Source organism: Macrotis lagotis, chromosome 1 (assembly GCF_037893015.1).
Source record: "Macrotis lagotis isolate mMagLag1 chromosome 1, bilby.v1.9.chrom.fasta, whole genome shotgun sequence".
In the NCBI taxonomy this organism is placed as follows: domain Eukaryota; kingdom Metazoa; phylum Chordata; class Mammalia; order Peramelemorphia; family Peramelidae; genus Macrotis; species Macrotis lagotis.
In genome coordinates this window covers 811,348,009-811,469,904 of record NC_133658.1, presented here as the reverse complement: position 1 = coordinate 811,469,904, position 121,896 = coordinate 811,348,009, and the positions used below count along the sequence as shown (strand labels likewise).

Below are 121,896 nucleotides of genomic sequence, written 5' to 3'. Positions count from 1 at the left end.
CAATTTCATCTTTTACGATTTTCAGTAGCTCGCTGGCAGCCCCTCGCCTCCCCCAGCTTGGACTGTAAGGGGGGTGAAGGGTATTTTTTGGTGGGGAGAGTCGTTAAAGAATAGGGGCAAGTGGCCGGGGGCCGGGCCGGGGAGTCCGGGGAGCGGGCGGCCTTCTCCCCCAGGGGGGTTCGGTGGCAGGGCCCTGGGGGGGTCTGGTGGGGGTGCTCTCGGTGGGCGGTCCGAGGCGGGGCCTCTCCCGGCCGGGGGCTCGGATTGGCTCCCGGGCCGGGCCAGGGGCGGAGCGGCAGGAAGAGCCGGCAGGATCGCACTCTGGCTGCCCGCGAGCAGCCCGCAGCGCCGGAGCCATGGGCGGCCGGACCTCCTTCCCCGCCGCCGCCGCCGCCGCCCTCCTCCTGGGCCTGGGCCCTCTTCTGCGGGGCTCCGCGGCCCCTGCCCCGCACCTGCCTCGGGCCGCGCAGACCCTGCGCCTGGGCTCCCGCCGCCCCGCCCCGGCCTCCGGCCTCGGCTACGAGACCCATTACCTGGTCCAGCAGGTAAGTGCTGACCCCGAGGGCCGCCCCCCGGAGCCTCCTCCCGCGGCCGCCCCTCGGGACCCAGACCCCGGCTTGGAAGCTCGCCCCGAGGACGCCCCAGTCTGTTCCCAGTGCTTCAAGGAGGGGAGCTGCCACCCTGCTTCCCAAAGCCCAGTGCCCCAGCTCCAGGGCTTCGGAGCCTTTTCCTCCGGCCAGGCGACCCCTCTCCCCGCATCCTACCACATTCTCTCCTTTTGTTTTCCCGACCAACTTTTAACTCTTGGATCTTTGCCCCTAACAGCATTCTAGCTCATCTCCCACCCCTAATTCCACCGGTTTCTCCCTTTATCTCTCCCTTCCGTCCTAGAGAACACCATTAAATGCTACTCCTCACCATTTTCAGGCACATGTGAGATCTCTCCTCGCATAGTCTAGAAGTCTTCTAACTTCATTTTCTCTCCCCCCACCTCCCCCATAAAGGTTTTAGTAGTCCCAAAGAGATTTTTTCTCTAACTTTCTGAATTTCCTTTTTTAAAAATTGACTCAGAACACTTGAACCTCCCTCTTCTAGCTGAAGTTCATCTTCTTAGTGTACCTTAGTTGAATAGATACTTTTCTTCCATTACCTTCTCCTTCCTCAATTTCTTTCCTTGTACTTTCTTAAAATGACTGCAACCCTTCCCAGCCTACCAAGCCCTCAGTTTTTCCAGGCAGATCTAAGCCTGAACCTCCTTTCTTAATACAAGAAATACTTTTACCACCATTTTCCCCATTAAATTAGAGACCCCTTCCTTAGACCACGTGACCCCAGGGCCATCCTACCAGATTTCTTTCCTCCCAGTCAGCTTTTATAAAAGTGCTTTTCTCAGAATTTATCTCCCTAACTCTAGCACCAGGGGTTTGAAGACCTTACTTATCTTGTTTCTTGTTCAGTTGTTTCATGTTCTTCGTGAATTCAATTTACATTTTCTTGTCAAAGATATGGGGTGATTTGCTATTTCCTTCTTTATTTCATTTTACCAAGGCAAACAGTTAAATGACTTGCCCAAGATCATAAGTATCTGAGGCCAGATTTGGACTGACTTCAGGCTTGGCCCCTTATCCACTAAACCACCTAACTGTTCCCCTTTCTCCTTATACCCCCCTCTTCTCTTTCAGTCTTTTCCTTTTCACCAGCTAAAAATTCCCCAAACTCTCAGTTTCATTCTTCTCCTCACATCAGTATTTTCAGACAAATTTAAGTCAGAAACTCTTTCTTTAGTCTCTAACTCCATCTTTCCCCACCAAATTTGAAACCTTTTCTGTTAAAGAGATCCCTGTAACTTCTCTCATTTGTCTTTGCCCTGCCACCCCATTAAAATACTTATAACAGTGGGGCAGCTGGAGCACTGGCCCTGGAGTCAAGAGGATTTTAGTTCATATCCAACCTCAGACATTTAATTACCTAGCTGCTTGGCAAGTCACTTAATCCCATTTCCTTGGCCCCCCCCCCCCATAACACAATTATGGAAAAAAATACCTGTACCACTCTGTTATCAAACTCAAGAAGAAATGGAACCTTGAAAGTGATTTATTGAGTTAGAAAAATAAAAAATTAACACGTCAAATGCAAGACTGTATTTTAACTTATTTTTTTTTTAGGTTTTTGCAAGGCAAATGGGGTTAAGTGGCTTGCCCAAGGCCACACAGCTAGGTAATTATTAAGTGTCTGAGACCGGATTTGAACCCAGGTACTCCTGACTCCAAGGCCGGTGCTTTATCCACTATGCCACCTAGCCACCTCTTTAACTTATTTTTTAAAACATTTCCTAAAATCATTTTGATTTAGCTTTGATCTTGCCAGTTTTGTGGAAGGCTTGTGCCCTGGGGTTTTGAGTTTGACAAGTCTCTCTGTTCTAATCTAACTCATTTTTTCCTATTTGCAGTTCTAGGGGTTCACTACTCTTTCCTTAATCCAATAGCTCTCTCTTCCTTCATCTCCTATTTCCATTCAAATTTTATTTTAACCAAATAGATAAAGCAATCCAGTGTGCATTTTGTTAGGGTTGTTTGTGGGTGTATGGGACTTTGAATACAGCCTTCTATGAAACTTGAGATTTGAGTTTTTAGACTTAAATTTATTTTATGACAGGTTCTGATTTTAAAGGTTAATATGGTAAGGTTTCTCCTTTGGAATGATAGGGATAAAATAAAGGCAAAGAACTGTTGTTCAGTCATGTCTGACTTTTAGTGACCCCATTTGGGGTTTTCTTGGCTAAGTGGAGTGGTTTGACATTTCATTCTCCAGGAATATTTATTACTTACCTGAATTTGACCTGCTGTTTTACAGTTTACAGTTAAGGGGAGTGAATCTCTAGAATAAGAATAGGAGGTTTTCTTGAATCATTATGGTACATTGGAAAAGACCTTTAGATTGAGTTTTAAGTTCCAGCTTTATCACTAATTAACTATGTGACTTTGATTAAATTATTTCCATTCTTCTGACTTTCATATATCAATTGTTGGATTTGGGCTAGATAATTTTTGAAGTAGCACACAGTTCTAAAAATATGTGATTTCAGTTGGAGGCATGTTTTTGAGGAAATAAGAGAGAAAGTAGGGAAATTAGGGAAACTAGATTCTTCTATTAATTTACTCCATGACTTAGGCTAGTAACCTAACTTCTCTAGGTCTGAGCTTTTTCATCTTTAAAGTGAGCAGTAGCCTGGACAAGATAATGTCTAAAGTTCCTTCCGGGTCTATTGTTTAATGAGTTAATGTAATTTGAGTGTTCAGAAAAAGTTTATTTATGGAGAGAACTGTATCAAATGAGAACAGGACATTTTGAATTATGGTATAGAAAAGTACCCAAGAAAGGGGAAGTACAAAGAAAATGAAAAACTGTGAAGTTCTTCCTTTTTTTTTTGGATCGGGCTTGTGATTTTATAGATGTGGTTAATTAACTCTGTCCAAAAAAACTTCTTACAATGATCCAGAATAGTAACTACTGTAATTTAGGGTTGCCCAAAGCAACTGTTGATTAGCATTTTTATATTAGTTATAAATGGCCAATGAGTAAAATAGTTAAGACATATATAAGGTATATCCTTAGTTAATTTGTGTTTTGCTCAAGAGTTTATATTTGCAATATATCTATCAAATATTTTAGAATATAAAACAAGAACTAATTAAAATGATTGTAAACTGTTCTTCCTCACCTGCCAGACCACTTTGATATTTACAAATCATTGTTTTTTGGAAAGGTAATCTATACATTTGTTGCATTTGTTACAGTATTAGTAGTTGTTAATTTCTGAACTATAGATTTCCAATTTGTTGTTATTGTATGTAAGGAAATGTTATTTATAACATTTTTTCTTTAAATCATTATGCCTTTTAGAAAGAAGTATAAAGCAAAGTACATAATGATGGTATTACTATTGATGATTTTAAATTTTTATATAGATGATCTTTATGTATCATTTCAAAATGTTTGAGTTAATAGTTAAAGTGAATTGTCACATTTTTTAAAAACAAAGTTATTTACATGCCTTCATTACTTTAAATATGCAAGACTTTCAGTTTATAGAAGAAGAGAGAAAAGCTGTAAACGCAAACATTAATTCAAAAAAGATTTTTGGGGGTGTTTGTGGGGCAATGGGATTAAGTGACTTGCCCAAGGTCACTTAACTAGACACTTAGCAGGTGTCTGAGGTTGGATTTGAATTCAGGTCCAAGGCTGGTGCTCTATCCACTGAGCCACCTAGCTGCCCCTGTCTTTTTTTTTTCTCAAAATATGTTTTAAATACCAAATGATTAAAAACTCCATTGGGCTTGAGAATCATTAACTTGATCCGCTATTTACTCATGGTTTAGTGAGCATGACACTGTAGTCATGAGTTGTAGGTTTAATTGGAGGCTAATTAACAGTGTGACCCTGGATAAACCACAACTTTCCTGTGCCTTAGATTCTTTAAAGAATAGAGTGGAGTTGGTTTTTTTCCTGGATGACTTCTAACACTCCTCTACCTTAGTCTAAATCTACTTAATTGTACTGCTTGTCAGTGAGCAGGATTATTTCCCTTTTCTTTCCATTTTTTTCTTTGTCCATTTTGTACGAGTGTTTTTATCACTTTCTCGAAGTGTTGAGGTTGTGTTCATTGTTAGATATAACCTAAAACAAAACTGAATTTGAATATCAAATTCTTTCATTGTAGATAATATGTATTATAGGGATATTGAAATAAATATTTATGTACCATGAATCATAGAAATGAGTTGCCATGACTCTACCCATCACCTAGTGTAATTCTATCTTGTTTTATAGATTCATTTCAATAGATATTAATGCCTAAAATATGTAAAGCCTTGAGCTAGGTTGCTAGAGGTATAAACATAAAAAAGTCTGTTTTCAAGGGCCTTATGGTCTATTAGGTGGAGCATTGTATTAATTAAGTAAATGTATACAAAATATATACAGAGTAAATACAAAATATTAGAAGGAAGGAGGGAAATCAAAAGAAGGTCTTCTCTGGGAGGGGGTACTTGAGATGAGTTTTGAAGGAAGCTAAGGATTTTAAGAGGCAGAAAGAGAGAGAAAGAGCATTTTTGGTTTTGGGTCCAACCTGGGCAAAGGCACGGAACTGGAAATCGAATGTTATATATAGGAAACAAGTTGGTCAGTTTGACTGGAATGTAGAATATTCAAGGAGAAATAACCCGTGAGATCATAGTGAATTCAGTTTAGAAAGATAAGCTGAAGCAAGATTGTGAATGGTTTTAAATGCTAACAGCTGTGGTTTTGTATTTTATTTTCAGGGTTATAGGGAACTGATGCTTCTTGAGCACAGGAGAAAGATAATAATACCTGTGCTTTAATAATTTCAATTTGACAACTTCCTGAAGAATAAATTGGAATGGTGAGAAGTTGAAGCCAAGAAGACCCTTAGAAGTATTACAGTTTATTAAAAGTATAGATTTCATATACTTCCCAGTAAATGGAATTTCATACCATAGTTAGGATGTTAATTTGACTTTTTTGAGGTCAAGTTGGGTCTTTGGATCTGAATTGGTCTGTGTGATGAAGGACCAGTCCAGGTGACTGATGAGAGAAATGGTGTCTGAGCTCTCTGTGCCCATAGAATGATTGATTCACTCACCTTCCTTTTTAGCTTACGTTTGTATCCCTTTTACCAATGACAAGTATTTGCAAAGAGTATCAGAGGAAGGTAAAGGTGGGAAAGGGTGAGGAGGGAGAGAAATATATGGGAAAATATGGTTCAGGAAAAAAAAACTGAGAAAGGCCAAATGACTTGTAAGTTATATATGGACATAATCTTTTTTTTTTTTTTTTTTAGGTTTTTACAAAGCAAACAGGGTTAAGTGGCTTGCCCAAGGCCACACAGCTAGGTAATTAAATGTCTGAGACCAGATTTGAACCCAGGTACTCCTGACTCCAGGGCTGGTGCTTTATCCACTACGCCACCTAGCCGCCCTGGAATAATTTTAAAAGAAAAAAAAATTGGTAGGCTCACCACTGAATGACATCACAAAGACTGAAATGGACTACATTTTAGCAGACTGGAAAGCACATTATTATTGTTGTAGGATATACTTCTGATTTATCTTTCTGTGAACAGCCAGACCATTGATTTATTAGAATCAAGATCAGAATTTGTAATAAACAAGTAGATTGGAACATGATAAAGATTTAATTCAATTGTTGAAACAAGCAATTGAAAAACTATAGAAAACGGACAACAGAAGTGATTTCAGTGCTGATTATAATATTTTCATACAGAAATTAAATGAAATTTAATGCCTTCTCTACAATAAAGAGACCAAAGAGCCCAGAAAGTGCTTTGGTCAGTTAACATTTGATTTACTTACCAAATGAAAAGAGAGCTGCCAAGGCCATTCTGGATTGAGGAAATTGAAAGAATTAGGAGAGCAAGTAGCTAATTGTGGGAATCGAGTGAATCACACAGGCTCCATCTTGTGACTTAATTCTGGAACTAACTCAGTTCCCCTTCTGTTCAATTATGGGTCTAGTCCAAATTCTGTCTTGTGAGAAAACTTTGTTCAATTGTGAAAATTAGTAGAAAACTTTATTGCATTATTTGAACCTAGTCCTGCGTGGCTGGGAAACTGGACCACCTTTCTTTGCTGTTTAGAGACCCTTAACCTGGATTATGCTGACCAGAAACATACTCAGATCCAAAGATTGATGCAATTTGAAGGAATTAGGACAGTAAGTGGTTAATTGTGGGAACTGAGTGAACCATACTGACTTCATCTTGTGATTCAATTCTGTAGCTAAGCTCATTTTTTTTTCATTTCAATTATGAGTGTAGCCCAAATTCTGTTGTGAGAAAACTTTATTCATTTGTGGGAATTGGGGAAAAAATCTTTTTGCATTGCTTGAACCTAGCCCTGCATGGTTGGGAAACTGGACAACTTTTCCCCACTATTGAGAGACCCTTAACCAAGGACCTAGGTTACGTTAATCAAAAACTCAGATCCAAAGATTTCTCTTAGGAATTTTCTCACAATTGTAATCTCAAGCACCCATATGTTTTATCTGAAAACTGATCCATATAGATCAATCAGTTATTCTGTCCATGTTCTTTGATTGTTCACAGACACTTGGGGGAGTGGGATATCTTTTTTTTCTGATTTCAGGGAATTGTACCTATTTTCCTCTCTCTTCTCTCTAATCTTATCTTTCAATCAGAAACTAAATTACCTAATATTGTGTTGTTTTCTTTTAATTAATTGATCTCATTTATGAAATAAATTTTAATTCATGAAAGAGCCTGTTTCTGATTTGATGGGCAATTGGTATGCATTAAGTAAAGAATCAGTGTTTTTCCTCAGTTATTTCATCTTTCACCAGTTTCAGAATTAGAATATAAACTTGCTTATAAAGTCTTTCAAAGAAGATTAATGGATGTTTATGCAAAGAACTGTCTCATGAAGCAGAGAGAACCCTTGGAGAGTAAAAGTTATTTAAAGAAAGCTTGTCAAGATAATGATGATACATATTTGTACATAGTTCTATTTGTAGTGACCTTTCCATTTTAATTCTTTAAATGGGTGAGATTATCTGAAAAGAGTTCTGCAAAATGCATTTTAAGATGATCATACAAATACAAGACAATTTGCATAAGCTCTTCTTTATGATATTGGGAAAAATGGTGGAAGACTTTCAGAACCTTGCATGGATTCTTGTAGCAAATTTTGAGGATGATGTAAACAAGAGTTGCACAAGTTGGTCAGACAAGAATAAGTTGTGATCTACATTATTATAGGGAACTCTCAAATTGACATTATAGATCCATTTGAGTATTTAATATTTTGTTAAAAGTTTTTCTGTAGGGGCAGCTAGGTGTCGTTGGGGCAGCTAGGTGGCGTAGTGGATAAACCACCGGCCCTGGAGTCAAGAGTACCTGGGTTCAAATCCGGTCTCAGACACTTAATAATTACCTAGCTGTGTGGCCTTGGGCAAGCCACTTAACCCCATTTGCCTTGCAAAAACCTAAAAAAACAAAAAAAACAAATAAAAGTTTTTCTACATATTTATGTAATTATGATTTTTATTCATTTTATTTTAGGCTTTTGCAAGGCAAATAGGATTAAGTGGATTGCCCAAGGCCACACAGTTAGGTAATTATTATGTGTCTGAGGCCTGATTTGAACTCAGGTACTCCTGACTCCAGGGCCGGTGCTCTATCCACTGTGCTACCTAGCCACCCCATGATTTTTATACTTAAGATAGCCTATAAGGTTTATTACTTCATACTCTGTATCTCTGGTATAATGCAGTCATAGGGTATGACCTTTTTAATAAGTTTCTCTAGCCTCTTTTATTTATTCAGTATTTTTACATTGATATTCTTCAGAAGTATTAATCCATGGTTTTCTTCTCAGTTTTATCTCTCCTTAGTTCAAGTATTAAAAACATATTTGTATTATGAAAAGAATTTGGAAGGATTCCTTCTTTTCCTATTCTTGCAAAATTTTATATTATTTTTAGATATATTTTATAGACTTTATCTGTTTCTGTTTTCTTCCCCCCTTTGGAATTTCATTTTAGCCTTGTTCTATATATTTTTCTGAGATTGAACAATTAAAAATGTTTATTTCTTGCTTTATTGTACAGTGTATTTTATATTTTGTTCCAATTCTCATACACAGCTGAGCAAGTCACTAAATCTCTCAGTATGCAAGACAAATATTTAAAACTGTAAATTTCAGGGAAGGTGCTAACTTTCAGAGGTAGAGATTATTTCTCATTGGAAGCTCCCTATATGAAAGAAATCAGATCCCTTTAAATTTTTGTAAGCATTCATTCATCCATTCATTTAATTTATTTGTCTCACTGGTATATAATTAGGCAAAATAATTTCTTCTAATTTTTTAAATTCCATCTTTACAGGCTATGAATTCTCTCTTTTTTTTCATTTTTGATACTGGAAATTCTCACATAGTACATTGACTTCTGAGGGGAGGGGATCCAAATGTGGTAGTTCCAGAATCAGTGCTGATAGGAATGGGATAGAGTAGCAATATGGCAGATCTGTTCTATCTTTTAGGATAATCTGGTTTAACTGGGTATATTATTCTAAGCTCTCTTAAGATCTGTTTCCCCCTAAGCTACTTTTTATTTTTTTTGGAACATTGCTCCTTCTACTCCAAGCTCTGTTATTTTCTTTGGCTCCCAGTTCCTTCCATCTGGATCTTGAGAGAGTCATAGGGCAGATAAAATCCACGAGAGAGAATGCAAATATTTTGCCTCCCCATAGCATAGTTTAGGTTGAGAAATATTATTCTAGGGGATTTGTTGATTTTAACTGCTCTAGTGCAGATGTTTTCTTCTGTTTACCTTATTTTGTAGAGAACAAAGCGAAAACTATCATTGCCTTTTAATGATATCATAGGATTGGACTAGCAATAGGAACCAAATCTTTGATTTCATTGTTCTAGGGAACACTTGGATGATGAAATCTGCTACTTATGGGGAAAAAAATTGACTTATGCTCTATAAATTTGTGAAATGTCAATATTCACATTGAATGTGACCCCTTCTAAATGCAAGGCCAGCTCTCTTAACTACTACTGCACCATCCTCTCTCATATCACAGACTCTAAAATCTTGTGGTGGTATCATATTGGGTTTTAAATTCAGTAATTTCCCTCAAATTCATCTTATAAATTTTAGGTTAAGTAGAATTTCAGAAAAGGAACATTTTAGAGACATTATATACATATATTTATTATGTATGTGTATATATATGTGTGTGTGTGTGTGTGTGTGTGTGTGTGTGTGTATAGTACAATCAAGCTGAATTCTCCTGAATGCAATAAAGTGATCATATCTAATTTAGATTAATTTAAACATGGAAAAAATATTACTTTTTTTGCTTCATTGGGGTATAGGAATGACCCTGGACTCTTAAATGCTATGTCAATGGAAGGTTCTGGTAATTTGTACCAGGGTAGAAAGACTTGCAAAGTTGGTACAGTGACAGATTAAATCTTTATCTGAAGACCAGTCTAACTAAAGATGCAGAGGGTCCTTACAATTAGCTTAATATTTGATAGTTTGCTAGCTGAAAATCTCTACTAGTTAAACATAAGCATTTAAATCACATTAAAGTTCAAATTAAATTTTGTAAGAAAAACTGCATAATTGCAAAGGTAACTCAGAAAAGGTTATTTGATTGTACTAAAGTATATTAATTTTTAGTCTAAGAACTCTAATACTTTAGTGAATTTGTGATCTCATGAGTTTAGGCGTTTCTTCTTCTCATACAGATCACAACTTATCCAAACTCCAATCTTTCTGCTTTTACTTTAATTCTTAAATGGTTGCCTTTGGAACAATTCTCTGTCACCCCTCTTTTGATATATTATTGGACCTGTCTTAAATGTCCATGTTGGCATATCTTTTATTCTAGTTCTCATATAAAGACTATAGTCTTCTTCATTATTATCATGATCAGTTGCCTTTTTCTATGGAAATTGCCCTACTGACCCACTTTAAATAACACATTTTCTGTAAGCTGTCCTGTTCAACATTTGGGAGATGGCTGGTTCAGGTTAGGAATGCTTCTTGTGATCACTTACTCATCATATATTGGTTGAGTATGAACTATGTGCTAGGAGACACAAAGATGCACAAGATGGTATAAGTTTATCATATTAGATGAAAATAATATTTGTCCTTCATTTTCAAAGAAGACCACAGTATCAGGGAGGTGGTGATACCATGAAAAGCATGTGAATTGGATTTGAGTGAAGGCAGTACTGGGCTAAATCACCAGCCTCAATTTCTCTTCCAGCACCACTTGGGTCCAGTGGGCCAGATATGAATAAGGAAGAATGGAGATGATCCTGGATTTGAGGCAGGTAGAGTTAAGTGACTTGCCCAAGATCACACAGCTAGTAAGTGGCAAGTGTCTGAGGCTGGATTTGAACTCTTGTCCTCCTGAATCCAAGGCCAGTACTCTATCCACCATACCACCTAGTTGCCCAGTTTATTAGATGAAATAAGATACACATAACTATAATATAAAGCAAAATGCCCTAGCAAACTTATTTAAGTATTCAGACTTAAGTATAGTAATAATGGAGCATGGGTCATAATTATATTCCCACTTGAATTAATGAATGACCGAATGAGAATAGAGTGGTAAAGCTACACTTGAAATAATCCTAGCTTTAGTCATATCTCATAAACAAAATTTCCAAACCAGGCCTAGAATTAGGAAGATCTAATTTACTAGCTGTGTGATCCTATGTTAAGTTCTATTTGTTTCCTCATCTTTAAAATGGGGATGATAATAACCTCTTAGGTACTTAGGTATCAAATGAGATAATAAATATAAAGAGCTTCCCACAGTGTCTGGCACATAGTAGGCATTATATAAATGCTATCTATTATTATTGATCTGCATCAATATTATTTCAAATTGTTTTTTTTTGGGAATGAAGAAAAAGAAATTTCTGGTATAAACTCAGATTTTTATGGTTACAATTTTTTTTTTATCAGAGGTAGCCAATGTAGCTAAGTGAATCAGTAGATGGAAATTTTAGTTCATTTGCAATATAGCTAAGGAGTTAAATTTTAAGTATGGGGTGCTTTTGTTACTTCCCCTCTTCCAAAAAAAATTCAGGGAAGCTTCTGGTTGGGGGAAAGGCATGAAGTTTCTTTCCTTTTTTGAGCTTTTGCTTTGCAGAAAGAAAAGTAATATACTGAAGAGAGGGTAATTTAAAACATTTTGGTAACTTAATCTTCTGCAGACTAGAGGGAAAGTAGAGGAATAATTCTCTTAGCTAAAGTACTTTGTATATACTTTTGAGACCAGTGGTTCTAAAACTATGTTGTTGCTTATATGTTGTGCAATGGGAGTTTTGACTCTCAGTGGAAAGAAATAGAAACATTTTAACCAGTCTTTGAAGAATGTTAATGTTGCATTAACTTCAACAATTAAGGATTAGAATAGAGTTTAGTAATCCTTGGCACATGGACCTAATTGATGATGATGTTTGTCCTTCTCAAAGAAGACTATGACATCAGTGAGAGGGACTGTGCTAAATCACCAGCCTCACTTTCTCCTCCGGAGCCATCTGGGTCCTGTGATAAGATATGAATCATGATAGCTGGAGATGACCCTGGATGCTAGGCATTCAGGGTTAAGTGTCACACAGCTAGAAAATGTCTAAAGCTAGATTTGAACTTCTGACTTCAGGGTCGGTACTGTACCCAGACACATTCACTTTTGCTGAATGAATGTCCAATTATTTTCTATAATATTTAGACTCAGCTTTGCAGGCTAGGTTTTTAGGCTGCCAACTGATCTTTGCTTTTTAAAACTGTCCTTTAATTTTTTTTATTTTCTTTGCATTCACATATTAATCTTTGAATAATTTCCCTTGGAATATGGAAAAGATTTTTTTCTCCTCTTGATTCCTTTAAACTTTATTTAATATTGTGATTTTGAAATCTGACTACCATGTTTCTTGATGAACTAACAATGAAATTTCATTCTATTGGTCTTCAGTGGATTTGCTACTTTACTTTGCCATGTGTTTCTTATATTTCTGGAAAAATTTTTATATATAATTTCCAGAAGTTTAGCATTAGAGGCTTATGTACTTCTTAGTGCTTTTCCTTAACTGATCATTTTCATTTTTGTCTCTAAATATAGCTTGTTTGTACATGGTTGTTTTGTCTTTATTTGTGTCCTTAGTTTTCTCATTTGGAAAATAAAGTGGTTGGATTCAGTGACCTGTTTGGTTCCTTCTATATCAGGTGTGTCCAACCAAAGGCCCACAGAACTGCATGTGACCTTCAAAGTCCATTCATGTGGCCTTCAGCCCATATCTGGAACATGAAGGCCCCAGTGAGCACATGCATCAATATTGCAGCATCACAGACCAGTTTAACCCCTTACCTAACACAGCTCAACTTTTTCATATTACTAACATTGTATGGTCCCACAGACTGTTTGAGTTTTTTGTTTTTTGATTTTTGCAAAAGATAGGCATATGGGAATTAGGTATGGAAAAAGCAGGCTCAGTGTTCACATGAAAAATGGCATGTTTTTAATTTTTTGTTTAGAAAGTAAATGTTTGGGGGCCATCTAGGTGGTGCAGTGGATAGAGCACCAGCCCTGGAGTCAGGAGGACCTGAGTTCAAATGTGGCCTCAGACACTTGATAATTGCCTAGCTGTGTGACCTTGGGCAAGTCATTTAACCCCATTGCCTTGCCAAAAAAAGAAAAAATGAAAGTAAATGTTTGATTATTATATATATTATTATTATAATTTATTATTATGTTTTTGTACTTTATTATTATACTAATTGGTAATTTGGGTTATATTATAGTCATAAATAAATATAAATTAAATTTTATGTGTGACTTTTGACAAGTTTTTGTTAGGCAGTGTAGCCCAGAAGAGCTAAAAGGTTGTACACCTATGCTTCATATGAAGTTATAGAATGATATCACTGAAGAAATATAGGAAAAGAAGTTAAACCATCATGTAATATGAGCAAAGATAACAAATGGACAGCTGAAGGCCTTTAGTCTATGGGAATTACTTTTGATAGACTTTTGAATTAGATTACATAGTTCAGAAAGCATGGCTATGTTGCAATTTATACCAATGGAGGGAATATTCACCTTGATGAGATTATGAATCTATCAAAATATGGATGGGTTGTAATTAATTATATTTAGTTATACAATGGATGGTTTTCTTTTTTTATTGATATTTTATTTTTCCAATTATATATTTAAAATTTTTTTCAACATTCATCCACATGCATATGCATATTTTAAAGTTGCATAATTTCCTTACACCCTCCCTTCCCACCCCCACCACTCAGTGGCCAACAGTCAGGTGAATATTGTACATACAAAGTTATGTTTAACATGTTACAGATTAATCATTTTTGGTATGAGGAATTATGATTAAGGGAAAAGAGAAAAGAATGGTTTTCTTTTTTTAAAGCACAATTAAATGTAAAAATTATACTAATTTCTTTCAGTTAACCACTTACATGAGAAGTTTGACTCTTTGGATTTAAGGCTTAGTTCCCTAAGTAGTAGTAGTAGTAGTAGTAGTAGTAGTAGTAGTAGTAGTAGTAGTAATAATGAATAATAATACCAAGGTTCCTTTGACTTTTATTTATAAATAAAATGTTCAAGTAAATCTTAGTAAATTATAGGAATTTGAATTTTTACCTTTCACAAATTCTTAATTTGTGTTATCCTGCATATATTAGATGATATGCTGTCCTAAAGATTCCCCTGTGCATATCAATGTCAGATGTCAGAGGTGCTTTATATCTAGGATGAAAGGTAAAAAACAGGAGATTATATAATTAATAGGCAGAAGTGAATGCAATGCCTCCAAGAAGAAACACATTTTGAAGTATAGGGAGCCATTACTCCACTTAATGCTGTACTGCTCTTTCCGGTACTTAAAGTTATAGTAGCTTAGCAATAAACAGGACTGAAAGATTTAGTTAGAAGGTACTTTGAAATAATTTGTATTTGATTTTTAAATTAAAAAAATTGATAAGTATATATAACAAGTCCTTTCCATTAAAAAAAAGACAAAAAAAACTCTTGGAAGAAGTATAAATAATTAAGCAAAACAAATTATCGCATTAGTCATTTATTAACAATTGTATCGTTCTACATCTTGAGTCCATTACTTCTCAGTTAGGAGGAGTAGGTAGCATGCTTTTTGTTAGTCTTCTGGAAATATGGTGGGGCATTGCCTTCATCACATTTCTTTGAAACTGTCCCTTTCATCATTTCTTATGATGCAGTGATATTCCATTCATTTGTGTACCATCATTTGTTCAGTCACTTCCCAGTTGATGGGGAACTCTTTAGTTTCTAGTTTTTTGAATGCATGATGCATTTGTTAAGAACTTACTATATGCAAAGCAGCACTGTGCTAAGGATATAAATATAAATATAAAACATAAAAAATATAAGTATAAAAATAGCCCTTGCTTTCCAAGAATTTATATTCTAATGGGGGAGAGGGCAACAACATATTGAGGTTTAAGCTACAAGTCAATACAAAGTCCCATGGTCCTCAGGGAGCAGCAGCAAAGCAGATAGTAATGCTTCTCCTTTAATGACATTGTTTAAGGTCATTACTCCCAAGGCTCTTGGATTCATGTCTCCATCATGATTTGAAGGGAAATAGGGATCAAGGTAGTGGTGGTAGTGGTGGTGGTGGTTTGATTTGTCTGGTACATATTGCCTCCTGTCTTTTCCAGGGTGCCTTGTTCCTTCAGCTTCTTTGTCGCTACAAAAAGAGCTGGTATAGATATTTTTGCATATCTAGGTGTGTTTCCTCTTTCTTTAATCTCTCTGGATTATGGACCTATTAATGTTATTACTTTGATTCTACTAGTACTATGCACAGTTTTCATCTGACATTCTATAAACAAGCTGAGGTAGATTTGGAGAGTGTGATCTGTTGAAGTCACTTAGGTTATAACAGAGCCGTAATTTTTGGGTGGTAAAGAGGATAGAAATGGAGAGAGGGATACTAACAATGTGCAATTGTGTTTTCAATCTCCAAAAAATTAAGAAGGAAAAAACAAAGTACTTAAAAGCTTCCCTTGGTGCCAATTAAGTAACAGTTAAATCTCAATCTTAAGGTTTTTTTTTTTAATAGTGTTGGTGTTTGTCATAGAATTGGCTTACTTTGGATATATTTTCCTAATAGTATACAACTGGAGTATTTGGCAGAGATCACTATGATTTAATAACCTAATTTAAACAAGGAATGACAATCAAGACACAATGGTTCTTACTCAGCAGATGGGAAAGTGAGGAAGTACTTGTTTATTAGTGAATTTTTATTTTTATGCATTGTACACCATGGGTCACACTGCAGACATTCCCTTTTAAAACTCTCGGAAATGGTTACTTCCTTTACAATGAGGGGCTTCTTCCTTTCTTTGAGAAGCTACAGAAAGTAATGAAAATTATTCCTCTCCTTTTGGCAGTGAGTATTTCCTTTTTCACGTACAATTGACTTAAAATATTAATGACCCTTATAGGAATAGCTAAGGTTCATGGCAGATTTAAAATTTGTCTTTTGGTTTTATATCTTTTAAAAATAATTTGAACTTTTAAAAATGACTGACTTTTAAAAATATATTAAGTGTTCAGTAAAAAGCCATTAATTCATTCCTCCCTCCACCATTAAATTATTTTTTAAAAACCTACGCTTTGTTTTGCCTTATTTCAAATCCTGTTCTCTGTTTCAGGGATATTAAATGATCATGATAATATTTCTATTCTTTCACTTCTCTTTTGGTAGAGGTTTAAGAAATTATATCCATTCATGAATGTACTCACACTATTTTTGTCATGTGTTAAATAGGCTTTTCACATAGAGCTATTGCTCAACTATCAGAGGAGAAAATTTCTGTGTTCATTAACTTTGTTTTTTATATAACCTCTTTCTTTTTGTTTTCTTGGTCATCCACCTAACTCTTTAATTCAAATATACTTAGAAGATTCTTTGGGCTTTATTCACCAACTTAATTCTTTTTATTTAAGGCAATGTGGTTAAGTGACTTGCCCAAGGTCACACAGCTTGGCAATTATTAAGTGTCTGAGGTCGAGATTTGAATTCAGGTCCTCCTGACTCCAGGACTGGTGCTCTATCCATTGTGCCACCTAGCTGCCCCCAACTTAATTCTTTTATGTAATTCAAAAAGCCCTAAATCACTCCTCTAGGAATTCTTTTCTGATTAGCAGAAATTTTATGAATTTTGAACTTAACATATAAACAATACAGTAGGTTGTTGTTAACTACATAAGAATTACATGTGCCCCATTTAAAATTTTAAGTTTCTTTCAGCCTTTTAACCTGTTCTCGGGCCAGCATGCCTCTTGTCAGAGAGATCACTTAGAAACTTCAAAATAATTTTTAGTTAGCAGCCTGGTAAAAACATTATTAAAAAAGAAAAATTTCTATAGGGAGAGATTATATAAATTAATATATAAAACCACATATGATTTGGGGATTCTTCTAGTCTTCAGCTGGGATGATATACATTTTGGTTTTTGAATTTTTTAACTTAGTTTTATTTTTCTTTTTCAGTGAACAGAAGCTTATTTTCTATCCTTCCCATCTCCTTGCTTCCACCTTTCCAATTCAAAACCCTTTTAATCTATTGTTTTGATTCCTACTGCAGTGGCAAACCAGGAGGTTTTATATAGTAAGCATTTGAATTTTCCTTTTCTCAGGTTCACTGGCATTTTTTATCCCAGTGTTTTTGATCCACAGTCTTCAAAATTCTCCCTCACAGTTACCTTATAAACTTTCAGAAGAAATTCAGCTTCCAGCCACTTTTTACCTCTTCTTTTCTCTGCACTTAGAAGACATCAGAGGCTATCTATTTGAATCTTGCTTCCTTACTAGTAATATCACCATTTTTTTCTGTTCTATTTCTTTTCATTCCTACTGTACTAAGTTCAGACATAAACTTCAATATCACCTAACTATTCTAGTAGCTTTTCTTCATATGTATCCTTTATTATATTTCTCCTTGTCTGTAAAAATATTCTGTTAATTCCTTAAGTCCCACCCAATGTCTCTTCTTCTTAAGGTCTTCCCTGGACACATGGCACTAAATTTCTCCCACCTACATAGTTCTTAGGACACTGTTGATTCATTTGAGCTTTATTCTTGTTTGTGGTAGTCTGCTGGTTATATGTCAGCAAGGAACTGGAGCGTTTAGTGACTTTTTCTACTTAGAAATGGACAACTGAACTGCTAATTCCCTGAACTCAAGTCTCAAAGATGGTTTAATTTTTTTTTTTAGGTTTTTGCAAGGCAAATGGGGTTCAGTGGCTTGCCCAAGGCCACAAAGCTAGGTAATTATTAAGTGTCTGAGATGGGATTTGAACCCAGGTACTCCTGACTACAGGGCTGGTGCTTTATCCACTTCGCCACCTAGCCGCCCCTTCAGTATTTTTTTTTTTAAGGAAAAGAACTAGCCCAGCTTGTGTACAACAGGTTGCTGGTAGCTATTATTCTGACATTATCCCAATTCTTGGTGGCAAGGCTCTAAAACTCTTTCAGAGTATCTTTTGTCAGTTATAGTGTTTTAGGACTGTTATTGGACAATCCTGAGTTTGGGATGCTATTAGCCTGGCAGGCAGCACTGGAGAAGGAAGAAACTAAATCTCAAATAAAGAAAAAACAAAATAAAAGAAACAGACTACTCAATTAGCCCCTGAAAGAGTGACTAAATACAGGAAGACAAAGACCAAAACCCCCAGTCTTTACCTCTTTATGTTAAAGACTAAATCCCACATCAAAATGATTTTGTCCCTGTGGTTGATACCACATCTTTGCTGTTTATAGTGGGCCTCCTGTTGTGACCATGAAACAGCACTAGGAAAGTCATGAGACTTCCTGTACATTTACCAGTCCTCATCACAGGATAGTTTTCTGATGTTATATAACTGAAAGATCAAAATTCTGTTACATACAGCATGTTCCAGTGTCCAAAGTCAATGTTCAGAATTATGCTTTAACAGTTTTCTAATGGTTACCCCCTAGGTCTTGCTGGTTGCAATCTGAATGTGATTTACCAGTTCCAGATTACAGTATAAAAAGGGGAGGGACTGTCCTGGGTCTCTCTTTGCCACTGTTTATGCTAGTGCCCACTGTGTTGTCTGGGTAGACCATTTCCCCTACTTTCTATTGCCAGAAATCAAACTGTTTCCCAACAACACCTATATTCCTCTAATCCATAGGTATCAGCACTCAACCTGTTATCCATAGACCCACTGGATTAAAATGTAATTGGGAAATTGAGGGGCAGCTAGGTGACACAGTGGATAGAGCATCAACCCCAAGTTCAAATGTGGCCTCAAACACTTAATAATTGCCTAGCTGTGTGACCTTGGGCAAGTCACTCTTAACCCCATTGCCCTAAAATTAAAAAAAAAAGAAAATAATAGAACATAATGTTAATATGTGATTTTCTTTCTTTTTTGGGGGGGGGAGAATGGGGTTAAATGACTTACCCAAGATCACACAGCTAGTATCAAGTGCCTGAAAATGGATTTGAACTCAAGTGCTCCTGATTCCACTTTGCAATTGAGCTTCCCCCAATATATGTTTCTAAGTCAGTATATAGTGTCAAGTTGTGATACTTTCTGCCTTCTTCCCCCTGCCCCTATTGAAGTTTTGTATCACTGTTCTTAACCTTCCCTGGGAAGGAGCTGTCCAATGATCATCAGCAGCTGTGTTGGTAGCAATGTAAAAAGGCCAATTAGTTTTAGATTATTGTAAGGAAAAAGGCTACCATGGACGTTCCTTTACATTTGCCACTGTTCATGCTGGTGTCCACTTTCCCGTATCTGACCACTTTGCTGCCACTGGGGTCTGAACCAAAGACTGCTGCCAATGCACTGGAGTCTATTACCATGTGTCTTGGATCTGATAGAAAGACCTGTGAAACTTGATGACCAAGTCCACTTGTAGTGATTCTCTTGGGCATAGATAGTCTCCCCAGAAGGTACTAAGCAAACTTCTTAAGAGAGATGAAGTCAGGGCAGCTACATGGCACAGTGGATAGAGCACTGGCCTTGGAATCAGGAGGACCTTGAGTTTAAATCCAGCCTCAGATACTTAATAATTATATAACTATGTGACCTTGGGCAAATCACTTAATCCCACTGCTAAACAAAAGCAAAAAAAAAAACCAAACTAAAAAAAAAAGAGATGAAGTCCTGGACAGGAAATTGAACACCTAAGCTTATAGGCGATGGTTTTTTAATCATTGTTACTAAATGGAGATGATATGACATGAGAAGAGACGGAAATTATGTTTTTGAAGATGATATCAAAGAATATTATTTGAATATGTAGCCTAAAAGGAAGGATTGATGGAAGAAATTTAGTGAAGATCAAGAAGAATAAATTTGTCTAATCAAAAGAGCTTTAAATTGAAAAGAGGAGTAAATTGTCACAATAGATCTACTAGTTTCCATCCCACAAGCTCAACTTTGGGAAAGCTCATTTTGCTGCAGAGTTAATCTGCTTGGTACCCATGTCCCATCAGTATACTTTCCCCCCTTTGACTGAAGGGTAGAACCATGGGTTCTATTTAAAAAGGGGGCTCAGCATGCTTTTTTTTCTCTACATCTTCCATGACTGTACTGCTTTTGACTTCTTTGGAACTTTTCTTACATGCCATCACTCTGGGTATTTTCCCTTTTAGCTTTCTTGTGTGTATTGTCTTCCCTGTTAGAATTAAGCTCCTTGAAGACTGGAACTGTCTTTGTTTTTATTAGTGTATCACACTAGCTGCATAACCAATGTTTGTTGATTTGACCGTACTAAGCAATACAAAAAAATGATAGATATGATGTGGAAGATCCTTATCAAATCTCCTGATGTTTCCCATTACAATATATTGCTTCATTCTGTTTAAGAAATGGAAGTTAGTATCTATTTAAGATTATTTTAGATTCTCCTCAGCCCTTGGCTATGCTTTGTTTACACACTAATAATCTTCATATTAGATTGTGTATGGTTGTGATTTAAATAGTGGCAGCCAGGAATAGCACTTATAGCTTTCCTTTTTCCTTGCCTCCCCTGGGCTTTTTCCATTGTTTTCCAACTATGTTCATATGTTTACATTACGTTCAGGGTTCCTTGCTGAAGTTTCCCTTTTGGGTGGTTATTCTAATCAAGTGAGGGAAACTAGGATTTGGGGAAGGGAAGATTTGTCCTGTGTTCTTAAAAATTTTTATTTTTAAAAACAATTGAAAAAGAATATTCTAAAATACACCTTAGGGATTACAGGTTGTAGAAAATCAGCTCCAGCTGCCATCTGTCAGTCTATAAAATTGATAATTATAAAGGAGGGGAATATAATCATAGTAATTGGATAATTATGATAATTGAGGAATTTGCTTCAAAATATACTGATTTAAGTTGGTATTTTGAATAGTTAGTTACCTTTCATTTCTTTGTAATACACCCCCCCCCACCCCGGTAGTTTCAGATTAATTCCTGAGACCACAAAATATTGTCAGTTATCTCTCATGCCACAGCTCTTAATAGAGTATATCAACTATTGAAGCTAGGAACTTGATCTCTAAGGGTAGAAATAAGACAACTCTTACTGATAATGAGTAAAATTCTGGAACCTGACTGAATTGTATAAACTTCATGTGACAAGGGGTGGGGTGGGACTTGGTGTGGGTCACTCAGAATTACAAGGTTTTAGTTTGAGATGGAGAGTCAGTATACTAAATAATTCACAGTGAGCTAAGATTTTTAACTAACTGATGGCTGGAAAACACCAGCTGATTCTTAACTTGTTTCTAGGTGAATGGAAAGTGTGGGGGGTGTTGTTTGTGGGTCACATGGACCACTCTCCTGCCTGTTTGCCTCTGCAGCCCTCAGCAAAAATAGCTTCTGTTTTGTGGGTGGTGTCCCAGAAGCCTTATTGATAGCAGTTACCTGCTGATGTGTATGAAAGAATGCTGTGTGGCAACTTTGCTCTATTCAAGAGTCTAACCTTAAGAGATTTTGACAGATATTTTAAAAGAAATGACTCTTTGGATTGAAACTTGTCTTGGTTATTTTTGAGTGTTTTTTTTCTTTTTTATTTGAAAATGAGCTTTATTGAAAAAGTACCTTAAAGAATATTTATATTGTTTTTTAGATAATTTTATCTAATTATCTGCCATTATCAATAGAATATTAGAATTTTTAATAGAATGCAGAACTTTAGTACTATATAGTTCAGTATAAGAAAGTGCCATGAAGATGACATAGTTTTTCTTTTTTTAAATTTTTTTATTTATTTAAGGAAATGGGGTTAAGAGTGACTTGCCCAAGGTCACACAGCTAGGCAATTATTAAGTGTCTGAGGCTGGATTTGAACTCAGGTCCTTCTGACTCCAGGGCAATATGACATAGTTTTTCATAGTTGTGTGTGTGTATGTGTGTGTGTGTGTGTGTGTGTGTGTGTGTATGATGAAAAATGAAGTATTGTGGCAATAAGTCTATGGTGAGATCTCTAAGGAAAATCATACTTTGAATTAATTTTTGCTCCCATCTATCAGTTTCTGAACATAATTTGAATTATGCCATGATGCTTTCTGGATTGGTTTGTACTTTTCAATGATAATTTTCTAATATAAAGATAAGATAATAAAACCAAAAAATGTGATTTTTAAGGCAGAATTGAGTTACCTGATATAGTACAAGTTATAGGTCCTTAATGCTGTCTTTGTTGAATTGGATTTTAGCCCATTCAGGTCATGTTGGCCTGTCAGGGTTACACATGGGGAGTCACCTGTTACTCCCTGTGGCCTTAAGTGACTCCCTTTCCACATAAGACATATTGAATATGCTGGCTGGTGGGAATTAAAGAGCAATCTATAAACATTAAAAGAAATTCTCCATTTATCTTCAGGAACAACCAGGAACTTTATGAACAGTTGTTCATAAAGATAGTAATCCTGTAGCAAAGGAACCAGAATCTAATCACAGGAAGTTGCTCTCTAATTCTTTACCTTGTAGTTATTGTGTAGAATTTTTTAGTTTCATGTGAGGATATCCTCCTCCCTTCCTGTATCTTTTCAAAATGACCTTTAAAACAATAAGGTTGATGTTTTTCTGGTGTAGAGTATAGTTTTTAACATTGGAAGTAAGCCTCCTGAGACAGTTTGACAATAGATTGTACATTTTATTGTGGAATTCCCCATAGACATTTGTTTTCTTATTTACTGTATCAGAATTCTGTAAAGGCTTTATTTTTCAGAGTATACTAAAAGCCTTTAAGATGGCATGTATATATCTTATTTGATCAAATATTTTTTAAAAAACAGTCAGAAGTAGTCATGTTATCTCTCAAAGTGATAACAGAGTAATGCAGACCTTAGTTTTATTTTTTAGACTCATCATTTATTCATTCAAGTGTTTGTAATAATCCATCAACAAATGTTAATGTATAGTGTATCTCAGCAGCTAGGGATACAAAGAAAAAACGAAATTGCCCTATAAGGTGAAACAATGCAAGTAAATTCAAACCATATACAATATAAGGTCATTAGAGGAGAGGCACTAATGGCTGGAGGGTAGGGATGGTCCAAGGACAGATGTGTAGGAGATGACCCTTAGAAGTTTTGCAGGAAGCTAGAGTCTAATATAAATGAGGAGGGATTACATTGTAGGAATTGAAGACAATCTATACAAGGCATGGAGATGGGAGATGGAATGTTGTCTGGGAAGGACAGCAAGCTGGCTGTTAAAGTACATGAGGGAGTTGTAGCCAAACTGTGAAGTACCTTAAAAGTCAAAAAGAGTATCATATGCTAAAGTAGAGCTTCTTAACTGAAGACCTGGGAGCTTGTTTTTGAAAAAAAATATTTGATAACTATATTTCAATATAACTGGTTTCCTTTTAAATCCTATGTATTTTATTTTATTATTTGGAGAAGAGGTCCCTAGGCTTCCAAAGAGGGGACAAAGTCAGGAATGAGGAAGCCTTTGGAGTTTCAAATTATCACAGATTCTCAAAGTTGGAAGCAACTTCAGAAGTCATTTAATCCAACCCGAATATGAAAATATTTCCTTGGTAGAATATATCTCATAAGTCTTTGCTAGAAGACCTTCAGAGAGGGGGAAGCTCCTGAGATAGCTCATTCTACTTTTTAAAAGCTCTGTTATCTATTGATTTGATTTAGATGAGCATATAAAAGTCTTTATAGAATTTATTTACTTTTTCATCCTTTGTAGCATGTTTCCACTTAAAATGTAGCTGTCTTTGTTGATGGTGTTTTTCCTTTGCCCTTCATGTCTACTGTGACAAAAGTATCTCTAAAATGATTTCTGGTTGAGTTTCTACTCATTCTTTAACGCAATTCAAATTCTATTTCCTCTAGGGAATTTTCACTGATTCATTCATTAAGTTGATCAAGAATTTTTTCCCCCTCCTTTGTACTTTATATAATATGGTATTTGCACCTCTCTTGGCTACTTAAATTGTGCATTATTTTGATTTTCAAAATTATTAAATGTAATGGGTATCTTATTGACTTCTGGAATCACACTACTATTTGGTTTTAAATTAGGAAACCTATATTTAACTGTAGCCCTCATTTAGTACATTTGTTGCTAGCATTCCCAGGCAGAAACTATAAATCAAATATCAAAATATTATAACCAGATAGCAAAACAAATTAGAGAAAATCAAGTAATGTGACAATCCCCAGATTCCCCATACAGGAAAGGGTAAAATCTTCTACAGTCTCACTTACATGGGAAAGAAGGGGAAAACTCACTGCTTCTAAGGGAGAAAGGCTTGTCTGACAGTCAGTCTCTCTTTCCTGTTGGTATTCCTTCAGTCTCAAGTGCAGCACATACATTGTTTGTTTCAACTCATTTTTAGTCTTGTCCAACCCCATTTGGCATTTTCTTGACTAAGAACTAGAGTGGTTTACTATTTTCTTCTACAGCTCATTTTATAGAGGTAAACAGGGTGAAGTGACTTGTCCAGGTTACCCAGCTAGTAATTGTCTGAAGCCAGATTTGAACTTAAGGAGATGAGTTTCTTAACTTAAGGGCCAGCACTCTAACCATTGGGTAATCTAATTGCTCCAAGGCTAGCACAAGAGCTTTGCTATACTTGCATCTTTTCAGTTCCATCCTTTGGAGATCTTTTTCCTGAACCTTGAGTCCCCTTGATTTTGTGGCATCTGTCACTGCTGTTTTCTGCTTCTGTCCTGAGTTGCTAGGACCGTTGACTGAAAATCTTATTTCCTGTGGTGGCTCTGCACAGTGTTGGGGCTGGGTAGGAAAAAATGTTAATTCTCTTGGGTGAGAACATATGGGTCAACATGGTTCAGGGGTTAATGGCACATTTCAAGTTCTTTTTGTTGAGATGGGTGTATACTATTTCTGTCTTTTACTTAGACTAGCAAGGCCTTTTAAATTATCAATTTCACGAATCCTTCAGTGGCTCCTTTCAGAATCTTCCATTTTGAGGAGGTCCCCCAGGCCATCCATCTTTTCATTTTTCTATCAGACAGTGTTCCTCTGGACTTCATCATGCCCTTCATCCCACCTTCCCACCCTTCTCCTTTTTTCCCTTCTCCTCTCCCTCCCCACCTTCAGCTTTTTTTATATGTTGTCTTCCACCATTAGGATATAGGCTTCTTGAGGTCATAGACTGTCTTTTTGCTTGTATTTGTATTTCTAGTACTTGGTAATGTGCCTGCCACATAATAAATACTTAATAAATTCTTGTTGACTGATCTCTATAGGTCAGTATCTACTTAAAACCATATTGTGTGCAGGTATATTTATTTGAGGTCAAAGATTTTATTACTGGCTATTTTTCCTTGTGATAAAATCACAAGATTCTTTTTCTCTTTAGAACTTCTAGGTGTTATTTTTTGTACATGATGTTGGCAATCTATGGTGGCATCTAGATTGGTGGATATGCATAGGGGCCTTTGGAGCCTATGGAGAAGGATAAGCTTCTCCAGAACTGAGGTTGAGGAGTAGAGAAGATGACTGTAGAGAGAGGTGGAGTAAAAGATATATTTTCATATTACTTTTTTATAATAGCACCTTTTTAATACCAGAAAATTCTTATTTCTTGGCATATAGCTATAAAGTGAAGCTTCAAAGTTCCTGGAGATGGCAATATATGGTAGGGATTTAGGAAGGAATAATGTTTAAACTTGCCTAGAGAAAACTAATGCCATCTCTCAATTCAATTAAATCCTCATAAGGGAACTTCAGAGGCCTAATTACACACTACTCATTCCACTCTGTATAGTATTCTTTTCTACCTTGTTCATGCCTAATAAATCTTCATACTCTCATTACATACCTAAATGTTTCTAGTGACAGGGAAAGCCTTACTTCAGGAGGCAATCCATTGTATTATTGGACAGTTCCCATTGATATATGTATATAGTTCTTCCTCGTATTGAGCTGAATTTTCTTCTCTGTAACTCTTTATTAGTCTTACCTTACTCTGCTATACTCCTAAGAGAGGCCTTTTCCAGACATTCTCTATCCCCTTTGTATCTCCAGTGTAATTACTCTGAATTGAATAAACATGTTCCCATACTGTTTTAGGGGTATACACATCATACTAACGCATAAATGGGTAGACTCTAGGCTTTACTGATTTGCTTCTTTCTTCATTATTTCTAGTAAATTTTCTCCTGACACTTTGCTGTCTATTTCTTTGAATCCTGTAGTTTCCTAGGAGCCTTGTCGAAGATGTTATGGCAATGACACTTCTCAATTCTTCATCCTACTGCTTATTAGTCTTTCCTTTATGCCTATGATTTAATGGACAAAAAAATTTCTTCTTTCCTTCCCTCAGCCTCATTAGATCTGTGATAACTTCACAAACACTATTTAAACATAGACACAGATACCTCAACAAAGCCTACCTACCAATCTACCTCACCACCAACTCAGAATTACATCGTAAGTATTAATTTGTAAAAGTGATTTTTCTAGGAACTTTTTCTATCTATTGTTGCTCTTGTAGGTATTTTAGTACCATCTTAATATTGTGCTAAAGAAGACTATAAAAATTGTGAACCTGATTTATTCATAATGAGTTTGGTTTTGAGAATTTTACTAGGTTTCTATTCAGACATAGGTGGTATAAACATCCATTCATCCATCCATACACACACACACACACACACACACACACACACACACACACACACACAATCAATTCAATGATGAAATTAAATAGTTCCAGACCTGGAGGAGCTTGCCATTGAGTGAGGGGAGATAACATGAACTATTGAGGGAGAGGCACTAGGAACTGGAAATATCAGTAAAGGCTTCATGTAGGAGGTGACATTTAAATTGCTAAGGAAGCTTCATGTTAGAAGAGGTTGAGCTGAGAAGGGAATGTATTCTAGGCCTAGTGGATGAGCAGGGCAAAGGCAGAGATGGGAGATGGAAGGTCATGTATATGAAGTAGTAAAAAGTTGTTTGGTTGAACTCTAGTATATGCAAATACTTAATTTGTTATTCTAAAACCCTTCATGAAAGTCCTTCTGTAGAAGTAGTTTATGGTACAGTGGACAGAGCATTGGCCTTTGAGTCAATAGAACCTGAGTTAAAATCTAGACTTTAGACACTTACTAGGTGTATAATCCCGGGGAAGTTGCTGAGAAAGTCACTTAACCCTGATTGCCTCAAAAAAAGTTCTCCTGTTGTAACTTACCTCATGGTAGAAATGAACCTGAAATCTTTTTTTTTTTTTTGCAAGGCAATGGGGGTTAAGTGACTTCCCCAAAGTCAAACAGCTAAGTAAACATTAGTGTCTGAGGCTGAATTTGAACTCAAGTCCTCCTGACTCCAGGGATTCTGTTGTAACCACTGCACTACTTGGATGCCCCAGAACCTGAATTCTTAAACACTGTGTAACAGAATGCAGATTTTGGTAGGTTCTACTAAATGGGCAAGGCATTGACTAGTTATGATTTAATGTATATTTGTTGCCAATAGATCAGCTTAAAGGGTTGACTGTGGGGTAAAGAATTCCCACAAAGGTACTCTTGCAGACTAAATCTAGAAGGGCTATGATCTATTCTGGTGGAGGAAGTATCCATTTGAACAGGCTCAATATGTAGTATTATTTTAAATGAAATATATTGAAATATAAATAATACCTAAACACTTTATATCTAAATATATTTGTTTGCAAAATTGTATCATAGTATACAAATATTGTGTAATCCAACTTCCTAAATATACTAAAGTACTTCAAGGATATTATGAAACATATTATAGAATATACCACGACCCTTCTGTAACTAAGAAAATGGTTTTTCAGGCGTTACCATGCCTGAAAATTTAAACATTTTACAACTAAGCTGATGAAAACTGTTCTTTGAACAACAGGCATATAAATGACCACACTGAAATCCCTTCCAGTTTAGTATGCAATTATATCTAGATATGAATCTATTCAACTACTTTAGTCAGGTTGATTGAGCTATATTTGAATTACTTAACTATATTTATCTGAAAAATATTTTAAATTAAAATAATAAAAACATAGTATTTTCTAAAGCTCCCTTATCAAGTCCCCAACACTCATCAACCCCTTACAAAAAAAAACCACTCCCCAAACCTCAAATTGTTTTAACATTTTTTCTTCACTAGTTATCTCAAGAATTGGATTGTATAACAGCACCCTCTTGTGGGCATTTTAAACCTTTTTTTTTTTGCTTTTAATTTTATCACAGGTGTATGTGTTAGGTCCATAGTTATTAACTTGAGGGCTTAAGAATCATGAAATTTTCTGGCTCACACTTCTTGAGGTCACTGGAAATTGTTATTTGTGTATTATTACTACATAGAAAGACTTAGGATTATTACAAATTTAAACTTTTCTTACTTTGACTGCTGATACAAATGAAATTTTCAAAAGATTTTTTTTTGAGGGGAGAAAGGGATTAATTCATATTTTACTGATGTGGGGTATATTTCTGGTGAGGAAACAACTTCTACCATTGCAGATTGGCACTTTATATGCAGTTTATGGTCTTAGAAAACTATCTGGAGAACTGAGAGGTTAATTGACTTTTCAGCATCACACACACAGTATATATTAGAAGCAAGACTTGAATCCTCTCTGAGATCCATGCTCCCCCATTACATTCATTACCACTTGCCTTCAAAGTATTTATCATGACATTATTTGGTAATAGCCTTTGGGAGGGGCCATTGATCTTAGGTTTAATCTTAGTATAGGTAAGATTATTTTTCTAATATAATTTTAAAGCTTCAGCTTTAAAATTAAAATATTCATGTAGGAGGTGACATTTAAGTTGCTAAGGAAGTTTCATGTAGGAGGAGATTGAACCAGAAGGGAATGTATTCTAGGCATGGTGGATGATCAGGGCAAAGGCAGAGAGATGGCAGATGGAAGGTCCATATATTTCCTTCTAGTAGTCAGGATCCCTATTGAAAAACATTTTTTCCCCTCCTTAGAAAGAACTGTATAGTTAGCCTGTGATGGCTATCTTCATCTGTTGAAATACTTAAGTGCTGACTCCACTTGCTAATTCCTGGTTTCAGGACTTGGCCACTTTGTGACACAATTAACAATATCACATTTGTATTACAATTAAAATAATATTTATTGAACACCCATTTACACCAATTGTGTTATGTTTACTTTAAGGAAAAAATGTCTGTATTGTAGGATGATATAAGGCCTCTTGTGTCCTGAAATTTCCACTATCTTCCATGCCATTACTTTTCTTTCCTTGAAACTCCAACTCTTCTACTTTTCATACTTTTAAAAAATTAGTCTATTTGTTTATTTGTAGTTTATTCTTTCTTGCAGAAGGGAGATGTTCCTAGTTTTAGGAGTAGGTAAGAAAACAAGAGTAGAAGATAAAAGCATAAAATTCCATCTTCAAATTTATTTGGATAATAAGAAATCTCCAGAGAATTTTAAGAGGAAGGGATCTCAGAGGTCATTTAGTAAGATCCCCATCAGAAATTTGATTACCTCAATAATATTTAATAAGTCATGCATTGCATTTAATAAGAAGTTTTTACTCATATTGGACACTGAGGTCTGTCTCTAATTCTGTAACTTCTAAGTCATAGGAATTAGAGTTCTGAGGGACCCTTTATCCTTTTTCTGCCCTCTGGGTCCTTTCAGAACAAATTTGATTTTTTCTTTCACATGATAGTTAATCACTTTATAAGCCAAATTCTGTTTGGCAAGAAAGGTCATCAAAAACTGATTGGCATGGGGTGGCTAAGAGCCACAGTGGATAGAGTACCTGCCCTGGAGGTAGGAGGTCCTGAGTTCAAATGTGACCTCAGACACTTACTAATTACCTAGCTGTGTGACCTTGGACAAGTCATTTAACCCCATTGCTTTGCAAAAATCGAAACCAAAAAAAATAAAACCAACTGATTGGCACTTAAAGAACTGTATCTGTTGAGCTCTTCCTATCAGCTGGAAGATTATTGAATTTAGTTTTCATCAAACTTCTTTATGTAATTTTTGTTGTCATTTATATGATTATATACTATGTAACCATGGGATTATAGATCTAGTGTTGGAAGGAACCTGGCAGGCCATCTCATCCAACAGCCTCATTTTATAGATGAAGAAATGGAAGCACAGATAGTTCCAAGTGGGAACAAAAGAGAGATACTTCATCAGATATAGCCAGTAAAAGCAGGCCCCATTTCCTCATTTGTAAAATGATGAGGTTGAACTGGATGATATCTCAGGTCCTTTCCAACTCTATATCTAGCATCCAATGTCCACTGACTTAATCAAATTAATAACAATCACAAATAACACCAAGAAGTTGGGTATGTTGCCTTAAGTTAGTACAAATTCCACTTTGAAGAAGTTCAAAGCTGGGAGGGACCTAAGGAGCCATCTAATACAATACAAACCAGCTACTTTATCTAGATTTGTTTGAAGGACTTTGATGAGGGAAAACTCACTATTTTTCTGGGTGAATCTCCTTTATCTTTGGATAGGTCTAATTATTAGGAAGTTTTTCCTATGTCAAGTGAAGCCTAAATTTGCTTCTTCCCAATTTCCATCCATTGTTTCTAGCTCTTCCCTCTGGGACCAGAGTAAGTCTAATCTTTTTTCTGCATGATAGCACTTCATATACTTGAAGAAAGCTCTCATGCCATCCCTGAATCTTCTCTTAGAGAGGCTATCCATTCCATTTCCAGTTTCTTCAGTCAGTCCCCATATTGGACTGTTTGATGCTGAGAACTGTCATCATTTTTGGTTGCCATTCTTCTGGACAGGCTCTAGCTTATCATGTCCTTGCTAAAATGTAGTTTTTACAAGTGAACACAGTGTCCCAGATATGGTCTGATTATGGCAGAGTAGAGCCTATACTATTACTTGTATATTTCAGATTACTCTCTGATTTTCAACACAACTCCAGATCTCACTAGCTTCTTTGGTTGTCTTGTCCCGCTGTTGACTTCTTGTCCCACTGTTAACTTCTTGTCCTTTGTTATCAAATAAGACATCACTACATGAGATACAAATTACAGTGTGTCTGTTTGTGGTTGATCACACAGATACAAGCTTGGAATGTTCTTCCACAGGTCAGGCAAAAATAGTCCATGTGAACACCCAGGGTAGGTACTTTAAACTTACTGATCTCATGATTTCTTTTTACTCATTCAGTTAAGTAACACTCTTATTGATGAGGGCATGCCATGCTGTGCTAGTGTCTTCCATGCTGCATGATAATTCCAAAGTTATTAAGAGAGACCTTCAGGGTATCCTTGTCTTGTCCCCCCCCACCCCCGTGAGCACTAGCCCTGTGTGAGTTCTCCATAAAATGATTTTTTGGCAAGTGTATATTTGACATTCCAATAATGTGCTCAACCCATCACAGTTGCACTCTCTGTAGTAATGTTTGAATGATTGGTGGTTTAGCTTGAGAAAGGACCTCAGTGTCTGGTATCTTCTCCTGCCAGGTGATCTTCATAATCTTCCTAAGACAATTTAAGTGAAAGAAATTCAGTTTCCTGGCATGACACTGGTAGATTGTCCAGTTTTCACAGGACAATGAGATCAGCACAACAGCTCTGCAGACTTTCATTTTGGTAGTCAGTTTAATACTTCTTCTCTCCCATGCTTTCTTTTGGAGCCTCTCAAATACTGAGCTAGCTTTGGCAATGCATGTGTCAACCTCATCGTCAATATGGACCTTCCTGGAAAGGACACTACCAAGGAAAGTGAACTTGTCCACAGTATTCAGAACTTTTCCATTTGCTGTAACCAATGATTCCACATATAGATGGTGTGGTACTGGCTGAGGAGCACCTGTGTTTTCTTGATGTTACTCCTTAGGCCAAAGCCAAAATTAGCACAAGCAACAGAGAATCAGTTCTTACTTTGTTGCTTCTCAGCTTCAGAGCTGCATTGAGTGCAGTCATCTGAAAACAGAAGATCTTGCATCAACACTCCCTGTACTTTGGTCTTGACCTGTAGCCTTTTCAAATTGAAGAATTATTTATCGTCAGAGTGATAGCTGACCTTGAAGTCATGCTTATCCTCATTGAAGGCATTTGATAACATGACTGAAAAACATCATGCTAAAAAGCATGGGAGCAAGGACTCAGCCTTATTTCACTTCATTGGTGACTGGGAAATCTTGAGATCATCATTCACTATCCAGAACCCAGGCATGTGTGCTTTCATGAGATTGTTGTCTGGTATGATTTTCCATAAGCCCTCATGACAGTGGTGTCAAAGGCCTTGGTCAGATCTACAAATGTATACAGACCTCTTTTTGGTTCTTGGTGTTTTTTCCTGGAGTTGTTGGGCATCCAACACCATATCAACTGTTCCTCTACCCTTTCTGAAGCCACACTAGCTCTCAGGAAGGTGACTATTTTCCAGGTGAAGGATCATCCTATTGAGAAGGATTTGGCTAGAATCCTATCTGAAGTAACTAGAAGAGAAACACCCCTGTGATTTTCATAGGACAATCTATTCCCTTTATCTTTATAGAGATGGACGATGGAGACATCCTTGAATTTCTGAGGGAATTCATGTCATATAATATGGAAAATTTCAGTCAGCTTTTGTATGAGCATTGGATCCCCTATTTTGTAAATCTCAGTTGAAATCCTTAAAAGGCTGCTCAAACACTCAGGGGCTGCCAAATCCCAATGCTGCTTGCAATAAAGATATGACCCTATGGCCTGGGTCACCTGTGTGTAGGGTTATGACTACAACTCCCAGTGTTTCTGTACCTGCTGCTTCATTACTTGTCTGTCACCATAGAACTTTGAGATAGGAATGATAAAATGATGTGGGTGACGTCTTTTTGATGCAGGCATAGATTGGATTTAAGTGATGCAGAGTTGCACAAAGTCATTGATCTCATTCTGTCTTCCAAAGTCATCACAGTACAGTGGCAAGATATAGTCAAGACAGCTGGTGATGGGTATAGGTACAATGGATGATTTGGTGTCTTCCATGTCTAACCAAGCTCTCAGCACTCCACAGTACCTACTTCAGCTGCCTTTGTGGCCATTGGAATGAATTGTTCTCATCTACCCATTCCATTAGTGGAAATTTTCACTTGCTTGGGATAGACATTGCCTAGGTACTAGTCTTCCTTTTTTGACTCTTACTGAATTTTCAGTTCATCAAAACCTGATCTTCTTCTTGTAAACTACTTCTCTACCCATCTTATACTTGTGAATGCAGTTGTTTTGGATTCAAGGGTAAGATCTTATTTTATATAAAATTTCATATTATTCAATATGACCCAGTTTTATAGCATATTAATATCTTTTTCAATTCTGCTTTTGTCATCATGCGTGTTATTCATCCCTCCCAGTTTATATCATGTGCAAATTTATTAAGAATGTCATCTATGACTTTATCTGAGACATTGAGAAAATGTTAAATAGCATCGGACTTCCCAGGGCACCCAACTGCAAACCTCTTCCATGTTGTCATTGAGCCATTAATTACTAGACTTTGGTTCTGGCCATCGAACCAGATCTGAATCTATTTAATTAAATTGTTATCTACTCCACATCACTGCATCTGTTCCATTTATTTTGTATTATTTGGTAAATTATGCATGTGCATATATATATAATATATGTATATGTATGTAAAATGAACCAATGGATTGATTTATTATCTCATTAATTTGGCATTGCTGACTAGCCCTATATTGTTGTCTTTTCAGACAAATGTTTCTTCTGATTAAACATTCCAGTTAAGGCTAGGGATATATGTCCTTCTCAGGGTCTAGCACAAAACTATATAGTTGTAAATATCCAGAGATTTCTTTCTTAGAAGTAAGAATTATTTGAGAATTATATGAGTGATGCAGTATGGATTGAAAGATGAGCTGAAGATCTAGAAAAGCCTGGGTCCTGCCTCTGCTGTGTAATCCTGGACAAGCCACTTAACTTCAGAGTGCCCCATACAACTTTTAAAACTGTGGGCTTTGGAGATAGTACACTCACAGAGGAGTTTCTCATTAAGAGATGAATTACAGATCCAGGTTAAAATAATGATGTGATCCTACAACTAAGTGAGGTATTTAAAATTTCATTTTTGATTTATAAAAGTTGTGGAATAATTTTTAAGACTTGTTGAAGGAAAGGAATAAAGAAATGGAAAATGGACTTAACTAATTTATTAGATCTTTACATAGTTTATTAGAAATCTTCAGATCACGTATAGGTATGTTTATTTACACAAGTTAGTGATGTACCCTCAGTACTATGATAGTTTTCATCACTACCTTGTCAAAGTCTACAGGAATAGTGACAGTTCTCCAAAGTATAGACAACACTATGAATATACTATGAAATTTATTTTCTAGTAATTTTATAGTTAAAATTGTTATTTTGACTTTAGTACTTAGGGGATCTGTGGTTTGTTTGGAGTAGATAAAACTTCCTTTATACCACATTGTAGATTGCAAGTCTTTTATGTTGTAGTGCTCTGGTGAGTTTCTTTGTGGGAAATAGTAATTATCAAGATGTAACCATCTTGGTGATGAACTAACTTAGTTGGACTGGACTTCAGAAGATCATCAGACCCAAATTCCAAGGTATTTCACCATGGAAGAAAATGACATAGCTTAGGTAGGTTGACATTCATTCATGAACTGAGGTTTAATTTATATGTCCTGATGAGACATCATTGAGTAGTATTTTGATACTTCAAGTTTATTAAATTTTATTTTTAATTTATTTTCATCAAACAATTAGTTTTTGTAGCAATAAGATTAACATTTGAAAATTTTCAGTGTCATTATTTGGAAAAATTGTTGTAACTGAACTTTTATTTTGATACATCTTTTCCATCAGACAGGTTTCAATTTTGAATCACCAAATGATTTTTCAAAATCAAGATAAGTTTGAATAAATGTTTATTATAGCTATCTTTGAAGAAATAAAGATATGGGCTTGAGTCAATCTGCCAGTAGAGGGCAGCATCTTCCCACCCAGTGCTGCCCCCCCCCCCCCCCCCTTTTTAATCCTTTGAAAAATGGAAATAGTCCGTTAGCTAAGTTGGTCTCAGTAATTTTCCAGGTACATATCTTTGGCAATGAGAAATTCAAGCAAATTTGATGTTTGGTATGGACAAGAGGTTGATGTTTAATATTCTGGTAAAGCTACTTAGAAAATAGAATCTTCTTAAGTCTTTTAAATTCAACTTTAAATTTTCAGTTAATGCCCTGTAATATGTTTTTGTATAGTTATAGGTGAGAAGTGAGTTTCCTATGGGTGTGCCTGTGTTTGTGTGTCTGTGTATGGAGAGAGAGAGAGAGAGAGTGTTTTGCTATAGAAATGGCCATTATTGGGTGTGCAAAGTATAATTTAAAATACTGAAATACTGTTGATCTCAATGAAATAGGGATGTGGAGGAAAGATAGTGTAGAATAGAAAATGGTGAGTTCAATTTTGAATGTGTTGAATTGGTTATCTGATGGAATAACTACAATTGAAAGAATATCTGAATCTAATTTTGGAAAATTAAGGGAAAAATGGACTTCTCACTGTTGTATGTAAATGTCTTTTTCTATAGGTCATAATTTTATGAAATGTGCCATTCAACTACTTTAACTACATTTGACTTGAATTTACTTTTTAAAAAAATCTTATTTATTTTGGTTACAGGTTGATCATTTTGGATTTGATATTAATCTAACATTTAAACAACGGTACTTAATAGCAAATCAATACTGGAAGAAAGATAATGGGGCAATACTGTTCTACACTGGAAATGAAGGGGACATTACCTGGTTTTGCAAAAACACGGTATGTATAAACTTATGAAGTTTATCATGTTTATAAAATTTGTCTTTCCAATAGGACTGGGCAAAGGCAGGAATGTGCAGATTTCATTTTATTTTGAGATGTTCTATTTTATAATTTTCTTTATGTGCTTTAGTGGTAAGTTCATAACAAGAAGCTAATAGCTTACTTTTTTGTAATATTAAATTTTAGAACTAGAAGGGTACTTAGCTCAAATTTCTCACTTTACATGGATTGGGCTCCAGGGAGCATGTGTGGGGAGGGGCTTATAGGGACCCACAAAACATGGTCCAGAGTTCCCATTGCAATTTCTATGATAGGTATAAGACAATGCTAAACTAGTTTGGTGATTTCAAATGGCCCCTTTAATGGCCATTGCTGACTTAGTGATCCTTGAAAAGGAATGACTCTAACCTCCACCTTTACCACTAACTCCCTTTTCCCCCCACCATATTCCCCCCCCACCCCCAGCAAATCAGTTCCCTTTCAATCTTTTCCCTGAGCAAATAGGAGTTAATGTGTATTTCTTTTGGTAAGCCAAGACAGTTCTTGGAGCTCCTCCTGTCTGCAATCCTTTCCAAGACAGAAATAATTATAGAAGTTGAAAAAATTCTGCAATTATTAAATGACATTTATTAGTGCATAGAATTTCAAGTTAAAAGGGATTGACTAGTTACTTCATCTGAGGGACTTGAGACTTCTAGATCACTCACAAAGATGCCTGTAAGGCTAGAAATGTCACCTCAAGTCACTAATCAGTCATCCACATTCAGGAAAAAAAGCAAAGTAGAAGAGGCAGCTACAAACCCAGGCCTAGGCTGGCTTGGGCAGGATGGAACTTTAGATGCTTGGCTTGGGGAAGGGTCCTGATTTTTGTTCTCCCATAGTAGGATTTAGAAAAACTAAAACTTTAATTTTTCTATAGCAAGACTTTTGAATCTAATTATGTTGTAATCATCTTGAAGTCAGAAATTTGATTTTTGCTTCTTGTTTTTATTATAATTATAGTAATATAAGGAATCATACTAAAATTAATCAAATTTCAAAAAACCCATATTTGATGTGTTTTCCATTTACTTGTCACCTTGGGGCTTGGATAAATCACCTAGTCATTTTGAACCTAAGGTTATTCATCTTTGGGCATAATTCCTTTCTCCTTACCTCATAGAATAATCATGCAATTCACATGATAAGCCATGGAACTTTTATAAGTAACGATATTCTGTTCAAATGTGAGAGGTTATGCTTGTTGAAAAGCTATTTAATTCTATTAGATCACTTGATAAAGAAATTAAATTTTTCTTTCCTCTTCTAAAATTTTCTTTAGTTGCTTTATATTCCTTCTCAGACCTGATTGAAGTTCTCTAGGAATCCACTTATATAATTTTCTGCTTCCATGAAGCATTTTGACCTAGTGACAGGAGCACTGGACTTAGAGTCAGAGGGTCTGGGCTTAAAACTCACCTCTACAACTTCCTATCTGTGTACTCTTGGATAAGTCATTTGTTTTCTATGGGCCGCAGTTTCCTTATCCAGTTGGATTAGATGAAGATTAAGGTCCCTCTGGCACTAAATCCTGTGATCCTTTATGTAATTTAATATTTGAAGAATTACTAAAATGTTAAGTATACATGTGTGTGTGTATATATATATATATATATCTATATATATATATCTCTATATATATCTATATCTTTGTGAGTATTCATACATACTTACATAGACACACATATCCAACTGTCTCATTTGTTGTTCAATTGTGTCTGACTCTCCATGACTCCACTTATGGTTTTCTTGGCAAAGACATTGAAATGATTTGCCATTTCCTTCTTCAGTTCATTTTACAGGTAAGGAAACTGAGGTAAATGGGGTACATAGGGTCACACAGCCTGTAAGTGTCTGAGGCTGGATTTGAACTGAGGGAGATGAGTCTTCCTTGACCCCAGGCTTGGCAGTTCTTCCACTGCACTACCTAGCTGCCTCAAATATGTATGTATGCATGCATGCATGTATATATGTATACACATTCATGCATGTATGCACCAATATATACACATCTAGATTAAAATTTTAGCATTGAGAACAGATCATAATATTTTAGTTTATGGCTAATCTTGTTTTCAGGGTTACTGAATGTATTTTACAGTGCAGTCAGTTCTGGGTTTAAAGCCTCCATCTGTACATTGTATGGGGGGTGCTCTGCCTTGGACCACTCCATTCAAACAGAACTGAAACCCTCTGCCACTGCCAGGGGAGCATTTGTGAATTGTGACACTACCTTCCATTTGTGAAGTGCTTTAAAGTTTTCCAAGTACATCCACAAGTGTTTGTTCTTTATTAAGTAAGAAGGGCACACATTATTTCTGTGTTTAAAAAATCCAAACAAACTTTAATCTCTTAAAGAATTTTGTTGGTTAGAGAATAGTGAAAGGTAGAACTAGAAAGCAGGGACTGATTTGTTTACTTTGTGGTGTCCTGTCCCCAAATCTCTTACAACATAATGCTAACATCCCCTCCTTCTCCATCATATGACTCTTGAAATTTTTACCTTTTAGTGATTCTCTTAGGTTAACAACTAACATTTAAAAAGAAATACTACTTGAGGCTTATGGCACTAATGTGAATCATTTCCAATTTTGAAACTTTTAGTGTCTCAGTTAACTCTTCTTTGAATATAAAGTTATTTTATTTCCCAAACCTATATGCCTGTTATATTCCCAGAAAGTTGTCATATTAGACAAATACATAGTTTAAGGATGTGTGATTTATTAAAGGGATAGGCATTCCTTTTACTAATATAGATTGTAGTTCTTCTCTATTTTAGAAGGTGGTTCTTATGAGGTAATATGATTCTTGCCCCCAAATAAAATTGTCATCCAATGGCTAAACTTCTGATGATGATCTTCGTGGAATTTTAGCCAGTCTGGTCCTCTACTTCAAAAGATAACAGCCTTTATGCCTTTCTCCCTTGGTAGAAACTGCCAGAGTTTGCACTCTGTTATAATTACATTCTAGAACCCAGGGTCATCTCTCTGCCATGATGAGGCAATGGAGGAGGCAGTAATGAAAGGGAATACAATTTATTTATTTATTCTATGCCTGGGGCCTGGATGGGGAAATTGGATGCTTTCCCAGCTCCACAGTCAAATTTTCTCAGTCTAAGGCATCATGATTGTTTTAGACCAAAATCCCAGAATGCTGTACACACATAGTCAAATGGTTAGCACAAAAACATATTATAAAAGCTAATTACATTGTTTTTTGAACTTTATAAGCCTTACAATTAGTATGAATAATTGGGAATTGGCTGTATATTTAATTCCTTCAGGGGCATATTGAAGTGCTGGTATTCCTGGGTAGTACCAACTGTTTTTATATGGTCAATCATTCCTAAACTTCTGGACTCTGTTTCTGTATTTATAATGAAGGAAACATTGGTCTCTGATTTTGTCATGTATGGTGAACTATAAATGATTTAACGTATTGTTTATAAGATTTCCTTTCAAGAAGGAATGGGAAAAGCAGGAAATAAATGAGTACACCTTAAAAACAATGTCTTGTTCTATAGTTTTTACTAATTTATTTAGAAAAAAAATGGACTTGCCTTGATCCTGAGCTATTGATATAGATTTATCTTTACTTTTGTTCTAGTTAAAGACAAACATTAGTATATGAGAATATTATATACCCTTAAGCACAAAAATGCATATATATGCTTATATGCACCCTTGTACACTTGTGTATATATATATATATATATATAATATATATATTTATAACTATATGTGCATATCCTATTTATTCTGTTTGTGACATTAGGCAAGTCATTTTGCCTCTCACTTTCTTCCCCAAAATATTGAGCTAGATGAGTTCCTGTCCACTTCTTAATTCCTATATATACATATACTTCCAAGCATACACACACACACACACACACACACACACACACACACACACACAGGTATTTATACTGACTGCACGCATAGACATATAATAAGGTAAATGAATAATAGGGTAATAATGTGGCTCATTGGGTTGGGGAGAAAGTGTGTGTAATGAATTTAGCTAAGAAAGAACAGTTTAATAGGTGAATGCTTACAATTAGGCAGATGGCAAAGAGGGTAAGGGATCATTGGAGTAATGGTAATAGAATATATTTGGAGATATTGGGTTAAACTCACCCAGATGGATTGAATTACTCTAATAGTTATTTCAATAAAAAAGGGGGGATCTTAAGCTTCATTAAGGCACATAAACATATTAAAGCATAAATTAAATTTGCCTTTTCTCTTTTAGTTTGAAGTACCCATAGTGGATGTTTTAAAATTTTCCAATTAATTAGGTCCACATTCCTAACTGAGGACTTTATGCTCATTTTTTAAGATTTCTATAACACTTCAAATATAGCTTAATATCTATACTCCCTTTCCTTTTGGTTTATAAAGATCTATGAAAGTGGGAAATATCCTCAGCATTCTCAATGATTCCTTGAAGCATCTAGTAATATTCATACCTGTATCTTTTAGTTATACTGATCATTTTGTTGTGGCTCAAAAGCATAAGCTGAGATAATTGGCAGATTGTTGTAATTTTAAATTCTCACATGATGAAATTAGTGATCAAAAGTGAGGCACAGGTTTTATTTATCTGTAGAACAGACATAAACCAAGAACTTCTCAGAGTGCTTAAAGAATTACATTTTCAAAATTGCTGTTTTTAGGTATGTTTTACATGTCTTTAGCTTTTTTTCTTAGAACTAACTGTTATCTTGTGCATTTATAAACTATTTCTAGGGTTTCATGTGGGATGTGGCTGAGGAGCTGAAAGCCATGTTGGTGTTTGCTGAACATCGCTACTATGGAGAGTCCTTACCTTTTGGTAACTTGTCATTCAGTGTAAGTGTATGTTTGTTTATTATTTTTTATTAAACAGGGGAAACTGTTTAACACAGCTCAGGAGACCCAGTTTCTTGTCCCAGTTTTGACATTAATAGTGTTTTGGGGTGGGGTGGGATGGGAACTTTCCCTACTGTTTATATTACATAACATTTCCATCCTGTCTGCCTTCCAGAAGAGGTAGATTAGTTCCTCATCAATCCAGTGGCTTCATTTGGCTGTAATTCAAATATTACATTCCTGACCCTCAGCAACGGGGCTATTCTGTGTTCAGATCTGCTCATTCTGGTCCAGGCTAGCTTCATTCAGTTTGCAAAAAGATTAGATAATTGAAGCATCTTTGTATTACAATACACATAAAAATCATTATTTACTGATTTGAAATAACATCGTCGCTATTATTTGTTGACTTACAAAACCATTTGATTGATAGAAAGCTGATGGACCTTAAAAACAATTTAGGAAACCATGTGGTCATTTTGGATTAAAAAAAGCTCTATGTATCATATACTTAGAGAAGATGCTCTATTACCAAAATTACATGATTTTATAAAAAAAAAAACCTGTGTATGTTTTCATTAGAGGTGATCCTCCTTTGTCATTCATATAACCATCAAATTTGTGATATTAGCAAAATGAGGGAAGTTGTATAATATCTTATTAGAATTAGGAAATGGATTTTAATCAGCTGTAAGTTTCCATTAAGCCAGAACAGTAGTATTTGGAGGTCCAGAAATCAGGCCACAATGAGGATTTAAGAAGAGTAAGTAGAAGGGAACTAAGTAAATAAATAGGTAATATAAAAGGGATAGGAAACAATGAAGTACAGGAATATACCTACTGATTTGGGAAAGTGGCACAAAGGACAGATATCCTGGAAAAATGATAACAGCAAAAGAATGAAGAAAAGTAGAAGGAAAATAACCCCAAAACTTGTGAAGAAACTCCATATAGTAGAAGTCAAACAAGAAGGTTGGAATGAAATTATCACCTATATTGCTAAATATATGATCATGAAATTGTAAAGTAGGGGTTCTTAACTTGAAGTCTATGAACTTACTTAATAATTTTATAGTTATTTCAACTTCACTGTTTTCCTTTATTATCCTATATGTTTTATTTTGTGCATTTAAAAACATGATTCTGAGAAAGGGTCAATTGACTTCACCAAACTGACAAAGGGATTCATGACACAAAAAAGGTTAAGAAGCTCTATTTTGCTTGCCCTCCCTATCTCTCTGGTTACCCAAGTTGTGCAGCAGGTAATTTACATGTATCTGACCCAGATGTTTTCTTGACCTCGACCTCTTTTTTGGAATTATCCTCTCCTTTTGGTAGTTACTAAGGACATTTAGCAACCCTTAGAAATTGATCAAGATCCCAAGCTTGTTCCATGAGGATATGCTTGATTCTATGAAAATGAAAGATTCTCTCTCATGTTTTTTTTTAAATTTTCTTTAATTTATTTACACATTACTAAAATATTCTTGTTTAAAAGTAAACATAATACCCCCTCCCCCCCCCAAAATATAAAACCTCTGAGAAATAAAGTGAAAGAAAGAGAAAAAAATGTTTTTCAGTCTGTGTTCTAATTCCATCATCTCTGTCATGGGTGGATTACATTCTTTATCATAAATCCATCATAAATTTTATCATACTTCATAAATCCATATTTTTCCACAGTTGCTGTTGCTGATTGTGATTTCCTCCATCCATTCTTCCCCACTACCATCTATTATATTTTCTCTCTCCATTCACTCTGTCCCTCTTCTAAAATGTGCTGTGGGGCAACTGAGTGATGTAGCGGTCTCTGTCTCGTGTTGATCAATCCAGTAAGGGTTTAATAATTGATTTGGTCTTATTAAAATTATTATGCACAGTCATTTTAAAAGATAGATGGTGTTTGATATACCTTTAGGAATGTAAAAAAATTATTGAGACATTTATTGAGACATTTATTCAATTATTTTGTTCAATGTTCTCTTGAAGAAAGTATGAAATATGAATATGAAAACATGCCAATAGTTAATGAATTGATGTGAGTATTCTTTTACAGTGGTATAGATTGCAAACTGATCAAATCTTTTTGTCCTCTTTACATTTTTTACTTTCTTCTAAGAGATCCATAGTGGATCTATCTAGTCTGTTAGAAACTTTCTTAAGGTATTTTTAATGTGAAAAGATGAACTATTTTGCAGATGTAGTAATTAGATAGCTATAGTAATCTCTCAGTCATAATGGACTTTGTAGCTCCTGGGGTTCTAGCACATAGCCTTTGGTGAGACAGTAAGTATTTCAGTCCTTGGCATTGTGCTAAGTACACATAAAAGCAGGAAAAAAAGAGACCCCCTCTTTTATACCTTCAAGGAGCTTTCATTCTAATGGGGCTGAAAAGGATAAGTGGAAAGAACTGAAAGTATTCAGTTAGGGCCTTGTAAAGAAAGCCCAGTGGAGAATCAATATAGCTTTCTGGCGAACAATAAAGACTTAGTGGGATGGTTGATGTATCCTAACTAAAATAGCTTTTCTAGGAAGAACCAGCTCATCAAAGGGAGAGGCATCTCTTCAATAGATATTTGATGCTCGATTGCTTATTTGTACTAACATGGTAGTTTGGGAAAATTTTCTAGTATTATATGACAAGTTTATTTTTATCTAATATTCTAGAATATTTCTTTGGAATTTAATTTATCTATAACTATATGAAGCTTTCTTTCTCTTTATGAAAAATCTTGGATATTTAGTCCTCGTGCAGTTTTAAACTTGATTTTTGATATGATGAATGTGATTTGTAATCTTTTTAGTAATAGTAAAATTTATTTTCCTAGCTTAAATCAGTTTCAATCCTCAGTAAATAATATTGGTTAAACACCTGCTGTGGATCAGACATTGTGCTAAATAAGCAGTAGCGATACAAAGACAGATCCCTGCCCTCAAGGAATTCTCAGTTTAATGGGGGGAAGATAACAGGCCATCAATTGATGTTCTATGTTTCTGATAAATTGGAGCTAATCCATGGGGGAAGTGCCAGAATTTGGGTGTGGGCCGGTTGGGAAAAGCCTTTTGACTTTATCATTTGAATATCCATTTTTTTCCCATTTCTCAGAATCTGTTAAGAATATGTTTTGAGGGCGCAGTGGATAGAGCATCCGCCCTGGAGTCAGGAGCACCTGAGTTAAAATTCGGCCTCAGACACTTAATAATTACCTAGCTGTGTAGCCTTGGGAAAGCCACTTAACCCCATTGCCTTGGAAAAAGCCTAAACAACAAACAAACAAACAAAAAAGACTTAGTAACACTAAAGTGTAGCTGAAGCTTAATGTTAGCAAACATGTTATGTCTAAGTATCACCTATATTGTGCCATTTTATTATTCTAAAGTACTTTAGCAATAATAATTGTTTAATTAAGGATACTAATTGTATTGATCAGATACATTGAATTGTTTGCGCAAAGTTCTAAGTGTAATATTTAACTAATTCTATGTTTCTTATTTAGATTTAAATTGTACTTTATTTGCTCTTACCAATGCCATTCATAGCCCTATTTGTAATTTGTTTTTTAGGATTCCAAGCACTTGAATTATTTGACATCAGAGCAGGCTCTGGCTGACTTTGCAGTTTTAATTAAATACTTGAAAAAAACAATCCCAGGTGCTAAAGATAGTCCTGTTATTGCTATAGGAGGCTCATATGGAGGGATGCTTGCTGCCTGGTTCAGAATGAAATATCCTCATATAGTGATTGGGTGAGTGCAAACAGTTGAATAGTGGTACATCTTAAAGATTTTAAATTCAAATCTACAGATATATTTTACATTAAAAATTGTTCATTCTAAAAGATTGTAAGGTTTAGGTTCCTCTAATGAATATTTTTTCCTTATTTAATCATTTGTCCTACCTTGTCTGACAATTTAAAATTAGAATTCAATGAATTAATCTTTTTTCTGTTTTTTCTCCTCTTCTCCCTATCCCCCTTCCCTCTTTTTCCTTAAAATTTTTCAGCGCTCTTGCAGCCTCTGCTCCCATCTGGCAATTTATGGATTTGGTCCCTTGTGGAAAATTTTTTGAAATTGTTACCAATGATTTCAAAAAAAGTGGTTCTAAGTGTTCAGAAACTGTCCAGGGTTCCTGGAAAGCAATTGATAGACTGTCATCCACAGGTAAGAAGGTAAAATTGATTTTCCAAGTCAAATAGAAGATTTTTTTTAAGTGGTCCAAATCATTTTTCACTGATTTTTATTCAGAACCAGATGTTTAATCTGAAAAAAGGTTTTGAATTATAGAGTGATGTTTCATGTGTTTGTTTTTTTCCAGGATCATTAATGGATACTTTTCTAGTTCTGAAATTCCCTGCTAACATTAAGCATGACTGTCTGATTGACAGAGATGGCAAAGAGCCCCATATGAAACAGGTTTAGTTTCAATTCAACAGATCTTATTAATATCTTTCTATGTTCAAGATACTATGATTAACAATGAATAAGAATTCAGTTCTTATTGTCAAGGACACAATTTAGTAGGGAAGTTGTCATATTTTTCCCCCCAAAACTTCAAACATGTAATTTCAACAATTTTGGATAGTCTTATTACCAATGGAGATTAAAATCTGCTTTCCTCCTCTATCTTCTCTCCCTTTCCCAAACTCTCATTTCTGTACTCACCTTACTAGATAGTCTAAATAAGTTGCCATGATCTCTCCAAAATTCATCTAATGGCTTACTTTCTGATGATGACATTTTAAAAGTGGAACTAAGCTGGACCTTTTACTGCATTTGTGTTTGAAACCTTTCTAGACTGTCTTATTGAGGATATGCTCTGTGGGGCATAGTCTTCAAGAACCAGGATCACCTCTATTCCACCATGAAGCATTGGAGTAAGATATACAAAAAAAATACACAAAGGAAGAAAATTATGGACAGTGGGGGGGGGGAGGAAGAGTAGGAATCAGAGAAAACTCTAAGGAACAAGTGATATTTGAATTGGGTCATAAATGATAGGTAGGATTTTAAAAATTAAGGATGGGATAAGACATTCTAGATAGAGTAGATTGTGAGCTCCTTCTGGATAGGGACTATCTTTTACCTGATTTTGCATCTTCAGTGCCTAACACAATTGACATTAGACATTAAGCAAACAGGATATGCTTATGGTTTATTGAATCATTGACTGATTGAAAATATCAGTAAGAAGGGGTTTTTCATGGTACAATATCATTAGGGTATTCAATAGAGAATGAATCATGAAACTGAGATGTTAATAGCTTTTCCTTAAATTACTCTGGCAGCAGTGCAAGAATAGATTGGAATAAGGACTAACTTGGTCAAGAATATTGATTAGAAGGCTAATGCATTAGTCTAGGTGAGAGCTAATGAAGACCTGAATTAAGAGTGTAGCAGTGGGAATAAAAGGAAAAGATGAATGTGAGAAAGATTTGGAAATTAGTCAATTAATGACTAATTGAATATGTTGTAGGGTCAAGGGAGAGGCAAGAGAAGAAGATAACTGATATTTTTAGTTGACTAGGAGAATGATGCTGCCAATAGGAAAGATAATAACAATAACAATGATAGGGGAAGTGAAGATCTTTATATAGCCAAAAGATAAAGTCAGTAGAGAGGAATTATTGTAATAGCCTAGAGGTGGGTCTGCCTGCCTCAAGTCTATCTTTACTCCAGTCTATCCTCTATTCAACCACTAGAGTGATTTTCCTAAATTGCAAGTCAGATCTTGTTACTCCAATGAACTCCAGAGGCTTCCTGTTACTTCCAGGAGCAAATGTAAAATGCTGTTTAGCATTCAGAGGCTTCATAACTCAGCTTACTCCCTGACTCATACCCTTCAATCCAGTGACACAGGTTTTCTGGCTGTTCCATGAATAAGACACTCCATTTCTTGGTCCTGGATGTTCTCTGTGGCAGACCCTCATGCCTGGAATCCTCTCCCTCCTTTGCTATGTATGACTCAATGACCTCCCTGGCTTCTTAAAGTCCCAAGTAAAATCACACAGTGCCTTTAAAAATCTTTTTTCCTGTTTATCTTATATTTATAGTTTGCTTTGCATGTTTTTTATTTGCAAGTTATTTCCCTCATTAGATTGTGAGTTCTTGAGGGCAGGAACTATCTTTTACCCCTTTTTGTGTTTTCAGTGATAAACACAGTGACACTGAACATTAAACAAACAGGAGATGCTTATTGTTTATTGACTCATTGACTAATTGAAAAGGTCAGAAAGAAGGGGTTTTTCATACTGCAATGTCATTGGTGTATATGAGATCAAATATGAGGTCATTGAAGGACATGAGAGCAAGGAAATGGCAGAAGTATTACTACTCCTTCCTCTGTGATAGTAGGGAGACGGGGAAGAGAATGAATGGAGATATGTAGAAAATTTCTGTGGGAATGAGGACTGCATGGTGATGGGTTGAAAGAAAGGAAGGCAAAGGAACTTGTATTGGGTAGCCTTATCTGAAGTTGCTAGGCAGTATAGTAGACAGAAAGCTAAGCCTGGAGTCAGAAAGACCTGAGTACAGATCTAGCCTAAGTGACCCTGGGCAAGTCCTTTAGCTTCTGTCTACATCAGTTTCTTCAATTGTAAAAAGCTGTGAGGATCAAATGAGCTACCATTTATGAAATGTTTAACATAATCTCTGGCTCATTAGCAGGTACTAGCTGTTAATAGTAAATCTTTGTTCTCCTCTCCTCTAAAGTAGAAAGAAGTGATAGGGGAAGGGATGATATTGGTGCTTTGAGAATTGTAGAAAATGTTTGAACAGTCACTCATCAGTTAGTAAAGTTAGCTCCTTAGAGCTCAGGGTAGGTATATTATGTCTTGTATCATAAATGAATACACCAGTGCATTGAAAACAGTTGGTTAGGTAGCAGGAATGTGTAATTGGGGCTAATCAGAAGTGTTTTATAACTTCTCCCCCAAAACCCCCTTGTACCTGAGCATTATTGGGGAGAGAACTGGTGGAGTGTACCTAGGGTCAGGATTTGGCAAGGATGGGTGCTATGGTAAAAGGGATGAAAGATTTTAGGATATTGATAAAATAATAGTTGAATTGGCTATGAATTTAAGATGAGTTGGGAAATAGCAAGCTGGTGGGATCAAGAGAATGAAAGTTATGATGAAGCTAAATAGCTGGTTCAATAGGAGTAGGAATTTCAAATTTCATATTTGTGGAAGTGAGAAGTTTTGAGTAATGATAAATGTCCAAGGTGTGGAGTTAAGAAGGTAGAGAAACCATAAGCACAAAATGTTGGAAGTCATCAAGGATGATGGTAGGTAGGAGTTAATATAGAAAAAGAGAAATGCTGAAGTTATTGAGGAAGATAGAGAATGTACTTGGCATCAATAGATGCATAGATAAAACATAGAGTAAGGACTTATCTGGGTACCAAACACTATGCAAAGTGCTGGTGATAAAAATACAACAAGCAGGACAGTCCCTGCCTTCAATATCCTTATATTCTTTAACAAGGAGAAGGCAACACAGACAAGGGATCTGGAAATTTGAGGAGTGAAGATACAAGTGTGGCATGGTTTGGAAAAGGGACCATCAGGTAGTGCGGTGGCAAAACTGGGCAAAAACTCACCTTTTGTACTCCAGGGAGGCTCTTGGAGCACCACCACTCTGGTGGTGGTGGTGGTGGTGGGGAAAGGGGCGGAGAGCTGGAGGTGATGGCTAGAGTGCAGAGGATATAATTTGGAAAGGGTAGCTGGGAATAATGATGATGATGATGATGATGATAACAAAATACTAACAAAGATGAGGAAAAGGTGATTTATAGGATTTTAAAAAATTATAAAAGCACATATCCTCATTTCCTAAACCTATTTAATCTTAAAAAGGAGCATAATTTAGCTTATTTATATGCTTTGATAATAATATTCATAAACACTTAAACCTCTGAATTAATTTCCTGTTAGGCAGGAAGACAAGCTTAAGTTTTATACATACACATACATTAATGTTAACAGATATAAATGTATATAAAATTAAATACAGTGTGGTTTGGGAGGGAGAGCTCTAGTGGTAAAAGGGATAAGAAAAAAGATGTTTCCAGAAGAGGATGTTGACTGAGCTGCATCTTAAAGAGAGACACTCTATGTGAGGTAAGAAGTAAGGGACTGGGAAAGTGTTCCAGAGGCATGTCAGAAAGCCAGTGAAAAGACGTAGAGAAGAGATGGAAGATTTGTGCAAGGAACAGAGAGAACACCAATTTGGTGAGGCTGGAAAGATAGGTTGGAGCCAAATTGTGTAGGCTTAAAATGTCAAATGGAAGTGTTTACATTTTGTCCTAGAGGCAATGGGAAGCCACGAGATTTAGTCAAGTAGGGGACTTACGTGATTACTTTGGTGACAGAACTGTGCTTACTTTGGTGACAGAGTGTAGGATGGACTGGGGGCTGCTGAGAGGGAAGAAACTTGATATTGGGATCAATGAAGGAAGCTGATGCAATAAGTGATAAGTGATGAGACCTTGAACTAATGCTTTGTGAGTAGACATAAGGGGAAAGATGTGAGAGGTAGAGGAGATAGAAAAAATATCAAGTTGGGTGAGGAATAGTGAAGATCTCAGGATAATGACAAGTTTATGAATCTCAAATATACAAAGTAGAGAAAGAGGAGAGACTAGTATTAACTATTATAACTTAAGCTATTATAACTTCAAGCTAAAGTTAGACTTTCAGGCACACTCTATAACTTCAGTCCTTTGTAGCTTTGAGATTGTAATTCTTTATATTATCTGAGGTAGCATTTATCATGAAGTATTGTGAAATGAATTGCCATTTTTTCAGATATTTCTGATGACTAGTATATACCAAATGAAATTTCAAATTATCCTGTTCTTTTCCATAGGTGAAGGTTTAAAGTGGATTTCTGAAGCATTTCATCTGTGCAATCCATTAAGAAGCCAAACAGATGTAATCATATTGAAATCATGGCTAGCTGAAACATGGGTGAATCTGGCAATGGTGGATTACCCATATAGTTCAGACTTTTTAATGCCTTTGCCTGCTTGGCCTATTAAGGTAACATAAATTTGTTCTTGAATCATTCTTTTTTTCTCACTAAATTTTAGTCATAACTAAAATAACCTTTTAAAATTATATATATATATACATATATATGTATAAATTGGCATAGTTTGCACAACAGAATTGATCTTGAGATGGGTGGATTCAAATAACTGTGCAGACTACAATCTAATGGTGGTTACTGATGGTCAGATTAATCAACAAAGAGATCTTGTAAATATGATTTAGTCTCCTCTACCTCTCACATGAAACTATGTCTTGCATACAGCTGGAAGCAGTGGTGGCACATGTTCAGAGGGTACTTGGGGATCAGGCCATGCCAGTTTGAACAGACATAGCACTGACTGACACCACTGGCAGAATTTGTGAGGGAGGCCCCAGTAAAGCTGTTGGTAACCCATAGCACTATTAGCAAAGACCCTAGACAAAAAGCTCTTAAATCATTCTTAAGAATACTTTTGTGTTTAATTTACATCTCTCTGTCATATTAGCTTAGAAAACATTTTATTGAAGAAGAACCTTTAAGTTGATGTTTTTACTCTATAAAATTTATTGCTTTTATAAAGTCAACAAATAAGAAACAGTGAGATCTTGTATTTTCTGCATCCTTTGAATTAATTGTGCGCTGGTAAATATGTACTGTATTGTGGTAATATCATTTGAAAAAAAATCTTCTTGTTTTCTTTTTAATGTCCTCATTAAGGATTCCCTTTATGGGAGAGTATGATTTGTTCTAAGCAAAACTTTGTAGATGAATTAGTTATTGATGTTCTCTCAATTGCCTTTATTTTTTTGATAGAGATATTTTTTCATGACTTTGTCATATTACCCTTTATTTTTCATATACTTTGTAAATCAATCTATGAATACCCTCAGGATTGTGTAACCTGCAACCCAGATCTCTTCTGTATGTACATTATCTATTCCTAATGGTTTCTTTTTCTTTTTTCCCCCAACTTTGTTTTCTTTATTATTACTTATACCTCCTGTATTGTGTCCAGGGCAAAGGAAATGGTAATCATGCTGCATTCTATCCAGGTTTAATTACATTACATTAATTACTGTTCAGTTCTTTCAGTCCATTTTAGAAAGAATATAGGCATTTTTTTGAGCATCCTTACCAGGATGAGGGGAGAAGGGGCCTTGGCATGTAAGGATTGATTGGTGGAACTTGGAGTGTGTAATGGGGAGAAGAGAAGACTTTTGGATACAGTTGAGGGTTTAGAAGGTGGGATGGAAAGTATGATAGTAATCTTCAAAAAATCTTGAAGGGTTATCATTCCTGGAAGAGGGATTAAACATTTCTTTTTTTGTAAGGCAGTGGGGTTAAGTGGCTTGCCCAAGGCCACACAGCTAGGTAATTATTATGTGTCTGAGGTCATATTTGAACTCAGGTCCTCCTGACTCCAGGGCTGGTGCTCTATTCACTGTGCCACCTAGCTACCCTGATTAAACTTTTTATGCTTGTTCACTGAGGGCAAAAATAGGAGGGATAGGTGCAAATAGTAGAGAAGCAGATTAAAGCTTAAAGTAAAGCAAACTTTCCCCACAAAATGGAACTGTTCCACATTGTAATGGATTGCATCAAGGGTAAATGGATTTTCCTTCTAGCAAGAGGATTCCTGCTTTCTGTTTTAGACTTCATGGCCTTTGAAGTTGATCGCTTCTACCTCTAAGAGGTTGATTTGTGAAAGGAACAACTATTCAACTTGTTTTAGAATCAATGTTTCTTAAATCTGAAAAACAGAATTACCAGTGAGTTTTGGGTGTAAAAGAAGTTTTTTCCTTGAGGGAGATCTGAGATCAAAATAACAAAGGGAAAATATCCAACCTAGCTAGTTTTTTTTTTCCCCATAGTAAAATATTTCTCTGTACAAAACAGTTAAGTGGATAGATCATTGGAATTGAGAGGTAGACCAGTTTTTAGTACCCATTCATTATAACACACTATAATGGGTGGGTCATTTTAAATTCTCTCCCTTAGTTTTCCCGTCTATAAAACCAAGAGTATTACTTGGACTTCTCTGTCCTAATGGGAATTATATAATGTGTGTTCAATACTTAGGAACTGTTATAATGCATACCCAAGATACTGTTATTTTTTTTAAACTAAAACTTAGCAGACTCTTATTTTAGTAGTTCAGTTTCATGATGTGCTATGTAAGAGACTGTAGTCTACTGACTTTATTTTCCCCAGATTTTGTAATCTGTGTAATTAAGTATTAATTTTTTTAAAAATTAGAAATTTAAAAAATATTTATTATAAATAAAAGGATAATCTGTTGCTCTCAGAAGCCTCTTATCACTGCCAATCTAGTATATTCTAAACATTTTACTTTTTTCCCCTCAGCTAATAGTACTCTTGCTGATGTTAAATTTTTTCAAGGTCATAAAATTTTATTTCCTGCTTTTCTATATATGTTTCTGCTTTTTTCCCCTTTTGATCAGATCCAGCTTTCATTATTTTCATTTTGGTTCATTTTCACTAGCTTTATCCTAACCTTTCAAAGTTGAAGAAATTCATGAGGGATTGAACAAAAATACATGATATACTTCATTCTTGTATTCATGTATGGAAATATTTCTTACTTCTATATATTTTCAATTTTATTTCAGCATTGTTGTCCTGATTTTCAAAAAAATTCAAATACCTGCTCCCCCCACCCCAACTTTCTAGTTTTGGACCGCTTTCTCTCAACTCTTCATTCCATTTCTCCATTCCTGACCTTCTTTCTGTTGTTCTCCTATTCCGCTAAGCCCTGGAACACTAGCCAGTTGGTAACTGTTTTTTTTCACTTGGATAGTTCCATTTATTTAGAACTCCTCCTCCCTCTGATCCACTTCCTCCTTTTTAAGGGGTTGACAAACAGCTATCTTTTTTGATTTGTCACTTGAACCAAGAATTTCAAAGTGGCATAATTACAGATGACATATTTAAATATCTATGAAGTACAGGGGAATTCATATTCTAGATATCATGTTCTTGGAATCTTCATTGGTTAGTATTCAAATTTAATTTTCCATTTCAAGTAACATTCTTTTGTTTATTTTGTACATTTTTGTATGTATAGATGGGTTCAATTTCCTTTTCTTTATTGTTAAGAAAAGTTGTAGCATTCATGAAAAAATAATCATGGATTGGGATGATGGATTAAAAATAAAATGAGAGGAGAGAATAGGAACACCCCTGTCATTTGATTGTTCTATCAACATAAACACTTTCAATACTGAACCTCTTGTCAGGCTAAATAGCAGCTTAAGGGACACTGTACAGATTTTATTCCCTCTGTATTTTTTCTTAGGGAATTGCTCATGAAACCTTTTAGCTTAGTGTTCTGAGCATACAGAGAGATAAAGTGGAATAATAAGACACAAAATGGAAAATCTCTTCCGCTTGTCCTGGTGTTTTATAACATATGCGACCTCTCTGGGTGGTTTAAGCAGTTTAGGTGCATTCTATGAAAAGGGAGCTTTTAATGACAAAACTAATGTGATTATCTGAGTGAGAGTGAAGGGTATTGAGGACTAAGGGAAAGAAAATCTGTTACAATGACTGAATGTATCTACTTAATCTTTTCTGTAATGTGGATGGACCATACTCTCTGAGAAGAAATTAGCCTTTTATTTTTTTTAGTTATCTTCTTTCCTTCTCTTATTTCTAAATCTCTCTTTCCTTGCCCCTTTATCTTATTCAAATACTCATTCTCAGATGTAAGACCCCTGGAAGTTTTAAGAAGAATTATTATTCTTGCTTTCTATGGTGTGTATGGGAATTAGGATAGAAGCCTATATATTTGTGGGCAAGGGAATATGTATTTATTAAATACCTAATACACGTAAGGCAGCATTGTATAAAGCACTGTACAAATATCATCTCTTTTGATATTTAGATGTAAAGTTGACTAGGTTGCATCCCAAGTTTAGAATTTTCCTTTAATCTTTTAGTTTCTCATATGATCAGGAGGTTAATAAAATACTCTTTTGAACACTCTTTTTTTTAAAGTGGCAGCAAAATTTATTTTGATTCTTTTTTTCTTTTTTCTTTTTTCTTTAATATTTATTCTCATTTTGTACAAATAATTCTTTTAACATTAATAAAATATTCTTAAGAGTAAATGAAATACCCCCTCCTCCCATAAATATAGACTTCCTTGAGTGATAAAGTAAAAGGGAGAGAAAAAAATTAAAATTGAAAAAAATAATAGTAATAATTGTAGGTATGGCCAGGTGGTTCAATGGATGGAGCACCAGCCCTGGAGCCGTGAGCACCTGAGCCCACATCTGTCCCTGTACACCCAACAATCACCCAGCCATGTAACATGCAAACCACTCGAACCCCACTGCCCTGCAAAAACCAAAAAAAAAAAAAAAAAAAGAAAAAAGGAAACAAAAGACCCAAAATAAAATAAAATAGTAAAAATAGTAGGGGTGGCTGGGTGGTGGGCAGAGCATTGGCCCTTGAGCCAGGAGCACCCGGGTCCAAATCTGGCCTCAGACACCCAGCGATCACCCTGCTATGCGGCCCCAGGCAGGCCCCCCAGCCCCATTTGCCCTGCACCCCCCAAAAATAATAATAATAATAATAAAAAATGTGCTTGAGTCTTTGTTCCAATACCAACAACTCTGTTGTGGGTGGATCACATTCTTTATGATAAGTCCATTGTAAAAGTTACTTCCATATTTTTCCACTGTTGCCATTGCTGATCTCAACTCCCTCTTTTTGTAATTTCTCCACTACCATGTACTATATTTTCTCTCTCCTTTCACTCTGACTCTGCTGTAGGGTTGCTGAGTGGCACAGCAGACAGATCCCTGGTCCTGGGGCCAAGAAACCCTGAGCCCCCATACCACCCCTTAGGCCCAGCATCCACCTGGCCCTATGGTCCTGGACAGGCCATCCAATCCCAGCCCCTTGCAAGAAGTTAAAAAGAAAATGTGTTATATCTGACCACTCTCCCCCCATGGTCCCTCCTCTCCTCCATCACTCACATCCCCCCCTTCCCTCTGTCCCCCCTCTCTCCTTCTTACTCCAGATGCCCATTGAGTATATATATGCTATTTCCTCTCCTAACCACCTCTGATGAGAGTGAAGATTCCCTCATTGCCCCTTGCCTTCCTCCCTTCCATATCATTTCAGTAGCTCATTGTAATAAAGAAAAATCTTATTATATGAAATATCTTGGCCTATTCCCCCTCTCCTTTTTCTTTCTCCCATTACATTTCCCTTTTTTCTATTGACTCCATTTTTACACCATATTTTATCTTCAAATTCAGCTTTCTCTTGTGCTTCAACTATAAAAGCTCCTTCTACCTGCTCTATTAACTGAGAAGGTTCATATGAGCATTATCAGTGTCGTTTTTCTATGCAGGAATACATGCAGTTCATCCTCATTAAGTCCCTCATATTTTCTCTTCTCCTCCATTCTCCATGCTTCACCCGAGTCCTGTATCTTAAGATCAAACCTTCTGTTCAGCTCTGGCCATTCCAAAAGGAACATTTGAAATTCCCCTGGTTCATTGAAAGTCCATCTTTTTCCCTGGAAGAGGACAACATTCAGCCTTGCTGGATAGTTGATTCTTGGCTGCATTCTAAGCTCTCTTGCCTTCCGGTATATTATATTCCAAGCCCTACAAGCTTCCAATGTAGTTGCTGCTAAGTCCTGTGTGATCCTGACTGCAGCTCCACGATATTTGAACCGTGTCCTTCTGGCTGCTTGTAATATTTTCTCTTTGACTTGGGAGTTCTGGAACTTGGCTATAATATTCCTAGGGGTTGGTTTTTTGGGATCTCTTTCTCAGAGAGATTGGTAGGTTCTCTCCATTTCTATTTTGCCTTCTGCTTCTAGGATATCAGGGCAATTTTCCTGTAGTAATTCTTTGAAAATGATGTCAAGGTTCTTTTCCTGATCATGACTTTCAGGTATTCCAATAATTTTAAATTATCTTTCCTAAGTCTGTTTTCCATATCAGTTGTTTTTTCAATGAGATATTTCACATTTTCTTCTAATTTTTCATTTTTTTGGTTTTGAAGTATTGATTCCTGATTTCTGGTAAATTCATCAATCTCCCTGAATTCTATTCTTTGTCTGAAGGATTTGTTCTCCTCAGAGAGTTTTCTTATCTCTTTTTCCATCTGGCCAATTTTGCTTTTTAAAGTATTCTCCTCCATAACTTTTTGAACTGTTTTTATCCATTTGACCTAAGCTGGTTTTTAGCATGCTATTTTCTTCATCATTTTTTTGGATTTCCTTGACTAGGCTGCTGACTTCATTTTCTTTGTTTTCCTGCATCTCTCTCCTTTCTTTTTCCAGTTTTTCTTCCAACTCCCTCATTTGATTTTCAAAGTCTTTTTTGAGCTCTGTCATAGCCTGAGCCCAAATTTCTGTTTTTCTTGGAGTCTTTAGATGCAGGAACTTGTGCTTCCTCATCTTCAGACTGAGTATTTTGATCCTTCTTGGGCTCATGCGCAAAATATTTCTCAATGGTCTTCCTCTTATTTCTCTGCTTTCTCATTTTCCCAGCCTGAGCCTGGTTTTGGGGTGCTTCCTGAGCTTTTGGGACACTTCCACAAGGGTCTCAGTGTGGGAGGCTCTCTCCTCTCTCCTGGTCTGTGAATGACCATATGCACCCCCCTCTGCCATGGGGCTGAGGTGGGGGGGGCCCTGCTGTTCTATGGGGAGGGGCCTAGACTGCGATCAGGATCTGAATGTGGTCAGAGCCCCAGAATCCTGTTCCAGGGGCAGAGCTTGGCAGTCTCTCTTCACTCCCCTCCCTAGGTTCAATGGGCTCATGTCCTGGGGGCTCCTGCTTACCGGCTCTGCCTGCTTCTGTTCCTGGATCTGGGCTGCGGAAAGACCAGGCTGCTGGCTGTGTGCCCTGAAGGCTGAGTTTCACATGCTCTCTCTGGCAGAGGTCCCCCGCCGTTCCCCCAATTTGTGCTCGGTGCTCCCTGGGGTGTAGCTCAGGAGACTCCCCTGCTGCTGTGAGCCCCGGCTCCCAGCGCCCTGGGGCTGCCTCCGGGAGGCTGAAGTTCTCCCTGGCAGGCCGCCCCTCTGGCTGGCCTTCCCTCTGACCTGGGGAGCAGAGCCTTTCTGCTCTTTTCTAGGTTGGTTACCTTGAGTAGGAGAAGTGCCTCACTGGGTCCCTCTGTGGGTTCTGTCTCTCGAAAGTTTAGTTAGAGTCCTTAGCTTATGAGTTTTATGAGAGAGCGCCTAAGACAAGATCGTTCTTGTCACCATCTTGACTCCACCCCCCCATTTTGATCTTGAACATTCTTCTTAGTTCTGTCTTCTTAACTGTGGAAACAAGGAGCACTCATGTAAAGTATTTGGAAAACCTTAAACAGCTATAGAATGCTAAATGGTGGTAAAGTTATTTGTAAAAGGAAGGTAAAAAATCAATTGAAGTCCAGCCATTTCAGATGTTGATAACTGAAGCTTTTAGTATACCCTTCTCTACCTTGCAGTGACCCATTATGGTCTAAGACATAGTCTCCCCTATTTAAATGTTTGCCCAGTGATGATATTCTGATACTTGGAATCTTTCCTTATTGGATGTGGGTATTCCCTCTACCAGTACAAATTGTGGCTAGATGGCGCAGTGGATAGAGCACTGGCCTTGGAATCAGGAGGATGGGAATTCAAATCCAGTCCCTGACACTTACTAGCTGACCTTGGACAAGTTACTTATCCCTGATTGCCTCACATCCAGGGCCATCTCCAGTTGCCCTGAATCATATCTGGCCACTGGACCCAGATGGCTCTGGAGGAGAAGTGAGACAGGTGACTGAACACTACATTGCCTTACTCATATCCAGTTCATGTGCTTGTCATGGCAACACCTCCCTGATTCCGTGGTCTTCTTTGAAAATTCTGAAGGACAAACATTATTATTATTACAGATTGCTATAGTTTTGTCATACTGTTTGGTTCTTGCCCCCAACTTTCTATACATTATCCATGAAGTATCTAAGTAACACATTTTGGAGACCTTAGCTCAGCTTCTTTTATATTTTTTATGTTTGAAGTTAAATTATCAGTTTTATTTTATAACCCATTGAAGCATATTAGCATGAAGGTATCTTGTATTATTCTCAATATTCTTTTCAATTATTCTTTTAAAAAATTGATGCTTTAAAAAAGTATACTTTCTAGCAAGCTTAGAACTCAAAGTAAAATACTTGCCTTAAAAATGATGCAATAAGCAGTAGGTTTTACTTTCTACATTTCATTTCTGTTGGTTAATGGAAAAGAAGGATGTGATCTTTAATTTGAATTATTTGATATCCATATGATCCATTAAGTTTGTTCTGATTATTGTCACTATTTAGTGTAGTTTTCATTTATATTATTGTGGTTATGTTGTATATTCTCTTAGTCTTGCTTTCTCTACACAGCATCACTTCATGTAATTCTTCCCAAGATTCTTTGCTTTCTTCATATTTATTATTTCTTACATCATGATATATCACATTTTGATCAAATAGCTATTCTTCAATCATTGGACACATAATGAAATTTTTTTAAACAAACGTTGTTTTATTTATTGCGCCTGGATCTGTCTTACGTTGTTACTTTCATTAACTAACTTGTGGCATAAATCCACTAGTGGGATTTCTGGGTCAATGATCTTGACAATTTTTTCATTTTTTTTCATAATTTCAAATTGTCTTCCAAAATGATTTGGGCAAATCCATAACCCTCCATTCTCAGCACTCATCTTCCACAACTTCTCCAATATTGATCTTTTTTTTCTTATTCTTTTACCATCTCTGCCAATTTGAATCTAAAAATTATACTTCTGGCTTATTTTAATTTCTATTTCTCAGATTATTAGTGATTTTGAACCATTTCAGGTGTTTATTAGTATGTTTTCCTTCTTTTGATAACTGTTCATATTTGCTAACCACTTACTATCTATTTGGTAGCATAGATTTGTATTATTTCTCTATAGATCTTAGAAATTAAACTTTTATCATAGATACTTAATTTTTCCATAATTTTTCTCTTTCTTCATCCATAGGTTTGTTTGGACAAAAGCTTTTATATTTTATGTAAATCATGTAAAATCATCTCTTATTTTCTCCATCCTGCAGGTTGAATATGAATTTTTTCCTATTCAGAGTTGTGAATGATATAATTTTCCATTTTTCTTTATTTTTTGTTGGTTTTTATTAAATTAAATTTTATTTAAACTTAACTAAATTTAAAAATAATTTAAATTATTTTTTAAATTATATGTTCCCAAATCAGACTTGCCCTTGCAAAACAGTTGAAAGTGGATTTCTCTTTTCCCTTCTTCTTTAGACAAAATTTTTTTTTTTTGGTAATTTAGAGTATCATTACAATTTCCTTTTTTTTAAAATTTAAGACACTGGGGTTAAGTGACTTGCTCAAGGTCACACATTATTAAGTGTCTGAGTCTGGATTTGAACTCAGGTACTCCTTATTCCAGGACTGGTGCTCTATTCACTGTGCAACCTAACTGTCCCTCCCTTCTTCTTTACCATGCTTTGCTATCACTTATTTCACTTTACAAAAAAGTTATTCCCAATCAGCTGACATATTGAGAAAGAGTTGAGAAACAAATTCATGTTGAGATCGTTAAAGCTTATTGCTTAATGTATTATCCTTTCCATTAATATCTTAATAGCTGTAATATTTGCTCTATGACCTTTATATCTTTTGTTTTTGCCTCACACTGATTTTCAAATATATTGGAGTCAATTTCTAGTTATAACCTTCTTCTCCCTTCCTTTCCTGGAGAGTTCTCTCTCATAACTGGGAATTAAAAAAAAGGAGAGAAAACTACAGTGTAGGAAAACTAATCAATGTTCAATTAAATCTGACAGAATAGTTAGTATTTCACACTCATTTTCCTCCACCAAAAAAAGAGAGAGATGTAATTTCTCTTTTTTATGGGCCAAACATGATTATTTAAATCATGCAGCATTTCATTGCATTATTCAGTTTCATTGTATCTTTTATACTGTCATAGTAATTTTGTATATTATTTTCCTACTTCTGTTTACTTCATTTTTCATTGGCTCATATAAATTTATCTCTGCTTCTGTGCATTCTTCAGATTTTTTTCTTACCTTTAATGAAAGAATTTCAGGCATTCAGGTAGGGGAAGTAGTTGTGGGGAAATGGCCATTTTATTGTTTCTTAAGTCATAGCTAGTAGACTCCTCCTTATATGTAAAGTTAATTTTAGGGCTACTTACCAGTGAAAATGGAAGTTGAACTTCATTTATTTAAGTAGTCTTAGCATTGTAGAGTAATAATATTTTCTCGTCAACAAAAAATACTATGGAATTAATGACAGGTTTTCCATATAGTTCAACACAATTCAATTTTTTATTCATATTCTTTCTGTTTGTTGATATTCTCCTTTTTATCTCTTAAAAACAATAGGAGGTATGCAAATATTTGACAGATCCCAGTGCATCAGATAAAGTAATGGTACAGAATATTTTCCAAGCAGTGAGTGTCTATTACAATTATTCTGGACAAGCAAACTGCCTGAATACCTCACAAACAGCAACAAGCAATCTTGGGATCCAGGGTTGGAGCTATCAGGTAAAGACGTGGAATTCTCTAATAAAAAGGCATTCTTTAAATAATAGCTGCTATTAATTGTCAAATAAAGGAATTATAAGCTATGTTAATAACTTCATTTCATGGCTTCTGACTTTTACTTGATAGATGTTTGCAAGCAAAACCAAAGATAGTGATTTGGATATAGGAGATGTAATTTCTTTTGTCTTTGCTTTTCAGGCTTGTACAGAAATGGTAATGCCCATTTGTACCACTGGTATCAATGATATGTTTGAGCCTCAGGCTTGGGACTTTGCTGCATATTCTGACCAGTGTTTCCAAGAATGGGGTATAAGACCTAGACCTTCATGGATTCCAACTGTGTTTGGTGGTAAAAACATCAGTTCGCATAGTAACATTATCTTCAGGTCAGTATCTTTATGAACTGCAAAAACATGTTGGTATACTGATGATGATGATGTTGATCCATCATTCTTAGTTTGGTTTTTTTCCCTCCTCCAGATCCATCTGAGTGTAGGGGCCAGATATGAGTCAGGACAACTAGAGATGACCCCGGATATGAGGCAGTCAGGGTTAAGTGACTTACTCAAGGTCACACAGCTAGTAAGTGTTAAATATCTGTGAGGCTGGATTTGAGCTCAGGTTCTCCTGATTCCACGACTCTATCCACTGAACCACCTAGCTGCCCCTATTGGTGTTAATAAAGACATTAGTAAAACAACCAAGAAAATATGACTTGCAAAATGCTATTGAGCTGTGTAGTTTAGATTAGAAATCTTAGTCATCTTTTCCTTGAGAGATAGAAGTGGAGAATAAATATTTTTTTTACTTATTTGCAAAGACAGTTTTATAAGTCAAACAGCATGTCACATCAAATTGAATCATCACAGTTTTTTTTTAGTTTTTGTAAGGCAGTGGGATTAAGTGACTTGCCCAAGGACACAGCTAGGTAATTATTAAGTGTCTGAGGTCAGATCTGAACTCAGTCCTCCTGACTTCAGGCTGGTGTTCCATCCACTGTACCACCTAGCTACCTCCACCACCCCCAGTTTGTCTTAAGAAGCTAAGTATTTGGGATGTGTTTGTCAAAGTTAATCAAGTGAAATGTATATGTGAGTACAATATGTTGTGAATTTGGAATTTCTAAATGTTGCCTGGAACACTAGGTTTTCCATTATAAAGAAATAGTTAATAGAAATATTTTTCCCCACACACTTAGAGCCTGTGGCCTCCGGTGAACTTCCTTGTCTTTGTAAAGGATACACTAAGAAGGACACACACAGACCCTCCAATTCAGGGCATTTGTTCAAATTGCAAATCATTTCTTTTAGAAACTTTTTTAAACAAAAGTCAAAATTAGCTGTTGGATCGTAGCAAATCGCCAAGTCTTTTAAAAGTGAGAAGTACTGGCTTGAATTGGAGGATTACTCTGGGGCTTTCGGACTGAGGCATTGGCTAGCTTTGCTAAAGAGCTACTGTCTTCTTTTGCTCTAGTTGTTACTAGCTCAGCAGGATATCAGCCCTAAACTAAAAATTGCGTCACATTGATGGAAAACTAACAACTCCATCTTGTTGAATTTCTTTAAATTGAGTTACTTGTCTTCATTTTAATTCTGCAAAACTGTACTGTACAACCCAGCTTTATAAAGTGACGGTTGAGCAAATAAACATGTTTTAGAGTATTTAAGAGGTCTATGTCAGATTAGGGTGTTTGTAAGTAGAAAAGCCTGAAAGCAATCAAATGAATAGAAAAAAGAAATAAGTGCTTAACACAAGACTGAGACTCAAAGCTCATCTTTGTCCTTTGAGAGGCTGACACTTAATTACCATCTTGTACTTTAGGAACCTACTTCACCATGGTATCTGTCTGGTGGTTGTTTTTTCCCATTAACTAGTCTTAAAGTGATTGTGTAGCATTTTAATTACAGTTGAATGTCACACATATTTAACCAAAGTTCTTTTAAGGGGAGATGCAAAGATGTAAAATACTTGGTTCTTGTCTTCAAGAAATTGACAGTCAATCAGGTTAACACTTCCAATTCCTTCTCAAGGATCTTTGTGGTGAATTTGAGTTTTATATTTGATTTGTTCCTATTAAAAGGGAATCATAGTTGGATTGAAGTTGAATCCTAGGTCTGTGTTTGATAGTTTCATGTAGGAAGAGCTATAGATCATCTCATTCCTTTTTAGTGTAAATACTAATGGTGATGGTTGGTTGGTTCTTGTCATTCATTATTGAAGAAAATCAAAATAACATCACTATGTTTGAAACAAATTACAGTGTGTTTCACTGTGGCTGATCAGACCAGTATGAGCTCAGAATGCCCTACCACAGACTGGGCACAAATGGCCCATGCACTTGGGGTGGGTACTCTAAACTTACAGATGTCATGTTTCCTTTGAGCTGCTTCAATTCTGCCTTCCTCATAGAGCGCAGCATCCTCATTGATGCTAGGAAGTCCTGTGCCAGTGTCTCCCAAGCTGTGCAATCAATTCTAACATTCTTCAATGAGACCTTCAGGATGTCTCAGTATCACTTCTTCTGACCCCCTTGTAAGCATTTACCCTGTGTGATTTCCCTATAAAATGTTTTGTTTTTTTTTTTTTGGCAAGCAAAGGTCTTTCATAACAATGTGTACAGTCCATCATGGGTTGCACTCTCTGTTGCAATGTTGGAATGCTAGGCAGTTTAGTTTGAGAAAGGACCTACCTCAGTGTCTGGTAATTTCTTTTGTTAGGTGATCTTCAGAATCTTCCTAAGACAATTTAAATAGAAACAATTCATTTTCCTGACATGGAGCTGGTAGACTGTCTGGGTTTCCCAGGCATAGAGCAATGAGATCAGCACATCATCTCTGTAGATCTTCAATTTGGTGTCAGTCTAATACCTCTTCTCTCCCACACTTTCTTTTGGAGCCTCCCAAATACTGAGCTAACTCTGGCAAGGAATGTGTCAATCTCACTGTCAATGTGTACTTCCTTGAAAGAACACCGCCGAGGTAAGTGAACTTGTCCAAAAGTACTCACAACTTCTCCATTTGCTATAATCAATGGTTCCGATATAGATGATGTAGTATTGGTTGATGGAGCACCTGGGTTTTCTTGGCGTTAATTATTGGACCAAAATGAACACATGCAGCAGAGAATCGATCCATACTTTGTTGCATCCCAGCTTCAGAAGCTGCATAGAGGGCACAATCATCTCCAAACCGAAGATCATGCACCAACACTTCCTCCACCTTGGTCTTGGCTTGTAACCTTTTTAAGTTGAAGAATTTGCCATCAGTGTGGTAGTTGACCTTGAGGTCATGTTCATCCTCAGTGAAGGTGTTTGTTTGATAACATGATTGAAAACATCATGCTAAACATCATGCTAAAAAAGTATGGGAGCAAAGACATATCCTTGTTTCACTCCATTAGTGACTGGGAAATCTTAAGAGTATTGTCTGTTATCCAGAACCTTGGCATGCATGCTGTCATGAGATTGATGTACAATACTGATGAACTTCTCTAGGCAATCAAATTTTGACATAATTTTCCATAAGCCATCGTGATGACAGTAACAGAGGCCTTGGTCAGATCTACAAATGTTGTATACAGACCTCTGTTCTGTTCCTGGTGTTTTTCCTGGAGTTGTTGGGCAGCAAATAACATATGGATTGTTCTTCTACCCTTTTCTGAAGCCATATTGGCTCTCAGGGAGGTGACCATCTTCCAGGTGAAGGATCAGCCTATTGAGAAAGACTCTGGCAAGAATCTTACCAACAATGACTAAAAGAGAAATACTCCTGTGATTGTCAGAGGGCAACTGATTCCCTTTTCCTTTATAGAGATGGGCAGTGGAGGTATTTTTGAATTCTTGGAGAATTACCTCTTCATGCCATATAACCTGAAAAATTTCAGTCAGCTTTTGGATGAGCAATGGACCTTGTAGATCTCAAGTGGAATTGAATCAGCACCAGGTGCTTTGCCCCTTGAAAGGAGCCTAATGGTATTCAAAACCTCTTCTTTTAGTTGAAACTTCAGCTAGGGACTGATTGACTGCAACTTGAGGTAAATGGTCAATGGCTTCTGCATTGATTGATAATGGTATATTAAGATACTTGGGGGGGGGCAAAGCCAAGATGGCAACAAGAGAGGATCCCCTCTTAGGCGCTCTATCAGAAAACTTATAAACTAAGGACTCTAACTAAATTTTCAAGAGACAGAACCCACAGAGAGACCCAGTGAGGCAGTTCTGCTACTCAAGGTAACCTAAAAAAGAGCAGAAAGGCTCTGCTCCCCTGGGTTGGAGGGGCAGCCGCCAGAGGGGTGGCCCACCAGAGTGCAAGAACTTCAGCCTCCTGGAGGCAGCCCCAGGGCACTGGGAGCTGCGGCTCACAGCAGCAGGGGGAGTTTCCTGACCTATGCCCCAGGGTGCACCGGGCAAAATTTGGGGGAACAGCAGGGGACCTCTGTCAGAGTGAGCATGTGAAGCCCAGCCCTCAGGGCACACAACAAGCAGTGGCTGGGGCAGCCCAGATCCAGAATAGAAAGCAGAAGCCGGTAAGCACGAGTCCCCAGGGCATTACCACACTGAGCCAAGGGAGGGAGCAGAGAGAGACTGCCCAGCTCTATCCTGTGTCCCTGGAACAGGACGCTGGGGTTCTGACCACATTCAGATACTGATCACAGTCTAGGCCCCCCCCCCCCAATAGAACAGCAGGGCTACCCCCCTACTGCAGCCCTGTGGCAGAGGGGGGCGCTTATGGTCATTCACAGACCAGGAGGGAGAACAGAACCTCACACACTGAGATCCTTGTAGGGGGTGTCCCAAAAGCTCAGGAAGCACCCCGAAATTAGGCTCAGGCTGGGAAAATGAGTAAGCAGAGAAAAAAGAGGAACACTATTGACAAATACTTTGCCTGTGAGCCCAAAAAGGATCAAAACACTCAGTCTAAAGATAAAGAGGCACAAGCTCCTGCATCTAAAGACTCCAAGAAAAAACAGAAATTGGGCTCAGGCTATGACAGAGCTCAAAAAAAGGCTTTGAAAATCAAATGAGGGAGTTAGAAGAAAAACTGGGAAAAGAAATGAGAGAGATGCAGGAAAAACATGAAAATGAAGTCAGCAGCCTAGTCAAGGAAATCCAAAAAAATGCTGAAGAAAATAGCATGCTAAAAACCAGCTTAGGTCAAATGGGTAAAACAGTTCAAAAGTTAATGAGGAGAAGAATGCTTTAAAAAGCAGAACTGGCCAGATGGAAAAGGAGATAAGAAAGCTCTCTGAGGAAAACAAATCCTTCAGACAAAGAATAAAACTCAGGGAGATTGCTGAATTTATGAGAAATCAGGACTCAATACCTCAAAACCAAAAGAATGAAAAATTAGAAGAAAAGTGAAATATCTCATTGAAAAAACAACTGATATGGAAAACAGACTTAGGAAAGATAATTTAAAAATTATTGGAATACCTGAAAGCCATGATCAGGAAAAGAGCCTTGACATCATTTTCAAAGAATTACTACAAGAAAATTGCCCTGATATCCTAGAAGCAGAGGGCAAAATAGAAATGGAGAGAATCCACTGATCTCTCTGAGAAAGAGATCCAAAAGAAACAACCCCCAGGAATATTATAGCCAAGTTCCAGAACTCCCAAGTCAAAGAGAAAATATTACAAGCAGCCAGAAGAACACAATTCACATACCATGGAGCTGCAATCAGGATCTCACAGGGCTTAGCAGCAACTACATTAAAAGCTCATAAAGCTTGGAATATAATATACTGGAAGGCAAAAGAGCTTAGAATGCAACTGAGAATCAACTACCCAGCAAAACTGAATGTCCTCTTTCAGGGAAAAAGATGGACTTTCAGTGAGCCAGGGGAATTTCAAATGTTGCTGTTGGAATGGCCAGAGCTGAACAGAAGGTTTGATTTTCAAATACAGGACTCAGGTGAAGCACAGAGATTGGAGGAGAAGGGGAAAATATGAGGGACTTAATGATGATGAGCTTCATGTATTCCTGTATAGAAAAATGACACTGATAATACTCATATGAACCTTCTCAATTAACAGAGCAGGTAGAAGGAGCTTTTATAGATGAAGCACAGGAGAAAAGCTGAATTTGAAGATAAAATATGGTGTAAAAATGGAGTCAATAGAAAAAAGAAAGGTAATGGGAGAAAGAAAAAGGAGAGGGGGAATAGGTCAAGATATTTCATGTAATAAGCTTTTTCTTTATTACAATGAGCTATTGCAATGATATGGAAGGGGGGAAGGCAAGGGGGAATGAGGGAATCTTCGCTCTCATCAGAGGTGGCTAGGAGAGGAAACAGCATATATACTCAATGTGGTATAGACATCTGGAGTAAGAAAGGGGGGACAGGGGGAAGGGGTCAGGATGTGAATGATGGAGGAGAGGATGGACCATGGGGGGAGAGTGTTCAGATATAACACATTTTCTTTTTTACTTCTTGCAAGGGGCTGGGATTGGATGACCTGTCCAGGATCTTAGGGCTAGGTAGATGCTGGGCCTAAGGGATTGGGGGCTTGGGGCCTCTTAGCCCCAGGGCCAGGTATGCCATTCAGCCACCCTACAGCAGAGTCAGAGTGAAAGGAGAGAGAAAATATAGTACATGGTAGTGGAGAAATACGAAAGGAGGGAGTTGCAATCAGCAATGGCAATGGTGGAAAAATATGGAAGTAATTTTTGTGATGGACTTATCATAAAGAATGTGATCCACCTGTGACAGAGTTGGTGGTGTTGGAACACAGACTGAAGCACATTTTTTATTATTATTGTTTTGGGGCTGGGGTGCAGGGCAAATGGGGCTGGGTGGCCTGCATAGAAGGGTGATCGTTGGGTGTCTGAGGCCGGATTTGGACCTGGGTGCTTCTGGCTCAAGGGCCAGTGCTCTGTCTGTCTGTCACCTGGCCACCCCATTATTATTATTACTATTTTATTTTATTTTGGGTCTCTTTTTTCTTTTTTTTCTTTTTGGTTTTTGCAGGGCAGTGGGGTTGGGGTGGCTTGCATGTCACACAGCTGGGTGATTGTTGGGTGTACGGGGCTGGATTTGAGCTCGGGTGCTCCTGGCTCCAGCACTGGTTCTCCATCCACTGCACCACCTGGACATACCTACAGTTATTACTATTATTTTTTTAAATTTTAACTTTAATTTTTTTCTCTCCCCTTTACTTTATCACTCAAGTGAGTCTATATATTTTTGGGGGAGGGGGTATTTTGTTTACTCTTAAACAAGAATATTTCATTAATGTATAAAAACATTATTTGTACAAAATGAGAATAAATAAATATTAAATATAGATAAGGAAAAAATAAATAACGTAGATATACATGTTCCACTCCTTCAAAAAAAAAAGAACACTTTGGAAGTGTGAACTTCCCAGGATCCTGTCTATATTGTTAATCAATGTGACTCCATCAGCACTGAGTAGTTGAGTTAAATTTGGGAACTACAGAGACAAAAATGAAACAAATCCTGCCTTTAAGGAGCTTGTAGTCTATTGAAAGAAATGACATTTACACAGAGGAAAATATGAAATATATTCAGAATAAATAAGTGGATTAGGGAGAGGTCAGAAGGGGAATCAGGGAAGGGCAGCGTTTTAGTAGGTTTTGAAGGAATTTAGAGATTGGAATTAAAGCAGAACTTTCCTATTATACCTCTTGTTAACGACATAGAACCAGGAGATGGAATATTATGTGTTAGGAATTGCAAGGGGTCATTTTGAATACCATAGAGTGCTGCATATAGGGGAGTAATATCTAACAAGCCTGGAAAGGTAAATTGAATACAGATTTTTAAGAATTTACATTCCAAACAGAGGAGATTTTATTTAATCTGAGAGACCATAGAGAGCCACTGGAACTCTTTGAGCATCATAGTGATGTGGTCAAATATGTTAAGAATATAATTTTGGGGATGGCTAGGTGGTGCTGTGGATAGAGCATTGGCCCTGGAGTCAGGAGTACCTGAGTTCAAATCCGGCCTCAGACATTTAATAATTACCTGTGTGGCCTTGGGCAAGTGACTTAACCCCATTTGCCTTGCAAAGACCTAAAAAAAATATACTTTTGGCAACTTTGTGTCGAATGGAGAGACTTGAGACAGGAAAACCAATTAGGAGTCCAAGAGAGAGGTGATGAGAAATTGAACTAGAATGTTGACTGTGTTACTGCAAACAAGAAGGATGGATATGAAAGATGTCATGGAAGTAGTGTTGACAAGATTTGGTAAATGACTGGACATATGGAGTGAGGAAGGGTAAGATAACAGTTATGTTTCAAGTCCGTTTGATAAAAAAGATAACAGGTTTGTCCTTTTTGAAGGTTTCTGAAGAAGATCATGACATCAGGCAGATGTTGATATGCATGTGAATTGCATTTGAGTGAGGGGTGCTGTGCTAAATCTCTATCCTCATTTTCTCCTCTGAAGCCCTCTGAGCCCAGTGGCCAGACATGAATCAGTACACTGGAGATGGCCCTGGGTGTGAGGCAATCAGAGTTAAGTGACTTGCCAAGGGTCACAAAGTTAATGTGTCAAATGTTGAATTTGAACCTCAGGTCCTCCTGACTCCAGTGCTCTATCCACTGTCCTGCCTAGCAGCCCTGAAAGAGTAGCACTACCTTCAACAGAAAAAGGAAAGTTTGGAAGAACAGTAGGATTTGGCAAGCAAGGAAAGATAATGAGTTCTATTTGTATCTGTTGAGTTTGAGTTATTTTGGGCACATCTGATATGAAATATTGAGTTGGAAGTTGGTATTGAAAATCTGGAACTCAGAAGGATTGCATATAAGGATCTGGTTAATTTGCATAGAGATGATTACAGCCCATGGGAGCTCATGAGATCACCAAGAAAGAAGATGTCAGAGAGAACTTTGTGGCATAACTACATTTAAGGAACCAGACACAGATGATGCTTTAACAAAGGAGCCGAAAAGCCAAGGGGAGAACCAAGAGTGTTGTTTGGAAAACTAAGAAAAGAGAATATCCAGGACTTGAAAGTGATCAATAGCCTCAGTCTTTGAGGAGAGAGCAATAATGATGAGAACTGAGGGAAAAAAACCTATTAGATCATTGGTAACTTGAAGTACTTTCTTTAATTTTCTTGGAAATGTTTCCCAGTACTTCTTAATTTTAGTGCTTTCCTTTTTTAAACATTGGTTCTTATTTATCCTCTATGCATCTAGTTTGTACATGTTTCTTTGCTTCTTGTTTCCCCTATTAGAATGTGAGTTCCTCAGGGACAGGGACTTTCTTTAGCCTCTTTTTGCATTCCCAGCATTTAACACAATATCATGTACATTAATAAATGCTTTAATTAATAAACACTTAATAAATACTTATTGACTGACTGGAGAGAGCAATTTCAGCAATCACTCAGATTAAAAGTGAGTGAGAAAGTGGATACAATGAATGTAGATAGCTTTTTCTAGAAGTTTCTGTAAAAAGGAAGGTGAGATAAAGGATATAGCATGAGGAAATGGTTAGGGCGAGTATTTAAAGATGGGGGGATGTTAAGCTTATTTGTAAAAAGAAACTGGGACAAAATGATGATCAGAGGGTTATAGGGACAATTTGCTGGGGAAAAGATAAAAAAATACAAGTTAGAGAAGTTGATCTTGGCAAGGAGAAAGGTCACCTAATCATCATCGAATGGAGTAGAGAAAGAAATATAGAGTATAACATCATGTAGAATAGAGAGAGAAAATGTTAATATTGAAAATGTGAAGCTTCTCCATTGACAGGATAGAGAAAAGAGAATGTTTGGAATGGTCTCTGTGTATAATGTAATAGAGGATCAATTAAAGAGGGGTCAAAGGATTACTTTATTTCAGTGAAGGCCTAGTTGAGATTAAACAGCATGGATTTGTAATGGACTCAGTCACAAGAATTTTGTCTTCTCCAGAACCATTCAGCAATATGTGAGGAGGATCAGAAAAAGTGGATGGTGGGAAATAGAATAAAATATATGACGAAATAAAATTTAAACTATTTGAAGATTAGCTACTAGGTACACACAGAATGGTTCTACAAAGACCTATAAGAATATTTTGTGATAAAGTGACTGCCTAAGTAGTATGACAGGATGTAATCTAACTTCAACCTTTTAAAATTCTGTCCACAGTGATACTAAGAGTATGTCTATAGAAAACAACACTGATATATAAATGCATAATTGACAAGATTGACACATCTGTCAAAGTTTCATAGTACAGGGTATTGGTTGGAGAGGAGAGAGACTAAATTCTTAGGGAAAGAAGAAAGAAAGATCTAGAGATAATAGATAACTTTCACAAGATCTAGATGGGGTATTCTAGCTAGAAAGAATTTCATTATAAGCCCCAAATTTCCTGTGTTTTCCATAGATTTGGATAATTTTAGTGTCCAGGTTAAAAAAAACCACATAGAAAGTATGTATATTTTTCATAATGTAATGCCTTATTTGTAATTTTGAAATCATAATGCAAAACCAGAACATAAATTTTGAACTCCAAAGCTTCAGTTCACTGAAAATTAAAAAAAAAAAACAAACTTTAAAAAATGGAGGGAATAAAGATCAGACAATTTCATTAGAGAAATAGATTGATGAATTGAGGTTTTCCTTTTCAGTAGTAGCTCTTTTAAAGTATCAATGCCAGATCAGAACTGCAAATGAGAATCAGATTGCTGCACTGAAACTCATTATATGTCATAAGGCAGTGTGAAAGTATGTATTTTTTTAATTTAAATTTTATTTTTTTTACACAAGCTATATGCAAAAGCAAGTTTCAACATTTGCTTCAAAAATCTTGAGTTTCAAATTCTCTCCCTTCCTCCCACTCCACTCCCCTGAGTGAGAAAGCAAGTTACTTGTAGGTTAAAAATGTGTAACCATGAAACACATTACTACAACAGTTATGTTATAAAAGTAAACATAATCCTCCCCCCCACTAAGAAAGAGAAATCTCAAGAAAAATAAAGTGAGAGAAAAAGGTGTGTTTTAGTCTGTATTCAGACACCAACAGCTCTTTTTTTGGGATGGATATCATTCTTTAACACAAGTTCATCAAAGAAATTGCTTCAATATTTTTTCCAAGTTGCTATTGTAGTTATATTTTCCTCCATCCTATTCCCTACCACCCCCATTTAATCTATTCTCTCTCATAGAAAGTGCATTTTATGAAAACTTGCAGTATCTAAGCCTGTTGTAATATTCTTAGTGTGGCTATGTCCCTGGGATCTTGAAAGATGCTTTTATACTTTTAAAGCTCAAGTTTTGTTTGGCTCTACTAAGCTAGAAAGACTTTAAACATGGGAGTGGCTAGGTGGCTCAGTGGATAGAGCACCAGTCCTGGAGTCAGGAGGACCTGAGTTCAAATCTGGCCTCAGACACTTGATAATTGTTTAGCTGTGTGGCCTTGGGCAAGCCACTTGACCCCATTGCCTTGCAAAAAAAAACTTATTAAAAAACACTTTAAACATGAATTTTGTGATTAAGTTTGTGTGTGTGTGTATATAATACATACATATCTAAATAGAAATCATTTATAGATAGATATTTATATATGTAGAGATTTTTTTAAAAGAAATCTATTTATAGATCTATATTCATTCATACTCATACTCCATCAGTCTCAGTCTCATTCTCAGTCTTTGTCTCAGTCTCTCTTAATCTCCTTAATCTTATTATTTCTTATCTATCATTAGTTGTTGCCCTTCATTCTCAAAGGAGACTGAAATTATATCACTATGATAGACTGTGCAATAAGTGTTCAATTGTGCCTGATCAATATGACCTTGGAATGCTCTACCACAAGTTGGACACAAATAGTCCATGTGAACATTTGAGGTAGATTTTCTAAATCTGTATAGCTAGCAAATTTCTTTTGAGGTACTTTAATTCTACTTTGCTCCTAGACCACAGCACCTTCTTTGATACAAGTATACCATGCTGGGTGATCCTTTGCCAGTGTCTCCCATGTCACACAGTCAATTTCTAAAGTCCTTAATAGGAAAAACAAAACTGTTGACCTTAAAAAATTTATCATTCAGGGGATCCCAAATATATATATATATATATATATATATATATATATATATATATATATATATATATATGTATATATATATTATAACTTTAGGATCATAGAATTAAGAGGTAAAAATGAATTTGGATTTGGATTAGATAATCTTTCCCATTTTACAGATAATGAAACTGAGGTTCTCAAAGAGTTGAAATGACTTGCTAAAGTTCACATAGGTGAGGAATTTGAACCACAATCCTCAGACTCTATGTTCAGTGATCTCTCTATTAGAGTGTTCATTTGATATTATAATATTTATTATAGAATGGAAATTTGTAGGGGCGGCTAGGTGGCACAGTGGATAAAGCGCCAGTCTTGGAGTCAGGAGTACCTTCAAATCCAATCTCAGACACTTAATAATTACCTAGCTGTGTGGCTTTGGGCAAGCCTTGCAAAAACCTAAAACAAAACAAAACAAAAAAAAAAGAATGTTAATTTGTTATGGAGCAGGTCCATCTTAGACAGCATCCAGAGTATCTCCTTATTACAGGGTTCCCTAGCTGCTTGAAACACTAACAGCATTCCATACTCTCTTTGGGTAATCAAAGGGGGGGCAGTTTCCACTTTGTTTTACTCTCTTTTGTACAAATGACCACACAGAGATTCACAAATTTCATAAGATTTTTTCATGTTAACAATGCTGTTTCTGTTACTGTTAGTATTTCAAATCAAATGATCCCAGAAAAACAGCTAAGGCTTTTTATTGTTTAATATAAAGGTAGGATGGAAAGAACACAGATTTACCTCATGGTAGTAGAAAATCAGTACCTACTTTCAACTGGATGTCAAGAATTGAAAATCCAATGTAAACAGTTTAGTAGACCAATTAAAAACTAGCATTTACAATCATAGTAAGTGGTTTTTAATCAACTCAAATGCCCTTCTCTTTGTGTGAAGGAATACACATTCCCCAAAGGCAGAAGGGAAACAATCTTGGGTATGCTTTTTTTGGAGTTCACAATTTTCTGTTTTTCTTTGTGTGGGGGCTATCAGCTATAGAATTTTTTAAAAAAGTCATATATAAGAAAGGAGTGTGAAAAGATTCATTAGGATCATTATCATTTTGCCTCTGTATTTGGGGAGCCAGGTGGTTGTCTCCCAGAGGATCAGAGCCCCAAAATGACATGTAAAGAATCAATCTTTGGATTCACTATAACTCAATTCCTGTGTTTATTACCACCCATTAGATTCACAGCCTATTCTCTGACTTGGTGTTGAGAATAGTAGAGTATTTTTGTTTGTTTGTTTATTTATTTATCTTTCCCATTGGATAACTTAATAGGATGCCAAACATTTTTTTCACACAACTTAGAAGGAATACTTCACTCATGTCTGTGTAGTCTCTAAATGTAAATGAGAGAGGGGTTCCCTTTCTGAGCTGCCTCATTTACCATCATTTCTCAGACCCAGTAACTGCTGCCAGTGATTCCATTTGGCCTGTTGATAGGAATCTTTACACAGAGCAGCCAGATTCCCCCATTAAAGCAAAAGCACTTGTATATTTCTTAGTGATTGGCTTAGTTTTCAAATGACTAGGACCGAGAAATCAAGTCCATGAACATCTTAGGTCTCTCAGCAACTCAAAACAGTGTTGCTAAGCCACTAGGTTGGTTCAGATGACCTTTTAAATCAAATGCAGTTTGCTTATTATGTTGCTTTTGGGATGGCCTTTTTGTTTTGCAAATAACATAGTGTTTCCTATCTATGGTAGGTCTGTGAAATTAGAATAATGATAAAAGGTTACTTATCAATTAAAAGAATCTCATCCTGTGGATATGTAATTTACTTTTCCATTAAAAAAATAATTGAAAACCAGTGCCTCTTTATTTTAGAACTCTCTTTGGGTAATTGAAGGAGGGCAGTTTGCTCTTTGTTTTACTCTGTTTTGTGTGTGACAAAAGCAGAATAGTGCTCTTTTTGGAATGAGGCTTTCAAATATACTATTGAGTTACTAGTGAAAATTCCTTAAATTTAATAGGGAGTTTGAAAATAGCACTTTGAACACTCATTGTTTGTAAGGTCTACTTAAATTTGTAAAAGGAAAGCAAAATAATTCCACAAATAAGTTCACTACTTATATTTTTAATGTCAAACAATTTAGTGTTTATCTAAAATCATTTTCAGAAAGTGTGGGAGTATGGCTCAAAGAACATCATTTGCCTTGATTTTTTTTAACCTCTGAGTAATGTTAGTTTTGTCATTCATACATCGTTAAGTGAATTGTTTGATACTACAATGAGTCAATGACTAAACTGTGAATAAAACTCAGATATCTAGTCTCTAAAAAGAATGTAGATCTATATTCTATAGGGATAAGCAGTATGACTTAAAACAATTATATTTTGCATTATGGTTATGCATATAAACCTAGATACTTAACACATGATTTCATCATGAAATATACATATGTAAACATATACACATATAGAAATTACTTATTTGATCATTTGGCTTTGAAAATTTCATTTAAGGTTTATATCACTGTCCATAAAAAGGGCATAATATTTTTAAAATAGAATTTTATTTTTTCCTATTGTGTAAAGATAATTTTCAACATTCATATTTTTATAAGATTTTGAGTTCCAAATTTTTCTCCTCTCTCTCTGCCCCCTCCCCCCCCCAAGAAGGCAAGCAATCAGATATGTTGTACATATGCAATCATGTTAAAAATATTTCTACATTATTCATGTTGTAAAAGAAGAAACAGAACAAAAGGAAAAAACCCATGAAGAAAAAGAAAATCCAAAAAAGTGAAAATAGTATGCTTCAGTCTGCATTTAGACTCTATAGTTTTTTTTATCTTGATGTGGATGACATTTTCTATCATAAATATTTTGGAATTGTCATGGATCGTTGTAGTACTGAGAATCCATCATAATTGATTATCACACAAGGTTGTACAATGTGTACAATGTTCTCTTGGTTCTGCTTACTTCACTCAGTATCAGTTCATGTGAGTCTTTCCAGGTTTTTCTGAAAACCACCAACTCATTATTTCTTATAGCATAATAGTATTACATTATATTCATATACCATATGAACATATATGAAAATACACTTGTTCAGCCATTCCCAAGTTGTTAGGCATTCCCCCAATTACCATTTTTTTTTTTTGCCACCACACTCAAGAACCATAAAAATTTTTAGGTCCTTTTCAAAGGGGCATAATCTTAAATTAGAGAACACAAAAGCAAAGGTTTCATTCTCCCTGCAATGATTCCATCATTCAACTAGAATTTATTAAATACCTTTGTGTAGAGGCATGTGCTAGGTGTAATTTAGGAGGATGGGTACTGTTTAGTTCAGTAGTGATTTTTGGTTGTGTGACGGTTAACTATGTTGTGCTATGTTAACTGTCTAATGTTGATGCTAATATAATTACCTTGGCCTCATTTGCACCATACTTTAACCATTGTATAACCAACACAGAGTAATAAATTTAGTTATATTTTATATATGTTTTTAAGATTATGTTTTCCCATAGAAGTTTAGATATAACTCAGTTGCTTTAATGAAGAGATTAAAAAGTCTAGAAATTTTCTCAGTAATCAAATAAAATACTTGATTTTCTTGCCCCATGGAAAGAGATGGCAGCTAAGAGTAGCACTGGTTTATGATATAAACTTTTTTGTACAATCTTATGGTTAAGGATGGTTAAAAATGGGCCTCAGTTTCCTCATATGTAAACATATGATATTGTACTAGTTTACTTCTAAGGTTATTTCTACTTCTATGATTCCATGATTATGTACATTCTCACAGAATTAAATTTTGAGAAGCAGTAGAAAAAAAAAAGCAGGTTTAAAGTTGAAAGACCAATGAAAAGAAGCCTTAGGAAAATGACTACATTAAAGGGATAGAATAAGAAAGAGGAACAAGTGATGAGTTAGAAAAATTTGAATAAATGGATATGAATGTAAAAACATTTATGAAGTCTCTTTACCTTTGTTTTTGGGATATAAGAGAAGACAATGCCTGCCTTCAAGAAGCTTAAATTTTTAATGGGGTCTACCACATTTACAGGACATTCTATGAGTCTTAGTACAGTTTTAACCTATTAAAATAAACCATCAGGATTCCTTTAAGCTATTAAAGCTGAAAACACGGGACATCTTGTATATGGGAAGGGTATGGGGATAGTGAGAGGAGTCCTAGGGGAACTGATTGATATTCTCTTTCTAGTAAATGGCACTATTGATTTAATAGTTGTTTAAAGTGGGGTGGGAGGAGAAATGTTAAATTAATGATGGCAGGAATAGAGTAGATACTAGGAAGATAGCTTTGGTGAAATGTGAAGCCTGGCTGAGGTTGGTCAGATATGACACTCTGAATTTGCACTCATTAATTCACCATTCTGAATGTCTCTGTCTTCTGGGTAGGAGATAAAAAGCTGAGGAGATTCATTTGTCAAAGATATGGTCTCTGGAGATGCTAGTGTGTTCCTTTAGCCAAGGAAGGAGAAAATCCTAAGGAGAAAGGGACTGGTCAAAAGAAAGATTATGGGAGAATAAAGCCTGAGGAAAAAACACAGAATTTGGTAATTAATGGTCTTTAGTGATTTTTAGATTTTAAATAGTCAGGAGCAGATGTAAAAAGAGTACAAACGATTGAGGGTTGAGCAGGTATTGATGAAATGTAGGTGATGTATAGAAACTTTAAGAGGTTTAACAGTTAATAGGAAAAAGAGCTGGGTTGGAATGATTATCTGAGAGGTTAGTGGTGTCAAGAGATTTTTTTAAAAATTATACTATTTTTCAGGTGTAAAAGAAGTAATTTATGAATCAGAGATTGAATTTTTTTTAGTTTTTTTTTTTTTTTTTGCAAGGCAATGGGGTTAAGTGGCTTGCCCAAGGCCACACAGCTAGTGTCTGAGTTCGGATTTGAACTCAGGTACTCTTGACTCCAGGGCCAGTGCTTTATCCAGTGCGCCACCTAGCTGCCCCGAGATTGAACACTCTACAATTGAAATTAAAAATATTCATTCTTTTATTTGGCTTTTAAGAAACCTTCACAACCTGATCCCAATCTAATTTTTGTCATCTTATACACTACTCCCCTTCAAACCTACTGTAATTCAGTCAAACTGGCCTCTTGCTTCCTTCATATATGGCACTCCATTTCCCACCTCCATGCTTTTGCCCTGAATTAATCGCCACTTGTCTCCTATGCACTTTCTCTTCTTTGCTTCTTAGAGTCCCTTGTTTCCTTGAAGATTCAACTGAAAGGCTGCCTTCTCAATGAAGTCTTTTCTAATCTCCCCTCTTCAGCAGCATCTAAATTCTCCCCCTCCATTTTGTCTATACTTTTATAAACAATGGAATGTAAGCTTCTTGAGGACAGGGGCTATTTCACTTTTGTCTCTCCAGTGCTTATGGCAGAGCTTGGTAACATGATAGATGCTTAATAAATTCTTGTTAACTTACTGAAAAAGGGAGGAGATGGTATCTATTGATAAGTGGAGGAATAACCTTGACTAGACTTCTAATTAGTTCTTCCTCAGAAATAGGGGTAAGTAAATAGAAGATGGATGAAAGCAACAATTCTCTTGAGGTAAGAGCAGTATGTAAATTTCTGAGCAACAAGGAAGACCCAGAGGAAGTTGTGATTATAATGTAGTTGTTTTTTTTTAACTTAAATACAAATTTCATAATAGGTTCTTAGTGCCACTTGTTGGGATGTTAAACCAATAGCCTTTCCCTGCTTCTTCTTGCAGCAATGGTGCACTGGATCCTTGGTATGCCGGTGGAGTGAATGAGAACATCACAGATACTCTCGTCTCAATAGTCATCCCAGATGGAGCTCATCATTTAGATCTACGGGCCAAGAATGCTGATGACCCTGAGGCTGTGCTGTTAGCTCGAACCATGGAAGTCGACTACATGAAGAAATGGATCATACAGTTTCAGGGTCATCGCTGAAAAGTGACATGGATACAACATAATAATATCATGATTCCCCCCCCCCCCAACATCACCCCCTGTACTTTTTCTATATATTCTTTTTCCATTACTAGATTGAGGCCAAGAGGAGAAGTACCTATAATAAAGTTCCCTCAGTAGAATTTTTATTTTGCAGGTTCTGGACTTCCATATTCCATGTTCATAAAGAGACCCTTTTCAGTTTTTACCAATTGCCAAAAACCTGACTTGATATGTCCTTTCTGAATATCAGGGTTCTTGATTATCTTAGGAAAAAAAAGAACTATCCTCCTGAAGGATAACTTCTTGGGCTTTTGGTCTGGTTTGGTCGTTTGTTTGTTTTTTTAGGTCTTTGCAAGGCAAATGGGGTTAAGTGGCTTGCCCAAGGTCACACAGGTAATTAGTAAGTGTCTGAGACTGGATTTGAACCCAGGTACTCCTGACTCCAGGGCTGGTGCTTTATCCACTGCGCCACCTAGCTGCCCCCTGGTTTGGTTTTTCAAATCATTTTAAGGTTATTTGTCAGTTCTCACCAGAAAATTTTGCAAAAAACCAAGCAAACAACAAACCAGAAATGTTATTAAGGGCAGAGGGGTGATGAAAAATGATACCTGCTGTTGTGAAAAACTTTATCAGGCCTTCATCAGGTCAGGTCTAGAATACAGAAAACATTTCTCTTATTCTCAAGTTGTTAACCAAGGATGTAAGTTGGGTTGTGCTATTGTAAATAAGGGATAGGGCTGGACCTTATACCATTTTTGTTTATATTAAAGGACATGCCAGCTGTCTTTTAATGCAATATATATTTAGTTTGCTTGGTTGTGTGATTTTTTTTTCTTTTTTGTGTTTCTTTCTTCTTGGCATCTAATTCTGGGATATTTGTCACAGTGGTTCTACCAGAGAGAGATTTGACCGTTTTCTGCTCCATTTCTTTGTTTTTTAGCTCAGTTTTGGGACTCTTCTGATGGATTCTGCTGATTTAAAAAAAAAAGATTCAGCTTTACCCATTATGTTTTTTGAGAGTCTTGCTTATAAATAATTTGACACCTGTAGAAGTTTCAATATATTCCTTAACATTAACTATTCAAAATTAGTTACATTTACCTTTCCTTTCTTGTTGTTAGTTGCATTGATATCATGAAAACCTGGGGTGTTGCAGCACCAAAAGGCAGGTGCAGAACAAATTTCCTGTTTGGTATTTAAAAAGGCCAACTGACCAATTCAGGGAAATAGCATTTTTGACATTAATAAATGGCTGAGCTGTTCCTGTTTTCAAGCTTTTGGCTTCATTCATGCAGCACTTACACTGAAACCTTTCTTTCCAAGAGCTTTTTTAGGATAACAAATAGGACTGGATTAAAACCTTTCAGGGGCAGAGAGGAACTCTCTTAACAGCTTCTACTTTGTTGAAAGCCTTTTTCTCTTATTTCTTCTGTTCTCTTTCTTCAGGATTCTTCCCATTGCCCTACCTTAGAACAATGTCTGTTCTTTCAAAAATGATCACTTTAAAAAACGTCATTTCATGGTTCTATGTCAGATACAAGGACAATGTGTGTAGTAATATCTAGGAAATGTTGGAAGATAATTGTCCTTTTTTAGAAGCATTCAATCCCCCTGTTGTATTGAATCATTTGTTCATTGTTTTCATTTTAAATTCAACACAATTCCTTTACATGGGGATCTGATGACCAAAATGTAATGTGTTGTTTTTTGTCACACCTAAGTAGTTATTTCACTTGGAGTTTATAGATTAATGTTTTCCTATTTTGTGTTATGAGTGAATGGCCCAAGAGAATTTCATTAAAATGCCTATTTGGCACTATATATTATGCCTATATAATATATATGGACATACATATACTCACATATAAATGGTTTTTTAATGAAAAATTTCACCTATTAACTCTGAGAAATTGGGTCTAAGAAAGTTTTCATTAATAATTTCTCTTTCCCCTACATGCATAGCCACAATACAATTTTTTAAAGTTTTAAAAAATTTATTTATCAAAGCATTTTTTATTTAACACATCCATAATTTTCAATGAAAATTATAAGGTTTTCAATAAAAATGCGATACATACATTCACATAATGTGTGTGTGTGTGTGTGTGTGTGTGAGTGTGAACATACACACATACATACCTATGCATGTATCAAGGACAGTTTAAAATCATCCTTAGAATATTGTTATTTCATCTCTTTTTGAATGTAGTGGACTTTGATGGGATAGAAATGGGGGGAACCTTTACATAATATTTCCCACAACTTGGTACTTTTGAGAGATTTCTGGGCATAATATAGATTGGGTTTAGAGAGATGAAGAACCAGAGTGTGAATCCTTAATGAGATGATATTTAATCTATGTCACCCTGGGCAAATCTCTCAGCTTCACCTTTAAAATGGGGCTATTAATATCTGTAGCATTTATTAAGATCTATAGCACAACAACAGGATTGTTGTGAAAAACATATAAAATATTTATATAAAGAACTCTGAAGATCTTAAAATACTCTAATACCCAGGAAATATTATTTAATTCCCAATAATTTCATAGATTGCTAGAGCAGGAAGGGATCTCACATTACAGAATATAGAACATTAGAGCAATCTTAATTCCATAAATAAGCAGAATATTAGAACATAGACACGAGTCTATAATAGTGGAATGGAAATTTAGTGATCATTTCATTGGACCACTGTACTATATGGGAAAACAGTCAAAAGAAATAAAGAAGAACTTGCCTATTGTCAGTATTTTCCTGTATATTTTGTAGCAGAAGAAAATTTTGATTGAAATTTGCTTTAAATATATTTAATGTTATTTTTATACTTTACACTAGCTAAGATTTTCACAATTATTTTGTTTTGCTGACTTTAAAAAGATACTGATTTAATGTAGGAACTACTTCCAGTTGAGATGTGCAATGCTAGGACTTTCAATGAGGAGAAGTCTTTGGAAAAATAACTATATACTCTACATAAGAAAGGGAAAAATAGACTTTAAATTAGGTTTGATTTATCCATTATCTTTTTTTTTGCAAGGCAATGGGGTTAAGTGGCTTGCCCAAGGCCACATGGCTAGGTAATTATTAAGTGTCTGAGACCAGATTTGAACCCAGGTACTCCTGACTCCAGGGCCAGTGCTCTATCCACTGTGCCACCTAGCAACCCTTATCCATTATTTTTTTTTAGGTTTTTGCAAAGCAAATGGGGTTAAGTGGCTTGCCCAAGGCCACATGGCTAGGTAATTATTAAGTGTCTGAGACCAGATTTGAACCCAGGTACTCCTGACTCCAGGGCCAGTGCTTTATCCACTGTGCCACCTAGCCGCCCCCTATCCATTATTTTTTAAAGATTAAGAATATTTGGCATTTTTTTTTGCTTGGAAATAAAATTCAATGAGAATTCTGCATATAGTACTTTAATAATTCAATGGATCTGTGATATTAACTGAAATGAGTATTTTCTTGAGCAGTATAGATTATTTCCCCGTGCATGATTTTCCATCCCATCAGTGTTTCTACAATTCTTGCATACAGAAGGTACTTAACATTTGTTGAACTAATGAATGCTCATCACTTGCTTTAAATTAGATGCTATTTTATATAAAGTGATAGTTGATTAGATTTTAAGTTTAAAGTTTTGTTCAATTATACTGTTCCATCTGACAACTATTTAACATGTGATTCCTATGTCAGTATTTCCAGTGGATCAAAAGTAAATGGTACAGTATGGCCTTTGCTATAATGAGGCCTATGTTCTTTTGGATAAATGACAGAATAAAAAAAAGATCAGAAAACTATATGATTATAAATTATTAATCAAAAGGCAACTGTTTTCTTACAACAACAACAAATTAATTTAAGCCAAGGTCAATTTCCTGATTGTTTGCATTCCAAATAGAAGCAGAAATTTTACTTTCCAGAAAACTTTAATGGAGGGACATTCTGCTAACAGGCCAAATTTTTAGCAAAGGTAAATAATAAATAAATATCTGAAATAAAATAATAAAATATTTAAAATACATAAATTATTAACATTTAAAATTAAAAATATGAATATGAATTAAAATATAATTTAGATTCTAAATTATTATAAATATACCTTCACCAAACTTTTATTAAGGATCTTGTGTGCTGGGTTAGTTGTTAGAGGAGATATAAAAAACAAAGGATGACAATCTATTTCTATAGTTATCACTGGAAGGGACCTTTCAGTCAAAAGTTGGGTCTTTACCTGAATGAGCCCTTGGTAGAGTAGAGAGAACAGCATAATTCAACCTCTTTTTCATTTTTCCCATTTTCCATTATCATCTGGCAAAAGGAAGACTCCATACTGTAATAACTCTTATTTTTGACATCTGTTATTGAGTCATACTTCTGTCTTCTCTATCCTAGGCCAAAAAAAAAATCCCAGTTTCTAATTGTATAGATATAAAAGTGTTCCTTAGTGTGATTCTTTCTACACGTTCCTTCCCTGCTGTTTTCCACTTTTGTGTGTTCTATCCAGTCCATTCTGGACAAGAGTTCTCAGTCCATTGCTGTTCAGCCTTGGAGTAGGGATAGTTGGGGGAAGGAACAAGAGAGAATTGCTTTCCCTTTACTGGTAATTTGCAAAATCTTTTAACTTGGTTTCCTGAATTTAGCAAGTTGGAATAGGGAAAACTAAAATGAGGAACAGAAAATCCCTTCCGTTTGTCTTGGTGTTTGATAATATATGCAACCTCTCTGGGTGGTTTAAGCGGTTTAGGTACTTTCTATAAAAGGGATCTTTTAATGACAAAACTAATGTGATTATCCGAATGACTGTGAGAGGGGTATTGAAGGCTTAAAGAAAATCTGTTAGAATAGCTGAATGTATCTGCTTAATCCTTTCTCTAATGTGGGTGAACAATGCTCTGGGAAGCTATTGGTCTTTCTTTCTTGCAGTAAATACTTGGTCTCTAGAGGTAGGGACTGTTTGCAGCACTTTTTACTCTTAGTTTCACCTTCTAAAGAGCACAAAAGCACAGGGAAACCCATGGGGACCCAAGAGCTTACAGAAAGCCAGCTTCTCTTGTGATAGCCAAAGGCAAAACTTACTCAGTAGGAAATGTTTTCTCTGCCTCATCCTTACCTACTAAGAGATGAACCATCTCAGAAGCCATTGCCACAGATGTGGCAAGACTGTTATCTAAAAAAAAAAATACTAAACCCAGCTGCCATTCAAACATTAGCTGGATGGACCCAGAATTCTCTGAAATTCAAAGGTTTAAATGATAAGGAATGGTCATCTTTTCATCTTTAGTGAAGAAATTTTTTTGTTCATCCCATGCTTCTACCATGGCCTTCCATATTTCTCTTTTTCCAAAAGTGAATAAATCTAAATTCTCAATCTCACCAACTACTTAAATGTTTGTTAAAATTTTAAGATGTTAACTAATTTCCTTAACCATACATTTTAAAGATACTTCTTGAATTCTTTGTGGGTTATTACTGAGAATGTAAATTTTTATCATAATTATAGAATATAGGTTTGGAAGGAACTACAAAGGGCATTAATTAGTGCTAATTCAAATTGAGAATTTCTTCTGATCTCTAGCCTCTCTCACAAATGGTCATCTGGCTTCTCTTGGAGCACCTCCAGGGATGGGAATGCACTGCCTCCTGAAGCAGCCTATTTGATAGCTTATTGTTTCTTATTAATTTTGAGAAGAAAGGTGCTTTTGGTGTTCCCACTAGAGTCACGCAGAATAATAAGATTATTCCTTCTTCCAAATGACAGCCCTTCAAATATAACTGAGGATAAAATTCATTCTCCACCCCCCCCCCCCCCAGTCTTCTCTATATATCTGTTAGAGCCTTGGATTGCCTTGTCCAAGTTTGTAGTCTGTAGGGTTTCACTCCTTCACTTTTCAATAATATTAACAATGATAGTTGGTTTATATAATATCTATGGTTTACAAAATTCTTTTCCCACAGTAGCTCCAGGAACTCCATAGAACATGTTTTTTGTTCAGCATGCCATCCTTGTTCTCTAATTTCTTAAATTACCTCTTAAAAATCTAAAATTTGGAACTGACTCAGAGTTTTGGATTGGGTCTGACCAGAGAAGAATACAGTAGAGGTAGCTCCTTTCTTTCCTGTATGCTGCATTCCTGGAAGGTAAACTGAAGTTGGCTTAGCTTTTTTGATTTTATTTATTTTGAGTTTTACAATTTTCCCCCTAATCTTACTCCCTCTCCCCACCCCCACAGAAGGCAATCTACCAGTCTTTGCATTGTTTCCATGGTATACATTGATACAGATTGAATGTGATGAGAGAGAAATCATATCCTTAAGGAAGAAACATAAAGTATCAGAGATAGCAAGATCTGAAAAATAAGATACCAGTGTTTTTCCTAAATTAAAGTGAATAGTCCTTGGTCTTTGTTCAATCTCCATAGTTCTTTCTCTGGATACAAATGGTATTCTCCATTGCAGACAACCCCAAATTGTCCCTCGTTGTTGCACTGATGGAATGAGCAAGTCCATCAAGGCTGATCATCACCCCCAGGTTGCTGTTAGGGTATATAGTGTTTTTCTGGTTCTGCTCATCTCACTCAGCATCAGTTCATGCAAATCCCTCCAGGCTTCCCTGGATTCCTGTCCTTCCTGGTTTCTAATAGAACAATAGTGTTCCATGACATACATATAGCACAGTTTGCTAAGTCATTCCCCAATTGAAGGACATTCAATTAAGTGATTTCCAATTCTTTGCCACCACAAACAGGGCTGCTATGAATATTTTTGTACAAGTGATGGTTTTACTCTTTTTCATTATCTCTTCAGGGTATAGACCTAATAGTAGTATTGCTGGATCAAAGGGTTTGCATATTTTTGTTGCCCTTTGGGCGTGTTCCAAATTTCTCTCCAGAAAGGTTGGATGAGTTCACAGCCCCACCAATAATGTAATGATGTCCCAGATTTCCCACAACCCTTCCAACAGTGATTATTATCCTTCCTGGTCATATTGGCCAGTCTGAGAGGTGTGAGGTGGTACCTCATATAGAAGCTTTAATTTGCATTTCTCTAATAAATAATTATTTAGAGCAATTTTTCATATGACTAGTCATCAAATCTTAATTTCCTGCTATCTAACCTGAATGCATCTTCTTCTTGTACTTGTTCTATTGACTTATTTCACTGAAAGCAGGTTTAGCTTTTATACTCATTACTTTTCGGTTGTAGAGGAGATAGCTTCAGATACAAAGATAGAACTGCTTCTGTTTATTTACTTTTTTGCCAGATTAATTTCCATTAGGCTAATATGTTCGGTAATTTAAATGGGAATGACTACCACCTTAGATATGTTAAATGTGATAAAATATATTTAAGATTTGAGGTTTGTTTCATAATACTAATGAATTTAGTGTAGGTAATATGACTATTAACCCAAACTTTCGATTTTATGACTGTCAGGAATGATGTGCAAATTCCATTCTTCTGTGAAGAGCAATTTGTCTGTAATTTACAGTCTTGGAGAGTTGTGGGGGGGGCACTGAGAGGTTAAGTGATTTGCCCATAGTCATATAGCCATTATGTACTAGATGTAGTCTTTTATCCATATGACTCCATTTGTCCCTTGATAAGATATGAACTAAATAGGGAATTACTCTCCTGATTGTAATCTCTTTGAGGGTAGGGATAGTTTTATCTTCTCTAACCATACTATTATATTCTATATATGGTAGATAGCTAATAATTTCTTGGGGGCTGCTAGGTAGAAAGGTAATTAGTGAAATACAGTGCCAGACTGGAGTCATGAAGACTCATTTTCATGAATTTAAATCTGGTCTCAGACACTTAATATCTGTGTGACCCTGGGCAAGCCACTTAACCCTGTTTGCCTCAGTTTCCTCATTTGTAAATGAGTTAAAGGAAAAAGGGCAAATTGCTTCAGTATCTTTGCCAAGAAAACCCCAAATGGGATCATGAAGAGTCAAACATGATTGAAAATGACTCAACAATAACAAATAATCGCTTAGTGAATGGTTTAATAATATTAATGCATTTTATATGTGTGTATATGTACATACAAGTACATGAATACATATATGTATAGATACACATGATATGTATATATGAAAACAATATAAATGTATTATATATATGTGAGTATCTACATGTATAAATGTATGTATACCATATTTAGTTATACATTTAGATGTGTGTATATCATATATACTTATACATGTGTGTATATAAAGTATGTGTGCATATATATATGTTTATATATATGTAGTTCTTTGTTGAATGTCCCATAATGAGAAGTTATGAAGAGACTGGTAGAGAAAATATATCCATATTGATGAAATTATGAGTTTATCTAAATATTATAACTGATTATTATTATGCAAAAAAACATATAGCTACATAAAAAAATCTCATGCCCAGTGTCTCCCTACCTGATAACTTTTGCAAAGTTATCAAAAAACATTGCCCTGTGTACCAACCAAACCCAAAGAAGGGCTCATGGCTCACAGAGGAAAAATGAAGTCAGCACTCTATGTAAAATAGACTAATAAATGTTGGTACAGCAGGAGGTGGGAGCAATAAAGTAAGCGGCCTGAGTTATCGTGGTAACCTGCTGAATTCCTAGGTCACAAAAGTAATTTACAGACTGGTCCTAATGCCATTCAGTAATTATTCAGACAGCCCCGACTCCGGGATACAGAATGTCCTGCTGATTATGTTATTAATACCATCAACAAACAGCAGGATGTTGGTGTGAAGCAAAGAAATAGAAAACCAAGCTGATGAACAAAACCAGGAGCAATATTAACTGACTGGCTGTGTGGATAACAACAAGAAAAACCAACAAGAAAATCCCAGCCTGTGCAAGTTGGTCCTTATCACTGGTTTCCCCTTATGATACCAGTGCAGACTTGTTAGGAAAGATGGCTTTGGGGGATGGGCTAGTGGAGAGGAAACAGAGCCATCCATGTCAACCAATTTATATCAAAGACCCTCTGCAATAGACCCCATGGAGACAGATGGAAAATGGTTTCTAGGCCCCCCTCAGAATAATTTAAATTAACATCCAAGGAACAATGTCAGACCTTCTTTGACATAGTGTGGGAATAAGTGGCCGTAGCATTTTAACTGGATCAGGGAAATTGGTGGTGTCCACTAAGGGATTTAGTCTGCTTCAATTACAACCTTTGTTAACTCAAATGTACCTTTGAGAAGTTTGCCAATGGAAAGGGATATTCAGTTCTCACTTTATTTCTTCTCCAATAAATGTATAAAGAAAATGGTAACTGAATTTGAGTTTTTTCTAGCAGTAAAGAGGATTTCAAAAAATGCAATATATTGTATTTTGATAAAAAATAACTTAATTTTAGAATTATTTCTAAATCATCTATAGTGCTTCGTCAAATTTTTATTCAAGCAAAGATGAAAATACAGAATAAGTAAAATGAGAACATATGGCATGCAATTGAGGCAACTCTGACTGAACTTCTGATGAGGAAAAAATGGGAAATAGATAAAAGAATAAACAATAATAGAGATTAAACCTACCTCTTGCTACTTGCCACAGGCCAAAAAAGCCTAGAAATCTCCTCTGAGGAAAACATTTGATCTTCTCAAAGAGTTTAGAGCAACTAAGGGCAAACTTATTTAGACTATAAACTCTAATGTAAAATCTTGGGAATGATAGAAGATATTGAACATTCTTGTCATTAACTAATCAAAGGAAAAACAAATCTATAGAAATGTTTAGTAAGAGACCCAATTAAGGCATCATTTTGAAGACATTTAAAGATGAAACTAGAAGGAGGAGAATAGATGATTTAGTATCAGCTCATCATAGAGTACACCTTTACTTAGGGAGTGGGACATGGATGATGAATCTAAGAAGTGAACTGAGGATTGATGAGAGAAGTAACCTGAGAATCAGAAGAATGCAGTGTCAAATGCACATACAAAATGAGAATATTCAGAAGGGGTGATTGTCTCAAAAGCTGCTTAAAGATTAATAAAGGTGAGGACTGAGAAAAGGCTATTAGATTTAACGATTAAGATATTAATAATCTTGAAGAAAGCGGTTTTAGTCAAGAGGTGCAGTTGGAAGTCAAATGAGAAAAGGTAATAGATAAGTGAGTGAGAGATGAGGAATAGAAGCTATGAATTTAGATGAATTTTTCTGGGAGTTTGGGTTTGAAAGTCAATAGTTAAAATATTGGTTAGAATGCAGTTCTGAAAAAAAATCTAGGGTTTTAGTGGACTTGCAGGGTCAATATGAGTCAATGTTGTGCTGTGACAGTTGAAAAATTAATGCAATTTGGGACTGTATTAAGAGGGACAGAGTTTCCAGAAATATGGAGGTGAGAGTTATGGTGTAATCTTCTTTTATCATATCTTATCCATAGTATTTCATTGCAGGATATCAAGGTTTAAGAAAGACATTGATAAGCTGCCTGTCCAAAGGAAGGCATCAGGCATAGTGAAGGGCTTAGAGTTCATGTCAAATGAGGATCATTTGAAGTAATAAGGGATATTTAATTGAAAGAAGACTCAAGTAGGAACAAGGGAGCTGTCCTCAAGGATGTGAAGGGCTATCATGTGGAAGGGGTATTAGGATTATTCTATTTGACTCCAGAGGGAAGACTTGCAAGGTGATGGGAAATTGCAAAGAAGTCAATTTGGGCTTGATGTAAGGAAAAGTTTGCTAATTAGAGCTCCTCTAAAATAGAATGTAGGCATCACAATGGATGGAGTACTGGACCTGGAGTCAGGAAGACCTGAATTCAAATCTGGATTCTGACATTTCCTAGCTGTGTGACCCTGGGCAAGCCATTTACCATTTACCTCAGTTTCCTCATGTGTAAAATGAAGGAAATAGCAAATCACTCCAGTATCTTTACCAAGAAAAGATAGGTCAGGAAAAGTCTGACAACTGAAATGACCAGAGCTGGGGAGAGAACAGTGGAGAAGAAGCTCTTCTCTGTTTCTAAATTAATTCCTCTCAGGTGATTCAGTGTACTAGATTTGAACTCAGGAAGATCTAAGTTGAAATTCAGGCTCAGACTTTGCTATTCAGGCTCATAACAAATCATATAACCATTTTCAACCTCAGTTTCTCATCTGTAAAATGAGGATTATGCAATCACATGGTAGTGGTGAGGATAAAATGAGATATTTGTAAAGCACTTAGAAAATCTTAAAGCAATATACATGCTTATTATCATTATTAAGGATGGAATTCAAACCGACTTACATTATCATATAAGTGTCATAAGGCACTGATTGACTGACTCTCTCTAGCCCATTCCAATTTACATTTTAAAAAATCATTTTGTTTCATCTAGTGACTGGAAGTGTTTCTTTCTTTTCTATCTTAATTAGAGTGTTTACACTTAACTTTCACTTGATTTGTTCCTAGATGTGTTCCTCATGTGGCAATGGTATCCTCAGGGCTTGATAATATTACCTTGTTAGTTAAATTAAGTGAAGTGGGGTGATTGATTCAACTGACCCCTATCCTTACACTGTGATGGTTGGTTCTGTAGAAGGTGCAGGGAGGAAAGGAGGTAGGAATCAAGGTAATGGACAACCTATTGAGAGAGGAAGACATGGTCAGAAACCTTTTTTTTTTTAAACTGTATCACTACTCAGAATTATTCTGAGAAAAGTCCATTGTAAAATCTAAGGAACTATATAAAGGTAAGTAATTGTGATTTCATTATAGCTTGTTGTCTTTTGCCTTTTAGGATTCATTGGTTTCACAGATCTGGAAGGGATCTCAAAAGATCAGTATCCTAATCATCATTGCCTCATAATATTTACCTTTTCTTAAGGAAAAGAAATTGCATTTCAACAAATAAGCATAAATATATTATTATAAAATAAATTTATATATATATGTAAAAAAAACTTACAATGAATTTTAAATGCCAAACAAATGACTTCATGTTTGGTCCTGGAGGTAATAAGACACTGAACTTTCTCTTTCTCTGTCTCTTTGTCTCTGTCTCTATCTCTGTCTCTGTTTCTATTTCTCTCCACCTTTGATTTAGGAAAATCACTTTGCTAGCTAAGTGGAGGATGGATTCCAGTAGGGACAGACTTGAGGTAAGGAGACCAATTAGAAGACTATTTCAATTGTCTAAGCTATTAATGATGAAGCTCTGAGTTAGGGTTGTGGTTGTGTGAGGGAAGAATTGGAGATGGTTAAAGATAGTTATTCTACTTTCAGGGGTGTGATTGAATTGCTATTTGTGATTTGTGCTGGATATGAGATAATTAAATATTTGTTTCTTTGACTGGCCAAGGCCATAAATTTTTTTGAGTGTCAGGAGGATAAGACTCAAATTCAGGTATCCTGTTCTCTGATATTCTTGCCTCTTCTGCTTACTCCTGTTTCTAGTTTGTGACATTTACCTAGTCTGCAGGAACATTTTGCCTTCTTGGCTTTAGTTAATACATGAATATATCACATGCTTTTAAAGGTCTCGTTCTTTCTTACCCAACTACTTTTCATTTATTAGAGAACTAATTATGTCACTTCTTTGCTCAAGAAGCTTCAACAGATCCCCATTGCTCATGGAAGAATCCAGTGATGAAGAACTCACACATCCTTGTAAACAGCCCAGTCTACATTAGAACCATTGTGACTGATAGGGAGTCTTTTAATTGAGCCACAAAAATAATAAATCACCATTCTGTAGTGCTTTAAGGTTTGCAAAGCACTACATAGTCATAGTAAATCTGGAAAGGAGCCAAACTGTGACTTCAAAATTAAATCCTAGGGGCTTATCTGAGTCAGTAAGTGACTTATCCAGAATCATGCAACTAGAGAGTCAGTGACCTTTCTAAGATCAACATTCTATCTCTATTGCCAGCCTGCTTTAGGTATTCTTAGTATCTGCTTTCTATAGATGACCTTTCAACAAACATCTTTAAGAGCCTACGGTATCCAATCATTGTACTAAATACTTTAAGCAATATGAAGTTAAAAGAAGACTACTTCCCAGTAACTTAAAAATGTACTAATGGGAAAAGACACATGTTTATAAGACTGTAATAAACAATATGAGATAAGACATGCCTACTGAAGCTCTTTAACTTAACATTTTGCTCTTTTTACTCACTAAACCATGTTGCTTTCCTAGAATTTCATTTATTACTTTCTTTTTTTTTAAGGTTTTTGCAAGGCAATGGGATTAAGGGACTTGCCCAAGGCCACACAGCTAGGTAATTATTAAGTGCCTGAGACCAGATTTGAACTCAGGTACTCCTGACTCCAGGGCCCGTCCCCTATCCACTGGGCCGCCTAGCCACCCCTCATTTATTGCTTTTATTTTTATCTTCTAGAACCAAACAAAATAAATTTAAATTTTTTCCATAGAAAAATCCTTAAAATATTTGAAGACATTTCCCCAGAAGTTTCTCTTATCCATGCTAAAACATTCCTATTTCTCATCAAGTGTCTGACAAAATTTATTTTTGCCCCACTTATTTTGATTTTTCTAAAACTTTACAAATTTTATGGATGTTATTTAGCAGAGCAGCAGATTAGTTCATGTTTATTAAGAAAGCTTTCTCTTTTTGTTTTTGTTTTTTGGGGGGTTTTGTCTGCTTTCTTGGAAGAAGACTCAGGATGGTGGCTGAATTTATAGACTGTCCACATCTATAAGAACAGAAGTATGGCATGGTTTATAGCTCCTCACAATTCTGGTCATCTGGCTCTGGACAAATTCCAGCTTGTCAATGTCCTTCCTGAAATGTAATTTAAGGAGAAGAACTAAGCACAATACTCCAGATGGAGTCTGACCAAGCAGAATACATACAGACTTCCTGTTCTGGACACTGTCCAATACTCCAAGGAATCTGTGAGCTACTATGGAGAACTTCTTGCAACTTTATGGACCCAAATCCCCAAATTGCCCATCCTGTGAGGCTCTAGTTCTCATGCTTCTGTAAGTATATCATAGGGAATCCATTTAATACAGAGGGTTCCCCTTATAGGATTTCAAGTGAACCATGTGGAATTTTACCATGTGATCAGTTTATATTCTTTTTCTATCAAGCATTTTATACTTCCTTTTCCATTTAATCAATGCATAAACATTTATTAAACACTATGTGTCACATGTGGTGCTAGATGCAATTAACATATTAGAAAGGATTTTCAGAAACCATCAAGTTCATTGATTCACAACTATACATTATTCTATAAAGCAGATTGGTATTAAAAATCATGGGTCATTTTTCAGGGAGAAACTTGAGACACAATACTTTTGTAATATGGCCCATGATTGTTATTGTCATGTCTTTCAGGCATGATAGATTCTTCTTGACCCCATTTAGGGTTTTCTTGGCAAAGATCTCTATATCATTTTACAGATGATTAAATTGAGGCAAACAGGGCTAACTGACTTGCCCAGGGTCATATACCTTTGTCTAAGGCCAGATTTGAACTCAGAAAGATAATATTTGACTCCAGACCTGGCACCCTTTCTACTGTGCCATCTAATTGTCCCAAGTTTACTTTGACTTTTTTGAATTGTGGAATATAACAGTTAAGTTGTGTTAAGCTTATAGTGCATTAAAGCCCTTATTGAATTGAAAACCCCAATTGAATTAACTGATTGCATGATTTCCTACCTGGCCACAGAGAATGTCAGAGCAGGGATGAGTCTTAGAAATAATCTTTGCCTCTCCCTGCCTTCATCTTCTATAAATGAGAAAACCCAGATCTTATTTGTCCCACATCACATCAGTGGCAGAGCTAGAACTCAAACTTTGTAAGATGATGTACCACTTCAGTTAGACAGTTACTCCCAGTTATCTCTACTGTCACATCCAGTTTTGTTCTCTCCTACCATGACTACCAGCCTAAGCTGTCTCCTCTCTAGCAAGGAACTCCACATCTCTATTGAAACAATTGGCATGAGAGACAAAATAGTTTTGAGGAAAGTTTAGCATATATTGAGTGCAGTTGTTGGATGAACTTGATTCTGAACAGTGAAATTTAACCTAACTGAAAAAAATCTTCATTTTTCAGGATAGTTCACATGTCTTCCCCTTGGTACCATTCATAGTTGAGAGTTGGTACTTTCTTGCCTCCTCAATGCTTTATTTTACCTTGTAGGGAGCCACAAAGGAAAGGGGGTGGTAATAACTAGATCCCACAAAGATAATTTGAGATGGGAGGTGGACAGAGGGTCTGCCCATAAACACTCTGAAAGTACCACCTGCCTTCCTGCCTTTATTTTCTTTCTTCAAAGGATTTGGATCACTCGAGGCCCCCCTTTTGGCTCTGCTAATGTTTGGCCTGAATGGTAGTGAGTCATTGTCCTGGCTCAGGGTGCAGGCACACACACACAAGGTTTCTTTAAGCAGTGCCAATGGAGGGAAGCATTTTTAAAATGTTTGGTAGGCAGGCAGAAAGACCTAAAGAAGAAGCCAGTTTCTCCATTACAGCTTTGATGACTATAATATCTCCATAGCCCCTCTTACCCATACTCTTTGCCCCTCACTGCTGATTAAGTATATACTTTTTTGGACTTTTTTCCACTGATTTTTAGAGAATTGAATTTTAATCTTATTGGACAAGTCACTTAATGTCTGAGAGGATCAGCTTTTTCACTTACTAAATGATATGCAAAGAATATATATATGTATATATATATATATATATATATATATATATATACTATATCATGAGACAATAAGGCAGAAAAAGTAAATGTGTATATATACAATGAAAATATATATACTGTACTGTTCTGAATATAGGCTTTGCTTTCCTTCTTCAAATATAGTTTGTATAAACCCTGTGGCTTACAATTGTTGCTCCTTTTCAGCATATGCCTACAAATTTTTTTCCTTTCAAAATGAACTGGGGGGAGAGGAAGAAAGAGGAAATGTTATATTTGGAGCAATTACAATATTTCTCAAATGCAGTCGCACTGCAAAAGGACTGTATCACTGAAATATTTCTCCCTACCCCTTTGTGTTTCAGCACAGATGTTGGAGATGATATTCCATCTGTCCAGGAAAAAAAATTTAAAACCCAGTTTTATCAGTATTCTCCAAGTGTCCAATAGAAATGCAAATTACTCTGGGATATCAACCAGCTTGTTTTTTTTTTAAACTGGCCAGAATGTTAACAGGTCATTCTTCAGAGCTCTTGTTTCTTGTTTTATCTCTTATTTTTTGCAATTTCTCTCTTTCCCAGAATTTGAAGAGAGGTTACTTTAGAGGCTTAGAAGTACTCTAAATGATCCTTATTCAGAAATTTTTAACATGGGCTTTACAAATTTATTTTCTCAATAATTTGATAGCAATATCAGTATAATTGATTTTGTTTTTAATCCTATATTTTTTATTTTGCACATTATTCTGAAGAGTCTATAGGTTTCACTAAGCTGCCAAAAATGTGATTAAAAAAGATTAATGACTCCTGCCTTAAAGATTAGATCCATCAACATGATTTGAATTGTTCATTATCAATTCCAATTTTTTTTCTTATTCAGAGCAGAAAAGATAGTTTGGTTAGCTTGAAGGTTCAACATACATGTCTTTGAGTCTGTTTCAAGGGTGTCATAAGGCATATCTCATTTCCCACCTACCAAGTTAGACCTTTTATTCTCCTCCCATTGTTATTGTTCTTTCCTAGCTTTGCATATATTTTGTATTTTCTTATTTGTGGACATGTATCACTCTAGTAGAATGTAAGCTCCTTGAGGTTATGATTTTTAAAAATTTTTGCTTCTATATCCCTAGTACCCAGAAGATTGCATACAGCAGACATTAAATTAATATTTTTTGTCTTGAACCTGCCAGTCACTTGTCTTTTGCACAGAATCGAACTCTTTAGGTAAAAGGAATAAAGTTTCTTCCAAACAATATCCTAGCTGCAAAATTATAGGCCAGGCTTAGAAGGATCTTGATGACTGTCTTAACTGTCTTAATACCTCTGTGTCAAATAACTCTGGTTTCAGATTTAGTAATAACTTGAAGTCATATAAATTTCTGTTAAATTTTTATTGACATAATTGTAATAATATTACATTATTATTATTATTATTATTAAATTGCTATTTTCAGTGAAAGAATATTCTAGAAAGAATACTGAATTGGGAGTCAGTTGACTTGGATTCTAGAACTGACTACCCATAAATAGTTAAGTGCTTCTTGTGAAAATCACTTATCCTTTTCAGTCTCAGTGCCCTCATCTGTTTAATTAAGAAGATGGACTAAGTGATCTCTAGATATTATTCATTCAGTGATCAATACAACAAATATTAATTGAATGCCTACTAGGTGTAAAACATTGAACTAGGTGGAGGGAAGATTAACATTCTGATTCCACTATCCTGGCATATGAATTTGCTGTCCTATTAGAATGTGAGTTTTTTAAGAACAGAGACCAACTTACTTTTTTTTTTTAACTTCTAATCCACAGTGCTTAGCAGAGTGCTTTATATATAATAAATTCTGAATACCTGCTATTGACTTGTTCATTCATCCATCCATCCATCATCTATCCATCCATCCATCCATCTATCCATCCATTGTTGCATTTAAGTAATATGACCAGGATGGTGAGGGTACTAAAGTTATATTGTTGTGATAACCATCATAGGAAAGAGAAGACTTATAGGGGGTCATAATAACTATTTTTGAACATCTGAAAGATTGTCAAATGGGAAGAGAAGTTTTATTCCAAAATAGATATCTCATTAACCCCCTTTGTCCACTCATGGTGACCCATGAGCATGGCTGCCAGCCTAACTCATGGTCTCATCACATCATCTCTTTCTCCGTCTATGATATTGCTTCCTTACAACTTTCCCTTTCTTAAGTAGCTCTTTTTTCTAGCCCATTCTCAACACAGATGCCAAAATGATATTCTGAAAGTGCAGATCTGTTCAGATCACTCCCATATGAAGTAAACTTCAATGCTTCCATTATTTCTAGGATTAAATATCAACTCCATTGCTTGACATTTAAATCCATTTTGTAGGTGTAGTTAGGTGTCACAATGGATAGAGCACCAGCCCTGGAGTCAGGAGGACCTGAGTTCAAATACAGCCTCAGACACATAATAATTACCTAGCTGTATGACCTTGAGCAAATTGCTTAACCCCTCTTACCTTGAAAAAAACAAAAAAAAATCCATTTTGAAATCCAACTCCAAACTACCCTCCTGGACATTATTTCCCTTCTGGCTATGTAATTCCTATATTCAGTACACTTAAATAACTTCTAAAATTGTCTCTAGTATTAGTTATAAGCTCTTTTGTTTAGTTTTTAAAACTCTTCACAACTTGGCCCTAATGTATCTTTTTAAGCTGTATGGTACTCCCCTTCTAGCATTCTATGTCCATTCAGACTGGTCTTCTTGCCTAGAAAAGTCTTGGTTATTTAATGGTGAGAGTGGCGTACTTGGAATCTGAAACACCTGGGGTATTCCAGACTCCCTGAGTTCAAATTTGACCTTAGATGCTTATTAAGCATCTGGACAAGTCATTTAATCTCTATTTGTTTCAATTTTCTCAACTGTAAAAAGGAAATAATACCTACCTCTCATGGTTGTTATGATGATCAAATAAGATATGTATAAAGTATTTTGTGCACCTCAAAACACAGTGGCTGCTATGCTTAGAATATGCTACCATTTTATCTCTGTCTGTTAGAATCCCTTGCTTCCTTCAAAATTCTCTTCAAGTGATACCTTCCATATTAAGCCTTTCTGGTCCTATTAGCTGTTAGTAGTCTGCTCTAAATATTTTACCTTATATTTGTCTTGAATGTGTTTCATATATGTTGTTTTCCCTTATAGAATAAAAGCTTCTTGGAGATAGGGATTGTTTATTTTTTTTTGTATCACTAGCATCATTAACTTAATACTAAACTTAAATTCTCAACATTTGATATATGCTTATAAGTTGATTGATTGATTCATATATTCTGTGGTTCAGACAGATGGAACTTCTTGCTCTTAGTCACTCATAACACTCTATCTTTCATTTCCATGTCTTTGAACACGATGTTCCCTGTGCTTGGAATGCATTTTCTGCTCCCCTCCATCTCTTACCTATCAAGCTTAACTCCAGTACCACCTTTGATAGAAGGCCTTTTCTGATTCCCCCCTCCCACCCCAACTCCAATACTTCCCTTCAACAGAAGGGAATGTCAGCTTTCTGATGTCAGAGTCTGTTTCACTTTTGGCTTTGTATGCCTGGGCTTAACCCAGTGTCTGGTAAATGCTTGCTGGTTGGTTGGTTGATGAATGTTTCCTAGATGAGTGAAAGGTGGAAGTAGCAGAATGGATGGTTTTTAGCCTGAAAAACTTCCTAACAGAGATGTCCCTTAGAGAAACAGGCTACTTTTGGGAGGTGGTAAGTTTCCCTTCAGTAGAGGCTAAATAAATACTTGTTAATATTGTCATAAATTCTTCTGTTATGGATTGAACTATAAGTCCATTCCAATTCTGAAATTCTATCATTCCAGGGGAGATAAGACACATACCTGAATACTTCTTTCTTATACAAATGACCACTTCAAGTTCTAAAATTTCATCAATCAGCTCTTTGATTCTAGGAAGCAACAATTCAATCCACTAATCATTTATTAGGTGCCAATGTGCTAAGTACTATGGATAGAAATGAGAAAAAGAAAGAGTCCTTGCCTCAAGGAGTTTATAATCTAATGGGGGAAGCAGCACAAAAGGAAATTGGAAAGGGGTGGGGAGAGGGAAGACACCAGGAGGCATCCTGTTCCATGAGCTATAGATGGAGAATGGAATGAACTGGAAGTTCACTTTCTAACCTTTATAAAGGAAGGCTTTGGGAGGAGTTAGGATGCCACTCTCTGACCCTCTAATCAGAGGGGAGAGGAGGTTGAGGGAGGTGGGAAGTATTCAAGGCTGAATTTAACAGTTTGGTGTTGAAATTATAAGTGATCAGCTCAAAAATCATTCATTGACTGGTTATTTAATGCTTTGTTGTTCAGTCATATCCATCTCTTTGAGATGCCATTTGGAGTTTTCTTGACATAATTATTAGTTTGACATTTCCTTCTTCAGTTCATTTTATAGATGAGAAACTGAGGCAAACAAGATTAAGTGACTTGCCCAAGGTCACACAACTAGAGTCTGAATCCAGATTTGAACTCAGGAAGATGATTCTATCTACTGGGCCACCTAATTGCCCAGTATTTTATTGTTTTTAGAGTACTTTTCTCACAATGAATTTGTGAGAGTGAACTGGAATAGTAATAGTAATAGTAGTAATAGAAATATTATAGCTTCTGTGGCTCAAAGTGGTTAGATTTCTTTCCAATAATCTAGCAATCTGTGACTCTGGTCACAGAATAAGCAAACCTATAAACCAAGATTTAAATACAGAATTTGAATTCTCTACTAGAATTCTTTCTGATTTTGTCTTCATAATCATAATTTCCATGCCTGAATGGATTGATGCCATTTTGGATGTGAGCTAGAGATTTACCCCAACTGCAGCTTTCTCTTTTAATTTACCCTTTCCTTCATTTTATCTCTAGAGGGGTACAATTGTGTGTATGCATATGCATATACACCATTCAGTTTTCCAGGTTTGGTCAGTTTGTTCAGTAAGGTACAATATTAAGGCTGTTATTTTACAAAATTCTATTAAAATAAAGTTTGATAACCTTAAAGTTGAGACACAGTTTTATGCCCCAAAGAGGATAGAGAGCTGGCCTCAAGTGAAGGTGATCTTGACTCAAGTCCCTCTCCTGAGACATGCTATTGATCTTAAGAAAGTCAGAGAGTTTCTTAGTGCCATCATTTGCTAAGGCAATTCTCTAAGAGTTACTGATCTGCATTGGTGAGAACTCTACCCCAGTGAAATCACAGGATGGGTCCAGAAAACTACCCCAAACCTTAAAATTTTCTGAAAAGATTCACTAGATTTTAGATAGTTTCCATTTGTAACATTAACTTATTAGGATAGAAGTCATAGTAGTTTAACACCCTGATTTTACAGAGGAGGAAACCGTGGCCCACAAAGATAAGGTCACACAGTAAATTAGTGATCACGTTGAAATCTTTGGACTTTGCAATTCAGTGCCTTTTCTGTTGTATTCCACCTGATTTCCAATTGATTTGGGATCATTCAGTAAGTTGAACAATGGATTTGGCATCAACTAAACTTCATCACTATTATGTCTCAGAGAGGAGTACTTAGTTCTTCTACTTTCCTCATCTTTAAAATTATGACAATGTATAAGATAGAGAAGGATTTAGTAGGCAGCATTAAAGATATATAAAAAATAAAAGAAAGAAAAACACTTCAATATAATCTTAAAAATATAAAGGAAAGAAGAAACGAAATCTAGAAGAGGACAAAATAAGGCAATTTTGTTATTAACAAAATTTAATATGCACTTTTCAAAAGCAAGCTATATAATAATTCAGTTTCATATGCAAATATCTTTTTTGTATATAGAAATGCTTATTTCAGCTGATGGCTAAGTATAACACCAATTGTATTTTGGGTATCTGGCACTGGATGTCCCATGGGCATCTCAAACTCACCAGGTCCAAAACAGAACTTATTACCTTTTCCCCACCCAGAAAATTCTCCTCTACCACTTTTGTATTATTGTATAGGGCACCCCTGTCTTTCCAAGCACTCGGGCTCAATATCTTCTGACTCCACTTTCATTCATCCCCAAATTTTGATCTGTTGCCAAAATTTGTTGTTTCTACTTTTGCAACATCTCTTGTTTATAAGTACTCTTCACTCTCATAGCTACAACTCTAGTTCAGACCTTTGTTACCTCTTCCTGGACTATTACATTAGTCCTTCTAACTGGTCCTTCTGTCTCATCTTTCTCTAACTCATTTTATACTCAGCTGCTGAAATGCTTTTCTTAAAGGACAGATCCAACCTCTTTCCTTGAAAAGAGCTCCAGTGTGTCCCAGTTACCTCCAGGAACAAATATAAATTTTTTTTTGTAGCTTTTAAGCCTTTTTATAACCAAACCCTTTCGTAACATTCAAATTGTTGTTGTTAGGTTTTTTGTTTTTTGTTTTTTTTGTTTTTGCATTTTCTCCCTTCCATACTCTGACCCAGCAACACTGGCCTACCAGTTATTTCTTGAACATAACATTTCTCCCCCCGAGTCTTTTCACTGGTTGTCCTCAATACCTGGAATATTCTCCCACCTTACTTTTTGCTTATTGGTTTTCCTGGTTTATTTTAAAATTCCCCTCCATACCTCTCTTCCATCCTTCACCCTTTCCCAGTTGTAAATGCTTTTCCTTTTCAGATTAATTTCTGCCTATGTATATGTCTTGTAAGTACTTATTTACATTGTTTTTCCCATAAGAATTTAAGATTTTCCAGAGTAGGGTCTGTTTTTACTTATCTTTATATCTTCAGTTTACTTAGCACATTGTCACATATATAGTAAACCTAATAAATGCTTTTGACTGACTAATTTAAAAAAAAGGAAAATATTTTTAAAATTGAAAAAAATTAAGGGTATCAGGGATTTCAGAATTGAGGAGGGAATGACTATTATTATTATTATTTACAATGCTTGAAATTTACAAGTTATATGGCACTTCATACTCATGAATTTTGATCCTTTGAATTAAGTCCTGCAGGTATCATTAATCTGAGGTCAGAGATTAATGACTTGCCCAGGGTCACAAAGACATTCAGTGTTGGAGAGACCATTCAAATACAAGTTTCTCCTGATTTTAAATCAGCTCTTCTTTCCATGATACACTGTTGCCTCTATTTTACAAGATTTATAAAAATGAAGGTACTGTGATTAGGAGGTAATCTTAAATTCTAGATTCCTGAGCTAATATTTCTAGAATTCTTCTCTCCAACATTCCTCCACCTACAGAATCTTTAAAGACTAATATGCCTTACGTGACTAGCAAAACACATCTAGAGTGTTTGCTTAATTCTGTGTGCTATATTTTATGAAGCTCACAGATAAACTGGAGTTTGTCTAGAGAAGGGTGAAGGGAGGTCACAACAACTGAGAATTGGCTGGAGAAACCAAGGTTAGTTTGTCCTGGAGAAGAGATTTGGTGAGGCCAAGGGAATGATAGCTGTCTTCAAGTATCTGAAGTGTTGGCATATTGAAGTGGGATTAGCCTTGTTTAGTTTGTTCCCATGGGAAGGACTGGGAGCTTGGCCACTGTCTTTGGAAATTGTAGAGATTTTAGTGTGATTTAAAAATCCCTGTAGCTTAGAATAGACTGCCTTTTAGTAGATTCCCTATCATTGAAATTCTTCAAGGGAGGGTTAAATGATGATTTTTCCAGAGATGCTGCAGAAGGGAGTTCTCAGAGCTCCTCAGTTTTGAGATTCTGTCATTTTTTGAGGTCAAAACCTGGACTTTTATTTGTGAAAAATACCAGTCAATCTCTCTATGTAGATAGGGTCTATTCAGTGGTCCTTAGTCTATTTCTTGAATCTAAGAGGCAACATAAGGTGGTGTGATAACCCATTCCACTGTGGGTCTTTGCAAAGATTTCCCCACAGGCCAGTCACATTATTTGAACTACCCCCTGGCCCTGTGCCCTACAACAAGCCAGAGTTGAAGCGATTACTGTGCCCCATTGGGGAGGAAAAATTTTCTTGTAAAATCCCAGATTCCCCAGGAACAATGTCCTCTTTTATTTTCTAGCTTTGGAATCAAGCCTGGCTGCCCAAGTCAACAAAGGGAGGAAAGAATCATTGAACCAGCCTAACATAGAAAAAAACAAAACAAAACAAAAAACTGACCAAGTCTGTCTTTGAAGTCTCCTCTATTTTCTTTGGAAAACTTGGGATTATTGGAGTTTTTTTCTCTTTCTCCTTTCGTCCTTACCCTACTTTTTCTTCCTCCCCAGAAAATGAGAGGGATGAGTATAGAGGAAAGTTTCTTTTAAACTCAGCAGAAGTCATTAATTAAGTATCCCATTCATTTTTCCAGACACTTGCTCATCAATCAGATTTCTTATTAGCATTCTGATGACCTGGTTGACCCTGAGTCCCTGTACTGTCTGCCTGATGAAATGGAGAATCAGACCACACACCAGAAAAAAAAGGAAGAAGGAGGGGGTGGGGAGAGGAGAGATGTGGAGCAGGCAAACCCAGCTCCTAATTTTTTTTTCCTGGAACTATAAGAGAAGCATGAAGAAAAAGGAGGAGAAAGTGGAGAAGGGGATCAAGATGGGAAAGAATGGGAGAGGGAAGAGAATGAGGGGAGAGAGGAATCAGGGAGAAAAAGAAAAGGAGAAAGAGGAAAAGAAAACATTTATTTTTGGATGGTATGTTCTCTTGAACAGGTTGGTCCAGAGATCCCCAGAGCCAATAAAACTACAGGAGGACATTGTCATTAATTCTATTTACATAGCAGAGCAGGCTTTATGCAGGCCCATGATCTATAGCCATCCCTCCTCCCCCAAACTCTAGGCAGCTAGGACACCTGCCAACAGTCTGAGCCAAGACAAGAGTTAGTTACTCCCCTCTGCCCATGCCAGTGATTGGCCATGAATGAAGCAATTTGGATGAAATAGGAAATAGCCCTCAATTTTCCCATAGAAAGAGGAAAAAAAAGAGGTTAGTGTGTGTATGTGAGGGGGGAAGAGGGACTTGTATTCAGGTGGTTGGGGGGGTTGGTTTTGGGGTCTTCAGTTTGACACACACCCTATTAACTTATTCAATTCTTCTGCCACCTCATATGAATTTCCTTCTACCTGGAATGATTTTCCAAGAAGAAAAGACAGATGATATATTAACCATTTTATATTTATAGAATCATAGATATTAATCTAGAAGGGGCCTTAAAGATTATATAATTCATTCCCCTCATTTTTCAGGTGAGGGAACTAAGACCCACAGAGGCAGAAATGACTTGCCCAAGGGGTACAGAGGAGTGTGACAATAGATAGCAAAGTAAAAATTTGAACTTTGGTCTTTTGATTCCAAATCCACTCTACTTTTCACAGTTCCATATTATTTCACAACACCTCTCTAGTCATATGCTATTCTGTGGGTGTTTATTTTTGAAAAATACCCAGGAGGAGAGTGAGGGAAGTATGTTCTCATTTTACAGATGGAGAGACTGAAGCATAATGAGACTATGAGAGAAAATATGACAGTGAAATGAAGCATGACAATTGGAGTTAGAGGGCTTATTCAAATCCCAGTTCTTCCTCTTGCAAGTAGTATGATCTTGGATAAGTAAAGAAGGCAGCTAAGGACAGTGGAACCTCTGACTCTGTTTTTTGGGTTTTTTTTGGCAAATGGGGTTAAGTGGCTTGCCCAAGGCCACACAGCTAGGTATTAATTAAGTGTCTGAGGCTGGATTTGAACTCAGGGACTTCTGACTCCAGAGCCAGTGCTCTATCCACTGCACCACCTCTCCGCCCCAAACCTCTGAAGGATCTGGGTTCAAATCTTACCTCATATGGTAAGTACCTGTATGAAGGACAGAGTCTAAATCCATGAGACTTTGATTAAAAAATAGCAACTTTATAATAAGAACTAAATATGGAACTATGCAACTCTTGTGTCTCCTCCCCTTCAACCTTTTCCAAGACAGACTTTGATACCCACCAGGAAGGGAAGGAGATGGTTAGATTCAGGGGCTAGTCACTCTGCTCTCTTCAGAGAGAGCAGATATCAGGTTGGAACCATATTTATCTGCCCTCTTAAATGTTATTAATCTAGGAGACATAATTTTAGATTCAAGTTGCATTCCAGATCACCATCCCTGGATGGGGAAGGAGTGCCCCAAGGTATTTACCACCAAGCTATTCCTTCCCACCAAATGCAAACTCTTCAATGAATAACCAGAATGGATAGTGACTAAATCATATTTTGAAGTTGATATTAAAAAATAAATCAGATTAAGTATACATGCATGAATACATACTACTCAATACACAAGGGGAATGAACTTTCCTACTGGGAATCAGATTATTTCAAGAGAGAATCCCAGATTTCATCCAAGGGGAAAATTTCTCAGTCTCTAGTTTAGTAAGCTAGGGGTAGTGACATGATGTAGTTGTAAGCTCTACAGTCAGTTTCTTCCCAGAATCTTCCTCTCTTTTCAGAGACCTGGAGAAAAACTGAAACTGTTTATCTTCTCTCTTGAAGCTGGAAGTCAGAAGATCTTCTCTCAGGCTCTCACTAAGTCCACTTCTCATGTAGATGGCAAACATTGAGTACAATCAATCTCTACCAATCAGTAGAATCTTATACAAATGAATTTCGAGTTTCAGTTTGCATCTATAATATTGTTGTCATTGCATAAATTATTTTCCCAGTTCTGTTTACTTTGTTGTCCTTAAGTTCATAAAGATCTTCCCAGTGTCCTCTGTAATTGTCCATTTCATCATTTCTTATGGCTGCTAAGGGGCTCCTATCTAGAGGGGAAGAAGCAACTAAGCTAGGGAAAGGTGACATTCATTCTACAATAATATCCCATTACATCCATACCACATGAAACATTTTAAGATTAATTTTATTTTTAATTTATGCAAAATATGTTTATGTAAAACAAGCACTTCCATAATATAATATAACAAAAACATGAAACTGCAGATTGATGATGTTCAACTTGTTGTTCCTTTTAAATATACAAGAAAGTTACCATGTAAATTCTTCCCCCTCACTGCCCTAGAGATAGGTAGCATTAGAAAGAAATTAATTTTATATGTGTACATACATATATATATCAATTATTTCATAATATTTTAGTTTTCTCTGAATACAGACAATATCATATGTCATTTAATTTTGTATATTTATGATAGTCAAAATGAATTAATCTTTCAGAGTTATTCTTAAAAACAATATTGCTGTTACTGTTATACAGTGTTTTCCTGCTTGTTTTATGTAAGTCTTTCCATGACCTCCTAAGATCATTGAGCTCATCACTTCTTTTGGCATAGTAGTATTCCATCACAACCATACATCACAACTTGGCTAGCCATTCCCCAGTTCTTTGCCATCACAAAGAGAGTTGTTATAAACATACTATTCACATTCAAAGTTATAATTACTATTTGTGAATTTCCCCTCCATCCAATTTTTACTCACTATTTTCTTTTTCAGCTTTTTTTATCCTATCCCTATTATATTATCTTTTCCCCTTGCTCACCTCTCCCTTATCCACCCTTTCAAGAATCATTCCACACCCTTTCATCTCACCCTACCAGTCCCAATCTACATACCCCTCCAAAAAGTCCCTCCCCCATCTTCTGTTCCTACCTCCCAAATCCTAATCCACATACCTAAAAATCCTTTTCCCACTCTGTTCCTCAGTTTTCTCACCTCTGTATGTTAAAAAGTCTTTTAAACCCTTCCAGATGTACACATTGTTTCCTCTTCAATTCAAATGAGAGTAAGGTTCCAACAATAGCAATCCTTTCACTCCAGTGGCTTCCTCTGCATTAGTTCCTTTCATACCCCACAGTGCTCCCTTTTATCTTTTTCCTACCCAATTTTGTCTTTTAGAATCACTCCATCATACATAACTCAGGCTCAACCTTCTATCAAACTACCTTAGTAATGATGACAATTAAGAATTCTAATAACATTTTCATATATATATATATATAAAAGTGATGAGCACCTTAATAAATGCCTAATAATTTTTCCTTATATTTCTTCCATATCTTTTATATATATGGAATTTTCTATTGTTATAGTCTTTTTTGTTACAAATATCTGAGTCTTTCAGCTCATCAAATGTACTTTTTTTTCCCTATTCAGTATTATACTCAGCTTTGCTGGATAAGTTATTCTTGGATGTAACCCCAGCTCTTTTGCTCTTTGAAATATAATGTAGAAGCTGCTAGGTCTTGTGAAATCCTGACTGTATTTCTACAACATTTAAATTGTTTTTTTTCTTGTCGCTTACAATTTTTCTGCTTGGGAGTTTTGAAACTTGGCTATAATATTCCTCTAAGTTTTCTTCCTGGAATTTCTTTCTGGTGGTGAATGTTAGTTTTTTCCTTGTCTCTACTTTACTCTCTTGTTCCAGAACTTCAGGGCAAATTCTTAATAATTTCTTATAATATTATATTCAGATTCTGTTTTTAATCATAACTTTCAGGTAGTATGACAATTCTTATATTATGCTCTCCCCAATCTATTTGCTAGATGAGTTATTATTCTAATTGTCCATATGTTTGAAGACCTTTATTTCTGTATTTCTAGTTTTTCTTTGCTTATATGAGTTTTATCTACTCCAGTGAATTTTATTTTCAAATCATTTATGTATTTATCTATCACAAAGGGATGTTATTTCACTTAAAAATCAGAGATTTTTAATTTTTTAAAAACTTGAAACAAAATTTATAATTTGCTAAATTATTTCCCCTCAATGAATAGTTTATTATATCTTACATATCAAAATGAATGATATTGAGAAATGTAATAGACATTATGGAAATTATGGAACTTTTAACTTCCACAAAAGACTAATTTTGAGTAAATACATTTCCTGTTTAAATTTAGCAAACAACATAATACTGTTGGTGACATAAACTTATACTAATTAATGATGATGATAACAAATTATGTCTCCATTAAGATCCTATAACAACTCAAATTTGGCCTCCTTTATGCATATTATCTTAACTTAGCAGCTGTGCTGTTTTTATTATCAGTTGAAGTGAATTCACCATGTTGATGTTCTTTTTTTGACTCTGATCTGAATTTTTTTGCTAAAAAGTGGTTGAATTTTTGTGAGAACTATGTTTTAAAATATTCAATAATTTTAGACATATTCGTTTGTTCCTTCACCACTTGAGGATTTTGTTCCATCCCTCACACCATAGGAGTATGCCCCATAATTTGAAAAATTGATATACAGAAATCACTTAGCAGACTTTAAAATACTTTACAAATCTTATCATCATCTATCTGTCTTTTTGGCATGCCTACATTTTAGACTTCAAGAAATCTGACAGACTAGGTGTTATAGCTGCGCTGAGTGAAGTCTACATTTCAAAGAGCTGCTTATAATTCACTTGTAGAAAGACAAAAAAATAACTTTCAGTTTCCATGGTTTCCATTTTTCCATTTTTCAGAGCCACAAGAATAACCTTCAACAAGTGAATAACTCATCTTCAGGGAAGAGAAGACAATACATTCTCCACTCTTAGAAATCATGGGGGAATTAATTGTTTTGAATGGCTAAGTGAGGAGCAAATGAGATGTTGAATCTAAAACATATTATAATTCTGATTTATTATTAAAAGCAAACTTTTTAAATATTTTTTTGTGACTGGAATTTCTCTTTTCAGACTGTAATCTTGAAGACAGTCCTTCAAGATTTTGCTAACAACTCTGTGAAGACTTCCCTGATTTCTCCACCCAAGAATTTTTTTTCCCTTTTCCTTTGAACTCTCATAAATTTTTTGAAGGGCATTTCTCTTATGAATTTTATCATAGTTATTTGTGTACCTTTGTATCTTCCTTCCTTCATAATATTCTCCTAGAAACTAGATAGAGTGCTGACTCTAGGGTCAGGAAAACCCAAGTACAAATCCAACCTCAGACACTTACTAGCTGCATGGTCCTGGGCAAGTCACCTAACCCTTTTGCCTCAATTCCCTCATCTGTAAAATAAGCTGGAGAACAGAACTACTCTAGTATCTTTGTCAAGAAAACTCCAATGGCTCACAAAGAGTCAAACATGACTGAAATGAATGGATGACAACAGAAGACAGAGATGTTGTCTTCACAGAATCACCACCTCTCAGATTTGGAAAGATTGTACTTACTATAACTAATTTCTGAAAAAGAATCCAATCTCCTCCACAAGATAAAGGGTCATATAATTGGGCAGCTAGATGATGCAGTGGATAGCACACTGGTCTTGGAGTCAGGAAGACACTTGATGCTTGCTAGCTGTGTGACCTTGGGCAAGTCACTTAACCCTAATTGCCTCACATCTAGGGTCATCTCTAGTCATCCTGATTCATATCTGCCCTTTGGACCCAGATGATTCTGGAAGATAAAGTGAGACTGATGACTTAGCACAGCAAACCCTCACTCAATCCAATTCATGTACTTGTCATGACATCACCTCCCTGATCTTGTGGTCCTCTTTGAGAATGAAGGACAAAGAACATCATCATCATAATTTTTGCTTGAAGATTTTTCAATTAGGAGATTCCCCAATGACTTTCCAAAATGCCTTTTCTACTTATGAATGACTTTAGTTGTTTGGAAGATTTTCTTTGCATCCAGCTTAAATTTGCCTCTTGTAACTTCTACCCATTGCTAGTTATTTTTGGAACTTCCCACATTACCAGCTGTAGTGTAGTATCTATATTTGATACCTAATAAATGTTTGTCAATGTAAGTTAATGAAATATCTGTTTCTTGCTCAGTATCTTTCTTTTTTTTTTTAAATCTTTATCTACTTCTCTTTTTTCCATAGACATGCAACAGTAGTTTTTTTGCAAGGTTTTGAGTTTTACATTTTTCTCCTTCCCTCCCTCCCTTCTCTACTTGACAGAATGCAATCTAATATAGGTTTGACAACACAGCATATTTCTTAAACATAAGAAATATTGATAGGTACATGTGGTTCTATCTTAAATGGTTTCCTGTCTCCCTATGGATTCCTGCATCACTAACAAGTTTTCCATACAGATTGCAGAATTCATCAGTACATCAATAATAATAATAATAGCTAATGTTTATATAACTCTTTAAAATTTGAAAAACTATTTACATGTGTTAACTGATTTGATCTTCAAAAAAGCCTGGTGAGTTAGGTGCTATTATATTTACAAATGAAGAAACTGATATTGAGAGAGGTTGAGTGACTTAACTTAGGGCATATAGTTAATAAATGTTGGAGCTTGGGTTTTAATGGCCTTGGGTCCATTAATCTCAGGTAAAGGATTGCATAGAGACAAAGGTAGCTATTCCTTCTGGTGAGACAAAGGTTTCTATCATTATACAAAGAAATCACACAAAATGAGGAAATGCTGGTCAGCAGTTTGAGGTCAGCCCTTCTCAGATATTGCCTTCAGGAAATATTTAAAGCAATATATAAAAGAAAGTGAAAAAGGGTCACTTGTGTTGGTAGTCATTTAAGGATAGCCACTTTAAATATGTTTTATTGAAACTTTTTTCCCCAAACTGTGACTTCAGTGGAATATGCTCTGAAGAAATAGGTACAATAAAGGAAAATTATTATGATGAGCCATATTTTCATGAAATATAAGTGAAAAGGATCTGCATCAGAAGATCTCTGAGTTTAAATCTCAGTTGTGTTATTTATTATTGCGTGACTTTGGGCAAGTCATCTTCCTTCTCTGGGAAATGAGATAATTGGAGTAGACCATAGTTCAAAATGCTTTGATATTTTAAGATGAAACTTGGTGGATGATTTATATATGTTAATATATTCCTAGAAGGAAGTCTTTCAATTTCAATTCAATTTGACAGATGTCTATTAATGATCAATGTGCAAAATATGCTCATGATAATTTCAAAAATTCTATTTCATTCTTGTCTTCCTCCAGAGGTCCACAGAATCCTAGAGATATAAGGGTTATTAATGATCATCTAATACAACTTTCTTATTTTAAAGAAGAGGTAATTGAAACTCAGAGAGGAAAAATTTTGTCTCAGGTCACATAGCATTTTAATGGCAGAAAAGGAACTAGAACTCAAGACTTAAGACTCCTAGTCCATTGTTTATTTGTCCTGTTTTTGCAGTTTACACTTCTGTGTTTGTTGAAAAACACCTCAGTTAACCTTGAATGTAAAGATATCATTCCAATTCCTCCAGATTTATTAGTTTTAATCTTCCCTCTTCATCACTTTGTTTTTCTGAGAAGGGGAAGTGACAAGCATATGGACTTGGAGTCAGAAGACTTAGGTTTGAAACCAATTGGAAAGCTTACTGATATGATCCATGGCTCAGGGGAAGCTCCTTCTCAAATTCATCCCAATTCATCCTGAATGTGACGACCCCAAAGAGAGAGTAACAGGATTTTCTTACACTTTCTGGCTTGTTATACTTCTAGCCTAGAACAGAACTTGGAACTCCATGGAAATCTTGAAAAAACACTTGTGTAGCTCATGATTAGGGTCTGTGCAAGAGGGATTAAGGAAGTTTCATCTTTAAAAACTTTAATTAGTTTTTAAATTAGTATCAGGTATAGGACAGCTATTTCCTTGAACACAAAATAAATGTTTAAAACACAAGACTCAGCAGTATAGGTTGACAGTAACTTATTAAAATTACACTTTCTGGGACTTCTGAATAAGTATTTTATTTTTAGGATTTTGAAAGGCAAATTGGGTTAAGTGGCTTGCCCAAGGCCACACAGCTAGATAATTATTAAGTGTCTGAAGGTCAGATTTGAACTCAGGTACTCCTGACTCCAGGGCCGGTGCTCTATCCACTGCTCCACCTAGCTGCCCCCGAATAAGTATTTCAGTTTTGCTTCCAATGTGCACTATTTAAATGCTTCAGAAGGTCTAGATCTTTTAGTTAGCCATATATCTTCTTTAATCCTATCAGGTCTAAGAATCAGTACAATTAAAGGAATTACTTTTTGATGGACAGATGGCACCAATTCAGGAAACTGGAGTCTTTTGGATTTACAGACTGGTCAACAGGGATGGAAATTGCCATTTCTCAAGAATGTTGGTTCTTAATTCAGACCTGTTCTCCAGGAAGGGCAGAAGAGGCCATCTAGGGCCAAGGGTCAAGCAGAAAGCACATTTACCTCTTTGGGTCTTAGCTTTGTCATCATAAGTTGAAAGAGTAGGACTAAAAGGCTTTTGAGATTCCTTCCACTGTAGATCTATAATTCCATGATCCAATATTTTTGCTGACATGTACTTGTGGTTGCCATTGCTACATTGGGGATGGGGAGCAGGGGAAAGAAATCTCTTCTCTTTCTTACTGGAAGTCACATGACTGGGAGAGTAGATGGCATTCTAAAGCTATGGACCCCAAATAAAGTGATTTCTTCCTACAGTTTTCCTTATAGCCTACTGAAGACAGTGACAGGGGACAGTGGGGGAGATGAAAGCTTCTTCAATGGTCAGTCATCTTTAATTTGATCAGGAATTTTTTTTCTTATATATGTCTTTTAGGAAAGGTTCAGAGAACATATTCCCCCAGAAAGGAGTCAGAGTGTATGGCTAGGTCTGTGGGAAAAGTATCCCTGTTCATTCTTGCTGCACTAATTTTGTGACTTTGAAAAATCACTTAAGCTCAGTTTCCTTATTTGAGAAATGAGGATAATTCCAAGTAGAGAATTATTAAATTTGAATCAAATTCAGTTGTTGGTACCAGAATAGGTTGACATGGAGGCATCCAACTCTGGGTATAATCATGCAGTGGCCCATTCCCTTCTTTTCCTTCCCCCAAGAGCCAAGCTCTTGTCCCTAAGAAGTTGTTGGGGGAGATGAACCATTGGAGAGGAGTGCCACAGTTATAGGGCTTTGCAGTTGGTGGTTCAAGGGTGGGCATGCTCCATAGCAGTAAGGCCCTCCTTGTGCAGCAAGGACTGCAAGGCAAGGCAAAGCCTTGAGATGGTGGTCAGCATGGGGGGAAAATGTGCCTCCTTGATGTTGGTGCCTTAGGTACTGTTTGCTTCATAAAATATGAATTTTTTGATAATGACATTTGCATGACCTGACTTGTAAGGACTCATGAGGACTGAATAAGATAATGTATATAAATGATGCTATAACCATAAAGCTAAAGAGAGATGCTTATTTTTTTACATTTTATTAATTTAATCATGGAAATTAATTATGCACTTAATTGTATACAGAGTAATGTGGTCTTCATGAGTGGAGATAATAATAATAATAATAATGATGATGATGATGATGATGGTGATTAAAAATAACTTTTATATAGAATTTTATAAATATCTCACCCTGGGAGGTAGGAACTGTTATTATCCACACTTTATAAATGAGAAAACTGAGATTGAATCAATTTATGTGAATTACACAGGATCATACACTGAGGCTGAATTTGAACTCCATTTATCTAGTACTCTATACTGTTATCATTTAACTACCTCAAAACTGTATTTAACTACTATAAACTACCATTTAACTACTGTCCTGTTCAAAGGGAAGGCTCAGGAGCTGGACTAATCCTCCTTTCAGAATGTCAGTGAAGGTAGGTGGTGCAGGGGAACACCAGCCCCAGAGTCAGGAAGACCTGAGTTTAAATCTGGTCTTAGACACTTGACACTAACTATGATCTTGGACAAGTCACTTAATCCTGATTGCCTCTTTTCTAGGGTCATCTCCAGTCATCCTGATCCATATCTGGCCACTGACTCAGGTTGTATCTGGTGCAGAAAATGAGACTGTGACTTAGCATAGCACCTCCCCACCCCAACTCAAAGCATCCAATTCAAGGGCTTGCCATGGTAGCATCTCCCTGTCAGAGTTTTCTTTGAGAACAAAGGACAAGTATCACATTCACTCTGGTTATTTGTACATGTGCTGCACTGAGGTAGAAATGGAGAAAGAGAGACAGAGACAAACACACAACATAGATATAGGGAGAGCACTTTTTATTCTCACTTTCTAACCTCTTCTGAACTCTAGTAGCGTGGACTTATATGCAATGTATATATTGATCTATGAATTCACCTAAACGCAAATTAGATGTTGAGTACCCCTTCCAGTCTGCAATTAAGGAGGCCAAGAAGAAATGGCAGAGAGAGAGAGAGAGAAAGAGAGAGAGAGAGAGAGAGAGAGAGAGAGAGAGAGAGAGAGAGAGAGAGAGAGAGAGAGAGACAGCCAAAGTGAGGTCTCTACAGAAAAGGGAGGAAAGAGTATTCAGTAGAAGTGGAACAATCAATAATTCAGGCAGAGAATTGGGGGAGGTTATTGGGTTTGGTGATGAGGCGATCACTGGGAAACTAGCCTTGGGAGAGTGGGAGAAGTAGAATTTCATATGACTTATTTTTCAGACTAGACATGTACTGCACTATACTGATGCTCTTTAGTAATCCAAGGGCCCCTTCAAGCCCTTCTTGGTGTTCAATAATTCATAGTTGTCTTTGTGTTTCTCTCAACGTTTCCATTCATTCCCAAGCGGACTCTGCACGTCGACCAGGGAAAATGTCAGCTATTTCTCTCATGATGTCATTTTGGTGGTCATTGCAGATGGGAAGCAGCTGCCCAGCGTCGTGTTGGTGGGGGACATGAATGCAAGGGACAGGTTATAAATGGAGCAATGCCTCTCCCTGGAAATGATGGTCATATTGGACTTGATGCTCTTGTTTCTTTTCACATAGGATTGGAAATTGTTGGAAGTGTCTCGTGCCCTTTCCCCTCCCTGGTGGGGAGGTGGGAGGGATTGCCAGAATTGAGAACCCATTGGAAATGGTGATTAGATGCCTGCTTTCAAAAACAGAATAAATTAAATTCCCCATATATACAAAAAATGTAAACAGAAGGGTTAGTTGAGCAGTTTCTCTTATCTTCCTGCTGCCTGTTTACATTGTCTGGGAGATAATCACCATGGCTAACAGTGATCAGAGGCAGCCAATTTTTCATCTCAGACCATTCTAAACAGCAATTGTTTTGTCAAATTAAAAGAGAATATAAGATTGTCCTAGGTTTTGTCAGTTGGAGGGTATTTCTTTATTAGCTACAGCCCCCTGTTGCCTTCAGTCTCAACACATCCTCTCCCCTAATCTTTTTTAGCTATTTCCCCCATGTCTTATAGAGCTCCACAGATGAGTTTAGGGAGTTGTTTAAGGCAGTGTTAGCAACCGATGGTGGAAAGTCCAGTTGTTAGATTCTGCCTTATTTAGGTCCTGGGACAGTTACTTATGATAACTCAGACATCAGACCCCAGAGAATATACAATGTAAGTTCAGCACCATGTATCTTCCCTGTGCCATTGAGAGAGTTGAAATCAATGAATCATTTTAATCAGATATCTTTTCTAAGTGGTAGGGAGGTAATATGTATCAATCACGGGGGAGCAATAAAGTTTAGATAAGATACAGCTGGCACATACCTAGAATCCCTGGTTAATGAAGGAGGTGAGACTGTAATCATTGTGTTCAACAGTTTGGAGTTGCAGTCAGAGTAAAGTCTGTTGGAATTCACATAAGTCTGACACAAATATGGTGAGTCTTCAGGAAACTAGACTGCCAAAGGAAGGGCAAACAAGCCCAACTTGGAAAAAATGGAGCAAATTAAAGATACATTGCTGATCATTATTGGTATTGGCTCTATGAGGGGCCGCTGCACTTTTGACCTAAGAGAGAGAGAGAGAGAGAGAGAGCACCTATCTCAGAAAAACCAACAAAAATATAAAATATAGTCCCACTCTTACATAACTTAAATTTTGGTAGTAGATAGTGTACCAATCTAGATATAATCTATATAAATAGATATAAGACAAAATTTTGCATGATAGATTCATTAGAGAGGAAAAGTATTCTGTGAATATTGAGGGGGAAGATTCTTATTGATGGGAATTCTTCATAGAAAAATTAGGTATTTGAAGTAGGATTTAAAGTAAATATTCTGGGGCAGCTAGGTGCTGCAGTGGATACAGCACCAGTCCTGGAGTCAGGAGGACTAGAGTTCAAATTCGGCCTCATACACTTAATAATTACCTATTTGTGTGATCTTAGGTAAGTCACTTAACTCCATTGCCTTGCTACCCCCCAATAAAGTAAGCATTCTTAGCCCTTTTGGGGTTATGGGTCCCATTGACAGTCTGATGATAGATATGAACCACTTCTCAGAATAATTTTTTTTAAATCCATAAAATAAATTATAGAGGATTGCAAAAAAAAGTCAGTTCCATTGAAATGGTTATCAAAATATATTTTACAGACCCCAAAATTCCTGGTTTACCTTCACACCCTGCCCCCGCCACTCAGTTATTTGGGGATATGGAAGGAGAATCATCTGTCATTTTAAAGTGCCTCAAGATCTTTCTAATTAGGCCTTCCTATGAAATCTCAGACCAGCATTCCAGACAAAGGTGGTGTTGGTCTAGCACAGCTATGATCAGAGAAATAAAGGTACCAGGAAGGGAGAGTATTGGGGGGATTGAAGCAATTTCCCTTAATGATATCTGACGAAATGGGGAAGAAATACATGTGGTTTAGATGAAATTACATTTTTCTGGAATTGAATTTGTATAACCCGCCCCTATCCCCTTGAAGAATGTTTAGTGACTCTGTCAACATGGTGAATCTAATGTAGTGCCACAGGGCTTTGACCCTGGTCAATTTAAAGATCTCTTTCATTGACCTGAATAAAAGTCAAAGAAGATATTATTTTTACCAGAGACAAAAGCTAGGAAGAATAACTAATAATGGTTTAGAATTCTGGGCTAAAATCAGAAAGATTCAGTTTTACCAGGGACAAATGTAGGAGGCACATATTCATCTTCAGTCAATTAAACAGCTGTAGGACAGTTCTGTCGTCTAGGACAGAAGAAAGCCCTCTTGGTGGGAAGAGTTCTGGTGAAAGAATGACATAAAAGTTGAAATTCAAGGTAGCTAGGGATTGTCATAGTGCTCAGAATGCTGGGCTTGAAGTCTGGAAGATCTGAATTTAAATTCAGTCTTGGATATTACATAGCTGGGTGAAACTGGGCAAATCCCTTAACCTCTGTTTACCTTGGTTTTCTCAACTATAACACAAGAATAATGCAACACCTGCCTCCCAGGGTAGCTGTGAGGATTAAATCAAATAATATTTTTAAAGTTCCCAACATGGGTCCTATATAAATCCTTGCTAACCTCATCATTATTTTCATCATCATCATCATCATCATCAAATGTGATATCATGTGGCTAGTAGAAAACAAAAAAAAGTTTACAAAGGCTATATTATAGATGTATAATGTTCCAATAATGGGAAGCCATAATTCCATTGAATTCCACCATTGTCTGACCACATCTGGAGTCCTGTGAACATTTCTAGATGACACATTTTTATTTATTTTTTAATATTTATTTTAGGGTTTTTTTGCAAGGCAAATGGGGTTAAGTGGCTGTGACACATTTTTAGAAGCAACATTGAAAATCTAGAAGGTATGCAGAGGAGAACAACCAAAAGATAGAGAAATCAGAAACCATAGCATAAAGAGTGATAGATTGAAGAAACTGGCTGGGAATGTTCAACCTGAAGAAAGACTAGAAATACAGACCCATTCCATTGTAAAGCTTATTATATCCAATGGTGAAATAAATCTCTATTTAATGAAGAACCTAAAAAAAAGGTTTCAAGAATAGGTAGGAATTTAACACCTGAAGAGAAGAAGGCAGCATATTCCAGGAATAGGAAGCATTGGGACTAAAGATAGTGTTTTGGGAAAGGTAAAAAAGTAATACATTTCATTTAGAACATAGCATAGTGGGAAATGAAAGGTGTTACCAGTTTGTGGAGTGTTGTAAAATGAGAATTGTTTTCCTCCTTCATGTTTAGTAGGATAGTATCTTTAGGAAATTCACAGCTTACTTTTCTTAGTTGTGAAGGGAAGCAGTCTGGGGGAATCTGAATAATTCTACTCAGTTGAATCCAGAAAGATTCAGAATATTAAGAAAGATGGGAAGAAAAGGGGGTTCTTTTTCAAGCATATATACTAGTTAGGAGGAGAAACATTCTGAGACAGGTGTTACATAGAAGAGGACACTAGTCTTTGAAGACACCATATCTGAATGTAGTCAAGATTATTGAGTGCTATTTAGAGATGATTCTTAGGTAAAGTTTTTGAAGTCAGAGGTTCAAATCCCAGCTCTATCATTTACTATTTTCACCTTACAGATATATGACCTTGGACAATCAATCTTTCTGGATTTAGATTTACTCCTTTTGAAAATAAGGGAGTTGAGACCTCTATGTTTCTTGATTGAGGGAGGGACCAAGAAAAAAAGGGAGAAATAAAAAAAATTAGGATTGTGACAAAAGGAGAACTGTGTCTCTTGCTAAGACAAGGAAACTTTTAAAAATATTTCTTTCTTCAGGACTGGGCAGCTCTCATGACAGAGAAATTCTTTTCCCCAAAGGAACCACATTTGAGAGGCTATACTGAATAGAGCAGTGAGTAGAGCAAGATGGAATAATGCTGATGTAACCTGTTCCATCTTTGAAAAACTAAAGGAGGAGCCTTTAAGAGAGCTTGACACATATGAGAAACAATAAATTCTATTCATTCATTCCATCATTCATTCATGGTTTGGTGTCACTTGATGGGTACTGTACAGAATGACTGCAGGAACCAACCTTAGAAACCGAAAAGAGACGTGTGCTGAGAATTTGACCTTCTGAATTATTATGAGTAATTGTTATGCAGATTTTTGTTAAAAGATTGCTTATTAAGATATCTTTACTTTTCATGAGCTATGTTATGGGTTCTATTATTTTTAATCCATCAACAAAACTTATATTCTTTGTACTTTGTGAAATGTATACTTTCAAGGGGGGTATTGAGGACAAAACATCAGGTTATGTCATATTATAAATTACTTGGATTTTCTGAATGGGAGCTATAACCTAGAGTTTTCCCCAAAATATACCTAGGTCTTAAGTGTTCTGTGAGAATTCTAGGCAGTTAAGAAGACCTGAATTCATATCTGGCTTTGACACTTCCTACCTCTGTGACTCTAGTAAGACACTTTCCCTCTGTCTGCCTCAGCTTCCTTAACTGTAAAGAAGGAATGATAATGATACTGCCTATATTCTGAAGTTGTTGTGAGGATCAAATGAAATAATTCTTGTAAAACATGTTGCAAACCTTAAATTTATATATAAATACTAGTGACGATGATGATATAAGAGCTTAGATACAAGAGTTATATAGGCAAAAGCTCCAAACTTTATGTGATAGAATGTATTACCCCTATTGCCTAAGTTCCCATCTATCCCATGCTCATCCCCCCAACTTTCCCTATAAGCAGCTGAGTCCCTGTTATTAGCTGCCATTCCCATTGCTTTGCTATCATTCCCCTCACACTGTTGACCTACCTGCCACCATACATATTAGAGTTGGAAGGGACCTTAGAGGACATCTGTCTCACTTTTATGTTTGTCTCTCTAATTGTTTGGTCCATAGCAAGAACTTAATCTCTATATCTCAAGAGCATTATTTTAAGGGCCAGATATTGAAGGAAGCAATTAATTTGTGTTTCCAAATTCATTCTTAGAATGAATGAAAGGAATTTACTGAAGTTGCAGCCAGTAGAGTATGACTGAGTTTCATTAGAAACCTGCCTTACTTCTGATGATAGCAGTTGGATTATGAGCTGAGAGAACCCACAATAAAAATGCTGTCAAAACATGAGTCTGTGGAATAAGCAGGGATTCTGGTGTATTGGCAATGTTGGGAGAGACTGCAAAGCCAGTCCTGGGAATGAATCAGGGTGAAGTTAAGACAGGGAGAAGGCCACAAGATTTGAATCTTACCTTTTTATCTTGGAATTTCAATCATTGCCTAGAATGTAGTAGATGTCTAATAACTGCTTGTTGATTTGAACTGAATTAGAGTTCTTATTTATCTATAAACTCAAGGATAGTAAGGTTATCTGGCTTCCTGGCTACAGTTACTGATGATAATTGGGCCCTCCTCCTATCGAAGGAGAATCATTCAACAATAAATAGTACCTACCATGTACAAGGTATTGTGTTCCAATTGATTAATGTTTTTTCAATCCTGTTCGGCTCTTTGTGACACTTTTGGGGTTTTCTTGGCAAAGATACTGGAGCAGTTTGCCATGTCTTTCTCTTAACTCATTTCACAAATAAGGAAACTGTGACAAACAGGGTTAAGTGACTTGCTTAGTTTCACATAGTTAAAAAAATATCCAAGGTCAAATTTGAATACAGGTCTTTCCAACTCCAGGCATTACCTGGATCACCTCCTTGTCCAACCTTAACAATAAATGATTTTGAAGATTATCTTGTAGTCAAAAAGAAGAATTACAGAATTTCAAAGTTGTGAAGGAGCTCATCACCTCAGGCCAAAAGAGAATCAACAGCTCAACATCCAGGTGTTATTCTGCTCCTGAATACTCACTGTCCCTTTGACCTGAAATGTATTTCCTCCTAATTGCTACCCCCTCCACATTTCTGGTTTCCTTCAGCCCTCAACTGAAGTCTTTCTACATGAAATCTTTCCTGATTTCTGGAACTGCCTGTATCCTCCTTCTCAAAAACAACTTTAGATTTATTTTGTATAAATATACATGTCTTTCCTTAGAATGTAAACTCTTTGAGGACAGAGACTTTCATTTTTGGCTTTATGTTCACAATGTTTAGTACATAGTTGCCACCTGATAAATGCTGGTTGATTCATTGATGTGATTGTCCAGTCACTATTTGCTTGAAGACTTTCCTGGGGCAGCTCATTACACCAGAGGCAGCTCATTCAACTTTTGGACAGCTCTAACCTTTATAAAACTTTTCCTTATATGTAGGTCAAATGAAACTTTGATATTTCCTTCACTTCTAGTTTTATTTTCTGAGTCCAAATGGAACAATCAAATTTATTTTCCATAACATAGGTGAAGTCTTTGAAGACAGCTATGTCATCCTCCCTGAGCCTTCTCTTTTCCAGACCAAACTTTGGCCTTCTGGTGCCTCTCTCTGCTAGCACTAATATAAAACTTTTGAAATTGTCTTGAAATGGAGCACACAAATTGGGAAACCTTCTTTTGTCAGATCACAAGACTCCTGGCAAGTCACTTCATCTCTCTGGGCCTCAGTTTACTCATCTGTAAAATTAGAAAGTTGGACTCTAAAGTCCTTTCCAAGTCTATATCCTTCAATTTTATGATTCTAGTTTTGCTTCTGCAAATATAGCCCTGTATACACACCATGACTATTTAAAAACTCTTACTTGAAATGATTTGGATCAATAGATCTCTTAGAGAACTTGCATTGGAATTGAAGATATCAGGAAAAGGGAAACAGGACATGTATTTTAAAATGTGACAATGTAAACTTTTTTTTTTGAGGAGGAGCAGGGAGGCTAATTGCAGACAAGAAGAAATGCTCATAAAATGGTTCTTTCTGCATTGAGAGGAGTCGGTTTGTACACTGTTGCTAAGTTCCGAATTGTTTTGGGGCTGTTTTTGTGTTTCTGTGTCAGTCTTTTCTGTGGTCCCTTTCAGTAACTGGGCGATATTGGCCGGCAGATAATTAGATCAGTGCCATCCCTTTCCCTGTCCTTTCTTCCTCCGGGGACCATTTACATGAGAATGGCAGTCTGGGCTCCTATTTTTTTACCCTTTAACAAACCCCAACTTCCCCCCTCAAGGCGGTCACTTGGGGAATCACCCACAAACAGGGCAGACCCTCCCCTCCATTTGTGGGTGGTTTGCATCCGCTGCAGTCAGGATCAGGGGGGTTGTTATTGAACGTGCGTTTCATGTATTGAGGGAAACCGAATGGGCAGCCGAGCTTTCTCTGTTCCCATTCAGGCTTTTCAGAGATGGCTCGTCATGATCCGGAGGATGTGGGTTTGCATTCTTTGGGGTTAATCAGGATGCAAAGTTGGCTCAAAACATACTTCTGGGAGGCCTGTTGGGGATACACATCAGAAAACAATCCTTTGTCAGGCCTTGGGTCCTGGTTTTTTGGTTTCAAAAATCTGAACACTGGATGTGTTCGATGTTTTAAATGACTGAATACAATATAATAATGATGATGAAAGAGATAATGACAGCTAGCATTTCTATGTTATTAAGTTTCAAAAATGCTTTTCCTTTATTATCTCATTTGATACTTTTAACAGCCTAAAAAGGTAGGTGCTATTATCATCCCCATTTTGAAGATGAAGAAACTGAGGTAAATTGATTTGCACAGGGTCACATAGTTATTAAGTCACTAAGGTAAGATTCCAACTAGATTGGTCCACTATGCCAACTGACTGTCATATGTCTCCAGAGACTCCTTCCTGGTTATAGTGGGAAAAACAAGGGAGGTGGAATCAAGTTTGAATGAGTCCCACTGGCCTAAGGACTGTGGACAAGTGACTTGACCTTTAAGATACTTTTACTATCAACATCATGGGATTGAGATTAAAGCCCTTTGGAAATTTTAAAATAGAGGAGAAATATGGACTACTGTCATCATTATCATTCTCAGAGGAAAAAACTCAAACCAAATTGAGTGAAGAAATTACATTTCAGATATAGTGGAAAATAGTTCTAGGTCTGGAGTCAGGGTATCTGGGTCCAAATCCTTCATTTGATATTCACTGTGTGTATGACCTTGGGCAAGTCATGCCATCTCCCTTAGCTTCAATTTTCTCAATTGTAGCATTAGTAATTGGATTACATGGCTTCTGAGTGCTTTGGGAATTACAATATCGTAAACTGTTTCCCTGAAAGGAACATAGGAACTAGAATGAAAGTATCTGAGTTCAAATCCCACATCTGATGTTTACTGTTTGTATATGACCTTTAACAAGTCATTTGACTTATAGAAGTTTCAGGTTCCTCATTTGTAAAATAGGAAAAATAATAGTGCCAATCTTGTAAGTTTGTTGTGAG

General features: G+C 36.2%; 1 protein-coding gene across 2 annotated transcripts; it reads left to right on the top strand.

The window, feature by feature from the left end:
* The first annotated feature begins 318 nt into the window (after nt 1–318).
* On the top strand, nt 319–87,649 carry PRCP (prolylcarboxypeptidase). 2 transcript variants are annotated; one of them, XM_074217004.1, is made up of 9 exons: nt 319–545; nt 35,754–35,894; nt 40,685–40,786; nt 44,351–44,532; nt 44,789–44,946; nt 49,651–49,823; nt 60,244–60,408; nt 60,607–60,794; nt 78,171–87,649. In XM_074217004.1, the coding sequence occupies exons 1-9, from the start codon at nt 357–359 to the stop codon at nt 78,373–78,375; spliced, it is 1,503 nt and encodes a 500-aa protein (XP_074073105.1). In that variant the 5' UTR covers nt 319–356; the 3' UTR covers nt 78,376–87,649. The 2 variants fall into 2 exon arrangements, with proteins under 2 accessions (XP_074073105.1, XP_074073106.1); XM_074217005.1 differs by lacking the exon at nt 319–545 and adding an exon at nt 26,465–26,540.
* Nucleotides 87,650–121,896: the final 34,247 nt, after the last annotated feature.

Excerpts from the sequence above, each read along its gene's own strand:
- PRCP (XM_074217004.1), top strand. The coding sequence starts at position 357 with ATGGGCGGCCGGACCTCCTTCCCCGCCGCCGCCGCCGCCGCCCTCCTC. Across the intron at positions 44,947-49,650 it reads TGATAGACTGTCATCCACAG|GTGAAGGTTTAAAGTGGATT; the intron begins GTAAGAAGGTAA and ends TCTTTTCCATAG. Across the intron at positions 60,795-78,170 it reads CATAGTAACATTATCTTCAG|CAATGGTGCACTGGATCCTT; the intron begins GTCAGTATCTTT and ends TTCTTCTTGCAG.